Below are 124,593 nucleotides of genomic sequence, written 5' to 3'. Positions count from 1 at the left end.
AGTTGAAAGCCCAGTGGCGATCTGCTTATCTCTCATCGACATAATATGCTACAAAGGGGCGGACTGGCCATCTGTGTGTTGAACTTTCCTGTCGGCTCCCAGACCGTAGTTGAGGAGGGCAGAAGCAACAAGCTTCAGGTTCAATAACCCACTTTAGAGAGAGGCGAGCTCTTCTTGGGAAGCCGTTGCATTTATTTAGCTGTTCTTCTGTTTCACAAAATACATCACAGACCTCTGTTTTTCTGCTTCCTCGTTTCACTTCCACAAACATACACACGTTCTCTCCATAGGTTCTCTCACTGTCGCTCTACCATCCACAAACACACATGCACAAGCCACACCCCTCTCTCTCTCTCTTAAAGGGACAGCAATCTCATCTCACTCTGCAGGCATGACCCTAATATCATAGCATGTGTGCTCTGGAGAATCACAGAACGGACGATCGTCCTTATTATTATGTCGTTTAAACCAATTATTTAAAGGTGTTTGTTAAATTCGGCATCATTTGAGTTGCGCTGACAAGGTCCACACACTGCTTCCCCGCAGCGAGGCTCCCCCGCCCTCCTGCTGATAGTTGACGAGCGTCAAGCTCCTCGCCCCCCCCCCCCCCCCCCCCCCCGTCGATAATTCTCGATCGTTGGCACGCTGATAACAATTATTTTTTAAAATGGCACTTCATATCAAAAAGGTTGCCGACCCCTGCTTTAGACAATAAGAAACATAAAGTTGACTGTTGAGTTGCTAAACATTTTTTAGATTGTCAATACTATTACTGTATAACTAATATATCAGGTTAAGAGGCACATTCAAATAAAGATTGGTCTTTAAATACATGTTGTCTTTTGAATTGTTTGTCTAAAGTCAAGGATCTAGAACTGGTACTTAGTTTTAATGATACAGTCTGGTTATTATGCTGTTTGGAGGAGGCCTCACAGGTAAGAGCACTAACTAGCTACCATCACATGTACCTTAGCTTGACTTAAATGTATTAAACGTATAATTAAGTCATATCAAAAATATAAATAACTAATGTCATGCAAACATATTAATATTTGCTTGATTCCAGTGTTGAATTTAGCACAATTGCATACAAACGTTAAGGGATTTTAAGATTCTGAAGTACTATGTTAAAAAATCAATAACTTAGATTATTATTTATAGTTTTGCTGAATAGTTTCATGTCCGCTTACCTTAGAAATGTAAAATGCCACGGCAGATGGGGAGCATGTTAGCTTAGCTTGGTAGCTTCAGCTAGCTCTGGAACTTTCAGCTTGGTGGCAGGAGGTCCCGCCTCGGCTCCGCCTCTTTGCCCTTATTTGGAGCAGGCTGGAGTAGGCGGGATTTGAACTCTGACGTCACTGTCAAGCCGTTAGTGGCCGACTCCGCCTACTAAGGGTTTCTCAGAAACTCTCCAGAATCCTATGGGTGACATCACGGACCCTACGTCCATTTATATATACAGTCTATGGTTGAGGACATATAACTGATACCTCTGCTCTACAGCCACACTCCTCCAAAACACTTGTGGCCAGGGTTTTATACATGTTAAGCCCCTCCCCATAGGACAATCCACTATTTATACCCCTAACCAATGTCATTCTAATCTACAAACACATTCACAATGCAAGACAAATTACCCAAACACAACAAATCAAAACAGGTCAACATATTATATCTTTCTAACCACAGAAGCCCCAAACAATAACATGTTTACACTCGCAAGAAAAGTGCTGCCCATGCACTACATGGTATGCTCCAATTGCCCATACGTGTTCCCACTGATTGAGCCTCTACTTAAGGCTGCTTCTTTCTGTTGCTCTGTTTGGCCTTCACAACCTTGAAGTAGAGGGTAAGCAGGTTACTTGGAAAATATTTCCAATAAATCAGTTTTGAACAAACAATGACTTTGTTTTGTTTTTTATCAATGTCCAGGTAAGTTATTAATGTGTTTCCCTCGGTATGCCTTTTACCATGCCCCTATGCCAACTGTGATGAGCGCTTCTTCTTCACAGAATTCATCCACAAAAAACACCCTGGACGCTTCACTAGGTTAGAAACCAGAGGAGACTGTGAGGTCCACCGTAGACGGACCACTTTTGGACAGAATACACTCTCCATTAAAGGCAGCTCATTGTGGAATTGCCTCCCAACTGAGATACGGGATTGTCCCACTCTCAATAGCTTCAAAGGTCAACCCAAAGAATGTTTGAGAAATAAACAGCCGTGCAATCACCGCTAAATGCACTTTAATACAGGGGTAACTCCTCTTGCACTTTATGTTTCTCTTGTATCTTCTCTTGCACTTTGTCGTTGCTGCTATATTGTACTGCCATGTGGTAAATACTTGTCTATGCTGCTCTTGCTCTTTTGCACTTTTTGCATATCATGTATTTTGTTTTTGCTATGTTTGTAAAATGTAATTTTCTTAAATGTTTTATGTGAGGGACTGTGGATGGAAATCTGGCACTGTTACGCTTGACACATTTGTAATGTTTTAAGTGTTAATTACTGTGCATTGTCCCTGCCAAATAAACAATTAAATACAAATAAAAATAATTACTTTTTCAAATTGATATTCAAAATCCATCTTTTGTACCCGATCTTTATTCATTATTAACCTGTTAAGCCCGAGAGACCCCGGTACCGGGGCGCTCCAGCAACATCTTGCAGGAAAAAGTGTCTGAGGGCATCTTAACATTTAATAAACTATGAATGTTTTATATCCATGTAACGGGAAGTAACTGATCATTTTTATTTATTTTTATAAAAAAAAACAACGCTAACGATGAGCCTCTAAATTAGCAACGAGCAAAAAATGCTAACAATTACTGCACCGAAACTCACTCATAAAACCTTGTTATTTATCCTTTCTGCACATCCAACTCATTGATTCGCATTGTGAGATGACACAGAATCGATGGGTACTTACATTATCATTCTATGATAAGAATTTCGACTTTATAAACAGACATCAAAACATGTAGCTAAAAACGCTAACATGGCTTACCTGTGTCGTTGTCTGGTCAAAAGTGTTCTTCCATGTCATTAAAACGATAAAAACGCTGCTGAAGTTAATCCAATGTGTCTGTGTCCTTTTGAAATGATTTCTGATGATCCATGAGCAATAAACCTGCTTTTCAGTTTCCAGATGTCAGAGCGAGAGATCGGTTCACTCTGATGCAAACCTGCATGCGCAAAGCCCCCAACTTTTTCTTTTACCGTGTGTGTGGGGAAAATCCCCTTCGATTCTATTGGCTCTAACGGTCAAAGAGATGTCAATCACCAAAATCGACCAATGGGTTCCAGAGAAACGGTAAAACCCCCATTTCCACCCAAATCACCTCAGAGGTGGAGTTTTCTTTTGCTAAACCTCTCTAAAAAGGTCAAATGTCACTTGTTTTGCATCAATCTTGATACAGGGTACTTATTATGTTGTACTTTGGATTCCTAAAGCTTTTAGTCTACCTTACCATCATCCAAGGGTAGTTTACACTATAGGTAAAGAATTTTTGGACAGACACTATAATTAGTTTTTTACTATGTTCAATCTGAAATTTCTTTAAAATAAAAAAACATCTATATTGGTTCTGACTTTTCTACATTCAACTGACAGGTTTCTCATTACTTTGAGAAAAAAGATTATTAATTTAACCCTTTTTAGAAGGGAAGATATGGTCATTTGTTCTGGGAATGTCATTTTCGAGCCTGAGACCTGAAAAACAGGCTCGGGGCTTAACAGGTTAAAAAAGAAATTCAAGGAGTCAGGGCTTTTATTTGTAATTTGTACATACCTACATTGCAGTTATGAATGTGAGGTTTTTGGAGCAAAGAAGGACCAATTTAAAAGTAATCGCAGAGCTTCAGTTTGCAGACTACAAAACAACTAATAAAGCTAGAAATATAGGTGTAGTGATGGACTCAGACCTGAATTTTAACAGTCACATTTCAACAGTTATTACATCTGTATACTATCACCTGAAGAACATAATCTAGGATTTAAAAAAACTAATGTCACAACAGGACTTAGAAAAGCTTGTCCATGCTTTCATCTTCAGTAGACTCGACTGCTGCATTAGTGTATTCACAGGGCTGACAAAAAAATCCATCAGAAAGCTGCAGCTGATTCAGAACGCTGCTGCTCGAGTCCTCACTAACATTAAAAGAGTGGATCACATCAGTCCGGTTCTGAAATCTTTACATTGGCTTCCAGTCGGCCAAATAATTTATTTTAAAGTTCTATTGCTAGTTTTTAAATCACTAAATGGTTCAGGACCAAATTATATCAACGATCTCCTGCATAATTATGAACCATCAAGGTGTCTCAGGTCTTCTGGAACGGGTCTGCTCTCGGTTCCGAGAGTCAGAACAAAACATGGAAAAGCGGCGTTTAGCTATTATGCCCCCACAATCTGGAATAAAATGCCTGAATCATGCACGTCCGCAGAAACTCCTACTATTTTCAAATCGAGACTGAAAACATATATTTTTGCCGCTGCTTTTAATTGAACTGCTTTTAATTGAACTGCTCATATTCACACTGCAGTTTGGTTTGTATTCATGTATTGTATAACTGTTGTGTTTATCTTATCTTTGCCTTTTAAATTCCCGTTGTAAAATGCCATTATATAATGTGTTTTTACTGTATTTATTCTTAAATGTCTTATTTTATTTTGTAAAGCACTTTGAATTGTCGCGTACTGAAAGGTGCTATATAAATAAACTTGCCTTGCCAGACGGCAGCAGAGAGAACAGGTTGTTGCTGGGGTGATGGGTCTTTTATAATCCTGAGGGCTTTCTTCCTGAATTGCTGGGTGCAGAGGTCCTCCATGGATGGCATCCTGGTGATGTGCTGTGCAGTTTTCACAACCCTCTGTAGAGTTTTACGGTGATGTAGCCGGTCAGGATCCTCTCTATGGTGCACCTGTAGGTCAGGATGCTCTCTATGGTGCACCTGTAGAAGGTCAGGATGCTCTCTGGTGCACCTGTAGAAGGTCAGGATGCTCTCTATGGTGCACCTGTAGAAGGTCAGGATGCTCTCTATGGTGCACCTGTAGAAGGTCAGGATGCTCTCTCTGGAGCACCTGTAGAAGGTCAGGATGCTCTCTCTGGAGCACCTGTAGAAGGTCAGGATACTCTCTATGGAGCACCTGTAGAAGGTCAGGATGCTCTCTATGGAGCACCTGTAGAAGGTCAGGATACTCTCTATGGTGCACCTGTAGACGTTGCAGAGTATCCTGGAGTCCATGTCGAACCTCCGCAGCCTGCGTAGGAAGAAGAGCCGCTGTTGAGCTGTTTTGGTGATGGTATTTGTGTGATGAGTCCATGTCAGGTCCTCAGTGATGAGTCCATGTCAGGTCCTCAGTGATGTGGACCCCGAGGAACCTGAAGCTGCTGACTCTCGCCACCGTAGTCCCATTGATGGCGATGGTGGCGTGTCCCTCTCTCTGCTTCATGTAGTCCACAATCAGCTCCTTGGTTTTGCTGACGTTGAGATGGAGGTTGTTATCCTGTCAGCAAGATGTCAGTTTTCCGACCTCCTCTCTGTACACCATCTCGTCGCCGTCGGTGATCTGGCCGATGACGGTCGTGTCGTCAGCAAACTTCACGATGGTGTTGGAGCTATGTGTGGCCATGCAGTCATGTGTGAACAGGGAGTAGAGGAGAGGGCTGAGCACGCAGCCTTGAGGGGCTCCGGTGTTGAGGGTCAGGGTGGAGGATGTGATGTTTCCCACCCGCACTGCCTGGGGTCTGCCCGTCAGGAAGTTTAGGATCCAGTCACAGAGGGTGCTGTTGAGCCTGAGGTCCCTGAGCTTGATGACCAGCTTGGAGGGCACAATGGTGTTGAAAGCTGAACTATAATCAATGAACAGTATTCTCACATATGTGTTCCTCTGATCCAGGTGGGAGAGGGCAGTGTGGAGGGGGTGGGTGATGGACCTGTTTGCTATGTAGGCAAACTGCAGGGGGTCCAGAGAGTCAGGGAGGGAGGAGGTGATGAATGATTTGACAAACCGCTCAAAGCACTTCATGATGAAGGAGGTGAGTGCGTCTGGGCGGTAGTCGTTGAGGCTGGTGGGTTTATTCCTTTGTGAACAGGAACGATGGTGGAGTGTTTGAAACATGTGGGGACTACAGACTGCAGCAGGGACCTGTTGAAGATGTCCTTGAACACCTCTGCCAGCTGAACTGCACACACCCTGAGAACACGGCCTTGTGTGACTTAACCCTTTTAAAGGATTTGCACACATCTGCCCTGTTTGAAACAAAAGGGCAGGGCTCCGGGGCTTTCTGTGCCTCCACAGCTTGTTGGATCTCAAAATGACCATAGAATCTGTTTTAGCTCATCTTGGAGAGACGCACCAACCCAGTCTCACGGCATTTCGTGTTATAGTCACAACCAGTGGCGGCCAGCCCATAGGGGCGCTAGGCATGCCGCCCCACCTCTTCCCACATTACAAATTAAAATTAAAAAAATATATATATATTATATATATATTTTTTTTAAATATATATATTTTTAAATTTTTTAAATTTTAATTTTTAATAAACAAGGTAAATATTATATAATTGGTATCAGTAAAATGTATAATTTACAATAAGATCTCGTTTAAAATGGTGTTACTGATAAGTCACATGTTTCCTGCCTGGCCTTGCCCGTGTATCATTACCCTCTCTCGTCTGGGCGCTAAGAGAGGAGCCCTCAACCAGTGCAGCAGCAGCCACTAGCAGCTGACTGTTGCTATCTGTAAGCTATGGCGCCGAAACATAATTTCAGCCAATCAGCGTCGTCAAATCTGATGATCACCGGGCGCCAATGTCAGCGCCCGGTGCAGGGTTATGGCTAGAAAGGATCCGTCTTGTGTAAAACTCTCGCGAGAGTTTGCGAGTCACGTGGCTGAATGTTTACGTTTGACATCGGTGGGCCACAGCAAATGATGGTGAGAAGCTAAACTATCTATTAATTATGTCAATTACAGGGAGTGTGATTGTAACTGTGTATGTGACTAGCTGGATGCAAAGAGGTAAACACTGTCTTTTGTTTCCCATGCTTGCTCTTCAAACAGCCGGGGACAGATACTATGTGCCCGTGCTAAATACACACACACACACATATTATTGTAGTTGAGTTTTGACAGCATCCATCAAATTAGATGTTTTGACTTAATGGTCTGTTTTCTAATATTTCTGTGTTTCTGAACCACGTCTGTGTCTGCATATAATGTTCGTATTTAGTCTCCTTAGGGTTCCCGCGGGGTCTTAAAAAGTCTTACATTTGATAATCTGAATGTAAGGCCTTAAAAAGGTCTTAAATATGACCAAAAAAATAAGAAAGGTCTTAAATATGATCGGATTTGAAAGGTACTTCTGTGTTGCGATAGCGTCTAAATGTGTTTTGGGGGAAATGTCCAGGCTGCAAAGTAACCAGTACGGTAATAGCCTTTCAGTTCCCCCCCAACAATTTGTATTGAATTAAATCAACATGGAACCAGTAGTCTCTAACTTTGTTTCCCCCGGTCCCTTATTGGAGAACACCCAGCTAGTAACCTAGCAACCAAGCTTCAGCTTGCGGCAGTCAGACACTCATTTATCTTCGAATCTACTTAAAAAATAATATGGGGATGTGTCAGTTCAACCGTATTTGGTTGGAAAACATCTAATTTAGTGCTTGGTTGAAACCAGTGGAGGGGAACGTGTTTGAAGCCCGCCGCACCATTTGCAAAATAAATAAGCGTTTGTTTTGCTAGCTAGTGCAGCAGTTCCCGCAACAACACCGGGGGACCTCCGGGCAACGTTTGGGTCAACGTCAACCCTAAAAGCGGAGGTGCTTTAGACGCTAAATACCGTAGCTAAACACCAATCATACAACAGCAACGATGAAATAGTGTAGCCAATTTAATTTAAGGGGTAATTTCTCAAAATGTTCCCAGTGTTTTTTTTTCACCATTACAATAACCCCACCTAAAATAATTTCCACCAGCCGCCACTGGTCACAACATTTAATCAATTGATTCGTGTTCATCAACACGATTTTCCCCTTTTTTTAAAAGCAATGCATTTTTATTGGTAGTATGTTTCATGCCTGCAGCACGTGTTTTTGTCCATTCGGGTCTTGGAAGACCAGAAGCTGTGGGGTTCATGAAAACATGTTCTTACTCAATATCAATATTAAATCGTATAATGTCGGACTTTTATTGTCATCTGTGAGGAAAAGAAATGGGGCTCAGATCCTCAAAATACTGAAATCTGTATTTTTTTTAAATATTTTTTTCCTTCTAATTTTTAATTTTTTTCTAAATAACAAAGTTATTTTCTCACCAAGAACACCCAATTATCCTTGTTTTTATTGGTTTGATTCCATAATCTCTGGCTTTTTTGGCGTCCGTCAGGAACTGAATTTCAAAATAAAAAATAACCGGAAACAGACGTAGGCCTATAAGGGACATTTCAAGCATACACAGCCACTGAACTGATTACCCAAGATCCTCAGCTATGGTTTAAGCTCGCTGATTGGATGTTTTAGCCGCAATGCATGTAGGGATATGGTGTTAATGCGATATGAAATCGGAAAAACATTTTTTAAAAGAAAATAATATTTTATTCCGAGTGTTCTTGCTTTTCTCTTTGAAAGTCATCACATAACGGCATTGTAATACACGGTTCGGCTGCATTACATATTACAGATCTGCCGTAGTTCTTTATTTATAGAGCCCTGATGAGAAGACCTTTGGGAAAAACTGGAAGAAATGCCGCCGAAACTGAATATGTGACGTGGATGATAAATATATCAACAATTAAACAACATCTTAAATTTCTCTTCACACAATACGTCTCCTTGCAGTATCAACACTCATTTGGCTGACTTTTACATTTGATCTAATTCATAGATAGGTTATATTTACACCATAACGGTGCACAGCTTATATAAAAGGACTTGTAGTTTTTAAAGATATTACTGATTTTCTTTGAATATAAGAATGTAAATACTGAGTTTGAAATAATATAGCAATATGCTGTAAAATTGTGAAAACATGATTAAAACTACACGTCTTCAGATGTTGTACATACAGATGTAGCGATTCATTTCAGACAGTTTGAAACGCGAGGGCCGTGATTGGTACGTGATCTGCCCTCGCTCAAGGGAAAACCTCCAGCTTGACTTGAGACCGCCCCCGTGATAGATACATGTAATTATAATGAAGCCAGCTGCAATGGATCATTGATCCACCAGGGGGTGCAGTGGGGTTCCACACTGGAGCTCATGTGAAATAAAGTCAGATACAGTACGCTGGATGTACAGCGGAACTTTGTTAAGATCCATATGTCACGGATATCATACTCTGTGCTAAATAAGACATGTAATCATTTACAAAACATCACCATGTTGTTATTTAACAAAATAATGTTGTTTAGTCGAAAAAACGAACAGGAGGAAATGCAAGCCCGGCTCTCGATTTTTAATCCTAATTTAATCATCATCTTCACCACGATCATTTATGTTTATGTTCACCGAATTGACATGAAATCACTGACACATATGAATATACTGTATTCAACTTCATTAAAACGTTATTAACGTGCCAAAACTCAGTAATTCACTAAAAATATTTATATTTTAATGGAGCCTCGTCGGCAGATCAGAATCCCAAAGCGTGGTGGAGGGATCCTGATCTGCATGACGGGTGCTATTTTCCCCATAAGGAACAAGTCGCTGCAAATTATCCCGCTTATTACACGGCCACATTCTCAACAAAGTAACGACATGACTCCCAGTATTATTTAAATGCTTTTATGGATTTAGAAAATGTTTTTATTGATTTAAAAAATAGTTGTATGTATTGATTTAAATTGACATGCATCCGCTAAGAAAAATAGTCCGTTGTTACCGTTTTTTAAACAGTTTGAATGAAACGGCAGCTCTCAGCTGTGTATTTACACAACTAATGGCCCATCAACCACAGCTCTCTCCCCCCCTCCCCCCCTGATCTTTCTTCTCCAGCAGCTAAATTAACTGTAGGTTACTCTGAGTGACAAGCTTACAGTTAGACACAACACTGTCATTGCAAGTGACCCTCAGTTAGTTGACTTTTATGTTCAACTGCTTAATTCGTTACTGATAAAAAAGGGCTTCTACTGTACCTAATTACCTTAACACTAGAACCGCCAGAGGTTTTTGTATAGGCCTACCTAAACCTGTCAAATCCCGCTATTAGAATGCAATTTTTAACAACATAGGGTACTACATAACACACTTTCAGGAAAAGTCACGGACTGGGAGACTTTAATATTTTATTGAAAAAAAGTTACATTGCACACACACAACACACATCACACAAATTGACCCGATTGGCGGTTCTAGTGTTAAATAAACTCACTAATTAATTAAACCAGTTCAATGCGCATTATTCTTATTCTTATCATTCTTTGAGCGCTGAAGTAGTCTTAAAATCAGATTTAAAAAAAAAAAAAAAAATGAAATCTGACGGCAGGCAGTTAGCTCTGATCACCTATGATAAATGCGCCACACCTAATCTGGCCATTCAGCCACAGAGGTCCCTCTATACAAATCAAACTGTAGACGGTGTGAAAGCACCTATTGTTTTAAATAATGGTCGGAATGTGACCTGTCAGCCTTCTGAATTACCGTGGGACAGCACATTCTAAACTAAAATGTTCAATCAATAAAGTAACATCTTATCTTATCTTAATAATATCTTCATATTATTAATAATAATAAATCATACAGTATGTGTCCGAAAGGGAGCAGGAGGAAGCAAACACAAAAATATACAAAAAATATACTGCATATTAAAGCAAACGATTGTAAAGGTAAAAGTATGAGCATAACAAATAAAGAAGTGTAATGCAAACATTTACATTATGATTATTTAATATTTGAAGACTAGGGCTGTGCAATTTAATCGATCCTGCGATATATATCGATATTTTGTTTCCCGAGAAAGTATCGATATTTCAGCCGCGGTATCGATACATTAACTCCCATTCAAATCCCCCGTGTTCCGCCTGGCACTCTGCTCACTGCCCATTCCCCCCCCCCGTTCGCTTTGCATGAAGAGCGGTTACGTCAGCCAGCCGAGCCGCTAGTGTCGCTAGAGCATTTCTAATCTAGATACACAGACGCCGGTGTCTTCTTCTCGCAGTGAGTGCGAAGCGGTTCAGGAGAATGGCGGCAAACATTAACCACACTGGAGAGGGTCTTCTCTACCGCCGGAGATATCGGCCCAATCCCAAACCACTCCCTCGACGGAGTGAACTCCGTCTGTAGCCACACTCACAGCTCAACTAGGCTCCCTCCTATCAGATGGAGGGAGTAAATACAGCAGCAAGCTTTGGGACGGCCTCCCCTCTCTCCGGCAGAAACAGGAAATGCCGTAACTGTATGTAACAACGGTTTCAAATCAGCATCTCTTAGACAAAAAGTTTAAATTAATAACTCAAATAAAACTCCTAACATCTTTCATTGTGTTTCAAAGCTCTTTTAGTTTTAAACCTGATGTTTATAAGCTTCTTCGTTTTTGCAACAGTCTGTAAATATACACAACTTTATAATAAAATGCACACATTTACCTTTTTCTAGACTAAACACAGGTATGATCCTAAGTTAAAACATATGAGGTTGTTAACATCGCAGTTTATCAGTGGATGTTTGCTGGAACTACTTGTTAACAGCTTGACAGCAGCGGACACACACAGCGCGACTCCGGTCAGGAAGAGACCGGTCTCAAGTCAGCACCGCTGCAGACTTGCTGTTTGAGGGCTTGATAGCCCACTCCCCCTCCACACCGCTCCACACTCGTAGGCGGACCCTCCGCGTCTACGCGCAAACTGAGGGGTAGGGTGTAGGAGGCGGTTTGGGAAAGGGCCATCGTCACTGCTCAGAGAAGTGCACTTCTCCCAGACCACGTTGATCAGATTATATTCCTGAACAAAAATCTGAAGAGAATGTAGATGCAGTTATGTAGAGAGGAGACTTTCTGTTTAGTGTTTTTGGCTTAAATGTTACTGCGTTGGACTTGAATTATTGGCAGGTACATTTTACATTAAATGTTGTTCTTAGTGACTTGAATTATTGGCTACCTCATATTCTGTGTTAAGCTAAAAATGCTATAAAAGAATCTGTTCAGAAAAGGCCACCTGCTGCACCTTTTAATTCTCCATTGTCCATTGTGATACTGCACTTTATGTACTTACGTTTCAAAGGCTTGTAAGCTACAGTTGGCACTGTTTCAATAGATGAAACAAATTTTCTCACCACATCTTTTGAGTCATTTTGTCCAGCATTTGCAAGCTGTAGACTCTCCGTCTAGTCAGAGCCATATATTGTATAATTGATGCTTTCAGTTTTCAGTTGAATTAATTAAATCCAAGTCAATGGAACACTCACAAGATGTCACCAAAATCACACTGTCCCTTTAAAATCTTTCAGAAAATGATGTAAGTGTATCGAATTATATCGAATCGTATCGTTGGCTGAATATTGTGATATATATCTTATCGTGAGCTCAATATCGTGTATCGTATCGTATCGTGAGATTAGTGTATCGTTACAGCCCTAATGAAGACTATATATTATTGAATTACAAGATTAGATATACTTTAGTTAATCTAAAATATTGATGTGTTCAAATGCTCATCAAAACACAACTGAAAGTCCATGAAACTTGTCTTTCTGTATTTGTGAATGAAGCGCCATCTCCTGGTTAAAACCTGAAATTGAAAATCTGGCAACGCCCTCTTCGAAAATAGTGGGAGGGCTTAACATTCCTCTATACTGGTTTTAGGCAGGTCGTAGGCAGGAAGCTGTAAGCTGGAGTCTGAAATTCAGTGCTACATCTTGTAATTCAATAATATATAGTCTTTATATATTAAATAATCATAATTATAGTGTAAATGTTTACATTACACTTCTTTATTTGTTATGCTCATACTTTTACCTTTACAATCGTTTGCTTTAATATGCAGTATATTTTTGTGTTTGCTTCCTCCTGCTCCCTTTCGGACACATACTGTATGATTTATTATTATTATTAATATGAAGATATTATTAACATAAGATGTTACTTCATTGATTAAACATTTTAGTTTAGAATGTGCTGTCCCACGGTAATTCACAGGTCACATTCCGACCATTATTTAAAACAATAGGTGCTTTCACACCTTCTACAGTTTGATTTGTATAGAGGGAGCTCTGTCAGTTTTCGAATTACCCATTTGCTTTCGGGGAGCCCTATTTTTCAGAGCACATCCTGCTACTAAATATGTCACACGCACGCTCTGTTGACTGGCGCAGCAGCGCGGATGCGATCAATTGCTATAAAAACACTCTTCTACTAATACAGACGGTGTCACTATGCCGGCGGATGTGGCCGTTGTTGAAGCCTCTTCAGGCTCCGCATCGGCAGGCCTCTCCCTCGGTGTGGAGCTGTCAAACTCGACCCTAACGCCGCTTACAGCCGGCCAACTAAAAGTTGTTTTCCGTTCACGTTGTCATTTTTAGACTCCTTCGCTTCTTTGCTTGTGAATCCAAAAGCTGTGACGCTTGGCTGTTTTCGTTTTGCCATATTTTTTTATTACACAGCCAGAGTTAAAAAAATATCAATATGAACATTTCAAATACCGCGCCGGCATCACCGCCATAATCATAGCAACGTAAGTAAGAATGCAGCGCCGCCACATACAGATGGCAACACCCAGACATATTCACAAATATAAAACAAATATTCAGAAACTGTAATGAACAATAACTATTATTTATTTCAAGAACTGTTATTTACAGAAACTCAACATTTCTAATCTGTGTGACACAAATATGCACGATTGTTTTGGGCTCCCCCTATTTATCTCAAAGTCAGCCTTCAAGGGAGCTCCCTCCCTCTTCGGGGGAGCCAAGCTCCTCCTAGCTCCCCCCCATTTCGAACAGTGTCTGTGGCTGAATGGCCAGCGATTAGGTGCGGCGCATTTGTCCTAGGTGATCAGAGCTAACTGCCTGCCGTCAGATTTCATTTAAAAAACAGATCTGATTTTAAGACTATTTCTGCGCTCATAAAGAATGATAAGAATAAGAATAATGCGTATTGAACTGGTTTCATTAATTAGTGAGTTTATTTAATACTAGAACCGCCAATCGGGTCAATTTGTGTGATGTGTGTTGTGTGTGTGCAATGTAACTTTTTTTCAATAAAATATTAAAGTCTCCCAGTCCCTGACTTTTCCTGAAAGTGTGTTATGTAGCACCCTATGTTGTTAAAAATTGCATTCTAATAGCGGGATTTTACAGGTTTAGGTAGGCCTATACAAAAACCTCTGGCGGTTCTAGTTTTAAGGTAATTAGGTACAGTAGAAGCCCTTTTTTATCAGTAACGAATTTAGCAGTTGAACATAAAAGTCAACTAACTGAGGGTCAATTGCAATGACAGTGTTGTGTCTAACTGTAAGCTTGTCACTCAGAGTAACCTACCGTTAATTTAGCTGCTGGATAAGAAAGATCAAGGGGGGAGGGGGGGAGAGAGCTGTGGTTGATGGGCCATTAGTTGTGTAAATACACAGCTGAGAGCTGCCGTTTCATTCAGACTGTTTAAAAAAACTGTAACAACGGACTATTTTTCTTAGCGGATGCATGTCAATTTAAATCAATACATACAACTATTTTTTAAATCAATACATACAACTATTTTTTAAATCAATAAAAGACATTTTCTAAATCCGTAAAAGCATTTCGATTAATATTGGGAGTCATGTCGTTACTTTGTTGAGAATTTGGCCGTGTAATAAGCGGGATAATTTGCAGCGACTTGTTCCTGATGGGGAAAATAACACCCGTCATGTGTGTGTAGAGGTGTGTGTGGTTAAAACACTTTCATGAAGTGAAGGAATTTCCTTCTATAAAACAGCTGTGGGCAGCAGTGAGTGTCACGGACATGAATTCATAGATCAAGGCAGACTGGTGCACACACTCTCTTGTTCTGCCAGGCGACACGCCCGTTCTAAGCCGTGTCCCTCACTCCTCACATCCCAAGCATCCCCACAAGTGTATTATGTTGTTACATCGTTTCAGATGTTATGTTTCAGTTGTGCTCTGTCTATGTTCAGTGATGCAAACTTGTCACCTTTCGGCGAAATTCGCCGTTTTGAATCCAAGATAAGTCGTTTGTGTGATTCATGTAGATCTGCAATACAAATATTTTTGGGGTATGGGGGGGGCTGGGACCCTGAGTAATCTGCGGCCGTGAGCTGTTATGTGCCATCATGACACGCATGGTGTTCTTTTTTTATATATTATAATGAAGTACGAGCTGTGTGCTCGAGTCTTCCTGCCTTCCGGCTCTGCTCATGGATGTATAATAAGGCTCTGCTGCTTGGACATGATGGTCTAGCTTCAGCAGCTACATTACCTACGGGTGCGTTCATTAATATTAACTGTGCGTCCGGAGTCACTGTGGCACAGACTGGACCGCTGGTGAACAGCTGTTAGAACGGGCTGTTCAGGTGTTCAGAGCAGAGCTCCCTGTCGGAGCGGCAGAGCGTGACGTGAACTGAAAAGTTTTTCTGTGGCAATATTATTTAAGGAATCGTTGAGCTAGCTAGCTAGCTAGCATACATTGTCACTATCTGCTAACGTTAGCTTTAGCCTTCTATTTCTAATAGTTTTTTTCATAGGCTATAAACAGAGGTGGTATAAGTATATATATTGTAGTTGAGTAAAAGTAGAAGTACTCAGATCTTGTACTTGAGTAAAAGTAGAAGTACTCAGGTCTTGTACTTGAGTAAAAGTAGAAGTACTAAGATCTTGTACTTGAGTAAAAGTAGAAGCACACAGATCTTGTACTAGAGTAAAAGTAGAAGTACTCAAATCTTGTACTTGAGTAAAAGTAGAAGCACACAGATCTTGTACTAGAGTAAAAGTAGAAGTACTCAAATCTTGTACTTGAGTAAAAGTAGAAGCACTCAGGTCTTGTACTTGAGTAAAAGTAGAAGCACACAGATCTTGTACTAGAGTAAAAGTAGAAGTACTCAGGTCTTGTACTTGAGTAAAAGTAGTAGTACTCAGATCTTGTACTTGACGAAAAGTAATAGTCCCAGAGTGTAGGAATACTCTGTTACAGTAAAAGTCCTGCATTCAAAATGTTCCTCAAGTAAAAGTAGAAAAGTATTATCATCAAAATATAGTGAAAGTAGCGACAGTAAAAGTAGTCATTGTGCAGATTGGTCCATTTCAGAATAATAGATATGATATGTTTTATAATGATTGATCATGAAAGTGTTCTCAAAGCTGGTAAAGGTGAAGCTAGTTTGAATTGCTTTGTATACTGCAGGGTAGCTTGTGGATTTACTCCAGGTGGAACTAAAGTCTGATTTAACACTTGATTATATTTCACTTAATTAATCCAGATCTGTGAAGTAACTAAAGGTATTAAATGCATGTAGTGGAGTCAAAGTACACCATGTACCTCTGAACTGTAGTGGAGTAGAAGAACAAAGTAGCAAAACATTGAAATACTTAAATAGAGTACAAGTATCTCAAAATTGTGCCCAAGTATAGTGCTTGTTGAGTTTATGAACTTAGTTACTTTACACCATGTGGCTATAAAGATAAAAAGACTTAAGCCTTGCACAGAGGCCTGAAAATACATTTTCAAAATGCTCAACAGTGCTGCCAAATTATAAACTGACTGCTCCACAATTTGAAATAAATGCTTTTATATATTTCTATTATGTGACTCTTTGGCGTTTCTGTTATTATTAACACTGCTGCTTTAGTTGTTCTGACTGCTAAAATCCTCTGTCATTCCGTGGGGTGGGGGAGCCGGGGGCTCGGATCCTTGTCACCTTTTTCATACCTGATGAGTTTGCATCCCTGTATGTTAAAAAGCCTCAGTCACCTTAATTCATGTAATAAAAACATCTCAGGTCAGTAACACTCAAAGCTAAATGTGCAATACCATGTTCAGCTATGTTACTATTTATAATGTTGTTGTTGTTACATCAGAAGATGTACATATTGGAATGATTTCTTAACTTACAGTAGGCTATCTTTTACAATGTGTGTTGGAAGGATTTATTAAATTACAATGAATATTGTCATTATTGAAGGCTTTTAGAGAAGGGTGAACTATAAGCCTGAATTACATAAAATGTTATACCTAAAAACATAAAAGCCACAATAAATAAGTCACAATTATTGTAGTTATTTGTACCTCCCGTATTGCTTTCAACCCACCAGCTTTTATGGTGTTGTTACGTCACTAACTGTAAGCTTGTCACATACAGTCTATGGTCACTCAGAGTAACCTACTGTTAATTTAGCTGCTGGAGAAGAAAGATCAGGGGGGGAGGGAGCTGTGGTTGATGGGCCATTAGTTGTGTAAATACACAGCTGAGAGCTGCCGTTTCATTCAGACTGTTTAAAAAACTGTAACAACGGACTATTTTTCTTAGCGGATGCATGTGAATTTAAATCAATACATACAACTATTTTTTAAATCAATAAAAACATTTTCTAAACCCATAAAAGCATTTCAATTAATATTGGGAGTCATGTCGTTACTTTGTTGAGAATGTGGCCATGTAATAAGCGGGATAATTTGCAGCGACTTGTTCTTTATGGGGAAAATAACACCCTTCACCCAGATGAGGATCTCTCCGCTACACTTTGGGATCCTGATCGACCGACGAAACTCCATTTAAAATATACATATTTTTGGTGAATTACTGAGTTTAGGCACGTTAATAACGTTTTAATGAAGTTGAATACAGTATATTCATATGTGTCAGTGATTTCATATCAATTCGGTGAACATAAACATAAATGATCGTGGTGAAGATTATGATTAAATTAGGATTAAAAATCGAGAGCCGGGCTGCATTTCCTCCCGTTCGTTTTTTTCGAATAACAAAATTATTTTGTTAAATAACAACATGGTGATGTTTTGTAAATGATTACATGTCTCTTATTTAGCACAGTAGTATGATATCCGTGACATATGGATCTTAACAAAGTTCCGCTGTACATCCAGCATACTGTATCTCACTTTATTTCACATGAGCTCCAGTGTGGAACCCCACTGCACCCCCTGGTGGATCAATGATCCATTGCAGCTGGCTTCATTATAATTACATGTATCTATCACGGGGGCGGTCTCAAGTCAAGCTGGAGGTTTTCCCTTGAGCGAGGGCAGATCACGTACCAATCACGGCCCTCGCGTTTCAAACTGTCTGAAATGAATCGCTCCATCTGTATACACACATATTGATAGATGTCTTGTAATGCACTGTTGAGGAACCTCAGCTGCGACCCAAGTTTTTCATTCATTGCATAACTACACCGTAGTTGTGTATTTGATATGTCAATAAACCTTAGAAAATCTTGAAATCTTGAAAGGGATGTGCAAAATAGCCATTATACAGTCTTTAATTAACTATTAGTAGAGAATAACGAGTAATGAATACTTTATTACTCGTTTCCATTCATATCAATTGCAGATCAATTTTTTGTCTTCTCAAGCACCAACTATCAAATATCTCTCCTGATTGTTGGCACTTGACAATCACCTTCAGGGTTGTTTATATTTCACATCATTAATCAGAATCTGCAAAGTAACTCAAATAAATGTAGTGGAGTAAAAATATCAGGTTAACCTCTGAATTATATTGGAGCTGTCATGTGGGTATATATTAATGCTGCGCATTATGGACACAAGCGATTTTCTAAACTCAGAAATGTTTTTCGGATTTCATATGGCATTAACAGCATATCCCTACATGCGTTGCGGCTAAAACACCCTATCAGCGAGCTTAAACCATAGTTGAGGATCTTGGGTAATCAGTTCAGTAGCTGTGTATCGCAATGATGCTCCAAATCTCCCTTTCTTTCTGTTTCCGGTTATTTTTATTTTGAAATTCAGTTCCTGATGGACGCCAAAAAAGCCTGAGATTATGGAATTAAAAAAATAAATAAAAACAAGGATAAGTGTGTGTTATTGGTGAGTAAATAACTGTTATTTAGAAAAGAATGACAAATTGGAAGGAAAAAAAGATTTAAAAAAATACAGATTTCAGTATTCTGAGGCTCTGAGCCCATTTTTTTCCCTCACAGACAACAAAAAATGTCCGGCATTATACAATTTAAAATAAGAACAATAATCGTGGCTTGATATTGAGTAAGAATATGTTTTTATGAACCCCACAGCTTCCAGTCGTCCAACACCCGACCGTACAAAAATACGTTTCTACCAATAGAAATACATTGCTTTTAAAATCGTTCTGTGTGACACGAAAAAAAAAGGGGGAAATCGTGTTGGTGAACACGAATCAATAGATTAAATGTCGTGACTATAACACGAAAATGCCGTGAGACTGGGTTGGACGCACACACAGACAGACCCCTAATGCCACCCACTGCCCCTTTAAGCTGAAAAGAAGGAATTCATAGACAAATCTGACATGGAACTGAATATTCAGAAATGACAATTCAGTCATTCAAGAACAAAATGAAAATGTCTTAAACCAGCAGTTATTGTTCTTAGTCCCGCCCACATGTTCCGGGTGTTACAGCCTTTGAAGTGTCACCGGCCTGTCCCGTTTGAGTTTCTGCCTGTAAGCAGGCAGTAGCAGCAGTGAGATGTGATCTTTATTTATTTTTATTTTATTTTTTTTGTGTTTTCAACGCTTTGAATTATTTATTTTTTGTCTCTCTTTTGATGATTGTCTAGTAGAAAATCTTTGTGGGCTAGTGAATGTCTGGTGGCTACAACATCAAATTCTCCACCCTCCATGGGGCTAAGACTTGTGTGAGGAACGCCAGCTTGAGCGAGCCCGGAATCTGCATGGTTTCCAGGGCGAGGGAGGAGGGAGGTTTCCGAGGCTCGACCTCGCAGTGAGATGTGATCTCCACCGCGCGTCCGGCAGCTGATGTGTTTATAGTACTTCGGCAGGACCTTCTTCATGTTGGCAGTGTTAAATCCCTGGCCACAATGAAAGCCGCCTCTGGCCGTGAAGTCGACTCCTGTCAATTGACTCTTGTCAATCACACCAAACAGCTGATCCTATGCTGTGTTTTTGTCAGCGTGTGGCGGCACATACGTGCATACGTAAGCACAACCGATGTAAATCCCCTCGGCAAATGGAAAGGCCGGCATCCGATCATGATGTGCTCTAAATTACGAGAACAGTCCGAATAAATAATGCCCACATCTGTGCACCAGTTATTGTTCACCATAAAGCACACACCTCCTCCCTTACTTTTCCCTGAGTTAACAGTCCGGTCCTTGCGAAAAATAGTAAATCTGTCAGGGGCAATGGGGGAGACCGGGATAGCGGAGTTGAGCCAAGTCTCTGAGAAAACCATCACGTTACAGTTGTTAATGTCCTGTTGAAAAGCCATCCTGCTTCTGAGTTCATCCAGTTTATTGTCCAATGACTGGACATTTGCCAGTAGAATACTCAGTAGAGGAGGCCGGTTCTCACAAGTCCTCAGCCTCACTACCCGGGAGCCCCGCTTTGTCTTCCTCCTGCATCTCTCAGGTAATACAGCAACAGGTAGCCATGGCGGATCCCCATTGTCTGTTGGTCTTGACGATGGATTGCTGTCCACACAGTTTCTGATCTGCAGATGTTCCGCTCTGCTATATTGTATAGCAGAGTTGGTGCGGTCGGCTCGCATGTTGGAGACTAGGTTAAAAGCACACAACGAAAAGAAAAAAAAACACTGAAATAATACGAAAAAAAGTTGGAGAGGAGCCAAAGACACGGCAGCCATCATCACCAGCGCCATCTTTTTATTCAAATTCACATTTTCAAAGTTAGAGGGTTTTTGTGGAAGACGTTTCTCTGTGAATCCATCCATATTCCAATCTTCATACAGAAATGTAGTTCTAAGTGTAAAGTAACCTCAGTGAAAGTAGTAATAGATGAGAGGTCATTAATAATGGGACTGAAATGTCTAAAAAAGTTAGAGAATTGTCTCACTGCTAGCTTACATCACACTCTTGGTAGTTTGTTAGCAGATATCACTGAACAAAGGCACAGAATGCAACAGGGGAGCTTTGAATTGAATGTATAACATACAGAGCTAGTGAGGGTTAGCTGCTCTTAGCATGGAGAAATGTCCCGCCACAAAGCAGTGTTAGAATTAGGAAGAAAAAGAAGATGCACCTTTATTAATCCCCCTTCGGGGGAAATTCAGTTTTTCACGCTTGCATTTTATTTTTTAATACACACACACTGTATACAGGAGGGTGCATGCATGCACATGCTTCAGTTCTGATGTAGAGTCACACAATGTATGATGAAGTGGATTATCAGTCCATTATCAACAATCATTTTCATTTGCAAAATGTCATCAGCACACATCTGACACGAAAAGACACAAAAGGTCTTCGGATGTTATCTTTGTAAACAGTTACTCATAGTTACTGTGTCTGTCTGACCTGGAGCCTCTACTTGTGTGTGATCAGTGATCAGACGGGCTGGGTTTGATTGAGACGTTCAGCTAGCTGCTGCTCTGTGACTGATGGCACAGGAATGTAGGATCCCTTCAGGTGAATCAGAGCTGCTGTACTTCTGTGAACCAGCCTGTCTCTGCTTGCTGGGAGTGGGGAAGTTGTTCAACCAACACTATATGTGTGTGTTTTTGGGCTGTTTGCATGTTACCAATGTGCGTGGGTAAATGTAATGTGTGATTATGCTTTCATTATTTATTTTTCTACAGGTTTTGGCCCTAAATAGAGTGTGTGTGTGTGTGTGTGTGTGTGTGTGTGTGTGTGTGTGTGTGTGTGTGTGTGTGTGTGTGTGTGTGTGTGTGTGTGTGTGTGTGTGTGTGTGTGTGTGTGTGTGTGTGTGTGTGTGTGTGTGTGTGTGTGTGTGTGTGTGTGTGTGTGTGTGTGTGTGTGTGTGTGTGTGTGTGTGTGTGTGTGTGTGTGTGTGTGTGTAGACAGACAGACAAAGGCCATTACCCGGCCTGAATGATATTAGACATGGTCGACGTGCCCGGATTCTAAAGCCTAAAACTTATCTCATCTCTGCTTGACCTTTGCCACTATCACAACGCAGCAGAAGGTTAAGGTGGATTGCTAAGGTTGAGGTGTGAAGTGCTGTGAAGCCTTGTTTTCTTTCTTCCTGCTACCACCACTGTTGGATAGCGGAAAGGAAGGATGGTTGGCATCCCTTTCACTGGTGTGAAAAGCACAATGATGATCACAAGAGTCCTGCTCAGAGGAGACAAAGTATCATAGTTTTCCTTTGGGAACAGAGCCTCTCAGCTGCTTGAGAGGCTCTGCCGCTAACAGCCCGGCAGCGCATATGGCCCTGTGTGCTTCTGGCAGATAGCATACGGTTAATGTTCCTTACAGCAACTGGCAGGGTGATAAACATTCGTCTTGAGAGAATAAACAGAACATCTTCTGAGAAAAATATTTTTGACTCTTTTGAGTCGAAATTGAAGTAAACTTAAATAGTGAGGATAATCATTAAGATTAAAGTCAATGCAGGAGGAGTTCTCTGGAAAAATAGTAGGGGTCTGATATTGGTTGTTGAGTCGGCACATTTACAGCATTTATTAGTGTCTAGCTCACGGTGCTGATCTTCTTTGTGAAGAGTCCAAACATTTGTTTTCTTTCTGGAGTTAAAAATTAACTAACGGCTTCTTAAAAATTGTCAAATATTGAGACAAAGTTTCCAATTTGGAAACACTGCTTTCCTGTTCTTCTTTTAACAAAGATGGGCTCTTTTTGTGCCATGTTTTTTACGGAGGTGGACCAGGAGGTGTCTGAGGACCCCACAGAGAAACACATATCATTACCAAGGATTTGCAATCAGCACCGCAGCCACACACTGAGGTTTCCAGTTTCCCAATGCACTGGGTCTGTAAGAAAGTAGATGCAGAGGTCTGGGGGGGCTGCCCCGACAATTGGATAACTTTCCAAAACCAGGAATGTCCATAGACAATGGCACAGCCATTGGTCAGGTGTGTGTTCAAACACTTCAAATCTCAAGCTCTCTGTTTTCAATTTTTACACAACTCCTTCTGTCGTCTTTTTCTACAAACCAGTGATACACAGTGAATGGCTTGTGGAGTGACTGACTGACAGGCTCGGATTGGCCATCGGGAGAGTCTGGACTTTTCCCGCTGGGCCGCTGCCTTTGGTGGGCCCGCTGGCTGGCATTGGTGTGCTGCAAAGCTACACAGGACCTAATTAAATTTGCAACTTAAATGTTTGTCTGTTTTCAAAAAAATACTGTACCGTCTCGCTTTATGAACACAGGGAGGCTTTCTATATCTTCCATCCGTGAGTTTATTAACAATGATCACAGGTTACTGTCGGTCGTAACTACGCCAAAACAATGAAACAATCAATTTAACTCCTCACTCTCACACACACGCTCCGCCAGCTCTCCTGTAGTATTCCTCTAGGAACCTCCCTCTTCGACACCCAACCAATCAGACGACACTCTCTCACTCACCGCACAGCCATAAGTCACAAGAACTGTCTATCAAACAGTGACACGTTCGCTGACATTCTGTAAAATGTAAATAAACTCTGAACAGTAAAACACATGAAAACATCAACATTACAACCAATCTTTACAATACATTATTAAGTTAATATGGGGTTACCACACATACTAATTTTAACAATAAATATTATTTTGGCGGAAAAATTAGCTTCTACATCTTTTCTTTCGGACCTCTCACGTCATCATTAGTTTTCAGTAAGCAAACGCTGTTAACGCGCCATGTTGAGATAGCTAATTTTTTTCAGAGGACACACATGCATACAAAACAAGTCAGTTTTATCTTAGCTATAGCCATAATGGACTGCAAAAAACGTAAAGGAGGGGCGGAGAAGGCCAGTTTAAAACGAAAAAGAAACTTGACAAGCAGTGCACTACATTGTGCTAAACTTACAGATATGTTTTCACCAGCTATCAAGCTAACATTGGATAACGTTAACGTACGTGAGGAGAGAGGGAGGTTGTGACAGATAAGGACTGTGAAAGGGATGTAACAGACCAAGCAACCAAGGGTGAATATGGGACCGATATGCATGATGATGGCGTGACCACTGACAAAGGGACAGATATGGAAATGTTCAACTTGGATTTGAGAGGAGGCACTAACATTACGTCTCGGGATGGATTGCTTAGCCTGCAGCAGTCCGAACTGGAAAACGTTGATTCGCAACCAGGCCCATCAAACGGACAGTGCAGTCAAAGCTTAATGTTTCAAAAGCCTGGTAAAGGTAAGCTGGATTTTTTTCTTCAACCACCATCCATTACATATATCCACTGACATGGTCTTTAACAAGGCTTTTCAGAGGAAAAATGGGACTACTCGGCGTGGGCCAATGGAACTCATAATTTCTCGGTAAAACTAAGTGTCCCAATCCGACCCTGCTGACTGACACTGTTCATTGTTAATACGCCGGGTGGCCATTAGAAACCACCATACCTACCATTCCCTTTAGCTTCTGCCAGTTCGTCTTCCGCCTTTAGTCTGAGAGATAGATCCTGATATCTATACACATATGCCTATTTTTAGGTAGGAATACAGTAGATCTTCACCTCTTGTTAGGTAACTTAATAAAAGTATAAAGGTAGTATATAGTAGGTAGGATACTGTGTGCCACAAAGTGACTTATGGCGCTTTTCCGCTGTCGCACGGTTTAGCACTTTTTTTTCCGCTTTTCCACTGTAGCACGGTTTAGCACTTTTTTTTTTTGCTCTTCCACTAGGGGTAGTTTTTCACCTTTTTTCTGGCCCTCCAAAATTGAGGTTCTTACCGGGCCAACAACCGGGCTGAATATGCTAAACTAGTGACGTAAACACTCTCGACTGCTGAGTGGTCAGATAGAATCGCTGGCAAGGGGGCTAGAACTACAACAAAATGAACATATTTGACCGTGATTTAATTGTAATACACGTTTCAAAATGATGCCGAAGTAACAACATACTGATACTGGTCTGCAGACAGACGGCAGGCGAAAAACCTTTTAAAATGCGTGTTTTCTGAATGGAGATCGGCTAAGCTAACGTTTTATATGCTCCGTCCACACTCGCAACAACGGCCTACAGACATAAATAAACCAGTGACTGTATTCGCCATGAAACAGACAGTCTGTGGTTTGTACTTGTTTAACTTTCGTCTAGTTTCTGAACAGATATGAGGAGCTGTGAGCTCTGAGTGCTAACAGCTAACGGCTGATGTTATGGTTTTGTGGTTCGCATTGAAGATAACGTCACGGCAGTTTTATGCAGCGTCGCTCCGCCCGCCGAACTGCGTTACTATAGTTACTACCCCAGTTCCTAAACTGTAATGGAAACGCAGCATAAAGTGAGCCTGGCTTACCAAAGCCTTACCATACCGTACTAAGCCGTGCTAGGTCCTGCAGTGGAAAAGCGCCATTACACACATGCCAGTGTAAAAATAAAACTGCAAAGGGAACTTTTTATTTTTGGGGGAAATCAGCAGTTAATTAGTTCAATATTGGGCCAGATCTGTAAGAAGGACTAGGGGTATGTTCTCAGAAGGAGCATGTGTGTTATTTTGAGCTTGTATTTGTGTGTAATCCAGATGTAAGGTGTTGGAAAGAGACCACACAAAGGCTTCTCTTGACTTGTGCAGATTCAATGCCTCCATTTACTAAACTACTCCCCTCCTCATGCACACCGCACCATGAAGCCTTCAGGAATAGGTGTACACCACGCCATTCGGTTTCTCTGTTCACAGGAAAACGTGTGATTGACCTCTGTCTCCATTCCCTCTTGCCTCCACACATAAAGGGGAGCTGAAAGCAAATCTGTTTCTTGCAACTGTGTAACAGTTTCCATATGGGAGTCCTCGGATCCAAGTCTACCACTGAGAGAGTCTATAAACCTTTGAGGTATACATGCAGTGGTTTACAAAGTTCAAGTCAGGAATAAGTTGGGACTGTGGGACGATGATAGAGTATTTATAGGCTGGATCTATTCAGTTCCTAGGAAGAATATGACTTGGCAATCAGGGGAGAGGATATGGGTGGCTGTCATATATTCACACTTTCTCACACAGATAAAAAACATGTTTAAACTATACAACTGCACCAAACAGCTTTGACATTCCCACTTATCGCCTTACACACACATTACAGACAATGTGCTCTTGAAAAGATCATCTCAAACTCAGTGGTTAACACCTTCAAGAGGCTCTGTAACAAAATGGAGATGAAGAGCAACTACTGCTGAGTGGGAGCAGGCAGGCGGTGCACCTGCAGTAAGTTAATCAGTCAGTGTCTCGGGCAGCTTATACAGGCCAGCTGTGCAGCTCTGCACTCCGGAGGGTCCCCTGGAAAAGCAGCACATTTCCTCTCATGCTAGAATCGGGCACATGATAAATTGGTATCCAACAAAGGCAGCCATTCAGGCTCTCTAAAAAGCATACAACCAATTGCTTGTGTATGAGCGATGAGCACGGAATTATGCCTCACAATTGTATGTATTCTTCACTCTCCGCCTACAGCAGAATCACCCACACAGGCGCCAGTTTTGCTGCAGCACAGACCCGAATTGGATGGACCAGGTTTTTGCAGCATCTTTCCTAAAAGGGTGGATCTCTGTAAAAAGGGGTTCTCCTCGACTTGTGAGTTGTAGAAGGTTTTCTATTGTTCTAATTGATCTTTGTCAGGAGAGAAATAACCTTGGTGATGTCAGTGAGGTCATAAGGTGGATCTCAGCTTGCGTCTGGAGACTAACAATTTATAACGAAAAGCACATGTTCTAAGTTTTGGACACAGGGTTTGTGATGAGGTGGTATTTACAGCAGGGAGGACTTAAAGGTTCTAGATATGGATTCCAGAGCATATCCATGAATCAGGGATTTCATTCACAGCACCGTCACCATGGAGACAACTGAGCTGAATGCTAGCAGCTAACAAGTGCTAACCTGATGTATGGAGCGTTCAGTAATTGCTGTATGAGGGCAGAGCTGTGCATCACTAATGCATATTGTACCGGATATGCGATTAGAGAACCTTGCCTTGAACATGAATTGCCTAAATTATGTTTCATACCCCCTTCATATCAGTAGTGTACATTGCATAAGACGCGAGCTCTCATGCAATGTGTGCTGTGTTAAGCAGGTTATTTGTGGGCAAAACCAGTAGCTCCTTGCAGAAAAGGAAAACATCCACTAAAAAAAATTTCTGGTCATGTTATATCACTATTCAGATTATAAAAATGGAATGGCCAACGTTGAATGCACAACGTTAATAAACATAACGTTGTGGATTTACTTGATTTTAGGATTTTATGAAAAAAATTCAAAAACCTTACCTGGAAGACTTTACTTGCTACTATTTACACTCAGACGTCAGAAGTTAAAACACACACACACACACACACACACACACACACACACACACACACACACACACACACACACACACACACACACTACACCTGCCAGTATGCATTTTAGTCCAAAAACAGTAGCCATTGAAATCCTGACATCCATACAGCAGCAATGCGCCTCTGGAGCGATTCACAGCTCTGACGGACCCTCGGGATAACTGCACTGATGTTGACTTGAATTCTAAACAGAACACCACTGACACACTTGTTACCTTACATCCTTCAATTAAATACACAGGTACAGGTTAAAACACACATGCGATCCATTTCTCTGGTACACACACACTCTCAGGATTCTACAGGGACCACACATGGTACTGCTGGTGTTAAAGCTGTTAGCCACGGTCTGCGCTCAGCTCCATTCCAAAATGCCTCCCAGTAGTAACTTCAACTCTCCTAACACATGGAAGCACATCCACCTCCCCGTCCCTCTCTCTATCTGTATGCACCATCATACTCATATAGGTATACTAATAATAATAATAATAATAATAATTCAAGGAAGCATCCAATAATAAATGCCTGAATCAGAATTGAATTGGGTGCATATGTATAGTAGTAACTATAGAGTCAAATAAATCATGTTTTGATGATTTGATATGAGTTTGGATCATGTTGGTTGTTTTACTAATAAGCTGACTTACCCTGAATGTGTAATTCTGTAAATTTGTATTTATTATTTAATTTTAAATACTATGTGGGTTAGGGTTAGCATCTAATAGTGTGTTATTTGTATTTTTCATCTCTATCTATACTGCTGTAACAATGTAAATGTTCCCTCTGCGAGACGAATAAAGGAATTGTGATTCTGATAAAAACAATGCGGACATCGGCTACGTCTGGAGCTCGGGCTGTTCCAAGCTCTGGAGCAGGATGAGTCTAGATTCCAACAAAAATCCCTGTGTGACCATAACCCAATATAAACTCTGTGCTACGAATTCTGACACCAAAACCTAAAACTGAGCTAAATTAAGATATGGAATTGAGTACACATTTTATTCAAGTATGTATTTTGTAAGTAGTGTATCATGTTAATTAATTTAAAAACAGGAGACAGTCCTGTAAAATTAAGTCATTGCTATATTGTGATATACTGTAATCCATATTGTGTGTGTGTGTGTGTGTGTGTGTGTGTGTGTGTGTGTGTGTGTGTGTGTGTGTGTGTGTGTGTGTGTGTGTGTGTGTGTGTGTGTGTGTGTGTGTGTGTGTGTGTGTGTGTGTGTGTGTGTGTGTGTGTGTGACCGACCATTCATCAGGTAAGAATACGATAAGATTCAATATTGCACACAATGTGTGTCTGTTATTGTCCAGAGGAGGTGCATGTAGGCTCCTGCAGCACCATTTCATTCCTCAGCTGGATGATCTGTCTGTGACACCTCCATAGCTGCAGCTCCATATACATACATACACATGATACATACATTACATACATACACCTCCATAGCTGCAGCCCGCTCACTCAGGAGAGATACAGCAGAGAGGGCTTACACACTGACAACAGATGATCGCTGGGACGATAAATACAACATGTGTGGCTTATTTAAAGCATCTTAAAAATAATAATTATTATTATTACTATTATCATTATGAAAACATTAATAAAGTTAGTATTATTATTATATTATTATATAATAATGACAATTATTATTATGAATATATGAGTTGCTTTCTGAAATCAAAGCTCACTTCTAGAACGTATCCAAATACTGCATACAGTTTTAATTAAAAGACGATGTGAATTCAATGTCATTTATTGATATAATCACCTTTTTGATTGAACAATAATACAAAATATTCAGGTAAAATAATGTTTATATTATTATAACCTATTCCATATCTGTATTTTGTGATCTTTATTAGAATTGTATGTTTCCACAGGGAGTAATGAAAGTTGTCACTGTTCTGCATAAGGAGATGATTTTATAATAAAGGACATTGTTTTTCCATCACTTTTATCATATTAAATAAAGTAACAATTTAATTTCTGCTGTAAACACAGTGTACGTCAAGTGTCTCAGAACAAAACCTGTTTTTTCCGCCACACACACAGCAAGCAAAGCTGCCATTTTGTTTGCCAATTGTTGGTAAAAGCGGTTGCAAACAGATGATTTTATAAAATGCCAATGCTGTAACTTTTATTGCTCCTTTAACCTTTCATTCTGGACGCCCAGAAGAGCCTACAGACAGTTTTACAGCGCTGCTCGGAAACAAATAAAACGCTGTGTGTTTTGATATTCTGCGGGTCTCGTGGATTGATTGAAGTGGGAGTGTTTTTTGAATGATGGGATGTTCTGAATTTGGAGCCTGAAATAATTAAAGATTGTAAACATGTCACTGACACCAGAGATAGAACAATCTGTTTAAGCTCCATGACACTGACAATTACAGTTTCAATATGTTTCTGTTTTATGTCGCCCAGAAAGGCTTTCAATGATTCACCTCTGAAGAAGAGAATGAAGAGAAGTTTATTTTGTAACGTACGTCCATCAGCAGCATGATACATTTGGTTTGTACATGGATCAGAAACATGTGCGGCAGACGGGGGTTCTGGTGCCACTCACCTACCTGCTGGCTTAAATCAAAATGGCGTCGCCTCAGCGGGGCGGGGGGCCTGCTCAGAATTGCGGCCTGTGAGGAGCAGAGGAATCAAAGCATGTAAAGGAGGAGCTAATCCTGTTAGCATGGTGTGGACTGAGGGGTTGCTGACCCAAAACACAGAGTCCAGCTGGGGGGGGGGGGGGGGGGGGTGAGACTCACACAGGGAGCTGGTGTGTGTGTGTGTGTGTGTGTGTGTGTGTGTGTGTGTGTGTGTGTGTGTGTGTGTGTGTGTGTGTGTGTGTGTGTGTGTGTGTGTGTGTGTGTGTGTGTGTGTGTGTGTGGTTGAGGATCAAAGAGTAATGGGTGCAGGAGGTGAACAGTAAGGTTTTCGTTCACAAACAACCAACATCTGAGTCGGTCAGAGCCGCTTGGAGCAGATCCTCAGAGACTGTCCTCTGAGTGACACACACACTGTGCTGCAGAGATCAGTGTGTGTTGGGCTCCACAGTGTGTTCCTGTACCTACTCAGTGTACATCATCTGTCTGTGACTCTTCTGAGAATATTCCGCTTGGAACATTTTCAGTAAATGAATCAAAGGACCACATATTAGCCAGGCTGCTTTATGGTCAATCCCAAAACAAGTGCTATTAAAGTAGGATGACTTGTAGTCATTTTAGTAAAACTGTTATTTCTTTGGAAGGAAAAATAAAACCAGTTTTCTTTCAAAAAGCTTTAATTTGTATAACTAATATTTAATTGTATTGTATTATTAATTAATTAATTATAATAATGTATGAAATAATTGGATGTTTTAACATGTAATTATAAAATGAAACATATTACATCATAACTTGATAAGAACATTTTACCTGGTCCATATATGTATAGTATACCTATCTATATTTGTGTTGAATTGAATCATCTCCAAACAAGATTGACCATTTAGGATTATAAAGCCAGCTCACTCAAACATTGGCCTTTCTTTTTTATTTAATGAGGAAAGGTAAAGAACAGTTGTAGATTAATAAGAGAGTCAATAAGAAAGTGGCTGATATATCTTCTGCTCTGATCCTGGATCAGACTCCTGCTCAATCACAGCCTGTTGTTGTGATACTGTACATCCAGCAGGCCTTCTGTTTATCACATCATTAGCATGCAAATGAGAGCTGCTCTGTAGCCGCAGGGCCGGCCACTGTCACACACACACACACACCCCCACACACCCCCCCCCCCCCACACACACACACACACACACACACACACAAACACACACACACACACACACACACACACACACACACACACACACACACACACACACACACACACGCTCTCTCTCACACACACACGCTCTCTCACACACACACTGTCCTGTGTAATTGGTAGGGTAATGTTAATTTGTCTAATTGTTTTGAAATTGTCATCACACTCTGATTGCACACATGCACACACTTCGCTTTTATTGCGCAATTATGCATGCATGAAAAGCGGGTGTAGCATGTGAATAAATGGAATCTATGGGATGATTAAAGAGAGAGCAACTGGTCTGTGTTCCCCATAGATCAAAGGCCAGCAGAGTGGAAGCAAACAGGTAGAGACAGAGATCCAGTCAGCCTGTCACAACATTTACCTTTGGATTTGAAAAATTTATCTCAGCCCACTGTTACCCTCTGTTTTCTTCCTTTTCTTTCCTTTTTTTCTTAAAAGAGGGGTTATACTTTCGTTAGCCTGGCTCCACAGTGATTACAGTAGAGACAAACCATTCCTATAAGGGAAGTATGAAGCTGGGGATGACAGATGACCTGCAGGCTGCAGGAAATAGCCGGTTTCATCAGGAAGATGCGCACTCGATAAGTAATTTGGTCCAAAATAATTACACAGTGGACTGCTGTCAGAGGCCGTGAGCAGCTTCACGGAGAAACACATAGATTGTTTTATAGAAACTGTTTCAAAGACTTTCAAACTGTTTCTAATGCAGAAACATCTTATTAACACTGACCAAAGAAATACCAAAACATGTTTTTCCAACTTCATTACATAATCGTTGGAGGTTATAGACACATATTTAGAGAATGCAAACTCTTTCTGTTTGTCTTTAATCATATTCAAGGTGATGAGTCATTTACTTCTCTGATGAAGAGGCCATCTCTCTGTTACACATCTATTTCCATTATTATCTGTCTAAAATGCCGCCATACTGAAGCAACCTCCAGTCATTTAAAGCAATACTTTCATTCATTTATCTTTAAGATAAAATAAAAAGCTAGGGACTGCCAGAAACTCACATTAAATCATTTAAAAATAAAAATGTGTTTTTGTGTACAACAATGACAATTGTGTGGGACAACTCAAGCTTTAAACTCACTATTGAACATGTTTGAAATACTTTGCACATGTGTCTTGCTTGGTAATTAAATACAAAATTAATAATTGTATATGTTTGTGAATCGGCATGCAGGCGGTTTAAAGGCTTTGGATACTTCACTGTGATGCATATTTTAAAGTTTTTTTTGGAAGACTTTACATCACGAGGAGAGGGGCCCTGACCCGGAGCCACGGTGTCAACATCTCTCTCTCTCTCTCACACACACACACACACACACACACACACACACACACACACACACACACACACACACACACACACACACACACACACACACACACACACACACACACACACACACACACACACACACACACACACACACACACACACACACACACACACACACACACACACACACACGAAGCTGCGACACTTCAGAGTTGTTTCAGGCCTGCAGAGGGCTGCTGATCAAACGACTGAACACAGAGAGGCAATTTCATGCTCCGCAACTCCGAACAGCGGCCTAGACACAATATGAATATGGATCCAGGTGTCCCACTCACTTAAACCAACGAGCACACACACACACACACACACACACACACACACACACACACACACACACACACACACACACACACACACACACACACACACACACACACACACACACACACACACACACACACACACACACACACACACACACACACACACACACACACACACGCACACACACTAAACGCAATTGTATTGAAAAGTTGTAGGCCAACCATAACCACTGTTTTTTCTGAAACATTTTTTCCAATATAAAAGTTTATTTGGAAACATGTTTTAAATGTACGTATACAGCACCCAGCCCCCCCCCCCCCCCGCGCCCCCTCCCCCCAACAAGTCACACGTAGTCTGCCGTGCGCAGCTTTCTCATTCCACTGTGAAAATATGGGGGAAATATGGATTCCCTATACTGTGACATGGGCCACAAAGACAGAAGCATTAGGAGAAAAATAATAAAAGCGCCACGATAAAGAATCACTACGAACTCACGAGCTTTCACTCGCAGGAATTTTAAATAAATAGTGATGAATGTAAACTCTGCCGACTTCCTTTGTGTATTTATTCGTCTCACAGCATTATTATGGGCCGTATAAACTGAGGCTGCAGGACTGAGGAGATGCTATAGGTCAGGATTCCCACACTCCCAAAATGAATTACATTTCTCCTAAATAGGCCTACTTCGATTTCATACATTTTATTTGCACTGTTTACGCTTCAGGTATGGTTCGTCGAAATATCGTTGGTCTATTCAATATTTATCTTGCTCTAGAAATTGTGTCATTTGAATACTTTTCATCAACAAATAATATAAAAGTTAATTTTAATAAAGGGTCTCATTAAGATTGTCCAGATCTCAATTATCTTTAAAAACAAAACAGAATGACCCGGATGTGCACCGACACAATGCAGTGCGCTCAATACACAACGGACATAAAGCCAGGGGGGCAGCCCGGAGACATAAGCCCATCAGTGAAGGGGGGGCATGTTGCTTCTTTTGTATTGTTTGCGTGTGTCCACCAGGCTTCGTTGCGAATAAAATCTTTGGTTTTGCGGGGGCAGCTCCAGAGTCCGCGGTGTGTTCAGGTGCATGAGAGGAGCCCCCAATCATTAAATTAGGAATATCTATTTACAGAGTACAGGGGGGGGGGGGGGTCAGTCGCTGTCCTCCTTGTCCTCCTGGATGGTGGTGGTGGAATGGTTGTACAGTCCCTGAGCCATCAGCTGCAGCGCGAGCCCGTTCTTGAAGCCGCTGGCCTTCTTGATTTTGGCCCGTTTGTTCTGGAACCAGATCTTGATCTGGGACTCGTTGAGGCCGAGCTCCTTCGCGAGGGCCTGCCGCCGCTGCTCCGTGATGTACCGGTTCACCTGGAACTCCGTCTTCAGCCGCTGCAGCTGCTCCGCCGTGAAGGCCGTGCGCGGCCGTTTGTCCTCTTTGTCGCTTTTCGACTTTTTCAGTTTCCGTGTCCTTGGGCCTGCAGTAAGGGCGAAAGGAGAGAGAACGGAAACATAAATATTCAGCGCACATGGAGGACAAAGATCATGGGCAACAAATAGTTGGAAAAATGTGAGTCTGGACAGATTTTACATCAGCTGCACACTCGCTGTCTCTGTACCATCACGTATTGGAAAAGTCATCGTTATGGTTGTTTTTATTCAAGTGAATAGCTTATTGTATACATAATAATAATAATAATAATAATAATAATAATAATAATGATTATAATATTGTCCCATCACATGGTCATAATCTATAACGTCTCGGTAAATCGCAAAAGGCATACGGACAATGGATATTAAGAATAACAACAACAAGATAATAATAATAATATTAATAATAATAAATAACTGCCTTAGGTGGGATTTACTTCAACATAAAATAGGCTACAACATCTCGTAGCAAACACAACAGCTATAAGAAGTATAATAATAATAATAAAAATAATAATAATAATAATAATAATAATAACGAAATGTGTTATGGTTATTTCTTCAGATGCAGGCTGTGTAATACACGAAGCACACAAGAATAGCCGCCACACAATTATAAAATGATGTTCCTGCCGGCATATGAACACAAATAGACTGAATGGTTACATATTACTGCCTATTCGTACAGACTAATTTATTATTTAAAAACATGAATATGGTAACAAATATTGCAACGGATAGACACTGAGTATATTCATATTCTCCAGACTTAAAATTAATAAAGACGCTATATTACAGAGATTTAGTAAACTGCAGTTGTTTGGCGGCATAGCACTCACACACTGCTGGCATCAGGTCTGAATCAAATATGGAGCTGTTCTTCTTTTGTTTAACACATACATACATATATATGTAGACTTGATATGTTGTCTTCTTTTTGGACTAGTTAAAAACAAAAAAATAATATCATACCATCATATTATAACTTTATGTCCAGAGTGTAATACGGGCTTCATAAATAAAGGTTTTTTAGGAGAAAGCCTTATGAGCTCGTTGTGTTTCACACTCTGCATGCAGGCCTATGCGCATGCGCGTGCGTGTGCGTGTGTGTGTGTGTGTGTGTGTGTGTGTGTGTGTGTGTGTGTGTGTGTGTGTGTGTGTGTGTGTGTGTGAAATTTAAAGTGATGTCAGCTAAAGTCAGACCCAAATCCAACGGGCGGTTAATGGATTCAAAATGTCTCATGCAGATATTATTTACCTTTAATTCCATTGTGTTTGATCCCTGCATGCTTACCTCGCAGCAGCTCAGTGAGCGCACAATAACTATATCCTGTCTAATGATGACTGCGCGTGTCACAGCGCACGAGCTGCCACAGTCATAATGTTATCAGATCAAGCCCTGATAAATGTCCCTGCATGTACTTGTGTCTAAAAGAGGGAAGATATTTAATAAATCAGAACACCGAATAACATAGCCTACATATGCACATCTTTGTGCATATTACAAATCCCAGCTGCGTGTTTTTCTTTTGTTATTTGAGACTTACGAAACATAAACAATAGGCCTATCTACGAGAAGGTTAGTTATTATTAGCTTTTTTTTTTTACATAAATGTTATCGTTTAAAATACCAGAACAGAAAGGCACAGAGAAAGCGGGAAAAACAAAAACGTTTATGTTGATTTCATGTTGTGGCCTAAATGTAAAACACCCAGGCTATGTTACTGTTGTTGTTAATCATTAAATGCAATATAACAGTATGGATGTTTTATTGACTGCTTTTTCCAATGAGGGGACATTGAAATAAACATGTGAAATATAAACTATATATATTTTTTTGCAATGAACCCTGTTGGCGGGAATGATAGAGCTTCTAACACAGACGACAGACCCGGACTTTTAATAGTTAAAAGATTCAGAAATAAACTATTCTAAGAAATCAAAAGGAGGTCCTTCAACACCAGTGTTACAAAATACATTTTCGATTAAAAACACCTGCATATGTTTGACACAAAATGTATTTTAGGTTATAAAGATATAATAATAACAACATGTCAGCTAACTCACAAAATTGTGATCTCCATTTCTAAAAACATTATTTCCCGCTTACTTTCTCAAAAAATAACTAATCTTGTTTTGTTTAATGAAAACTGCTACATGTAGCCTAGGATAAATGTAAATGTTTCTGTCAGATAAAAATGAAAGGGATTTATGAATTCCTCCATTATTAAACGAAATGCACGCTCGGAGAATTTCCTTCATGAAACTATTGCCTTACCAGATGAGGGCCTGTCCGAGTACCGGGTGCAGTAGACCCAGGCCGGCCACAGCAGTGGCTGGGTCTCCGGTGTGGACCCCCCAGAACCACTCAGCACCACTACCGAAGAGGACGTGTCCCTCCCGGTCTCACCGCCAGTTCTCTCCTCGGCTTTCAGGCCGCTGCTCCCGGTGGAGGAGGTTGCGGTTCCTCCGCTGATGCCGCCGTTACTCTTTTTGGGGCTCGCCAAAGAGGTGGAGGAGGCGGATGACGAGGTGCTGTCACTGCTACAGTTGGAGTCCTGGCACGGCGTCCCGGGTAAGCTCGGCCTGCTGACCGCCAGGTGGACGCGCTCCCGGCCGGAGCTCTGCGCCCTCTCCCGCGGGCCCAGGCCGTGCTCCTTCCTGCAGCCGAAGTCCGGCCGCAAAATGTTGTCGATGAAAAAGTTGGTGGTTCTGTGGGCCTGCTGAGCCACCTGCAGAGGTAACATGGGCGGCGAAGGCAGGCTGGGATCCGGGGAGACGCTCTCTCCCTCACTGCTGTCCGAGCTGCTCGGGTCCCGCTGCTCCTCCATCGCTGCTTCTCTGAAGAACGTGGCTGTTCCCTCAATCCGCTCCCACAGCACGGGCCTTTGTTTTTATCCACAATATGACAACAGGAATCACTAAAACATAGTTGCGTTTGCTTTTAGAAATATTGGTTGATGTAATTAGGAGCAAACTGTGGACATCCTGTTTGCGTAAATGCGCTCCAGCGCGTCATTGTCGGTGGCTCACGGTGAGACTGCTATAGCTGCTCGTGCACACTGCTCCACGCACAGAGATATGCACCGCTGTATGACAGTCGGATCTTCACAAAGTCCACACATCACAGCACCATGATACACACACTCGTACAAACTCACACACACTAAGCGGAGGGACATGAATAACATCCACCTGCAACGGGCCAATCACCGGGACACTTTGGAAAGGCGGTGACGCGGGCCAATGGTGTCAGACGTCTCAGAGCCTCAGAAACCAAATAAGAGATTATCACTGCTCCACACACACACACACACACACACACACACACACACACACACACACACACACACACACACACACACACACACACACACACACACACACACACACTCTCTCTCTCTCTTTCTTTTTGAGGTTCTGAGGTGCTGCCAGGACGGGCTCTCATTGAGCGCGAGGGAGGATAATTGATAGCTTGCCATTTCTCCGGATGGCGGATGATCGGCCGGACCTCCCTCACCTGGCTGCGGGAGGAGGGCCTGTCACCACCAGCCACAGAACACTTCATCACAGCGCGCAAAGTGGCGATAGGATAATAACAATAAGAATAATAAATGCTACAAACAGAGAGGAGCTCCTGCTCCCTGACAATGAAGAACAACCTCACTGATGTAATTAATATGAATATTTAGTTTTAAATGTTGTTTTTTAAGTGAAGCCGGATGCCTTTTTGGACCATAACTCTGTCCTCTTTCGATAATTTTACCAACGTTTCAGCTAAAATCTATTCCTTTCTGGTGTCTACTGATAACATATATTTTTGTAAATTTAAGATCGAAGGATCTGAGATCCTGATTACTTTTAGTGTCACTATTATATTTATAGCCAGGTTATATACATTATAATTGAAATGACTGCAAAACGTGTCTGTTATAGTGACTTATTAATCCTGTAACATTTGAGTATTTAGTGTTATTTCATTGTGCAAGATAAATATAATTTGTTGACCGGCGACAAGGAAACTCACCTAATTTCAAAAATATTTATATATATAATATTTATTTAAATGTATGTTTGTCATCATTTATCAATATTTTTCACATTTTTAATATGCAGTCCAAAGTGTAAAAACAACAATTATTTCCTTACAATTAAAACAATACACTGATGCGCGAATCTGGAGCGTGAAGAAAATGAATGTTGGGCAATTACAATTGATACGTATTGATACGTATTGATTTCAATTGAGCACTGCATAAACCTGCAGCTTTTTTTTAAACTAATGACAGCTATGATAATAATGATAATAATGATAATAATAATAATAATAATTAATAATAAGAATAGCTGCTCTCTATAACAGTGACCCAACTAAATTAAAGATAGAGGGCATCTTTGGACCCAGGTTTTATTAATCTGAATTTGCTGCAGTCTGTTCTTTTTGTTTTACTTTGCTCAACCGCTGAAAAGGAAACAATTGAATCTCCAGGAATATGATAAGGTGGCTTTCAGTGGCATATGAGAACAACATAACATCAGAGCGACCTCTGGTGGTGAAGGATGGGAGGAGCGCATGTGAAAGAGAGCAGCTGTGAAATCCAGGTAAGACATCTGACTCCACTTCTCAGGTGTGCAAGAGATCACATGATCCAGTAGGTTTTACTGGCATTAGTTCCCTCCCAACATGATTTATAATGCTGACGAAACAGGTGTCCCTTCAGTGCAGACACCAGGTAGTGGCAGAGAAAGAATTAAATATTCTGTTCTTGGTCCCCTCCCCTTCTCTCTGTACACAAACTCGCTCGGATCTGTCATTAGCCCTCATGGTTTTTCATACCATTGCTACGCTGACGACACCCAATTTTTTCAGTCTTTTCCCCGTTCTGAAACCCCGGTCGTCGCACGCATCTCTGCTTGTCTACAGTGTAAAAAAAAGATCCTAATTTTACAGGAAATAACTGTAATCTTTTATAGTAATTATCATGTTTTTTTAAATAACTTGCAAAATCCTGTAAAATGACAGATATTAACTATAAATGAACAACCCAAAACATTATTTTAAGTATTTTGACAATAACAACAAATAACGTTTATTTCATCCTTTTGGCGTTGACTGTTCGCCGCTTCTCCGCCTCTGTTACCCTCTATCACCCTCAGCTACCATTCGTTCTCGCAACACTTTCAAATTGGACTACTGCCCTGCATTGCACATCTTTACTGCACTGCACATTGTTTTTATTTTAGACTTCTGCCTCCGTTGCTGGCTGCCGTTGCCAGCTGCCCTCACTCAGCCATCAAAGTGCCGGGTGGCTATTGCTATCTGCTACATTGCCTACTTGTCTGTCTCCGTCCCACGCAACAACTGTGGACCCTCTCTGCCTCCTGCCTTCATCTCTGGGGTACATCTGTCCCGTCCCGCTGTTCACATCCTCCTGCCATGTCGTGGATCTTCCTCGTCTCCACAACAATCCTCCACCTCTGTGCACCTAGCCCGCTAGCCGCTATCGCTGCTAACACACTGCTCCCAGCCTTTCCGCCTGTCATCATGCTGAAATACTCCATCTCACAGCTTCTTTCATTCACCAACTCCTCCACCCCGTATTCCATCTTAGCCATCAGACATCTTGGACTCCTTTGTCGACCCCGCTACATTCACCGAAGCACCCGCCGCAGTTTAGTTTACTTTCAGCACGGACAATCCATAGCATCCATCTGCTCTACACAACGCACTGTCGCACACGCTCACTGAAACCTGGCAACAACCCAATGACTTCTTCTCCCTCGATCAAACATCCCCCCCTGGTTTTAATTACATCACTAAACCCCCTCCATCACGCCGTGGTAGTGGGCTGGCTGTCATCTACAACCAGAACATCCGGACTACAGAACTCACCCTCCCCTCAGTACCATCCTTCGAATTCCTCGCCTTCAAAGCCCCTCCCTCACTGACAGTTATCCTCATTTACCGCCCCCCCAAACCAAACCCCTCCTTCCTCTCTGATCTTACTGAACTCCTCACCATTGCTTCATCCCCTCTCCCCACGTCTGTTACTCCTCGGCGACCTCAACATCCACATGGACTCCCCCACCTGCAAACTCGCTTCTGAATTCTCCTCCCTTCTGGACAATTTTTCATTTACCCAATATGTCACCTTCCCCACCAATGATAAAGGACACATCCTTGACCTTGTCTGCTCCAGCAACCTCCCAGTACTCGACCTCAACCCCTGCCCCTTTCCCCTTTCGGACCACAAACTCATACAGTTCACCATCGCCTCCCCCGTCCGCCACCCCCCCCCATCCAGGAACATCACCTTCCGTAATTTATGCTCTGTCGATCCCCAGCACCTCTCCGACCTGCTATCCTCTACTCTCCCCCTGGACTCGAACCTCAGCTCACCCGATGAACAACTCAAACACCTTAATTCCACCCTACTCGCCTCCCTCAACAGCCTAGCCCCCCTCAAAACGAAAAATGTCACTTTTAAAACCTCCTCACCCTGGTTCAGCCCTGCACTCCGTAAGTTGAAGCAAACCGGCCTCCAGCTTGAATGCCTAACCATGAAATCATCCCTCACAGTTCACCATGAATCCTACAAACTCCATCTCACTACCTACAGAGACGCCCTCACTGCTGCAACAACTGCTTACCTCTCCACCATCTTTACCGACCCCTCCCATAACCCCAGGACCTTCTTCTCCACCGTCAATAAGCTCCTCAAACCCTGTGCTCCACTTCCACTTTATGCAGTTTATTCCTCCAGTTTTTCTCTGAAAAATGACATTAATCTCTCCCTATCCACTGCATCAGACACACAAACATCTCCCCCAACATCCACCGTCACAATTTCTCCCCCCATCTCCCTGGACCTGGAGCCCTCCTTCCCACGGCCGCCTCTCCCAGTTCACTCTGGTTACCCCCCCTGAAATACTCAAACTGATCAGCTCCTCCAAACCCACAACCTGCTCGCTTGAACCTCTACTGAAGTCCTGCCTCCCCGTCCTCTGCCCCTACCTTGTCAACCTTTTCAACTCCTCCCTGTCCCAAGGAACCGTTCCCTCTGCCTTCAAAACTGCTGCTGTCACTCCCATCCTCAAGAAATCCGGTCTGGATCCCTCCTCCCTCAGTAATTACCGCCCCATCTCCAACCTCCCCTTTCTCTCAAAAACAATAGAACGCATCATCTCCAAACAACTCCACCACCATCTCCAAACCAACCAGCTTTTTGAACCCCTTCAGTCTGGTTTTCGTCCCCACCACAGCACAGAAACGGCACTCATCAAAGTCCTCAATGACCTCCTCACCTCTGCTGACACCGGTTCCCTCAACATCCTCATCCTCCTCGACCTGAGTGCAGCCTTCGATACCGTGAGCCACACCATCCTGCTTACCTGACTCCAGGATATCGGTATCGAAGGTACTGCACTCAGGTGGCTCCAGTCCTACCTCTCCGACAGATCCCACTTCATCTCCCTCAACAACCACTCCTCTGCAACAGCATCAGTCACCCAAGGTGTTCCCTAAGGTTCAGTACGGGGGGTGCTGATTACTAAATACATAGAATAGTTACAGCTACGTGTCTTAAAACATATTCAGATTACTTTTAGAATACTTTTGGAATACTTTATTTTTCCATAACAGATGGGTATGTTTTGGTGAACAGGAGACACTTATATTACTGCTTTAATGACTTATCAAGAACTCAAACACGACATCTTGGTGTCATTCTGGACAGCTCCACATAAAAAACATCACCCGGACTGCATTCTTTGTAGCCTACTGTCTTAAAACCTTTCCTTGGAATATGTTATGAATTGTAAGGTGTCCTTGGGGGCTTTGAAAGGCGGCCCTCAATAGAATGAATTATCATTATTATTTGTTATCTGAAACGATGTAATAACTTTTAAAACTTGTTCCAGTCACTTGCCCCATGCATTCAGCAGCAGCAGGCCATTCACTTGATTTGATCCCGTTATGTAATGTCATCATTTCGACAATAAATAAATGCTACATAAACGTTATCTTGCACATTTTATCTAACCATCTCCGTTTCTAACTTTCAATATATTTTAAAAGAGATCTCTCTCTCATCTGCGTGCGGGGACGGGGCCTCACAGAAATGCTGCATCTCTCTCTCGCTCACAGACATGCAGCAGCGCTGTGCAGTGTGCACACAGTTCTGCCGGTGTCGGTACATGATGTGTTCGGGGTCCGTCTCTTACCAGTGACGTCACGCATTGTACGCATTGTGATTGGCTGTACGGTAATTTACCTGGGGGTGCTCGGGGGCAAATCACATCTACAGATCATGACGAACCGAATTGAAGTATTCCTATACTCCTAGCGTGTGAAAATGTTTGTGAAAAACATGTTAAAAAAACATGAAAACGGAGCAATGGCTGTACGCCATTGGCTGTACGGCAACTCAAGAGGACCATCATACACGGTCAAATTCCGAACATTTAAACTTTGTCTACACTTCATTCTTTACTTTGTAGAAGATGAACTACCTCTCTGAAAGGTCTCAATGTGTTCATTTTGTTGGGCTGTCTTCATGGTTAAACATCACTAATGATTTTCTGACTTCTGACTGCTTTGGATTACCACAATAAGGTTTTACTATCACAGTGCACTGAGATTTGTGACAAACTGTAAAGCACTTACGCATCACTGTACACTGTAAACCAAGACGGTTTTGCCATCACTTACTGTACGGAGGCTCAGTCACTGACATTTTCATTTACAAAGCCATGTTGGATAAAGTACCATCTTATATCTGCTCCCCTGATCTGCAAATTGAAAGTACTTATTGCCTGAGATCTCATGCTGTGGTTTTATTAAATGTGCCAAGTGCTAGGACTGTTATGGAAGAAAGCTTTTAGATGTGCAGCTCCACTAAATTGGAACAGTCTGCAAAAAGAATGGAAAATTACCAAGCTGGTACCACTACATGTTTTTAAAGCTCGGTTGGATGCTCCACAATCAGATGCTGTTGGTACCTGTACATGTGGATAGATATGTAAATTGTAATCCCTGTAATTGTTGCTGTATGATGTCCTTTTGTTGTTCTGTTGTTTATGTGTTTATGTCTTCATGTGGAACCTACTGCTGCAGGTCTCCCTTGAAAAATAGATCATTGATCTCAATGGGATTTTACCTGGATAAATAAAGGTTTTGAATGTCGAGCATTAACTGCAAGTCACTCAAATTCATAAACTGGAGAATAATTATGTTACAAGTATTACAGAAAACATATCCAAGTGTAACAAACATCCAGTATTAACCTTACTGTTTTTACTAACAGTAACCAATTAATAATTTTCATAAAGTGCATATTTATTCCAAACTCACAATATATGTAATAAAACATAATGGTACACAGTATCCAACTCTTTAGGCACTGGTCAGAGGCATTCATGTAAAGCAGATCACCAGAATCCAATACTGGTAAAAACGTTGCAGAGATCAAATGTTTACTTGTCTGAAAGGAGAAACCTAATTTTAAAACAACATTTTCAGTGTGTGACTTGAAAGATAAGTTCTGATCAATAATAAAACCTAGATATGTGTATGTATTGACCCTTTCAATGTCAATGTCAGTCCCTTGAACAGTACAAATGTTGGGGAGAAAAGAAGTTAACTTTTTGCCATTTGAGAATATCATGAGTTTGGAGTTGTCTGCATTTAATACTAACTTGAGTTGAGATAAATGGGATGGAATAACATCAAAGGCAGACTGGATGAAATCAAGACTTTGCTCTATAGAAGAGGATGAACAATAAATAACAGTATCATCTGCATAAAAATGGAAAGCAGCATTTGAAAAACTATTAGAGATTATTTACATATATGGTGAAAGTATTGGTCCTAATATGGAACCTTGGCGCACACCCTTTCAAATCAAATCAATCAAATCAAGTTTTATTTATATAGCACATTTATAAACGATTTTTGGTTGAGCCAAAGTGCTGTACAAATAATAAAAATACCCTGAAGTAAAGACATTTTACAGCTAATACAACAGTAGTTTGTTCAGAATATCAGTATGAGAATAAACGACACCCTCTGTCCTTAGACCCTCACATCGTACAAGGAAAAACTTCCAGAGAAAACCCACAGTTTAAAGGGAAAAATGGGAAAAACCTCGGGGAGAGCAACAGAGGAGGAATCCCTCTCCCAGGACGGACAGACGTGCAATAGATGCCGTGTGAAAATCGAAGAGATAATACATTTTACAACATAGGTAGACCGAATGTTAGGAAATGCATGTGTCTGTAATAAGAGGATGAATCCACGAAGATGTCAACAATCCTGTGGGAGCCTTCAGGGAGGCAGCACGACGAGACCACGACCCAAAGTCCACGACTTAATCCAGAACTCAGGATAGAGGATCCAGGATGCGGGACCACAGCAAGAGGATCAGCCTCGACTCAAGATCCCGGCGTCGATATAGACACAAAAGAAGAACATTTTGGCTGGGTTAATCGGAATATGAGAATACACAGATACAGACAGACAGAAGGAAGAAGAAGCACTCCCTTTGGAGGGATTTTTTTTAAATATTGAAGTTAAATGCAACTGTAAACAGATTTACTTTGTCTTTATGGATTCGATTGTGGACTCGATTGTGATTGCTGCACATTATCCCTTACTTAATAAATAATTTTTTTGATAATCTATTATACAGATGTAGCGATTCATTTCAGACAGTTTGAAACGCGAGGGCCGTGATTGGTACGTGATCTGCCCTCGCTCAAGGGAAAACCTCCAGCTTGACGTGAGACCGCCCCCGTGATAGATAAATGTAATTATAATGAAGCCAGCTGCAATGGATCATTGATCCACCAGGGGGTGCAGTGGGGTTCCACACTGGAGCTCATGTGAAATAAAGTGAGATACAGTACGCTGGATGTACAGCGGAACTTTGTTAAGATCCATATGTCACAGATATCATACTCTGTGCTAAATAAGAGACATGTAATCATTTACAAAACATCACCATGTTGTTATTTAACAAAATAATGTTGTTTAGTCGGAAAAAACGAACGGGAGGAAATGCAGCCCGGCTCTCCATTTTTAATCCTAATTTAATCATCATCTTCACCACGATCATTTATGTTTATGTTCGCCGAATTGACATGAAATCACTGACACATGTGAATATAATGTATTCAACTTCACTAAAACGTTATTAACGTGCCTAAACTCAGTAATTCACTAAAAATATTTATATTTTAATGGAGCCTCGTCGGCAGATCAGGATCCCAACGCGCAGCGGAGGGATCTTGGTCTGCATGACGGGTGTTTTTCCCCATAAGGAACAAGTCGCTGCAAATTATCCCGCTTATTACATGGCCACATTCTCAACAAAGTAACGACATGACTCCCAATATTAATTTAAATGCTTTTATGGATTTAGAAAATGTTTTTATTGATTTAAAAAATAGTTGTATGTATTGATTTAAATTTACATGCATCCGCAAAGAAAAATAGTCCGTTGTTACCGTTTTTTAAACAGTGTGAATGAAACGGCAGCTCTCTCCCCCTCCCCCCCTGATCTTTCTTCTCCAGCAGCTAAATGAACTGTAGGTTACTCTGAGTGACCATAGACTCTATGTGACAAGCTTACAGTTAGTGACGTAACAACACCATAAAAGCCGGTGGGTTGAAAGCAATACGGGAGGTAAAAATAACTACAATAATTGTGATTTATTTATTGTGGCTTTTATGTTTTTAGGTATAAAATGTTATGTAATTCAGGCTTATAGTTCATCCTTCTCTAAAAGCCTTCAACAATGACAATATTCATAGTAATTTCATAAATCCTTCCAACACACATTGTAAAAAATAGCCTACTGTAAGTTAAGAAATCATTCCAATATGTACATCTTCTGATGTAACAACAATAACATTATAAATAGTAACATAGCTGAACATGGTATTGCACATTTAGCTTTGAGTGTGACTGAACTGAGATGTTTTTATTACATGAATTAAGGTGACTGAGGCTTTGGGATGCAAACTCATCTGTATGAAAAAGGTGACAAGGATCCGAGCCCCCGGCTCCCCCACCCCACGGAATATCGGCTTTAAAATTAGGAATAACAGAGGATTTCAGCAGTCAGAACAACTAAAGCAGCAGTGTTAATAATAACAGAAACGCCAAAGAGTCACATCTAATAGAAATATATAAAAGCATTTATTTTAATTGTGTAGCAGTCAGTTTATAATTTTGGCAGCACTGTTGAGCATTTTGAAAATCTATTTTCATGCCTCTGTGCAAGGCTTAAGTCTTTTTATCTTTATAGCCACATGGTGTAAAGTAACTAAGTTCATAAACTCAACAAGTACTATACTTGGGCACAATTTTGAGATACTTGTACTTTATTTAAGTATTTCAATGTTTTGCTACTTTGTTTTTCTACTCCACTACAATTCAGAGGTACATGGTATACTTCTACTCCACTCCATGTATTTAATACCTTTAGTTATTTTACAGATTTGGATGAATGATGTGAAATATAATCAAGTGTTAAATTAGACTTTAGTTCCACCTGGAGTAAATCCACAAGCTACCCTGCAGTATACAAAGTCATTCAAACTAGCTGCACCTTTACCAGCTTTGAGAACACTTTCATGATCAATCATTATAAAACATATCATATATATTATTCTGAATGGACCAATCTGCACAATGACTACTTTTACTGTCGCTACTTTCACTATATTTTGATGAGAATACTTTTCTACTTTCACTTGAGGAACATTTTGAATGCAGGACTTTTACTGTAACAGAGTATTCCTACACTCTGGGACTATTACTTTTACTCAAGTACAAGATCTGAGTACTTCTACTTTTACTCAAGTACAAGACCTGAGTACTTCTACTTTTAATCAAGAACAAGATCTGAGTACTTCTACTTTTACTCTACAAGATCTGTGTGCTTCTACTTTTACTCAAGTACAAGACCTGAGTGCTTCTACTTTTACTCAAGTACAAGATCTGAGTACTTCTACTTTTATTCTAGTACAAGATCTGAGTGCTTCTACTTTTACTCAAGTAGGCTACATACGTATATATATATATATATATATATATATATATATATATATATATATATACTTATACCACCTCTGTTTATAGCCTATGAAAAAAACTATTAGAAATAGAAGGCTAAAGCTAACGTTAGCAGATAGTGACAATATATGCTAGCTAGCTAGCTCAACGATTCCTTAAATAATATTGCCACAGAAAAACTTTTCAGTTCACATCACGCTCTGCCGCTCCGACAGGGAGCTCTGCTCTGTACACCTGAACGGCCCATTCTAACAGCTGTTCACCAGCGGTCCAGTCTGTGCCACAGTGACTCCGGACGCGCAGTTAATATTAACGAACGCACCCGTAGGTAATGTAGCTGCTGAAGCTAGACCACCATCTCGGAGCAGCAGAGCCTTATTATACATCCATGAGCAGAGCCGACAGGCAGGAAGACTCGAGCACACAGCTCGCACTTCATTATAATATATAAAAAAAGAACACCATGCGTGTCATGATGGCACATAACAGCTCACGGCCGCAGATTACTCCGGGTCCCAGGCCCCCCCATACCCCAAAAATATTTTTATTGCAGATCTACATGAAATGACATGAAATCCCTGACAAATATGAATATACTGTATTCAACTTCATTAAAACGTTATTAACGTGCCTAAACTCAGTAATTCACTAAAAATATTTATATTTTAATGGAGCCTCGTCGGCAGATCAGGATCCCAAAGCATGGCGGAGGGATCTTGATCTTGAAAAATAGTCCGTTGTTACAGTTTTTTAAACAGTCTGAATGAAACGGCAGCTCTCAGCTGTGTATTTACACAACTAATGGCCCATCAACCACAGCTCTCTCCCCCCCTCCCCCCTTGATCTTTCTTCTCCAGCAGCTAAATTAACGGTAGGTTACTCTGAGTGACAAGCTTACAGTTAGACACAACACTGTCATTGCAAGTGACCCTCAGTTAGTTGACTTTTATGTTCAACTGCTAAATTCGTTACTAATAAAAAAGGGCTTCTACTGTACCTAATTACCTTAACAATAGAACCGCCAGAGGATTTTGTATAGGCCTACCTAAACCTGTAAAATCCCGCTATTAGAATGCAATTTTTAACAACATGGGTGCTACATAACACACTTTCAGGAAAAGTCAGGGACTGGGAGACTTTAATATTTTATTGAAAAAAAGTTACATTGCACACATACAACACACATCACACAAATTGACCCGATTGGCGGTTCTAGTATCAAATAAACTCAATAATTAATGAAACCAATTCAATACGCATTATTCTTATTCTTATCATTCTTTATGAGCGCAGAAATAGTCTTAAAATCAGATCTGTTTTTTAAATGAAATCTGACGGCAGGAAGTTAGCTCTGATCACCTATGACAAGTGCGCCGCACCTAATCGCTGGCCATTCAGCCACAGACACTGTTCGAAATGGGGGGGAGCTAGGAGGAGCTTGGCTCCCCCGAAGAGGGAGGGAGCTCCCCTGAAGGCTGACTTTGAGATAAATAGGGGGAGCCCAAAACAATCGTGCATATTTGTGTCACACAGATTAGAAATGTTGAGTTTCTGTAAATAACAGTTCTTGAAATAAATAATAGTTATTGTTCATTACAGTTTCTGAATATTTGTTTTATATTTGTGAATATGTCTGGGTGTTGCCATCTGTATGTGGCGGCGCTGCATTCTTACTTACGTTGCTATGATTATGGCGGTGATACCGGCGCGTTATTTGAAATGTTCATATTGATATTTTTTTAACTCTGGCTGTGTAATAAAAAAATATGGCAAAACGAAAACAGCCAAGCGTCACAGCTTTTGGATTCACAAGCAAAGAAGCGAAGGAGTCTAAAAATGACAACTTGAACGGAAAACAACTTTTAGTTGGCCGGCTGTAAGCGGCGTTAGGGTCGAGTTTGACAGCTCCACACCGAGGGAGAGGCCTGCCGATGCGGAGCCTGAAGAGGCTTCAACAACGGCCACATCCGCCGGCATAGTGACACCGTCTGTATTAGTAGAAGAGTGTTTTTATAGCAATTGATCGCATCCGCGCTGCTGCGCCAGTCAACAGAGCGTGCGTGTGACATATTTAGTAGCAGGATGTGCTCTGAAAAATAGGGCTCCCGAAAGCAAATGGGTAATTCGAAAACTGACAGAGCTCCTTCTATACAAATCAAACTGTAGAAGGTGTGAAAGCACCTATTGTTTTAAATAATGGTCGGAATGTGACCTGTGAGCCTTCTGAATTACCGTGGGTCAGCACATTCTAAACTAAAATGTTCAATCAATAAAGTAACATCTTATCTTATCTTAATAATATCTTCATATTAATAATAATAATAAATCATACAGTATGTGTCCGAAAGGGAGCAGGAGGAAGCAAACACAAAAATATACTGCATATTAAAGCAAACGATTGTAAAGGTTAAAGTATGAGCATAACAAATAAAGAAGTGTAATGTAAACATTTACATTATAATTATGATTATTTAATATATAAAGACTATATATTATTGAATTACAAGATTAAATATACTTTAGTTGATCTAAAATATTGATGTGTTCAAATGCTCTTCAAAACACAACTGAAAGTCCATGAAACTTGTCTTTCTGTATTTGTGAATGAAGCGCCATCTCCTGGTTAAAATTCAGTGCTCCATCTGTACATAGGCTAAAACAAAACATCTAAAGATATAACCTTGCACTTTGATAAGTCTCGTGAACATTTTCACTATTTTGACATTTTTATAGATCAAAATTGAACTAAAGAAATAAATGGTAGATTAATATTGAAAATAGGTGTCAGCTGCTACACTAATTATAATAGTTATATTTCTTAATTAATTAAGATAAGATATTACTGTATTGATCCCAATTTGGGAAATGTTTGTGTTGCAGCAGCATAACAAGAAAAACAAAATATAAGTTATTATATATACAAAAGTATGTGAGGGATGGGATATTAAATTGAATATAAATGTAAAATGTACATGAGATTTTATGTCCAAGAGAAGCTATGGAGCAGAGAGTTCTCTGCCAGCCAGAGGTGATTTGTTATTAGTTCAATATGTCAACTGATTTCCCTGACTACAATCTTTAGTTACATGGTGAAACATTATGCTGCTTGTAATAATTAGACTTATCATATAAGCCACACAGGTTTTAATAGGATTTATTCATTATCTTTACTTATGTTGCGGTCTTTTCAGCATCGCCATCTCTAAAGCGGCGATACAGTCACTACAATTTCTGTAGTCCTATTCAGCCACTCGGTAACAACCATCGTTTTTCAGACACGTAAACTCTTCAAAAATCACCAGTGGGGTCACTGCTGATGTATTTAATGTCGTAGAACAAAACGTGATTTATCTCTTAAATTTGTGTCAACCACAGACCTTATTTCGAGCTATTTTCCAAAACCCTATGGAAAAAATGCATTGCTTTTTGACGAAGGAACCGGAAGTGCTAAAAATGCTAACTTACTTCCGTGTTTTTGGACGCGTCACTGCGGTTCTCTATGATCAGACATGTGCTATCGCTGCAGCTTTCTAATTTGCGTTCCTTCACTTTTTGTTTGAGATTCTGACACAAACGTCCCAGGTGGGCGGGACTTTCAGGGTTGCGTCCCCATTGGCTACTCAGTTTTTGAGTGACAGCCCAGTCCTCCAGCGATTGTACAGTGCAGCTGCGTTGAGGTAGCTGAGCATGGATAGAACACCCCCAGAAGAACCAGCATTTCAATTAATATAATACTACAAGTGAACATATATGTAAGTATTGATCATTTGTGTTGTTTGTGCTGTACTATACGGTCTGTTTCTTTATTGTGTTAAGTGAGAAGTAAAGAAAAGCTGTGCTATGAAAGTTAGCTTTTGCTAACTTTAGATCATAGACTGTATATATAATTAGCTTTAGATCCATAACAATGCAAGCTAGTAGCTAATAGCAGGGACAGTTAGCTACAAAGCGAGCAGTGAGTGAGCGTTCAGACACCGGCGCACACACTCAAACGGACTCGTGTGCCTGACTCTACCAACAGGCTTTCATGATTCTGTTTAGATATGCAAGTATAAGCCATGATAGCTTATTTTATTAACATGCTAATTTGTATATGAAAATCAATGGAGGCTGAGTTAACTTTGTCGGAAAACCTACTGTCCATGACTGACCCTGAGCTGTGTTTTATTTGTTAACTTCATATTTTTCATTTCCTAAAACATTTATGTTCCTCTCATATGAACAGTGTGGATCATTGAGACAGCGTGGTGTCCAGAGGTCTTATCACGTTTTCCAGGGAGCGTAAACTAGAAGAGCTGCAGCGAGAGCAAATGTCTGATTTTTGAGAAAGAAGAAACAAGAACTGCAAACAAAAACCTATGTTAAAACAAAGAAAAAATACTTATAGTTTACATGATTACACAAATGATTTGTTTGCAACTTATAGTTTTATTTTTGAAATTTATTTTATTTTGCTTGACTCAGTTTTTTTCTTCTTTTAAACTCAAAGTTTTGCTTGATTCTGAGAAAGTGTTGCTTTATCTTTATGATACAAAACTAATCCCATATACTGCTGTGGTGCGGAGCAGCGCACAAAGCAGACTCTTCACAACGAAGGATCACTTCTTCTTCAAGGCAGGGAAGGTTTCGCAGTACGCAGTCTACTGTCCCGCAGCTGCTGCCTCTCTGTTGGACTCCGGTACTGCACCTTACTCACGAGATGTTGTAAAAAAAAAAATGGGTGGGGGGCGAATGCAATAACCACTCCGCCAACGCCACAGTCACCGCTGTCGTGCGGGCCGGATGAGAATGTCTCGCGGGCCGGATGTGGCCCGCGGGCCGCCAGTTGGTGGTCACTGATCTACATCCTCCCCCTTGGTCAGATTCTCCGCCAATACAACCTGGACTTTCATTGTTACGCTGACGACACACAGATTTACCTCAGCACCAAATCCCCCCACAACCCCCCCCCCACATCGAATCCTGTCTGACTGCAATAAAATCCTGGATCCAACACAACTTTCTCAAACTCAACAGCAATAAAACTGAGCTCCTCCTCATCGGCTCCAAATCCACCCTCAGCAAAACCCCCAACCTGACAGTCACCATTGATGGCACCCCTGTTTCCCCCTCCACCCAGGCACGCAACCTTGGCGTTATATTTGACCCCACCCTCTCCCTTGAGCCCCACATCCGTCAAGTTGTAAAAACCTCATTTTTCCACTTCCGCAATATTGCCAAACTCCGTCCCTCTCTCACCCGCCCTGCAGCTGAGCGACTCATTCACGCCTTCATCTCCTCCCGCCTTGACTATTGCAACTCACTCCTCTACGGCATCAGCACTACATCCCTCAATAGACTCCAGCGTGTCCAGAACGCAGCCGCCAGACTCCTCACCCACACCAAATCATGGCATCACATCACCCCGGTCCTCAAAGATCTCCACTGGCTCCCCGTTTCACACCGCATCCATTACAAACTCCTGGTCATCACTTTCAAAGCCCTCCACCATCTGGGTACCCCCCCCCCCCCCCCCCCCCGCCCCCCCCCCCCCCCCCTACCTCACTGACCTCCTCATCCTCTACAAACCACCCCGGTCCCTCAGATTCACCTCAGCCGGTTTGCTTTCCATCCCCAAGGCCAAACTCCGGAGCTTCGGGGATAGAGCCTTCTCTGTGGCAGCCCCAAAGCTCTGGAACTCCCTCCCCCATGACCTCCGTGCGTCTGAGTCCCTCACCCTGTTCCAGTCCTTTCTCAAAACCCACCTCTTCAACTCTGTATCCATAAGCCCCCCCCCCCTCTCAACCAACTTCCTCCTGTCTGCTTTTCTGTTTTGTTTTGTTTCTTTTTGTTTTTGTTTTTGTTTTGTTTGTCTACCCTCCCTCCCAAATGTAAAGCGTCCTTGGGTTCAAGAAAAGCGCTATAAAAATCAAATGTATTGTTTTTATTATTTCATTTGTTTTTACAGTATTTTTGCACTTTCAGAAAATACATGCAGATCTACGTAAAATAAAAAGTATCATCTGTAATTAAATATGTAACTCGTCATATAAAAGTGTATTACCATTATAAGACTTTAAGATATGTGTGCAACTTGATTTTGACAGGATAACAACTGGTGAATTCTAGAATTGTGTGAGTAAAATTCAGTTTTTAGACTTCTCTGTTTCAGTGTGTGTACTCGGTATAAAATGCTCTGTAGTTGATCTGATTGAAATTGTGATTGTAAATCTCAAAACCGCTACAGTATCTGTCAGGCAGAAACTTGGGACAACTCATTTGACAGAAACCTTAAAACTGAACTCATTGACTGCTAAGGTTAACTTTGATTTAAACATTTGTAGAATACTAAGAGCTTTATTGACTAGGTGTAACTGTATTAAGGGTTAAACTCATAACTTTATAACTCAGGGTTTAATGTAATTGGAAAACCATTGTGACACTGAAAAGACAATAACAACTCAGGAGGGAGGCAGTCTAGATTTCCTTTTGAGGGCCACAAGCTGCAGAGAATTAACTAATTAAAGGGGCGTGGCCCAACAGCTGTGAGAAATCAGCAATCAGGTGTCCATTTTAGCAGAGGGTTATGAAGAAAGAGGGGAAGGTCTAGTGTGTAAGCTAGAAAAATCTCTTTATGGTCTAAAACAATCCGGTAGAAATTGGAACAGGATTTTGCAAAATTGTTTAACTGAAGACGATTTTGCACAGAACCCAGCAGACCATTGTGTCTATGCCAAAGAGACCGAAGGTGGAAAGGTGATAATAATCATCTGGGTCGATGATCTGATCATTGCAGCTAGCAATGACAAAATACTGAAGGAAGTGAAAGAGATGCTCTCTGCCAAATTTAAGATGAAAGATTTAGGCAGGCTAAAACATTTTCTGGGTATCGATTTCAAACAGTCGGATGGATGTGTAAAGATGTCACAGGAAAAATATGTTAACAAGATACTGGAGAGGTTTAACATGCAAAACTGAAAACCCAGAGAAACACCTTGTGATCAAAAACTTGACTATACAGAAAATGCAGTGAAAATGGATGATGTCAGGATGTACAGAGAGTCGGTAGGCAGCCTTATATACCTGACCACATGTACAAGGCCAGATTTAAGTTTTGTTGTGAGCAAACTATCACAATATTTTGTTGAGCCTACAGAGGAGCAGTGGGTAACTGTGAAACACGTGTTAAGATACCTTAGAGCAGCGGTTTTCAAAGTGTGAGGCGCCCCTCCCCTGGGGGCGCAGCGCAGCGTGAGACACAAAAGAACGAGAAAAAGACGAGTAAAGTGACACCTGCCCACTTGTGGCTGTCTGTGGAGACCGAGTTCCCCCACCTCGCCAAAAAGGCTGTAAAAGTGCTCATTCCCTTCACCTCCACCTACCTGTGTGAGTGCAGGTTTTCCGCATTGACTTTGATCAAAAGCAAGTACCGGTAAAGGCTGCAGCCAGAGTATGATCTGTGTTTATTCCTGTGTGCATCAAAGACACAGACTCATTGTTCGCACTAAAGTAGTGGTGAGTGTAATAAGGAGGCAAAGTTGACGTTCAGTGTGTTTCCGGGAGCATATAAAGATTTATCCACCATGTTGAAAATGTAAAAAAAAATATGTCTTGATAACACGGCGTGCGGAAATATACGGGTCGTGCTGCAGCTAGATGTGCCTGTTCTCTGTAAGAAGGTGTCGGCGACTGACATGCAAGGAAGAACGGCTGTCCACAGGCTGTTCCAACTTTAACAACTGTATTAACTTCCAGGGTAGTGAATTGAACATGCAATTGTAATTGGGTGTGTGGTATATTTTCATGCATACTGATGCAATATGGTTGAGACCATTCGGGCTTATTCTAGAGGGGTGCAAGGAATAGTCCAAGTAGTGGGGGAGTTTTATACAATATGTTTAAAACATAAACATAAAAAGGTTTAAAAAAGTTATTGTTTAATGTTTTAAGGAGGTGACGCTACTCAGCCAATCAAATCGGTGCAGTCAGCACGATAGATTCAAACACACACACACAGAGACGAGACAAGAGGAGAGAAACAGTCGGAGTAATTTCAAATGGCGGAAGGTAGACAGCGAAAAATGAGCATTTAATTACATTTTCTCTTACTGGACCTCTTTGAAATGCAATTGAATACCCCTGCATTATAGCAACAACAACAATAATAATAATAATAACAGCAATAATAATTGGGACGGGGGGCGCGGCTGTTCTTATGTTCTCTGAGGGGAGGCTCACCTACCCACACTTTGAAAACCCTTGCCTTAGAGGCACTATAGAGAAAGAGTTGTGTTTCAGAAGAAACGATAGTGAGAAGCTAGGCTTACTAGCCAACAGTTATGCCGACTGGGCAGCTGACGTCACCGACAGGCGCAGTACCACAGGATACTGTGTAAGTCTCAGTAAGAACAGCTCTTTAGTCTCATGGAAGAGTAAGAATTAGCCTACAGTGGCACTTTCCACCTGTGAGGCGGAATACATGGCTATGGCCTCAACTATACAAGAGTGTATATATCTAGACCAGTTACTGGAGGGTATCGATGATTACAAATATACACAAACAGTAGTGTACTGTATGAGGACAACCAAGGAACAATTGCCCAAGCCAAAAACCCTGTAAGCAGACAGAGGTGTAAGCACGTGGACATAAAGTACCACTTCATAAGATCAACTGTAAAGGATGGGAAACTAACTCTGGTGTACTGCCCTACTGAAGAGATGGTGGCAGACATAATGACAAAACCTGTAACTAAGCTGAAACTGAAGAAGTTTGCAGGAATCGTTTATGGAATTTAAAATGTGTGAGGAGGTCCACTTTTTCATTTTGTTTACATTTTTGGAGTACAGCAACCTGAGAACAAGTGGGGGTGTTAAGGGAAATGTTTACATATGTCCTCAGTTATTGTGTGTATAGAGAGATTGTGTCTATTCTGTACTATAGGGATGTAATACTGTTATTGTACCACTGTGAGGCACTGTAGTGTTACGTGCTACGTAAGGACCAGGCTTGCGTCATGTAAATGAGGGTGTGTTCACCTGATGCACGTGTACACTGTACACTGTCAATGGTTGCTCTTCTAAGTTAGCTCGGCTGAGCGAAGGAATCACCTGTGAAGCAGAGGAATAAATCATGCTCAAGGGCTAAACAGTTAATCGTCTCCGTCTCCAATATTTCTCTCCGAGTGCAGCGTATGAAGAAGCTGCCATCCTAAACCTCAACAGCTACCCCCTTCCCCATCCATTTATAGTGTTGGTCCACAGCGCAAAAGTATTAGTTTAACAAAATCTGCATCTAAAATTGTGGCATAGATATGTTATGTTCCCCTGTGCAATTCTCATGGCTAGCGTCACGTGATGTTTAATTTTCTCTGCATGTAAATAATAAAGATGGCGGACACTCGTTTACAGTTCGTGTTCTTATCATACATCCATGTTCGTAATGCGCAGGTATTTTTTGTGTACTTAATGGCAACACTACAGGCCTGGCATTTCCTGTGAACCCGGAAGTCATAATAGTGTAATGTTCCACAATAGGAGTTGAAAACAGGCCTCAAGTTCTTAGGTTTAATAGCTCCTTTGATAGCATACAGGTTCATAGGTCACAGGCAGGGCCGCCTTAATGCACGGGCTGACCTGGGCTGAAGCCCAGGGGCCTACGGAGATCGGGGGCCTATCATGAGCCAATTAAAAAAAAAAAAAATTCTTTTTTTTTTATTTCGGGTGTTTTTTGTTTTTTTTAAATAAACAAATTCTTGGCTTTCAGAATAGGAAACTTTCATTTCCAAAATCACACGATAAATACATTTTTTAATCTTGTAAAGGGAAGACGACAGGTCTCCCTCGCCACTCTGCTGTTCCACAGCGCCGCCCCCCTCCCTCCACTGAAATTATTATTGTAAGACGTAGAGTAATGATAGATAACACAGCAAGGTCTGTTACAGTTTGTTTTCATCTGATTTTAAAAAAACAAAGTCTTGGCTTTCAGAATATTAAACTTGTTTCGGCAAATTCAGATGATAAATACAACTTTGAAGCTTGTAACGGCATAATTACAAGCGGAGAACGGAGTAACTTGACGTCACAGCAGGCATAACAACAGCCGATGTTTCTCGTGAGGGTTTTCCCCGGGAAACAAACACAATACACACAAACGCAAATATACACAAACACACACACACACGTCAGAATGAGAGTATGTTTCACATGTGACTTATTCAAATTGTGAGTGATTGAGTGAAGAAAAAGTTTGAGTGGCGCTCGGAAAAGGAAATTGTTGAGGGAAAAGGAGTTTCGAGACAAGCAGCTATTACAAAAAATGCCGACGCTTACAGGTTATTTTAAACCTGTAGGCCAGGATGAGGAGGAAGGACAGATGAGATCTGTACCGAGCGGTAGCGGTGCCGGCCGCGGGGCCTCGGAGACAAGTAGGCCGTCTGGTTCTGATAGCGATGGAGTAGCGGGAAAGGAAAAACAGACAGGAGGGACATTATCTGTTGGAGGAGATGGAGAGGACGACGAGGACTTGCTACGTGGAGGGGAGCCAACGGCAACCGGACAAATACATGAGGGAGGCCCGATACGTCACTCATATGGAGGAGAGGACCAGGCGCGTGTAGAGCAGAGTGGAGAAGTGCGATCACAGAGCCTGCCGAGGCTACAAATGACTTTGATTTGTTGTTTAAATAGGGGGCCTACAAAAACTATCAGCCCCAGGGCCTGATGGCAGGTTAAGGCGGGCTTGGTCACAGGTTACAGGTCGCAGGTTTAACGTCACACAACAGGGTCAACGTCAAACACTCTCCAGCCCTAATATTAACTTTATTTAATACAACATTTACGGTACAATATTTAATCATACAGCCCATGTAGTATAATAATGAATTACAGCAAACATGTGCAATATATCCATTATTACAGCTCTGTGGGATGGCAGTAAGACGATATGGGTCCGTTCTTATTGTGCATCCATGGGTAAAGATAAACGCAACTCACATTGGTTTCTCATACAGCATCTCTGTAAACTACGTGCATTGTATTCACTGCATTTCACTTTCTGCCTTTAACGGCTCGTTGTAGCTCCAGCCCCCACCCTCCCTGTGAGCACAGTGTGCTCTGATTGGTCGGGACCATGCTGAACACTTAACATGAACGTGCCGGGCAGCGCGGTCCCGTGGGTTAGATGCGCGTTCATAATTCAGAGGGAAATAACTCTCAGAATAACGTTATTAGCACATTTTTACAACTTGAGGAACGAATGTTTTTAATAAGGGCTATACAAGTGTTCATACTGGGTAGTTTATTTAGTTTAAAAACAATTGTCCAACGATTTACAGATCACTCTTTCTCCATGTAAGTCAATGGGAAAAAGTGTTTCCGGGCCTGGCAACCAAACGGAAGTGTAGTACCGCCGTTTGGCCACCACGAATATTTTCATCTGAGTCCGGCGCACTTCCTGGGGGCTTGATTTAACGTCTATGCATTTAACATGCATTTAAACAGTCCTTCGGCGCCACTCGATGACGTAGTATACTTGAAATAGTTGCTCTGCAGCAGTTTTACTCGCGATTGAGAAACGGCCACGGTGTAGGGTGCTGTGTGTGTCACTCAAGCATCCCCCGTCTCTTTGCCAATGACAGAGCTGCACAGTAATGCTGGCCGGTGTGCGGGCCTGTGGTTGGGGGAGGGCTGGAGAGTGAATGACGTTGACCCTGCTGGTGTGTGAGTGAGGGAGTGGAGTACTGGGTGATGTAGAACCTGTAACCTGTGACCTATGAACCTATATCTGTATGCTATCAAAGGAGTTATTCTATATACTCACTCCTCTTCAGCATCAGCACAACATCCCTCAACAGACTCCAGCGTGTCCAGAACGCAGCCGCCAGACTCCTCACCCACACCAAATCATGGCATCACATCACCCCGGTCCTCAAAGAACTCCACTGGCTTCCCGTCTCACACCGCATTCACTACAAACTCCTGGTCCTCACCTATAAAGCCCTCCACCATCTGCCCCCCCCCCCCCCCCCCCCCCTACCTCACTGACCTCCTCATCCTCTACCAACCACCCCGGTCCCTCAGATCCACCTCAGCCGGTTTGCTCTCAATCCCCAAGGCCAAACTCCGGAGCTTCTGGAACAGAGCCTTCTCTGTGGCAGCCCCGAAGCTCTGGAACTCCCTCCCCCAAGACCTCCGTGAGTCTGATTCCCTCACCCTGTTCCAGTCCTGTCTCAAAACCCACCTCTTCAACTCTGCTTATCCTTAAACCCACCCCTCCCCCCTCTGAACCAACATCCTCCTGACTGCTTTTCTGTTTTTGTTTTGTTTTTGTTTTTGTTTGTGTTTTTGTTCTTGTTTTGTTTGTCGACCTGACTCATAATGTAAAGCGTCTTTGGGTCTAGAAAAGCGCTATATAAATCCCATTTATTATTATTATTATTATTATTATTATTATTATTAAAACTAATAACTTGAGCCCTGTTTCCGACTCCTATTGTGGAACGTTACAGTATGATGCAATGATAGTGAAATTTTCATAATGAGATTATCATAATGTGTAGGTGGTGATTGACGTTTTAAGTAAATATGTTTTGTGTCCTGATAATGATTTAAAGGAGTATCAAAGTAAACCAACAGCAGGAGGGTCACAAACAAGGACAATGGTTTGGCTTGAAGAGGACCATGACTGTCAACCAACGCCAAAAAGGATGCGAACTGGAGAGAAACAGAAGCGGAGTTCGGCCACTGGTTTTTGTTTTTGTTTTGTGTTTTGTTTACATCAATTAATTGTAGATCAATACATTCACATATTCTTCAAGGAAGTTATTAAATGCATCTTCACAATTTTGCAGGTATGTACTCCGTCTACTAGTGGTCAAGAGAGCGAGACTGGGACCATCCAAAGCTTAGGTATGTTTTTCCTACACTTAATGATGATTGTTTCCCCACTTATCATGTAGAGGTTAGCTAGATTGACCCTTGCTTTATGTACTTTGTCTACTTCATTTTTAAGACTCTCTCATACAAGAGGTACAAGAACTTCTAGGACTTCCTAGTGAAGAACCTCTGTCCTCACAGTGGAAGGAACGACAAGCATCCACCTTGGAAAAGTGGACGTTGTTAAGGCCTTTTATGGTTAATCAGATGTTATCTTCTGAGGAACCTAAAGAGGGGGTTTGCCAACACTGTCGACAAAAGGTTGCAGTCGTCACATGTCAAGATTGTTTGCCAAGACCTCTTTCCTGCACTGCCTGTGATGTTGCCATACACCAATCAAGTGTACTCCACAAAAGATCTTCTATGGTAGAAGGGTTTTTAAGGCCACTGTCACCATCCACTCACATCACGGAAGATGAGGGAGGAAAGTTCTCATACCATGAAAGAGGTACTTTTTAAACTACAAATCACACATGACTTTTATATTATATACTACAATTAGTAAATTAGGTTCAAAAAACTTCCTGGGGGAAGATGTATTTGATCAAAAGACGCTAATAATAAATGACCTATAAATCAAATTGACTATTTCAATTGTTTTTTTCTAGAATGCTTCATACCGATAATGCATCCATGCTGCGATTGTGCTACTGGGCAAACAAGTGTTTCCGCAGGAAAGGAAGTCATTTTGATTGGAATTAATGGTAAGAACATTTCAAGACCTTTCTCTTTATTTATTTTGCTGTTATGTATTCCGCTTTTGAGCCAGGGATTCAAATGCATTTTAGCTCTTTGTCACACTTAATTTAAACTATCACCAATTAAATCAAAGAAATGTATGAAACTACCATTCAATAGAAACAAAACATGTTTGTAGTTGATACTGTATCATAGTAATGATTTGTCAATTTACATTTCAGGGCGATACAATCTGTTCCTTCCACAAATAAACTGCACCTGTGGAAAGATTTGGTCGATAGGCATGGGTGATCTGGTTGAAAGTGGCTATTGGCCAGCCACTGTCAATTTTGAGACCTTGTACGCAGTGGATTTGTTCACTACGAAGATCTCAAGATCACTGCCCCTGGAATGTCACGGCAAGCTTTTGTCAGCATGCTCGAACATCGGACAAAGCTCTTCGGTCGGATGAGTACAAGATGGAAGTAACTGTACAATTTAAATTGTAGTTTGAGTTCAAAATATATTTGTATGATTTTAATAAAAAAAAAATCCTTTCTATTTGCTTTTAGAGTGGTAAGATATGTGGCGACACACTGCAGAAGTCCTTTCTGGAATGGACCTATGCCAAATTTGAGGTCGAAAGGCTGTCTCAGGTGCAGCATTTTCAGTGCCTTTCATGCACACCCTCTATGTTGGCTGTCGCAGTCGATGGGAACCGTAAACTCTACCGCTTTAAGAGCCAACCAGGGTGTGTAGAATCTTCTCAATTTGAAATTTTAGAGTGCATTTTATGGTACTTTTGTACAATAATAATTGTTTTCTTCTTTAAGACCTTGTGGATTTTTCGACGGAGTGTTTTTAGCCAAGGATGCTGAAGTGTCATCCTTTGTCAATTACATCCATGGGACAACAAGACACGTAAAGTTATTTTACATTCTCCATATTTTCAGACATGCATTTGTAAGTGTAATGAACACTTGTAGCATGCTTCTCGCCTTTGTTGTGTATTAATATGATGTCCCCATTGTGTAGGCAATGTCTTCAGCATACTTCCGGTCTCCTGTCTATATGTCTCTATATTTCTTTCATCGGTTTTAGAATCCTGCAAAAGGAAGATGTGGTTCCGGTCAGTGGTCGGCTGCCCGAGAGACTGCCAACAAGTCTGCCAGCAAACTAGATGAGGAAGGCGTGGAGGTTGCTTTCTGCCGTCATGGGTTCTTGCTTAAGGGATTGAATGTGTTCCGTGGAGACATTTTTGCATATCCTTTATATCTGCAGAAACAGCTTTCTTCACGGAATGTACAGTTTTTTGCTCTGATGTGGTCTGCAAATACTGGCCATATCTGCAGAGGGTTGCGAGCCACTGTCCAGAGATGCAAAACCTTTTGAACATGCGTCCATTTCTGTCCATCATGCATGCCAAAGCACATTCATGGTTGTGTGAGGTAAATACAATAATTGGCACAAGACAACATTAGTCATTTTCTTAATTTTTCTGTTATCCAAATTGTAACAGTTGTCTAAATGTGTTTACAGTTGCGATGGGGAGGACGGAATCAAAAAGGAGCAGGGAATACAATAGGGGAGGAGGTTGAACAGGTGAACAGCGTCCTCTCTCGAGCAGCCATATGTTCGAAGTACATGTCAAAAGCTGGTAAGTATTTTTCATGCAAACTCAATTATTGTATTTTTGGTTTCCTGGCCTAATATAAATTCTGTCTTCAGTTTGCACGGATATGCTTACAATCCAAGCAAGTGGCTGGAACAAGCGAAAGGCAGCAAACCTTGAGCAAACATTGGCTAAAAGATACATGAAGGTACTGACTACACAAATATGTTAATTTAAAACTATTTTTTTTAAATGTTGGTCAACATTTTGTTACTTTGATATTTGTTTTGACAGATGGTTCAAAGGATTACAGAAGCAACAGAGGATCTGGAGAAACTCACCGCTGAATTGTCACTACAGGACGACCAAGTACAGCAGTGGGTATCTGATGTTCAGCAGTGGACTACAGGTACTGTAAAAAAATAATTTCTTGCACAATTAAAAAAAAGCATATTTTTCGCTATTCTGTTGCAGTGAAGTGTAGTGTAGTGTAGTATTGCCGTGAAAGGGTTTGATTAGAGTTTTATGTGAAATAATTGTTATACTTCTCTTCACAAGGAACACCCATTCAAAATGACCTGCAGAAGAACATTGAAGGACTGTATCTGAGCATCAAGCAGCGAAAATGTCAGCTGTATCACCAGTCTGGTGAGAATTGATTGACTTATGCCTCCAAAGGCAAACCAGCCCCTCCTCTTCTATAAGGGGTACCTCTATGCTAGTAAAATCCATCATTGGAAGGAGGTCTACAGAGAATAGGATAGATGACTGATCTACAGCAATGGGAATATTGTTTATTTTATTGTCATATAAAAAAGAAATGTCCAGTGACTATAGTGAATTTGTATAGTCCCATTGATGTTATAAACAATGCAGTTGCTGCTTAAAAACAACTAAGGTATAGATTAATCGGGGTCATCCGTTACCACTTCTATGCAAATGCGTTGAGGAGCGAATCTCCGGTCATTTCTCAGCCAGCTGGACCATTTGCTGGCAACCCTTGCCCTATTTTTCCCTCCCAAATATCCTTTCTCTTACTGTCAGATAAAGGCGTAAAATGCCATCAAAATGAATAAATAAATGATAAATTCTGTCCCTGCCTGTTCTAAGTATACACATGCCTAGATATGGAAACAAATGTATTCACTTATATTTCATAGATGGTAAACAATATCTGATCTATTGAAACATGTTGGTTTTTAATCAGTGTTGGGTGTAACGCGTTACAAAAGTAACGGAGTTACAGTAATATATTACTTTTTGCTGTAAGGAAGTAATGTAACACATTACTAATGAAATGTGGGTAATATATTACCCGTTACAATGCTCAGTAACGCAGTTACAACACATTTTAACCCGAAATTAAATGTTTTTTTGTTTTTTAAGAATTTACTAACATAGCGAGACATTCTGAAACCGGACAAATTGTGCGGGTAGATTAGTAAACCTGGTGTTTACCCTTCAGGCTTCGCGTCGAGATCTTCGGAGAAGTTGAACGTTATGCAACCATTCAAAAAAGAGAACGTAGCGAAAAATACAAACAACAAATTGTGTCAGGTGCGCATGACCTGCTCCGCTGCACGTGTATCATTTCCAAAGTGCTTCCACAGCAGTGACACACATCTTATCTGTGGATAATCATTTATACGAAAATGATTAAAGCAACCATCACTAAACGCCAGCAACACTGCATCTACTGCAGACAGTAGCAACAGGTCAGATGCGGACATCACGTTACCCTTCGTTGTGGACACTAGCTTACTCCCGCCTGACTCGCCGGCCCCGGAGCAGCAGTCTTCGTCGCCCGAAACTACGCCGCCCATCTGCGGCCCGCAGGTGCCAGGTATATCTAAACAACTACCCGCCTGTACAGTGGGGTAAGGCGGTCATTTTGCACCTTGTGGTATAAAAATAGACAATGGCTAGAATATTGATGTGAAAATAGTACCATATTCTGACATGCCTGTAGAAATGTTGGGTCAAAAATAATGCATACAATAGCACAGATGCCTTCACCACGAATGGCTACAAAAATATCTCATATCCCAAGCTTATTATCAACGAGCTGATGTTGCAGCTGAAATGTTCTCCAAGTCACAAAGTCAACACTGTGGCCTACACAGTTGTTATAATATACCACATTGCCCTTCACTGGATGCATAATGAGCTGCACTAAACTACATTTTAGCATTTAAAATACCTAGCTATTCTTTTGAGGTTATTTTGGTGAAAGTAACTAAAAAGTAAATAAAGTAGTGTAACTCATTACATTTCAGAGACAGTAATATTGTAATGTAACTTGTTACTTTCAAAAGAGAGTAATAAGTAATATGTAATATATTACATTTTGGAAGTAACTTGCCCAACACTGTGTGTAATTAAGATTATATAAATTCTGGCAGGTGGCAATAAGCGGAGACACAAACTCCGAAAAAAGATTGTCGAAGAGAAGAAAGCCTTAGAAGATGCCATCACTGAACACAATGCTGTTGCCGGGGAAGCGGACAAACTCCCTCCTCCTAACGAGCTCTTGGCTGAGGACAACTACTCCTGGAAATGGGAATGTAAGCAAAACCATGTGTATAAACGTATTTGGTGTATTTTGTGCATTTGAAAACTCTGCAAGATAATTTAAGTAGTTTCATTTTTCAATGTTTTTATTTATTGGGAAGTAGTTCTTCAAACTTGCCTTAAAAAGCAACTTGCAGGTTTTTTTTCCTCCTATATTTATGCTTTACCTTGCCTGAAAATTACAATAAAAAAAGTTAATGCAGGATTTGACATGTTTTACGAGACACGAGAAAGGAATTCAGAGGGAAAAGGAGCCTTTTTGAGCTCTGCCACTAAAAACTGCTTTTTTTAAAGGTTATACGTCAAAGGCGTCATATTACGTCACATGGGGGAGTCCTTCTCTCTGACCAATTTGCGGTAGTAGTTGGTAGTTGGTTGGAGCGGTTGTGTTTTATTGAGCTGGTATCTTTCGGGAGTTTTAAATTGTATTTCACCATTTGTAATCATGGTGAAGTATTGTGTTTGTGCAGGTTGTACACATTCCAGCCCGTCAGGACATCGAGTCCACAGTTTCCCTAACAGGAAAAGGACGGGAGCTAGCTTTCGGTCCTGGGTGCGTTTTGTGCAGGTGAAGAGTGACTTCAATGCCGGGTCTGTGACGAAAAACGCTGATCTGATGGAGTTCAGGATGGGATATCGAAGCCAGGACCGTGTGAGGCTGATGGCTAGTGCGGTTCCGTCAATACACCTAGCTTCTTTATCAGCTCCGGTAGCAGCAGCTGCCGCCGGTGGCGGCGGCGGCGGGAGTGATGGTCGAGGATCTGTCAGAGATTCAGCTCCACGAAAACGTGAACTGTGCAACGTAAGTATTGTTTTCTAACATTTACTAACTTCCAAATTAGTCAGTATAATGATTTCAATAATGACAAGCAACGTGTGGTTAGTATTTATTGTTGTAAGGTAATGTAGCTAGCTTGTTAAACCCACTAGCTAATTCATAATGGATAATGTTAGCTGGAATTGGCATCCTATTTTGTAAAACCTACCATTAGGCATAATTGGTCACTTCAGTTTGTTAATGTTATATCCCCGAAGTGTGGTTACGTAACTAGCGTGGGGACTTTATTTGCATAGCTAATGGCGCAGTTGCTATTTATTTTCATGTGTAATGTTGGTGTTTTTCAAGACTTTGGGAGACAACGGTACTGCATGTCACGAAGGGACAGATTCACCTACAGCCACTGATGCTGGGCTTATAGACCCAGAGCAAGAGGTCGCCTCTCCACTGGCTCCTCAACCAACATCTGTGCTTCACTGCGGCTCACAGTGTAACCTCAGACCTTTCCACCGTTCATCAGTTAGTGTAAATGTAACACAGAAGTAGCGCCCCCTTTTGACAGCAAAACGCGGCATACCTTTGTACATGTTAAAAACATATTAGAAAAATATCTCAGTATGATGCAAGCTGTTACAACTCCAACACTTGCTATGACCTCCATAATTAACATATTACATTAAAACATCTCAGCCCGAATGTCAACAAAACCTGAACATAAGCTTTGTAAAGGTAGATTTTATGGCAGGGCTGTTTATATTACATTACATTGTACAAGTGTACAGTATCTAATAAAGTGGCCACTGAATGTATGATGTTTCACAATTATATAAGGCCAACCTCTTTTTATCCTAGCTGTCCAGGTACAGCCCAGGATGGTCAGTGTGGGGTGTCAGACAGAATCTCCACTGCCCAGTCCTGCACACAGTGATGATGAGTCATCCTCTGTTTCCATGGAATACCCTGGGGATATATCATGGAGCCCAGAGGAGGAAATGATGAGCGAGTCGTCTGACGAGGAACCATCAAAAGAGCCACTGCAGCAAACTAATTTTGATCTCAATTAAGGCTTCTTTTCATTTGAGATTATGTGTATTACCAAATTGTGTCAGTCAGAAATAACAAGTGTTTTTTTTCTTTTTTCAGTCCTGCTGACAAGTTCATTGTGTGCCAAAGCCAGCTGATATCCTTGTTTAACATTTGTCCTGCCTGTTGTGGGGAAACCCAGGGTAATGTGGAGCAGCAAGATATGTATGTCAAGATAAAACAAATAAGAGGATATGTGTGAATTCCACTGATGTAAAAATATATCTTGCACAGCATTCCCGGTTTAACACAGGAAATTAGTGTGAAACCAGCAGATTCTGTGGTTCACAGTTTTCAGGTTAAGATTATTCTAAATTGACATTTGTTTATTTGTCAGATAAAACCTAGTAAGAGATTTTGATGAAATCTGGTAAATAATTGGGCCAAGGAGGCAAGGATCAAGTTATTTAATTTTTAAAAAACATTGCAAGATAGCCTCTCTTTCTCTTTCTCTTCCTCCCTCTCACTCTTTCTCTCTCTCCTCCAGGTTTCCATGATGGAGAGGAGGTTCTGTGGCCCAGGCTCTATCTGTTTGGCTACACCCTGAAGCTGCTTGACATCCTCTCGGATCCATTTTCGTCATGTTTACATTTATATGTATAATTTTGTTATGGTACTCTGTACCCGCAACAACTATTGCATCTCCAGGGTCTGTCCAGTGACAGGGATCCCTCGGTTGCTCTTCCTGAGGTTTCTTCAATTTCCCCCCCCCTGTTAAAAGGGGTTTTTTGGGGAGTTTTTCCTTCTCTGTATCTTCTACAGATTGTAAAGCCCCCTAGATAAATTGTGATTTGTGATATCGGGCTATATAAAGAAAATTGACTGATGAAAAAAAAGTTTGTGTTTATACAGTTATGTTCACTAGTGTTAGGCTGCTGCTGCATGCAGGCCTAACCATAAATGCAGTATCTGCTCGATTATATATAGCTGATATAAACTTCTTAAGATGTTTTTTATACAATAAGATTGTTTGTTTATTGTTTTTTATAGAATAAGATTGTGATACATTTTATTGATCGTCACCAACATGAGGCCACTCAAAACCTTTGTAAGTTCCTTCTCCTTCCTTCTGTCTTCTGATGCCTAGAATTCCATAGGCCCAGTGGATGACCTGCCTGTAAGCTGTGTAGCAGTATTGCCTGGGGATAGGAACCATGTCCTGGATGTAGGAAGGGCCAGATCCATTCGCAGCATGGTACGCAAGTACCAGTGTCTTGAAGTGGATTCTAGCAGTTACCAGAAGCCAGTGAAGGGAGCGGAGGAGCGGCGTGGTGTGGGAGAATTTTGGAAGGTTGAAGACCAGACGAGCCGCTGCATTCTGGATGAGCTGCAGAGGTCGGATGGCACATGCAGGTAGACCAGCCAGGAGGGAGTTGCACTAGTCTAGGCGTGAGATGACGAGAGCCTGGACCAGAACCTGCGCTGAATTTTGGGTCAGCTGGGGACGTATCTTCCTGATGTTGTAAAGCGTGTATCTGCAGCAGCGGGTTGTAGCAGCAATGTTTGCAGTGAAGGACAGTTTGTTATCTAGGATCACACCCAGATTCTTTGCAGTCTGAGTCGGGGAAACAACAGAGGTGGCGATGTTGATTGTTAGGTCAAGAGTGGGACAATCTTTTCCCGGAAGGAAAAGCAGCTCATTCTTGTCAAGGTTGAGCTTGAGGTGATGAGCAGACATCCACCGAGAGATGTCTGCTAGGAAAGCAGAGATGCGTGCGACGACTTGGGTCTCTGAGCGGGGAAAGGACAGAATTAGTTGGGTGTCGTCAGCGCAGCAGTGGTATGAAAAACCATGCGGGCTAATGACAGATCCGAGCGAGTTTGTGTATAAGGAGAAGAGGAGGGGACCAAGAACAGAGCCCTGAGGGACCCCTGTAGTTAATTGACAAGGGTCGGACTCTGACCCTCTCCAAGTTACCCTGTAGGTGCGGTCTTTGAGGTATGAGGTGAGGAGGGAAAGTGCAGTGCCTGAAACTCCAAGTTCTTGGAGAGTGCGAAGGAGGATCTGATGGTTCACCGTGTCGAATGCAGCAGACAGGTCCAGAAGGATGATGACAGAGGAGAGGGATGCTGCTTTAGCAGTGTGCAGTTCCTCAGAGACAGCAAGGAGAGCAGTTTCTGTTGAGTGACCTGCCTTGAAACCAGACTGGTGCGGATCCAGAATGTTGTTCTGATGGAGATAACAGGAGAGTTGTTTAAAGACAGCGCGTTCAAGTGTTTTAGACAGGAACGGGAGGAGAGAGACAGGCCTGTAATTTATAATATCAGACAGGTTGAGAGTGGGTTTCTTTAGGAGAGGGTTTACTCTTGCCTCCTTGAGACTGTTTGGAAAGTGACCAGAAGTTAGAGAAGTGTTGATGAAATGGGTGAGAAACGGTAGAATATCAGGAGCAATAGTCTGAAGGAGGTTTGAGGGGATAGGGTCCAGAGGACAAGTGGTAGGACGGGCAGAGGTAACGAGGGTAAGAACCTCACTTGGAGAGCGAGGGGAAAAGGAGGTTAGTGTGTGGGTGAAAGGAGGGTCTGGTGACCCAGCGGTGAGTAAAGGTGAGTCAGAAAAAGAAGAGCGAATATCATCAACTTTTTTTCAAAGTGGTTAACAAAGTCGCTTGACAGTAGGGAGGAGGGGGAAGGGGCTTTGGGGGGGTCCAAGAGGGTGGAGAAGATGGAAAATAGTTTTTTGGGATTGGAATAGGAAGATTGGATCTTATCTTGAAAGAAAGTGCTTTTTGCCTGAGAGATCTAAGTAGAGAAAGAGGAGAGGAGAGCCTGATAGGTTAGGAGGTCGTCATGGTGTTTGGATTTCCATCTTTTCCGCTCTGCTGCCCCGAAGGATGGTTCTATTAGCACGCAGTGCGTCATTTAGCCAGGGAGCAGGACGGGACTGACAAGCCTGCCGAGATGTGAGAGGGCAGAGAGAGTCCAGAGAGGAGAGTTTCTGCAGCAGAGTTTGGAGCCAGGAGTTGGAACGAATCAGAGGAAGGGAGGGCTGAGAGAAACCGATGAGGCAAAGGTAGAGGGGGAGAGGGAACAAAGGTTACGGCGGACAGGTGCAGAGTTAGAAGAGATTAGTTTGTTATGTTTGGAAAGGGGTAGAGAGAATGAAATGAAGAAGTGATCGGATGTGTGGAGCGGGTTTACAGAGAGGTTAGAAGTAGTGCAGTTCCTTTAGAATAGGAGATCAAGGACATTGCCAGCGTTATGAGTTGGTGGGGATGGAGACAGTGAGAAAGCAAAGGTGGTTAACAGAGATGTTAGTTTGTCTATCTTCCCTGTCTGGAGGTTGAAGTCTCCGAGAAGTACAGCGGGAGGGCCAGTTTCAGGGATGTGTGAGAGGAGATTATCTAATTCCTCCAAGAAGTCCCCCAAGGCGCCTTGAGGACGGTAGAGAACAACAATGGTTAATTGTATAGGACGGGTTACTATGACTGGATGGAATTCAAAGGTGGAAGGAGTGAAGTTAGGTAGCTTGAAGAGGGAAAAGCTCCAGTTGGGAGAGAGCAGTGCCACCTCCTCTGCCAGAGGGTCTGGGTGTATGGGAGAAGGAATATGCTGTGGAGAGAGCTGCTGGGGTGGATGTGTTGGATGGAGTGATCCAGGTCTCCGTGAGAGCAAAGAAATCCAGAGACTGCAGGGAAGCGTAGCCAGAAATGAAGTCAGCCTTAGGAACAGCTGACTGGCAGTTCCACAGCCCCCCTGAAACGAGATGTTGGATCTCAGTGGAGCATGTGGGATACACAAGAGCAGGCTGGTTATATCGATTAGGAGATACACTGGGCCAGTGATAATTGCGAGAGGACACATGAACAGGAATGGAGAAAATACACATGATTATAGCATGAGGGGCTAAAAAACCAAAGAGAATTGAATAAAACAAAAGAAAACACCAGCGATACTTAGCTCAATCAAAGTAGGATTTGCCTCCTCTTTGCCTCCGTTGTGACTCCAACAGGACTCCAATGTCTTTGTCAGTCTTGTTCCAACAGGACTCCAATGTCTTTGTCAGTCTTGCTCCAACAGGACTCCATTGTCTTTGTCAGTCTTGCTCCAACAGGACTCCAATGTCTTTGTCAGTCTTCGTCTGGCTGACGCTGAAGCTGACGCTCCAGGAAAGAGCCACCTAAGATGGACACCTGATTGCTAAGTTGTCACAGCTGTGGGGGCACGCCCCTCTAATTAGTTAACTCTCTTCAGCTGATGGGCGACAGCAGAGTGTTCCTGCCTATGGTAATGCAGGTTTGAGGCACGTGACCCACTGAGACCTGTGTTACAGGTTGAGTTGAGCAGATCTGAGATTTAAAATCTCGCAGAAATCGCCGTTTTAGCTACAATCACTACAGAACAATTATACAGAGTAGAATAAATGAAACAGAGAAGTCTATTTAAACAAGAATATAACTTACAGTGATTGCTGAGTCAATAGATAGTGTCCTCACCTGGTCAAGATGCACACTGAGTTATTCAGATCTCAATTGTAATCTGAACATACTCATATCTGATGGCCTGGAGCGGGCCATGCTCCTGCCTGAAGTTCATGTAGGCTATCTGTAGCACAAAGGGATTCAGACAGCATGCTTCAAAGCCTGGGTGCAGTGTCATGCATGTTATGTCTGTTCTGGGGGTGAGGTTCTCCACCAGGGCCCAGAAGGCATACACCTGCAGCACATACTCTCCACAGCTGAGGTCATGGGCTAGCATTTCCCACACAAGCACCTATCAAACAAAACGTTTATCAGGAAACCGTATTACAACTCTCTCCCCTCCTTCGCTGCTCTCTCTCCCTCCCCTCTCGTACACGGCACCGTAAGATGTAGTGTGGAGTTGCATTAGGTAACGCTTTGGTGGCTGTACTCCTCCAGCCGTCTCCTTTGTGTTTGTTTGTTTCCCACTGTCTGTGTTGTTTTTGTGGGCGTGGTGGCTGTCACTCCTGGCTCCCGGCTCAACCTCCACTCACCTGCTGCAATCAGCTGTGCACCCTCCCCTACTACACACCTGCTTTCCATCAAGCCATTTACAATGGCATATCAACGGAGGCTCCACAACCTTTCTCCGCCAGATCATCAAGTATCAGCCGTATCTCGCATCTCCCCTCCGGTACACAGCACCGTAGTATGGAGTTGCATTTGGTAACGCGAGATAGACTTGCGCATTAGTTTCTGTTATGGATCAGTATCAACAGTCCTGCCAGTAACGTTACTATATTATCAATACTACTTTAGTTATAGCCTGATATATGATTTCTAACTTTACAATGTTGTGATGTGACTGACTTTAGCTAACATTAACTGTAGCTAACGCCGGTCACCCACCAAGACAGCTGCTCTGTTCTCCACTGGTTCTCCACACACCAAAGCTCCATTTCTCTCCGATGGCCGTTATTTGTTCTAATCCTTGGCTGCTCCTGGTCTCTTTGACGCATAGCAGGCTCATAATTATAATCATATGCATTCGAATATATATTTTCAACCTCTTCTGTGTCAAAACTAGCATTGTGATCCATGTTTATTCATACATTAGACCGGCCGCTCTCCCCCATGTTACGTCACACGCGGGAAGTCACGTGCGGAGGCTTTTTTATGCGGAAGTGAAAATGGCTTACTAAAACGACGCCAGATGTCACTGTAGAGTATATTTCTGTATATATCTTTTGAAAATCTAGTGTATTCATCATTTTCCTACACATTTATTCACTGGTGTCTCTAACCTGCAAGTTACTCTTTAAGCTGCAGGAAACATAATGATGATGATGATGATAAATTAAAAATGTATGTTGTTGATTGAACCAGAATCAATCAATTAGTCAAATTATAATATTGGACACTTGTGTGTAGGACGACAACAAAATAAAACAAAATTGCAAACAGTGGTTATGGTATAATTCATATTATCATTTTAACAACTAAATATTAGAAAATCATGATTAAATGTGCAGACTTTATATCTTTTAAAATACTTTTGTCTGTGCATATATCTATATCTATATATATATATCTATATTTATATATTTATATATATATATGTAATGCCATAAACCTGCCAGGCTAAATCTGGCACATATGCATGATGTATTCCTGTGCTTATGTTAAATAATAATAATAATACATTTATTTTCTATAGCGCTTTTCTTGAACCCAAAGACACTTTATATTTGGGAGGGAGGGTAGACAAACAAAGAGGTGTGTTTTGAGGCGGGACTGGAACAGGGTGAGGGAGGTCTTGGGGGAGGGAGTTCCAGAGCTTCGGGGCTGCCACAGAGAAGGCTCTGTCCCCAAAGCTCCGGAGTTTGGCCTTGGGGATGGAAAGCAAACCGGCTGAGGTGGATCTGAGGGACCGGGGGGGTAGGTAGAGGATGAGGAGGTCATTGAGGTAGGGGGGGGGGGGGCAGATGGTGGAGGTCTTTGAAAGTGAGGACCTGGAGTTGTAATGTTGTAATTGTAATATTTCCAATGTAAGATAATTGATAACGCTTTGATGTACTTTGCAGGTCATGGTGATATGGTACAGAAAAAAAAGGTTTACGACAAGGTAATGCTGCTGAACAGACTGAAAGAAGAAGCTGTTATTCTGGTTCATGAAGTCAAACAGCACTGGGAGTACATGAGGAGCGTGGCAGGAAAGATTGCTCACCTGTCCTCCCAGCTTTCTGAAGGCATCACTGGACAAAGTTAGTACAATACATGATTATGGTTTTTGGTAGTGTTTTGGTCTGGCAATAACATTTAGCTTATTTGATAATTTATTTATTTGATGTCATACATTCTCAGGCAGTACCGAGGCGTTGACGGAGAGAGGACGTGAGGGGCTACTTTGTGTTCTAAAGAAACAACTCCACAAAGTGAAAGCGCAGCAGGCCATGGCACGTATTGCAAACCAATGCATTTTGGGACAGCAAACGGTGTCTTTGGATGATTCCTCCGAAGAGCAACCCTCTGACAGTAGCTCCTCTACTGATGAAGAACTTTGACAGCAGTGAATAACTTCAAGCTATAAGGCTGCTTTAACACCTTGGAACAAAGGAAGAGAAATGCATTTTTTAAAGTTCTGGTCCTGTTCACACTGACCTTTCACAAACTAACCAAGATAAATTACACCTCAACAGACTGACTACAGATGGAGCACTGAATTTCAGACTCCAGCTTACAGCTTCCTGCCTACGACCTGCCAAAGACCAGTATAGAGGAATGTTAAGCCCTCCCACTATTTTCTATGAGGGCGTTGCCAGATTTTCAATTTCAGGTTTTAACCAGGAGATGGCGCTTCATTCACAAATACAGAAAGAAAAGTTTCATGGACTTTCAGTTGTGTTTTGAAGAGCATATGAACACATCAATATTTTAGATCAACTAAAGTATATATAATCTTGTAATTCAATAATATATAGTCTTTATATATTAAATAATCATAATTATAATGTAAATGTTTACATTACACTTCTTTATTTGTTATGCTCATACTTTTACCTTTACAATCGTTTGCTTTAATATGCAGTATATTTTTTGTATATATTTGTGTTTGCTTCCTCCTGCTCCCTTTCGGACACATACTGTATGATTTATTATTATTACTAATATGAAGATATTATTAAGATAAGATAAGATGTTACTTTATTGATTGAACATTTTAGTTTAGAATGTGCTGTCCCACGGTAATTCAGAAGGCTCACAGGTCACATTTTGACCATTATTTAAAACAATAGGTGCTTTCACACCGTCTACAGTTTGATTTGTATAGAGGGGGCTCTGTCAGTTTTCGAATTACCCATTTGCTTTCGGGGAGCCCTATTTTTCAGAGCACATCCTACTACTAAATATGTCAAACGCACGCTCTGTTGACTGGCGCAGCAGCGCGGATGCGATCAATTGCTATAAAAACACTGTTCTACTAATACAGACGGTGTCACTATGCCGGCGGATGTGGCCGTTGTTGAAGCCTCTTCAGGCTCCGCATCGGCAGGCCTCTCCCTCGGTGTGGAGCTGTCAAGCTCGACCCTAACGCTGCTTACAGCCGGCCAACTAAAAGTTGTTTTCCGTTCAAGTTGTCATTTTTAGACTCCTTCGCTTCTTTGCTTGTGAATCCAAAAGCTGTGACGCTTGGCTGTTTTCGTTTTGCCATATTTTTTATTACAAAGCCAGAGTTAAAAAAATATCAATATGAACATTTCAAATACCGCGCTGGCATCACCGCCATAACCATAGCGACGTAAGTAAGAATGCAGCGCCGCCACGTACAGATGGCAACACCCAGACATATTCACAAATATAAAACAAATTTTCAGAAACTGTAATGAACAATAACTATCATTTATTTCAAGAACTGTTATTTACAGAAACTCAACATTTCTAATCTGTGTGACACAAATATGCACGATTGTTTTGGGCTCCCCCTATTTATCTCAAAGTCAGATATGCAGGGGAGCTCCCTCCCTCTTCGGGGGAGCCAAGCTCCTCCTAGCTCCCCACCATTTCGAACAGTGTCTGTGGCTGAATGGCCAGCGATCAGGTGCGGCGCATTTATCATAGGTGATCAGAGCTAACTGCCTGCCGTCAGATTTCATTTAAAAAACAGATCTGATTTTAACACTATTTCTGCGCTCATAAAGAATGATAAGAATATAATAATGCGTATTGAACTGGTTTCATTAATTAGTGAGTTTATTTAACACTAGAACCGCCAATCGGGTCAATTTGTGTGATGTGTGTTGTGTGTGTGCAATGTAACTTTTTTTCAATAAAATATTAAAGTCTCCCAGTCCGTGACTTTTCCTGAAAGTGTGTTATGTAGCACCCTATGTTGTTAAAAATTGCATTCTAATAGCGGGATTTGACGGGTTTAGGTAGGCCTATACAAAAACCTCTGGCGGTTCTAGTGTTAAGGTAATTAGGTACAGTAGAAGCCCTTTTTTATCAGTAACGAATTTAGCAGTTGAACATAAAAGTCAACTAACTGAGGGTCACTTGCAATGAAAGTGTTGTGTCTAATTGTAAGCTTGTCACTCAGAGTAACCTACAATTAATTTAGCTGCTGGAGAAGAAAGATCAATGGGGGAGGGGGGAGAGAGCTGTGGTTGATGGGCCATTAGTTGTGTAAATACACAGAACTGCCGTTTCATTCAGACTGTTTAAAAAACGGTAACAACGGACTATTTTTCTTAGCGGATGCATGTCAATTTAAATCAATACATACAACTATTTTTTAAATCAATACATACAACTATTTTTTAAATCAATAAAAACATTTTCTATTCGCATAGTTTTCTTTTTTTATATATTATAATGAAGTACGAGCTGTGTTCTTGAGTCTTCCTGCCTGTCGGCTCTGCTCATGGATGTATAATAAGGCTCTGCTGCTCCGAGATGATGGTCTAGCTTCAGCAGCTACATTACCTACGGGTGCGTTCGTTAATAATAACTGTGCGTCCGGAGTCACTGTAGCACAGACTGGCCCGCTGGTGAACAGCTGTTAGAACGGGCCGTTCAGGTGTTCAGAGCAGAGCTCCCTGTCGGAGCGGCAGAGCGTGATGTGAACTGAAAAGTTTTTCTGTGGCAATATTATTTAAGGAATCGTTGAGCTAGCTAGCTAGAATACATTGTCACTATCTGCTAACGTTAGCTTTAGCCTTCTATTTCTAATAGTTTTTTTCATAGGCTATAAACAGAGGTGGTATAAGTATATATATATTGTACTTGAGTAAAAGTAGAAGTACTCAGATATTGTACTTGAGTAAAAGTAGAAGTACTCAGATATTGTACTTGAGTAAAAGTAGAAGCACACAGATCTTGTACTAGATTAAAAGTAGAAGTAGCTTACTCAAATCTTGTACTTGAGTAAAAGTAGAAGCACTCAGGTCTTGTACTTGAGTAAAAGTAGAAGCACACAGATCTTGTACTAGAGTAAAAGTAGAAGTACTCAGGTCTTGTACTTGAGTAAAAGTAGAAGTACTCAGATCTTGTACTTGAGTAAAAGTAATAGTCCCAGAGTGTAGGAATACTCTGTTACAGTAAAAGTCCTGCATTCAAAATGTTCCTCAAGTAAAAGTATTAAAATATTATCATCAAAATATAGTGAAAGTAGCGACAGTAAAAGTAGTCATTGTGCAGATTGGTCCATTTCAGAATAATAGATATGATATGTTTTATAATGATTGATCATGAAAGTGTTCTCAAAGCTGGTAAAGGTGCAGCTAGTTTGAATGACTTTGTATACTGCAGGGTAGCTTGTGGATTTACTCCAGGTGGAACTAAAGTCGGATTTAACACTTGATTATATTTCACATCATTCATCCACATCTGTAAAGTAACTAAAGGTATTACATACATGGAGTGGAGGAAAAGTAAAGCATGTGTAGTGGAGTAGAAGAACAAAGTAGCAAATCATTGAAATACTTAAATAAAGTATAAGTATCTCAAAATTGTGCCCAAGTATAGTACTTGTTGAGTTTATGAACTTAGTTACTTTACACCATGTGGCTATAAAGATAGAAAGACTAAGCCTTGCACAGAGGCATGAAAATACATTTTCAAAATGCTCAACAGTGCTGCCAAAATTATAAACTGACTGCTACACAATTTAAAAATAAATGCTTTTATATATTTCTATTAGATGTGAATCTTTGGCGTTTCTGTTATTATTAACACTGCTGCTTTAGTTGTTCTGACTGCTAAAATCCTCTGTTATTCCGTGGGGTGGGGGAGCCGGGGGCTCGTATCCTTGTCACCTTTTTCATACCTGATGAGTTTGCATCCCTGTGTTAAAAAACCTCAGTCACCTTAATTCATGTAATAAAAACATCTCAGGTCAGTAACACTCGAAGCTAAATGTGCAATACCATGTTCAGCTATGTTACTATTTATAATGTTATTGTTGTTACATCAGAAGATGTACATATTGGAATGATTTCTTAACTTACAGTAGGCTACTTTTTACAATGTGTGTTGGAATGATTTATTAAATTACTATGAATATTGTCATTGTTGAAGGCTTTTAGAGAAGGGTGAACTATAAGCCTGAATTACATAACATTTTATACCTAAAAACATAAAAGCCACAATAAATGAATCACAATTATTCTTGTTATTTTTACCTCCCGTATTGCTTTCAACCCACCAGCTTTTATGGTGTTGTTACGTCACTAACTGTAAGCTTGTCACATACAGTCTATGGTCACTCAGAGTAACATCCAGTTAATTTAGCTGCTGGAGAAGAAAGATCAGGGGGGGAGGGTGGGGGGGGAGAGCTGTGGTTGATGGGCCATTAGTTGTGTAAATAAACAGCTGAGAGCTGCCGTTTCATTCAGAATGTTTAAAAAACGGTAACAACGGACTATTTTTCTTAGCATGTCAATTTAAATCAATACATACAACTATTTTTTAAATCAATACAAACATTTTCTAAATCCATAAAAGCATTTCAATTAATACTGGGAGTCATGTCGTTACTTTGTTGAGAATGTGGCCGTGTAATAAGCGGGATAATTTTCAGCGACTTGTTCCTTATGGGGAAAATAGTACCCGTCATGCAGATCAGGATCCCTCCGCCACGCTATGGGATCCTGATCTGCCGACGAGGCTCCATTAAAATATAAATATTTTTAGTGAATTACTGAGTTTAGGCACGTTAATAACGTTTTAATGAAGTTGAATACAGTATATTCATATGTGTCAGTGATTTCATGTCAATTCGGCGAACATAAACATAAATGATCGTGGTGAAGATGATGATTAAATTAGGATTAAAAATCGAGAGCCGGGCTGCATTTCGTTTTTTTCGACTAAACAACATTATTTTGTTAAATAACAACATGGTGATGTTTTGTAAATGATTACATGTCTCTTATTTAGCACAGAGTATGATATCCGTGACATATGGATCTTAACAAAGTTCCGCTGTACATCCAGCGTACTGTATCTGACTTTATTTCACATGAGCTCCAGTGTGGAACCCCACTGCACCCCCTGGTGGATCAATGAAATCCATTGCAGCTGGCTTCATTATAATTACATTTATCTATCAAGGGGGCAGTCTCAAGTCAAACTGGAGGTTTTCCCTTGAGCGAGGGCAGATCACGTACCAATCACGGCCCTCGCGTTTCAAACTGTCTGAAATGAATCGCTACATCTGTAAATAAACTAATGATTGTCATCCTGCATCATCAGAAGCTCAAATGGGTAAATCTAATTCCAGTGACTGACAATTATCAGTTGATGTCCATATGTATTGTCATGGTTACCAAATGATATATGCATTGCCTTAGACCAATCAGGGTATGTGTTTCTGTACTGATTTCACATCAGAAGTTAAGCTTTTGCCATCATTGTAAAATTACATATCTGCTATCATAAAAATCCATAAGAACCTGTCTCACAATGCCTTGGTGAAACTTGAATACAGTTGTCATTGCTGCAAGAATGTGCATACCTGTCATTGATTGTTTTTCTACAGATTTTTATTTTAATAAAAACGGAATAAGAATTGACTTTCTCTTTATACAAAAACGTAATGAAATGACTGATAACTGTTCCTTAAGTGCAATAACACAGATGCAGGCACCCACAGGGAGAGACAATGACAGAGACACATAACATACATACCAGTACATTCATGTCAGTGTAAATATATTGTGTAGTCCATCAGTTAATTGCACAGTATTTGGGAAGAGTTAGCTATAATCAGTGCATATCAGAGTTCAGAGTGGTGGTTATCTACAAAAACGCCTCTGAAATTGTATTGAAATATGAGTTGTTATTTCAGATTATTTGTGCAGTGGATGTACAGTACATGATCTTTAGTTTGCTAGTTATTATGAAGTTTACTTCAGGAAATTGTGTCTATACAACGTTTTCATTGTTACCACGGTGGTTGCTAGGGACGCTGCTATCAATATTATTTCTGTTATGTTGTGTAACTGTTTAATGGTGTTATCTTTATTGCTACCCCCTTCCCCGTCAATGTATAGTGTTGGTCCACAGCGCAAACGTAGCCTATTAGTTTAACAAAATCCGCATCTAAAATTGTGGCATAGATACGTTATTTTCTCCTGTGCAATTCTCCATTTACTCAACAATAACAGATAATTATCCTTGTGTTTATTTATTTGTTTGATTAATAAACACAAGTTGGAGTCCGTCAGGACCGACGGTCGGAGCAGCTCATTTGGTTTAGAGAATATTAAAGATCTAAAACATTTTCTTTATAAAAAAAATAACCATTGCTCTCAAATAGTGTTCACAAATCTGAAACAAATCTGTGATAGTGAGCACTTCTCCTTTGCCGAGATAATCCATCCCACCTCAAAGGTGTGGCATATCAAGATGCTGATAAAACAGCATGATTATTGCACAGGTGTGCCTGAGGCTGGCCACAATAAAAGGCCACTCTGAAACGTGCAGTTTTGCTTTATTGGGGGGGTCTGGGGGGGTCCGAAACAGTGGTGCGGTTAGCCAAAGTGACAGACCTAATGTTAGCCCTATTTACAGGCAATGGACGTCCACTCTCGGGAGACGACCGACAGTGGTGCGGTTAGCCAAAGTGACAGACCTAATGTTAGCCCTACTTACAGGCAATGGACGTCCACTCTCGGGAGACGAACGACAGTGGTGCGGTTAGCCAAAGTGACAGACCTAATTTTACCCAGGGAAAAGTGGTGAAAATGAGAAAATTTATCCGAAAATAGTGCCTCATAATGCGGGCATGTGGACAGTAGCCAGAGACTCACAGGCACACACACATGCAGAGATCCAGGGGGCGGAGCACATGGCTTTTTTTACCCAGAAATAAGTCTCTGAGAGGCGGGGAGACTCAGAGGACAGGCTGCGTCACCTCACTTTGTAACCCAGGAAAGGAGCAGGAATCCTGGCTGCGTGAGTGGTAAAAGCGCATTAAGCTGTTGTAATCCGACAGCCGCTGATGCGCACGGAAGTCTGTCCGTTTCGTTGACATTCGGATAGCCAATTGGACGGAAATCCGTCCGTTTCTTTAACATTTGAATGGCCAAATGGACAAGCCTGATTAAAGCATATGCAGGACCCCAGTGAGCTCCACACTATGTGCATTGTGTTAAGGAACCATATTAATGATAGCATCAATCATTTAAATGCAAAAATAACGATAACAAATCATTTTTAGGGGTAAAACGGTGGAACTGTCCATTTCGTTAACAATCTGATAGCCAAATGGACGGAAATCCGTCCGTTTCCTTAACATTCTGATAGCCAAATGGACAAGCAGGTAGAAACAGCCGAGTCGCTGCGGTCAGGGCCTCAGACTCACAGGCACACACACGTGCAGAGAACCAGGACGGTGAACATGGCTTTTTTACCCAGCAATAAGTCTCTGAGAGGTGGGGGAAAGTTGTGTGGATAGAGGCAGAGTGCAGCAGCAGGCAGAGCGCAGCAGCAGCAGCAGCAGCAGCAGGCAGAGAGGAGCAGGCTGCGATACCCCCCCCACAGAGCCCACCCAGAGGACAGGCTGCGTCACCTCACTTTGTAACCCAGGAAAGGAGCAGGAATCCTGGCTGCGTGAGTGATAAAAGCGCATTAAGCTGTTTTAATCCGACAGCCGCAGATGCGCACGGAAGTCTGTCCGTTTCGTTAACATTCGGATAGCCAAATGGACGGAAATCCGTCCGTTTCGTTAACATTTGAATAGCCAAATTGACAATCAGGTAAAAACGGCAGAGTCACTGCTCTCAGGGCCCCAGGCTCACAGGCACACACACATGCAGAGGTCCAGGAGCAGGAATCCTGGGTACGTGAGTGTTAAAAGTGCATTAAACTGTTTTAATCCGACAGCCGCAGGTGCTGACGTAAAGAAGGCGGAACAAATGGATTGTTTTACCCAGGAATAAATGTTTGCAAGGCGGGGAAAGTGTTACTGCAGCCCCTCCATAACGGTAATAATGATTAGAAATGATTTCCAGGGCAGAAAGCGTTTTTTAAATGTGGAAAAAACTATTTTAAACTGTTTAAAAAGCACAAAGTGATTTGAGTGCAGTTCTCATGTGTCCCCACAGGAAGGCGCGTCGTCCCAGGGAGCACAGTGCGTTAATAGTCAAAAATACAACAAAAACAGGGCAAATCAATGGATTTAAAGTGCAGGGAAGCTCCGGACCACACACAGGTACATTCCTAAATCCCCACCATGGTGACCACGGTGATTTAAACTAGTTTCTGCGGGGGAAAGAGTGCTGAAAATCGGATTAAACCCTGCTCACAGTGTGGTAAAAGTCTGATTGCGTCAGAGACCCATAGTAATGCAGGGTCGGGCCGTGTCAGTGCTTGGATGAGAGACCGCCTGGGAATACCCGGTGCTGTAAGCTTTTTTTAAATGCAGCTACATGCATGGTGACAAGGTACGATTTATACCCTAAAATAGCATGCTAAGCGTGGGTGGATTAGTTTCAAAGCATGCACACTCTGCCCATGTCAGTCTTCCATTAAAATAGACCGGGAAAAACACCTCTTTTTAGCCCCTCACAGAGCCCCAAAGGACGGACTAAGCAGCTCCAGCACGGCTCCCTCACATGCACACTCTGCTCATGTCAGACTTACATTAAAATAGACCGGGAAAAACACCTCTTTTTAGCCCCTCACAGAGCCCCAAAGGACGGACTAAGCAGCTCCAGCACGGCTCCCTCACATGGAGCGCAGGTTATTTCATACCTCCAGGAGAGGGACCGGGAAAACCACCTCTCTGTAGCCCCTGAAAGAGCCCCAAAGGACGGACTGAGGACCTCCGGCAACAGTGGTACTTCCACACCCTCGTGCACCGTGAGACCCCGGGCCCCCGGACTTAAGCACTCCCCCACGGACTAAACCCAGATGTTCACACCCTACAGAACTTCATGCCCCTGGTTACCCTAAAGGGGGTGGATTTTGCGGTGCTTTACCGTCCGCACATCGGCATACATATTCGGCCTTATTCACGACACTACCACCCCTTCTTTGGAGGATATTCTCATGCTCCTGGTAACCCTTTAAATAGTCTGATAGTGTCAGGGCTCATCGCCGCACTTTACAAGCCAGAAATCATGTTTAAATGGTCGGGAAAAGTGTTTTTAAACACATGGAAGAGAGTTGTAGCCTGTCATTTTGCAGGATATCATTTAACATTGAACATCTCCTGGAAATGCACAGAATATGTCCATTTCCAGGAGAGATTCCATGTTAAATGATATCCTGCAAAATGACAGGCTATAACCCAGGAGGATACGTGTTTGAAAGGCGGGGAAAAGTTTTTTTAAATAGTCTGATACGTCCAGGGCGCATCACCGCATTTTACAAGCCAGGGAAGGTGTCTGAATCCTGGGTAAACATTGTTTAAATAGTCTGACACCTGGCACTGTATTTGCCCCTGGGAACCTTCAAGGTTATATTCATGTTTTACTATTTATTTAATAATCACATGATTTTTACAAAAACAGTATACACAGTATACATATATACAATAATAATAATATAACAATATACATAATAAAAACATGAAAAGTGGTGAACATGAGAAAATGTATCCGAAAATAGTGCCTCATAATGCGGGCATGTGGACAGTAGCCAGAGACTCACAGGCACACACACACATGCAGAGATCCAGGGGGCGGAGCACATGGCTTTTTTTACCCAGAAATAAGTCTCTGAGAGGCGGGGAGACTCAGAGGACAGGCTGCGTCACCTCACTTTGTAACCCAGGAAAAGAGCAGGAATTCTGGCTGCGTGAGTGTTAAAAGTGCATTCATCTGTGTTAATCCGACAGCCGCAGAGGTGCTGACGGAAAGCAGGCGGAACAAATGGATTATTTTAACCAGGAATAAATGTTTGCAAGGCGGGGAAAGTGTTCCTGCAGCCCCTCCATAACGGTAATAATGATTAGAAATGATTTCCAGGGCAGAAAGCGGTTTTTAAATGTGGAAAAAAATATGTTAAACTGTTTAAAAAGCACAAAGTGATTTGAGTGCAGTTCTCATGTGTCCCCACAGGAAGGCGCGTCGTCCCAGGGAGCACAGTGCGTTAATAGTAAAAAATACAACAAAAACAGGGCAAATCAATGGATTTAAAGTGCAGGGAAGCTCCGCACCACACACAGGTACATTCCTAAATCCCCACCATGGTGACCACGGTGATTTAAACTAGTTTCTGCGGGGGAAAGAGTGCTGAAAATCGGATCAAACCCTGCTCACAGTGTGGTAAAAGTCTGATTGCGTCAGAGACCCATAGTAATGCAGGGTCGGGCCGTGTCAGTGCTTGGATGAGAGAGCGCCTGGGAATACCCGGTGCTGTAAGCTTTTTTTAAATGCAGCTACATGCATGGTGACAAGGTACGATGTATACCCTAAAATAGCATACTAAGCGTGGGTGGATTAGTTTCAAAGCATGCACACTCTGCCCATGTCAGTCTTCCATTAAAATAGACCGGGAAAAACACCTCTTTTTAGCCCCTCACAGAGCCCCAAAGGACGGACTAAGCAGCTCCAGCACGGCTCCCTCACATGCACACTCTGCTCATGTCAGACTTACATTAAAATAGACCGGGAAAAACACCTCTTTTTAGCCCCTCACAGAGCCCCAAAGGACGGACTAAGCAGCTCCAGCACGGCTCCCTCACATGGAGCTCAGGTTATTTCATACCTCCAGGAGAGGGACCGGGAAAACCACCTCTCTGTAGCCCCTGAAAGAGCCCCAAAGGACGGACTGAGGACCTCCGGCAACAGTGGTACTTCCATACCCTCGTGCACCGTGAGACCCCGGGCCCCCGGACTTAAGCACTCCCCCACGGACTAAACCCAGATGTTCACACCCTACAGAACTTCATGCCCCTGGTTACCCTAAAGGGGGTGGATTTTGCGGTGCTTTACCGTCCGCACATCGGCATACATATTCGGCCTTATTCACGACACTACCACCCCTTCTTTGGAGGATATTCTCATGCTCCTGGTAACCCTTTAAATAGTCTGATACTGTCAGGGCTCATCACCGCACTTTACAAGCCAGAAATAATGTTTAAATGGTCGGGAAAAGTGTTTTTAAACACATGGAAGAGAGTTGTAGCCTGTCATTTTGCAGGATATCATTTAACATTGAACATCTCCTGGAAATGCACAGAATATGTCCATTTCCAGGAGAGATTCCATGTTAAACGATATCCTGCAAAATGACAGGCTATAACCCAGGAACAAGTGTTTGAAAGCATTTACTACAAGATCTGAGTACTTCTACTTTTACTACAAGATCTGAGTCCTTCTACTTTTACTCAAGTATAAGATCTGAGTACTTCTACATTTACTCAAGTACAAGATCTGAGTACTTCTACTTTTACTACAGGATCTGAGTACTTCTACATTTACTCAAGTAGAGGATCTGAGTACTTCTACTTTTACTACAATATCTGAGTACATCTACTTTTACTCAAGTACAAGATCTGAGTACTTCTTCATTTACTCAAGTACAATATCTGAATACTTCTACATTTACTACAAGATCTGAGTACTTCTACTTTTACTACAAGATCTGAGTACTTCTACTTTTACTCAAGTACAAGATCTGAGTACTTCTACTTTTACTCAAGTACAATATCTGAGTACTTCTACTTTTACTACAATATCTGAGTACTTCTACATTTACTCAAGTACAAGATCTGAGTACTTCTTAATTTATTCAAGTACAAGATCTGAGTACTTCTACATTTACTACAAGATCTGAGTACTTCTATTTTTTCTACAAGATCTGAGTACTTCTACTTTTACTCAAGTACAAGATCTGAGTACTTCTACTTTTACTACAAGATCTGAGTACTTTTACTTTTCCTACAAGATCTGAGTACTTCTACTTTCACTACAAGATCTGAGTACTTCTACTTTTACTCAAGTACAATATCTGAGTACTTCTACTTTTACTACAATATCTGAGTACATCTACTTTTACTCAAGTATAAGGTCTGAGTACGTCTACTTTTACTACAAGATCTGAGTACTTTTACTTTTACTCAAGGTCAATATCTGAGTACTTCTACTTTTACGACAAGATCTGATTACTTCTACATTTACTCAAGTGTAAGATCTGAGTACTTCTTCATTTACTCAAGTACAAGTTCTGAGTACTTCTACTTTTACTACAATATCTGAGTACATCTACTTTTACTCAAGTACAAGATCTGAGTACTTCTTCATTTACTCAAGTACAAGATCTGAGAACTTCTAAATTTACTACAAGATCTGAGTACTTCTAATTTTTCTACAAGATCTGAGTACTTCTACTTTTTCTACAAGATCTGAATACTTCTACATTTACTCAAGTACAAGATCTGAGTACTTCTACTTTTACTAAAAGATCTGAGTACTTCTAAATTTACTCAAGTACAAGATCTGAGTACTTCTTCATTTACTCAAGTACAAGATCTGAGTACTTCTACTTTTACTACAATATCTGAGTACATTACTCAAGTACAAGATCTGAGTACTTCTTCATTTACTCAAGTACAAGATCTGAGTACTTCTAAATTTACTACAAGATCTGAGTTATTCTACTTTTTCTACAAGATCTGAGTACTTCTACATTTACTCAAGTACAAGATCTGAGTACTTCTACTTTTAATAAAAGATCTGAGTACTTCTATTTTAATCAAGAACAAGATCTGAGTACTTCTACATTTACTACAAGATCTGAGTACTTCTACTTTTACTACAAGATCTGAGTCCTTCTACTTTTACTCAAGTATAAGATCTGAGTACTTCTACATTTACTCAAGTACAAGATCTGAGTACTTCTACTTTTACTACAGGATCTGAGTACTTCTACATTTACTCAAGTACAAGATCTGAGTACTTCTAAATTTACTCAAGTACAAGATCTGAGTACTTCTACATTTACTACAAGATCTGAGTACTTCTACTTTTACTACACGATCTGAGTACTTCTACATTTACTCAAGTACAAAATCTGAGTACTTCTACATTTACTAAAAGATCTGAGTACTTCTACTTTTACTCTAGTACAATATCTGAGTACGTCTACTTTTACTACAAGATCTGAGTACTTTTACTTTTACTCAAGTACAAGATCTGAGTACTTCTACTTTTACTACAAGATCTGATTACTTCTACATTTACTCAAGTACAAGATCTGAGTACTTCTTCATTTACTCAAGTACAAGATCTGAGTACTTCTACTTTTACTACAATATCTGAGTACATTACTCAAGTACAAGATCTGAGTACTTCTTCATTTACTCAAGTACAAGATCTGAGTACTTCTAAATTTACTCAAGTACAATATCTGAATACTTCTACATTTACTACAAGATCTGAGTACTTCTACTTTTACTACAATATCTGAGTACATCTACTTTTACTCAAGTACAAGATCTGAGTACTTCTTCATTTACTCAAGTACAATATCTGAATACTTCTACATTTACTACAAGATCTGAGTACTTCTACTTTTACTACAAGATCTGAGTACTTCTACTTTTACTCAAGTACAAGATCTGAGTACTTCTACTTTTACTCAAGTACAATATCTGAGTACTTCTACTTTTACTACAATATCTGAGTACTTCTACATTTACTCAAGTACAAGATCTGAGTACTTCTTAATTTACTCAAGTACAAGATCTGAGTACTTCTACATTTACTACAAGATCTGAGTACTTCTATTTTTTCTACAAGATCTGAGTACTTCTACTTTTACTCAAGTACAAGATCTGAGTACTTCTACTTTTACTACAAGATCTGAGTACTTTTACTTTTCCTACAAGGTCTGAGTACTTCTACTTTCACTACAAGATCTGAGTACTTCTACTTTTACTCAAGTACAATATCTGAGTACTTCTACTTTTACTACAATATCTGAGTACATCTACTTTTACTCAAGTATAAGGTCTGAGTACGTCTACTTTTACTACAAGATCTGAGTACTTTTACTTTTACTCAAGGTCAATATCTGAGTACTTCTACTTTTACTACAATATCTGAGTACATCTACTTTTACTCAAGTACAAGATCTGAGTACTTCTTCATTTACTCAAGTACAAGATCTGAGAACTTCTAAATTTACTACAAGATCTGAGTACTTCTACTTTTTCTACAAGATCTGAATACTTCTACATTTACTCAAGTACAAGATCTGAGTACTTCTACTTTTACTAAAAGATCTGAGTACTTCTAAATTTACTCAAGTACAAGATCTGAGTACTTCTACATTTATTACAAGATCTGAGTACTTCTACATTTACTACACGATCTGAGTACTTCTACATTTACTCAAGTACAAAATCTGAGTACTTCTACATTTACTACAAGATCTGAGTACTTCTACTTTTACTCAAGTACAATATCTGAGTACGTCTACTTTTACTACAAGATCTGAGTACTTTTACTTTTACTCAAGTACAAGATCTGAGTACTTCTACTTTTACTACAAGATCTGATTACTTCTACATTTACTCAAGTACAAGATCTGAGTACTTCTTCATTTACTCAAGTACAAGATCTGAGTACTTCTACTTTTACTACAATATCTGAGTACATTACTCAAGTACAAGATCTGAGTACTTCTTCATTTACTCAAGTACAAGATCTGAGTACTTCTACTTTTACTAAAAGATCTGAGTACTTCTATTTTAATCAAGAACAAGATCTGAGTACTTCTACATTTACTACAAGATCTGAGTACTTCTACTTTTACTACAAGATCTGAGTCCTTCTACTTTTACTCAAGTATAAGATCTGAGTACTTCTACATTTACTCAAGTACAAGATCTGAGTACTTCTACTTTTACTACAGGATCTGAGTACTTCTACATTTACTCAAGTACAAGATCTGAGTACTTCTAAATTTACTCAAGTACAAGATCTGAGTACTTCTACATTTACTACAAGATCTGAGTACTTCTACTTTTACTTCACGATATGAGTACTTCTACATTTACTCAAGTACAAAATCTGAGTACTTCTACATTTACTAAAAGATCTGAGTACTTCTACTTTTACTCAAGTACAATATCTGAGTACGTCTACTTTTACTACAAGATCTGAGTACTTTTACTTTTACTCAAGTACAAGATCTGAGTACTTCTACTTTTACTACAAGATCTGATTACTTCTACATTTACTCAAGTACAAGATCTGAGTACTTCTTCATTTACTCAAGTACAAGATCTGAGTACTTCTACTTTTACTACAATATCTGAGTACATTACTCAAGTACAAGATCTGAGTACTTCTTCATTTACTCAAGTACAAGATCTGAGTACTTCTAAATGTACTACAAGATCTGAGTTCTTCTACTTTTTCTACAAAATCTGAGTACTTCTACATTTACTCAAGTACAAGATCTGAGTACTTCTACTTTTACTAAAAGATCTGAGTACTTCTATTTTAATCAAGAACAAGATCTGAGTACTTCTACATTTACTACAAGATCTGAGTACTTCTACTTTTACTCAAGTATAAGATCTGAGTACTTCTACATTTACTCAAGTACAAGATCTGAGTACTTCTACTTTTACTACAGGATCTGAGTACTTCTACATTTACTCAAGTAGAAGATCTGAGTACTTCTACTTTTACTACAATATCTGAGTACATCTACTTTTACTCAAGTACAAGATCTGAGTACTTCTTCATTTACTCAAGTACAATATCTGAATACTTCTACATTTACTACAAGATCTGAGTACTTCTACTTTTACTACAAGATCTGAGTACTTCTACTTTTACTCAAGTACAAGATCTGAGTACTTCTAATTTTACTACAAGATCTGAGTACTTTTACTTTTCCTACAAGATCTGAGTACTTCTACTTTCACTACAAGATCTGAGTACTTCTACTTTTACTCAACTACAATATCTGAGTACTTCTACTTTTACTACAATATCTGAGTACATCTACTTTTACTCAAGTATAAGGTCTGAGTACGTCTACTTTTACTACAAGATCTGAGTACTTTTACTTTTACTCAAGGTCAATATCTGAGTACTTCTACTTTTACTACAAGATCTGATTACTTCTACATTTACTCAAGTGTAAGATCTGAGTACTTCTTCATTTACTCAAGTACAAGTTCTGAGTACTTCTACTTTTACTACAATATCTGAGTACATCTACTTTTACTCAAGTACAAGATCTGAGTACTTCTTCATTTACTCAAGTACAAGATCTGAGAACTTCTAAATTTACTACAAGATCTGAGTACTTCTACTTTTTCTACAAGATCTGAGTACTTCTACTTTTTCTACAAGATCTGAATACTTCTACATTTACTCAAGTACAAGATCTGAGTACTTCTACATTTACTACAAGATCTGAGTACTTCTACTTTTACTACACGATCTGAGTACTTCTACATTTACTCAAGTACAAAATCTGAGTACTTCTACATTTACTACAAGATCTGAGTACTTCTACTTTTACTCAAGTACAATATCTGAGTACGTCTACTTTTACTACAAGATCTGAGTACTTTTACTTTTACTCAAGTACAAGATCTGAGTACTTCTACTTTTACTACAAGATCTGATTACTTCTACATTTACTCAAGTACAAGATCTGAGTACTTCTTCATTTACTCAAGTACAAGATCTGAGTACTTCTACTTTTACTACAATATCTGAGTACATTACTCAAGTACAAGATCTGAGTACTTCTTCATTTACTCAAGTACAAGATCTGAGTACTTCTAAATGTACTACAAGATCTGAGTTCTTCTACTTTTTCTACAAGATCTGAGTACTTCTACATTTACTCAAGTACAAGATCTGAGTACTTCTACTTTTACTAAAAGATCTGAGTACTTCTATTTTAATCAAGAACAAGATCTGAGTACTTCTACATTTACTACAAGATCTGAGTACTTCTACTTTTACTACAAGATCTGAGTCCTTCTACTTTTACTCAAGTATAAGATCTGAGTACTTCTACATTTACTCAAGTACAAGATCTGAGTACTTCTACTTTTACTACAGGATCTGAGTACTTCTACATTTACTCAAGTACAAGATCTGAGTACTTCTAAATTTACTCAAGTACAAGATCTGAGTACTTCTACATTTACTACAAGATCTGAGTACTTCTACTTTTACTACACGATCTGAGTACTTCTACATTTACTCAAGTACAAAATCTGAGTACTTCTACATTTACTAAAAGATCTGAGTACTTCTACTTTTACTCAAGTACAATATCTGAGTACGTCTACTTTTACTACAAGATCTGAGTACTTTTACTTTTACTCAAGTACAAGATCTGAGTACTTCTACTTTTACTACAAGATCTGATTACTTCTACATTTACTCAAGTACAAGATCTGAGTACTTCTTCATTTACTCAAGTACAAGATCTGAGTACTTCTACTTTTACTACAATATCTGAGTACATTACTCAAGTACAAGATCTGAGTACTTCTTCATTTACTCAAGTACAAGATCTGAGTACTTCTAAATCTACTACAAGATCTGAGTTCTTCTACTTTTTCTACAAGATCTGAGTACTTCTACATTTACTCAAGTACAAGATCTGAGTACTTCTACTTTTACTAAAAGATCTGAGTACTTCTATTTTAATCAAGAACAAGATCTGAGTACTTCTACATTTACTACAAGATCTGAGTACTTCTACTTTTACTACAAGATCTGAGTCCTTCTACTTTTACTCAAGTATAAGATCTGAGTACTTCTACATTTACTCAAGTACAAGATCTGAGTACTTCTACTTTTACTACAGGATCTGAGTACTTCTACATTTACTCAAGTAGAAGATCTGAGTACTTCTACTTTTACTACAATATCTGAGTACATCTACTTTTACTCAAGTACAAGATCTGAGTACTTCTTCATTTACTCAAGTACAATATCTGAATACTTCTACATTTACTACAAGATCTGAGTACTTCTACTTTTACTACAAGATCTGAGTACTTCTACTTTTACTCAAGTACAAGATCTGAGTACTTCTACTTTTACTCAAGTACAATATCTGAGTACTTCTACTTTTACTACAATATCTGAGTACTTCTACATTTACACAAGTACAAGATCTGAGTACTTCTTCATTTACTCAAGTACAAGATCTGAGTACTTCTACTTTTACTACAATATCTGAGTACATTACTCAAGTACAAGATCTGAGTACTTCTTAATTTACTCAAGTACAAGATCTGAGTACTTCTACATTTACTACAAGATCTGAGTACTTCTATTTTTTCTACAAGATCTGAGTACTTCTACTTTTACTCAAGTACAATATCTGAGTACTTCTACTTTTACTACAAGATCTGAGTACTTCTACTTTTACTCAAGTACAATATCTGAGTACGTCTACTTTTACTACAATATCTGAGTACATTACTCAAGTACAAGATCTGAGTACTTCTTCATTTACTCAAGTACAAGATCTGAGTACTTCTACTTTTACTACAAGATCTGATTACTTCTACATTTACTCAAGTACAAGATCTGAGTACTTCTTCATTTACTCAAGTACAAGATCTGAGTACTTCTACTTTTACTACAATATCTGAGTACATTACTCAAGTACAAGATCTGAGTACTTCTTCATTTACTCAAGTACAAGATCTGAGTACTTCTAAATTTACTACAAGATCTGAGTTCTTCTACTTTTTCTACAAGATCTGAGTACTTCTACATTTACTCAAGTACAAGATCTGAGTACTTCTACTTTTACTAAAAGATCTGAGTACTTCTATTTTAATCAAGAACAAGATCTGAGTACTTCTACATTTACTACAAGATCTGAGTACTTCTACTTTTACTTCAAGATCTGAGTCCTTCTACTTTTACTCAAGTATAAGATCTGAGTACTTCTACATTTACTCAAGTACAAGATCTGAGTACTTCTACTTTTACTACAGGATCTGAGTACTTCTACATTTACTCAAGTACAAGATCTGAGTACTTCTAAATTTACTCAAGTACAAGATCTGAGTACTTCTACATTTACTACAAGATCTGAGTACTTCTACTTTTACTACACGATCTGAGTACTTCTACATTTACTCAAGTACAAAATCTAAGTACTTCTACATTTACTAAAAGATCTGAGTACTTCTACTTTTACTCAAGTACAATATCTGAGTACGTCTACTTTTACTACAAGATCTGAGTACTTTTACTTTTACTCAAGTACAAGATCTGAGTACTTCTACTTTTACTACAAGATCTGATTACTTCTACATTTACTCAAGTACAAGATCTGAGTACTTCTTCATTTACTCAAGTACAAGATCTGAGTACTTCTACTTTTACTACAATATCTGAGTACATTACTCAAGTACAAGATCTGAGTACTTCTTCATTTACTCAAGTACAAGATCTGAGTACTTCTAAATTTACTACAAGATCTGAGTTCTTCTACTTTTTCTACAAGATCTGAGTACTTCTACATTTACTCAAGTACAAGATCTGAGTACTTCTACTTTTACTAAAAGATCTGAGTACTTCTATTTTAATCAAGAACAAGATCTGAGTACTTCTACATTTACTACAAGATCTGAGTACTTCTACTTTTACTACAAGATCTGAGTCCTTCTACTTTTACTCAAGTATAAGATCTGAGTACTTCTACATTTACTCAAGTACAAGATCTGAGTACTTCTACTTTTACTACAGGATCTGAGTACTTCTACATTTACTCAAGTAGAAGATCTGAGTACTTCTACTTTTACTACAATATCTGAGTACATCTACTTTTACTCAAGTACAAGATCTGAGTACTTCTTCATTTACTCAAGTACAATAACTGAATACTTCTACATTTACTACAAGATCTGAGTACTTCTACTTTTACTACAAGATCTGAGTACTTCTACTTTTACTCAAGTACAAGATCTGAGTACTTCTACTTTTACTCAAGTACAATATCTGAGTACTTCTACTTTTACTACAATATCTGAGTACTTCTACATTTACACAAGTACAAGATCTGAGTACTTCTTCAGTTACTCAAGTACAAGATCTGAGTACTTCTACTTTTACTACAATATCTGAGTACATTACTCAAGTACAAGATCTGAGTACTTCTTAATTTACTCAAGTACAAGATCTGAGTACTTCTACATTTACTACAAGATCTGAGTACTTCTATTTTTTCTACAAGATCTGAGTACTTCTACTTTTACTCAAGTACAATATCTGAGTACTTCTACTTTTACTACAAGATCTGAGTACTTTTACTTTTCCTACAAGATCTGAGTACTTCTACTTTCACTACAAGATCTGAGTACTTCTACTTTTACTCAAGTACAATATCTGAGTATTTCTACTTTTACTACAATATCTGAGTACATCTACTTTTACTCAAGTATAAGATCTGAGTACGTCTATTTTTACTACAAGATCTGAGTACTTTTACTTTTACTCAAGTACAATATCTGAGTACTTCTACTTTTACTACAAGATCTGATTACTTCTACATTTACTCAAGTGTAAGATCTGAGTACTTCTTCATTTACTCAAGTACAAGTTCTGAGTACTTCTACTTTTACTACAATATCTGAGTACATCTACTTTTACTCAAGTACAAGATCTGAGTACTTCTTCATTTACTCAAGTACAATATCTGAGTACTTCTACTTTTTCTACAAGATCTGAGTACTTCTACATTCACTCAAGTACAAGATCTGAGTACTTCTACTTTTACTAAAAGATCTGAGTACTTCTAAATTTACTCAAGTACAAGATCTGAGTACTTCTACATTTACTACAAGATCTGAGTACTTTTACTTTTACTACAAGATCTGAGTACTTCTACATTTACTCAAGTACAATATCTGAGTACTTCTACATTTACTACAAGATCTGAGTACTTCTACATTTACTAAAGTACAAGATCTGAGTACTTCTACTTTTACTCAAGTACAAGATCTGAGTACTTCTACTTTTACTACAGGATCTGAGTACCTCTACATTTACTCAATTAGAATATCTGAGTACTTCTACTTTTACTACAATATCTGAGTACATCTACTTTTACTCAAGTACAAGATCTGAGTACTTCTTCATTTACTCAAGTATAATATCTGAGTACTTCTACATTTACTACAAGATCTGAGTACTTCTACTTTTACTACAAGATCTGAGTACTTCTACTTTTACTCAAGTACAAGATCTGAGTACTTCTACTTTTACTACAAAATCTGAGTACTTCTAATTTTACTCAAGTACAATATCTGAGTACTTCTACATTTACTACAAGATCTGAGTACTTCTACATTTACTCAAGTACAAGATCTGAGTACTTCTTCATGTACTCAAGTACAAGATCTGAGTACTTCTACATTTACTACAAGATCTGAGTACTTCTACTTTTACTACAAGATCTGAGTATTTCTAATTTTACTCAAGTACAAGATCTGAGTACTTCTACATTTAATACAAGATCTGAGTACTTATACATTTACTCAAGTACAAGATCTGAGTACTTCTTCATGTACTCAAGTACAAGATCTGAGTACTTCTACATTTACTACAAGATCTGAGTACTTCTACTTTTACTAGAAGATCTGAGTACTTCTACTTTTACTCAAGTACAAGATCTGAGTACTTCTACATTTACTACAAGATCTGAGTACTTCTACTTTTACTCAAGTACAAGATCTGAGTACTTCTACATTTAATACAATATCTGAGTACTTCTACATTTACTACAAGATCTGAGTACTTCTACTTTTACTACAAGATCTGAGTACTTCTACTTTTACTCAATGACAAGATCTGAATACTTATACATTTACTACAAGATCTGAGTACTTCTACTTTTACTACAAGATCTGAGTACTTCTACTTTTACTCAAGTACAAGATCTGAGTACTTCTACATTTACTACAAGATCTTAGCACTTCTACTTTTACTACAAGATCTGAGTACTTCTACTTTTACTCAAGTACAATATCTGAGTACTTCTACATTTACTCAAGTACAGGATCTGAGTACTTTTACATTTACTCAAGTACAAGATCTGAGTACTTCTACTTTTACTACAGGATCTGAGTACTTCTACATTTACTCAAGTACAATATCTGAGTACGTCTACTTTTACTACAAGATCTGAGTACTTTTACTTTTACTCAAGTACAAGATCTGAGTACTTCTACTTTTACTACAAGATCTGATTACTTCTACATTTACTCAAGTACAAGATCTGAGTACTTCTTCATTTACTCAAGTACAAGATCTGAGTACTTCTACTTTTACTACAATATCTGAGTACATTACTCAAGTACAAGATCTGAGTACTTCTTCATTTACTCAAGTACAAGATCTGAGTACTTCTAAATTTACTACAAGATCTGAGTTCTTCTACTTTTTCTACAAGATCTGAGTACTTCTACATTTACTCAAGTACAAGATCTGAGTACTTCTACTTTTACTAAAAGATCTGAGTACTTCTATTTTAATCAAGAACAAGATCTGAGTACTTCTACATTTACTACAAGATCTGAGTACTTCTACTTTTACTACAAGATCTGTGTCCTTCTACTTTTACTCAAGTATAAGATCTGAGTACTTCTACATTTACTCAAGTACAATATCTGAGTACTTCTACTTTTACTACAGGATCTGAGTACTTCTACATTTACTCAAGTAGAAGATCTGAGTACTTCTACTTTTACTACAATATCTGAGTACATCTACTTTTACTCAAGTACAAGATCTGAGTACTTCTTCATTTACTCAAGTACAATATCTGAATACTTCTACATTTACTACAAGATCTGAGTACTTCTACTTTTACTACAAGATATGAGTACTTCTACTTTTACTCAAGTACAAGATCTGAGTACTTCTACTTTTACTCAAGTACAATATCTGAGTACTTCTACTTTTACTACAATATATGAGTACTTCTACATTTACACAAGTACAAGATCTGAGTACTTCTTCATTTACTCAAGTACAAGATCTGAGTACTTCTACTTTTACTACAATATCTGAGTACATTACTCAAGTACAAGATCTGAGTACTTCTTAATTTACTCAAGTACAATATCTGAGTACTTCTACATTTACTACAAGATCTGAGTACTTCTATTTTTTCTACAAGATCTGAGTACTTCTACTTTTACTCAAGTACAATATCTGAGTACTTCTACTTTTACTACAAGATCTGAGTACTTTTACTTTTCCTACAAGATCTGAGTACTTTTACTTTCACTACAAGATCTGAGTACTTCTACTTTTACTCAAGTACAATATCTGAGTACTTCTACTTTTACTACAATATCTGAGTACATCTACTTTTACTCAAGTATAAGATCTGAGTACGTCTATTTTTACTACAAGATCTGAGTACTTTTACTTTTACTCAAGTACAATATCTGAGTACTTCTACTTTTACTACAAGATCTGATTACTTCTACATTTACTCAAGTGTAAGATCTGAGTACTTCTTCATTTACTCAAGTACAAGTTCTGAGTACTTCTACTTTTACTACAATATCTGAGTACATCTACTTTTACTCAAGTACAAGATCTGAGTACTTCTTCATTTACTCAAGTACAAGATCTGAGTACTTCTACATTTACTACAAGATCTGAGTACTTCTACTTTTTCTACAATATCTGAGTACTTCTACTTTTTCTACAAGATCTGAGTACTTCTACATTCACTCAAGTACAAGATCTGAGTACTTCTACTTTTACTAAAAGATCTGAGTACTTCTAAATTTACTCAAGTACAAGATCTGAGTACTTCTACATTTACTACAAGATCTGAGTACTTCTACTTTTACTACAAGATCTGAGTACTTCTACATTTACTCAAGTACAATATCTGAGTACTTCTACATTTACTACAAGATCTGAGTACTTCTACATTTACTAAAGTACAAGATCTGAGTACTTCTACTTTTACTCAAGTACAAGATCTGAGTACTTCTACTTTTACTACAGGATCTGAGTACCTCTACATTTACTCAATTAGAATATCTGAGTACTTCTACTTTTACTACAATATCTGAGTACATCTACTTTTACTCAAGTACAAGATCTGAGTACTTCTTCATTTACTCAAGTATAATATCTGAGTACTTCTACATTTACTACAAGATCTGAGTACTTCTACTTTTACTACAAGATCTGAGTACTTCTACTTTTACTCAAGTACAAGATCTGAGTACTTCTACTTTTACTACAAGATCTGAGTACTTCTAATTTTACTCAAGTACAATATCTGAGTACTTCTACATTTACTACAAGATCTGAGTACTTCTACATTTACTCAAGTACAAGATCTGAGTACTTCTTCATTTACTCAAGTACAAGATCTGAGTACTTCTACATTTACTACAAGATCTGAGTACTTCTACTTTTACTACAAGATCTGAGTATTTCTAATTTTACTCAAGTACAAGATCTGAGTACTTCTACATTTAATACAAGATCTGAGTACTTATACATTTACTCAAGTACAAGATCTGAGTACTTCTTCATTTACTCAAGTACAAGATCTGAGTACTTCTACATTTACTACAAGATCTGAGTACTTCTACTTTTACTAGAAGATCTGAGTACTTCTACTTTTACTCAAGTACAAGATCTGAGTACTTCTACATTTACTACAAGATCTGAGTACTTCTACTTTTACTCAAGTACAAGATCTGAGTACTTCTACATTTAATACAAGATCTGAGTACTTCTACATTTACTACAAGATCTGAGTACTTCTACTTTTACTACAAGATCTGAGTACTTCTACTTTTACTCAATGACAAGATCTGAATACTTATACATTTACTACAAGATCTGAGTACTTCTACTTTTACTACAAGATCTGAGTACTTCTACTTTTACTCAAGTACAAGATCTGAGTACTTCTACATTTACTACAAGATCTTAGCACTTCTACTTTTACTACAAGATCTGAGTACTTCTACTTTTACTCAAGTACAATATCTGAGTACTTCTACATTTACTCAAGTACAGGATCTGAGTACTTTTACATTTACTACAAGATCTGAGTACTTCTACATTTTCTCAATTTCAAGATCTGAGTACTTCTTCATTTATTCATCTACAAAATGTGAGTACTTCTACATTTACTACAAGATCTGAGTACTTCTACTTTTACTCAAGTACAATATCTGAGTACTTCTACTTTTACTACAATATCTGAGTACTTCTACTTTTACTCAAGTACAATATCTGAGTACTTCTACTTTTACTCAAGTACAATATCTGAGTACTTCTACTTTTACTACAAGATCTGAGTACTTCTACATTTACTCAAGTACAAGATCTGAGTACTTCTTCATTTACTCAAGTACAAGATCTGAGTACTTCTACATTTACTACAAGATCTGAGTACTTTTACTTTTACTCAAGTACAAGATCTGAGTACTTCTACATTTACTACAAGATCTGAGTACTTCTACATTTACTACAAGATCTGAGTACTTCTACTTTTACTACAAGATCTGAGTACTTCTACTTTTACTCAATGACAATATCTGAATACTTATACATTTACTACAAGATCTGAATACTTCTACTTTTACTACAAGATCTGAGTACTTCTTCATTTACTCAAGTACAAGATCTGAGTACTTCTACATTTAATACAAGATCTGAGTACTTCTAAATTTACAACAAGATCTGAGTTCTTCTACTTTTTCTACAAGATCTGAGTACTTCTACATTTACTCAAGTACAAGATCTGAGTACTTCTACTTTTACTAAAAGATCTGAGTACTTCTATTTTAATCAAGAACAAGATCTGAGTACTTCTACATTTACTACAAGATCTGAGTACTTCTACTTTTACTACAAGATCTGAGTACTTCTACATTTACTCAAGTACAATATCTGAATACTTCTACATTTACTACAAGATCTGAGTACTTCTACTTTTACTACAAGATCTGAGTACTTCTACTTTTACTCAAGTACAATATCTGAGTACTTCTACTTTTACTCAAGTACAATATCTGAGCACTTCTACTTTTACTACAATATCTGAGTACTTCTACATTTACTCAAGTACAAGATCTGAGTACTTCTTAATTTACTCAAGTACAAGATCTGAGTACTTCTACTTTTACTACAATATCTGAGTACATTGCTCAAGTACAAGATCTGAGTACTTCTTAATTTACTCAAGTACAAGATCTGAGTACTTCTACATTTACTACAAGATCTGAGTACTTCTATTTTTTCTACAAGATCTGAGTACTTCTACTTTTACTCAAGTACAATATCTGAGTACTTCTACTTTTACTACAAGATCTGAGTACTTTTACTTTCACTACAAGATCTGAGTACTTCTACTTTTACTCAAGTACAATATCTGAGTACTTCTACTTTTACTACAATATCTGAGTACATCTACTTTTACTCAAGTACAAGTTCTGAGTACTTCTACTTTTACTACAATATCTGAGTACATCTACTTTTACTCAAGTACAAGATCTGAGTACTTCTTCATTTACTCAAGTACAAGATCTGAGTACTTCTAAATTTACTACAAGATCTGAGTACTTCTACTTTTTCTACAAGATCTGAGTACTTCTACTTTTTCTACAAGATCTGAGTACTTCTACATTCACTCAAGTACAAGATCTGAGTACTTCTACTTTTACTAAAAGATCTGAGTACTTCTAAATTTACTCAAGTACAAGATCTGAGTACTTCTACATTTACTACAAGATCTGAGTACTTCTACTTTTACTACAAGATCTGAGTACTTCTACATTTACTCAAGTACAATATCTGAGTACTTCTACATTTACTACAAGATCTGAGTACTTCTACATTTACTAAAGTACAAGATCTGAGTACTTCTACTTTTACTCAAGTACAAGATCTGAGTACTTCTACTTTTACTACAGGATCTGAGTACCTCTACATTTACTCAATTAGAATATCTGAGTACTTCTACTTTTACTACAATATCTGAGTACATCTACTTTTACTCAAGTACAAGATCTGAGTACTTCTTCATTTACTCAAGTATAATATCTGAGTACTTCTACATTTACTACAAGATCTGAGTACTTCTACTTTTACTACAAGATCTGAGTACTTCTACTTTTACTCAAGTACAAGATCTGAGTACTTCTACTTTTACTACAAGATCTGAGTACTTCTACTTTTACTCAAGTACAATATCTGAGTACTTCTACATTTACTACAAGATCTGAGTACTTCTACATTTACTCAAGTACAAGATCTGAGTACTTCTTCGTTTACTCAAGTACAAGATCTGAGTACTTCTACATTTACTACAAGATCTGAGTACTTCTACTTTTACTACAAGATCTGAGTATTTCTAATTTTACTCAAGTACACGATCTGAGTACTTCTACATTTAATACAATATCTGTGTACTTCTACTTTTACTCAAGTACAAGATCTGAGCACTTCTACTTTTACTACAAGATCTGAGTACTTATACATTTACTCAAGTACAAGATCTGAGTACTTCTTCATTTACTCAAGTACAAGATCTGAGTACTTCTTCATTTACTACAAGATCTGAGTACTTCTACTTTTACTACAAGATCTGAGTACTTCTACTTTTACTCAAGTACAAGATCTGAGTACTTCTACATTTACTACAAGATCTGAGTACTTCTACTTTTACTCAAGTACAAGATCTGAGTACTTCTACATTTAATACAAGATCTGAGTACTTCTACATTTACTACAAGATCTGAGTACTTCTACTTTTACTCAAGTACAAGATCTGAGTACTTCTACATTTACTACAAGATCTGACTACTTCTACTTTTACTCAAGTACAATATCTGAGTACTTCTACTTTTACTCAAGTACAATATCTGAGTACTTCTACTTTTACTACAAGATCTGAGTACTTCTACATTTACTCAAGTACAAGATCTGAGTTCTTCTACTTTTTCTACAAGATCTGAGTACTTCTACATTTACTACAAGATCTGAGTACTTTTACTTTCACTACAAGATCTGAGTACTTCTACTTTTACTCAAGTACAATATCTGAGTACTTCTACTTTTACTACAATATCTGAGTACATCTACTTTTACTCAAGTACAAGTTCTGAGTACTTCTACTTTTACTACAATATCTGAGTACATCTACTTTTACTCAAGTACAAGATCTGAGTACTTCTTCATTTACTCAAGTACAAGATCTGAGTACTTCTAAATTTACTACAAGATCTGAGTACTTCTACTTTTTCTACAAGATCTGAGTACTTCTACTTTTTCTACAAGATCTGAGTACTTCTACATTCACTCAAGTACAAGATCTGAGTACTTCTACTTTTACTAAAAGATCTGAGTACTTCTAAATTTACTCAAGTACAAGATCTGAGTACTTCTACATTTAATACAAGATCTGAGTACTTCTACATTTACTACAAGATCTGAGTACTTCTACTTTTACTCAAGTACAAGATCTGAGTACTTCTACATTTACTACAAGATCTGACTACTTCTACTTTTACTCAAGTACAATATCTGAGTACTTCTACTTTTACTCAAGTACAATATCTGAGTACTTCTACTTTTACTACAAGATCTGAGTACTTCTACATTTACTCAAGTACAAGATCTGAGTTCTTCTACTTTTTCTACAAGATCTGAGTACTTCTACATTTACTACAAGATCTGAGTACTTTTACTTTCACTACAAGATCTGAGTACTTCTACTTTTACTCAAGTACAATATCTGAGTACTTCTACTTTTACTACAATATCTGAGTACATCTACTTTTACTCAAGTACAAGTTCTGAGTACTTCTACTTTTACTACAATATCTGAGTACATCTACTTTTACTCAAGTACAAGATCTGAGTACTTCTTCATTTACTCAAGTACAAGATCTGAGTACTTCTAAATTTACTACAAGATCTGAGTACTTCTACTTTTTCTACAAGATCTGAGTACTTCTACTTTTTCTACAAGATCTGAGTACTTCTACATTCACTCAAGTACAAGATCTGAGTACTTCTACTTTTACTAAAAGATCTGAGTACTTCTAAATTTACTCAAGTACAAGATCTGAGTACTTCTACATTTACTACAAGATCTGAGTACTTCTACTTTTACTACAAGATCTGAGTACTTCTACATTTACTCAAGTACAATATCTGAGTACTTCTACATTTACTACAAGATCTGAGTACTTCTACATTTACTAAAGTACAAGATCTGAGTACTTCTACTTTTACTCAAGTACAAGATCTGAGTACTTCTACTTTTACTACAGGATCTGAGTACCTCTACATTTACTCAATTAGAATATCTGAGTACTTCTACTTTTACTACAATATCTGAGTACATCTACTTTTACTCAAGTACAAGATCTGAGTACTTCTTCATTTACTCAAGTATAATATCTGAGTACTTCTACATTTACTACAAGATCTGAGTAATTCTACTTTTACTACAAGATCTGAGTACTTCTACTTTTACTCAAGTACAAGATCTGAGTACTTCTACTTTTACTACAAGATCTGAGTACTTCTACTTTTACTCAAGTACAATATCTGAGTACTTCTACATTTACTACAAGATCTGAGTACTTCTACATTTACTCAAGTACAAGATCTGAGTACTTCTTCGTTTACTCAAGTACAAGATCTGAGTACTTCTACATTTACTACAAGATCTGAGTACTTCTACTTTTACTACAAGATCTGAGTATTTCTAATTTTACTCAAGTACACGATCTGAGTACTTCTACATTTAATACAATATCTGTGTACTTCTACTTTTACTCAAGTACAAGATCTGAGCACTTCTACTTTTACTACAAGATCTGAGTACTTATACATTTACTCAAGTACAAGATCTGAGTACTTCTTCATTTACTCAAGTACAAGATCTGAGTACTTCTTCATTTACTACAAGATCTGAGTACTTCTACTTTTACTACAAGATCTGAGTACTTCTACTTTTACTCAAGTACAAGATCTGAGTACTTCTACATTTACTAGAAGATCTGAGTACTTCTACTTTTACTCAAGTACAAGATCTGAGTACTTCTACATTTAATACAAGATCTGAGTACTTCTACATTTACTACAAGATCTGAGTACTTCTACTTTTACTCAAGTACAAGATCTGAGTACTTCTACATTTACTACAAGATCTGACTACTTCTACTTTTACTCAAGTACAATATCTGAGTACTTCTACTTTTACTCAAGTACAATATCTGAGTTCTTCTACTTTTACTCAAGTACAAGATCTGAGTACTTCTACTTTTACTACAAGATCTGAGTACTTCTACATTTACTCAAGTACAAGATCTGAGTTCTTCTACTTTTTCTACAAGATCTGAGTACTTCTACATTTACTAAAAGATCTGAGTACTTCTATTTTAATCAAGAACAAGATCTGAGTAGTTCTACATTTACTACAAGATCTGAGTACTTCTACTTTTACTACAAGATCTGAGTACTTCTACATTTACTCAAGTACAATATCTGAATACTTCTACATTTACTACAAGATCTGAGTACTTCTACTTTTACTACAAGATCTGAGTACTTCTACTTTTACTCAAGTACAATATCTGAGTATTCTACTTTTACTCAAGTACAATATCTGAGTACTTCTACTTTTACTACAATATCTGAGTACTTCTACATTTACTCAAGTACAAGATCTGAGTACTTCTTAATTTACTCAAGTACAAGATCTGAGTACTTCTACTTTTACTACAATATCTGAGTACATTGCTCAAGTACAAGATCTGAGTACGTCTTAATTTACTCAAGTACAAGATCTGAGTACTTCTACATTTACTACAAGATCTGAGTACTTCTATTTTTTCTACAAGATCTGAGTACTTCTACTTTTACTCAAGTACAATATCTGAGTACTTCTACTTTTACTACAAGATCTGAGTACTTTTACTTTTCCTACAAGATCTGAGTACTTCTACTTTCACTACAAGATCTGAGTACTTCTACTTTTACTCAAGTACAATATCTGAGTACTTCTACTTTTACTACAATATCTGAGTACATCTACTTTTACTCAAGTACAAGTTCTGAGTACTTCTACTTTTACTACAATATCTGAGTACATCTACTTTTACTCAAGTACAAGATCTGAGTACTTCTTCATTTACTCAAGTACAAGATCTGAGTACTTCTAAATTTACTACAAGATCTGAGTACTTCTACTTTTTCTACAAGATCTGAGTACTTCTACTTTTTCTACAAGATCTGAGTACTTCTACATTCACTCAAGTACAAGATCTGAGTACTTCTACTTTTACTAAAAGATCTGAGTACTTCTACATTTACTAAAGTACAAGATCTGAGTACTTCTAAATTTACTCAAGTACAAGATCTGAGTACTTCTACATTTACTACAAGATCTGAGTACTTCTACTTTTACTACAAGATCTGAGTACTTCTACATTTACTCAAGTACAAGATCTGAGTACTTCTACATTTACTACAAGATCTGAGTACTTCTACATTTACTAAAGTACAAGATCTGAGTACTTCTACTTTTACTCAAGTACAAGATCTGAGTACTTCTACTTTTACTACAGGATCTGAGTACCTCTACATTTACTCAATTAGAATATCTGAGTACTTCTACTTTTACTACAATATCTGAGTACATCTAGTTTTACTCAAGTACAAGATCTGAGTACTTCTTCATTTACTCAAGTATAATATCTGAGTACTTCTACATTTACTACAAGATCTGAGTACTTCTACTTTTACTACAAGATCTGAGTACTTCTACTTTTACTCAAGTACAAGATCTGAGTACTTTTACTTTTACTACAAGATCTGAGTACTTCTACTTTTACTCAAGTACAATATCTGAGTACTTCTACATTTACTAAAAGATCTGAGTACTTCTACATTTACTCAAGTACAAGATCTGAGTACTTCTTCGTTTACTCAAGTACAAGATCTGAGTACTTCTACATTTACTACAAGATCTGAGTACTTCTACTTTTACTACAAGATCTGAGTATTTCTAATTTTACTCAAGTACACGATCTGAGTACTTCTACATTTAATACAATATCTGTGTACTTCTACTTTTACTCAAGTACAAGATCTGAGCACTTCTACTTTTACTACAAGATCTGAGTACTTATACATTTACTCAAGTACAAGATCTGAGTACTTCTTCATTTACTCAAGTACAAGATCTGAGTACTTCTACATTTACTACAAGATCTGAGTACTTCTACTTTTACTACAAGATCTGAGTACTTCTACTTTTACTCAAGTACAAGATCTGAGTACTTCTACATTTACTACAAGATCTGAGTACTTCTACTTTTACTCAAGTACAAGATCTGAGTACTTCTACATTTAATACAAGATCTGAGTACTTCTACATTTACTACAAGATCTGAGTACTTCTACTTTTACTCAAGTACAAGATCTGAGTACTTCTACATTTACTACAAGATCTGACTACTTCTACTTTTACTCAAGTACAATATCTGAGTACTTCTACTTTTACTCAAGTACAATATCTGAGTACTTCTACTTTTACTACAAGATCTGAGTACTTCTACATTTACTCAAGTACAAGATCTGAGTACTTCTTAATTTACTCTAGTACAAGATCTGAGTACTTCTACTTGTACTACAATATCTGAGTAAATTACTCAAGTACAAGATCTGAGTACTTCTTCATTTACTCAAGTACAATATCTGAGTACTTCTACTTTTACTACAAGATCTGAGTACTTCTACTTTTTCTACAAGATCTGAGTACTTCTACTTTTACTCAAGTACAATATCTGAGTACTTCTACTTTTACTACAAGATCTGAGTACTTCTACTTTTTCTACAAGATCTGAGTACTTCTACTTTTACTCAAGTACAAGATCTGAGTACTTCTACTTTTACTACAAGATCTGAGTACTTTTACTTTTCCTACAAGATCTGAGTACTTCTACTTTTACTTCAAGATCTGAGTACTTCTACTTTTACTACAAGATCTGAGTACTTCTTCATTTACTCAAGTACAAGATCTGAGTACTTCTACATTTAATACAAGATCTGAGTACTTCTACTTTTTCTACAAAATCTGAGTACTTCTACTTTTACTCAAGTACACGATCTGAGTACTTCTACTTTTACTACAAGATCTGAGTACTTTTACTTTTCCTACAAGATCTGAGTACTTCTACTTTTACTTCAAGATCTGAGTACTTCTACTTTTACTACAAGATCTGAGTACTTCTTCATTTACTCAAGTACAAGATCTGAGTACTTCTACATTTAATACAAGATCTGAGTACTTCTACTTTTACTACAAGATCTGAGTACTTCTACTTTTACTCAAGTACAAGATCTGAGTACTTCTACTTTTACTACAATATCTGAGTACATCTACTTTTACTCAAGTATAAGATCTGAGTACTTCTACATTTACTCAAGTACAAAATCTGAGTACTTCTACATTTACTCCAAGATCTGAGTACTTCTACTTTTACTCAAGTACAATATCTGATTACTTCTACTTTTACTACAAGATCTGCATACTTTACTTTTACTCAAGTACAAGATCTGAGTACTTCTACTTTTACTACAAGATATGATTACTTCTACATTTACTCAAGTACAATATCTGAGTAATTCTTCATTTACTCAAGTACAAGATCTGAGTACTTCTACATTTACTACAAGATCTGAGTACTTCTACTTTTAGTACAAGATCTGAGTACTTCTACTTTTACTCAAGTACAAGATCTGAGTACTTCTACTTTTACTACAATATCTGAGTACTTCTACTTTTACTCAAGTACAAGATCTGAGTACTTCTACTTTTAATACAATATCTGAGTACTTCTACATTTACTCAAGTACAAGATCTGAGTACTTCTTCATTTACTCAAGTACAAGATCTGAGTAATTCTATATTTACTACAATATCTGAGTACTTCTACTTTTACTACAAGATCTGAATACTTCTACATGTACTACAAGATCTGAGTACTTCTACTTTTACTACAATATCTGAGTACTTCTATGTTTACTCAAGTACAATATCTGAGTACTTTTACATTTACTACAAGATCTGAGTACTTCTACTTTTACTACACGATCTTAGTACTTCTACTTTTAATCAAGTACAAGATCTGAGTACTTCTACATTTACTCAAGTACAGGATCTGAGTACTTCTACATTTACTACAAGATCTGAGTACTTCTACATTTACTCAAGTTCAAGATCTGAGTACTTCTTCATTTACTCAAGTACAAAATGTGAGTACTTCTACATTTACTACAAGATCTGAGTACTTCTACTTTTACTACAAGATCTGAGTACTTCTACTTTTACTCAAGTACAATATCTGAGTACTTCTACTTTTACTACAATATCTGAGTACTTCTACTTTTACTCAAGTACAAGATCTGAGTACTTCTACTTTTACTCAACTACAATATCTGAGTACTTCTACTTTTACTACAAGATCTGAGTACTTCTACATTTACTCAAGTACAAGATCTGAGTACTTCTTCATTTATTCAAGTACAATATCTGAGTACTTCTACTTTTACTACAATATCTGAGTACATTACTCAAGTACAAGATCTGAGTACTTCTTAATTTACTCAAGTACAAGATCTGAGTACTTCTACATTTACTACAAGATCTGAGTACTTCTATTTTTTCTACAAGATCTGAGTACTTCTACTTTTACTCAAGTACAAGATCTGAGTACTTCTACTTTTACTACAAGATCTGAGTACTTTTACTTTTCCTACAAGATCTGAGTACTTCTACTTTTACTACAAGATCTGAGTACTTCTACTTTTACTCAAGTACAATATCTGAGTACTTCTACTTTTACTACAATATCTGAGTACATCTACTTTTACTCAAGTATAAGATCTGAGTACTTCTACATTTACTCAAGTACAAAATCTGAGTACTTCTACATTTACTACAATATCTGAGTACTTCTACTTTTACTCAAGTACAATATCTGAGTACGTCTACTTTTACTACAAGATCTGAGTACTTTTACTTTTACTCAAGTACAAGATCTGAGTACTTCTACTTTTACTACAAGATCTGATTACTTCTACATTTACTCAAGTACAAGATCTGAGTACTTCTTCATTTACTCAAGTATAAGATCTGAGTACTTCTACTTTTACTACAATATCTGAGTACATTACTCAAGTACAAGATCTGAGTATTTCTTCATTTACTCAAGTACAAGATCTGAGTACTTCTAAATTTACAACAAGATCTGAGTTCTTCTACTTTTTCTACAAGATCTGAGTACTTCTACATTTACTCAAGTACAAGATCTGAGTACTTCTACTTTTACTAAAAGATCTGAGTACTTCTATTTTAATCAAGAACAAGATCTGAGTACTTCTACATTTACTACAAAATCTAGGTACTTCTACTTTTACTACAAGATCTGAGTACTTCTACATTTACTCAAGTACAATATCTGAATACTTCTACATTTACTACAAGATCTGAGTACTTCTACTTTTACTACAAGATCTGAGTACTTCTACTTTTACTCAAGTACAAGATCTGAGTACTTCTACTTTTACTCAAGTACAATATCTGAGTACTTCTACTTTTACTACAATATCTGAGTACTTCTACATTTACTCAAGTACAAGATCTGAGTACTTCTTCATTTACTCAAGTACAAGATCTGAGTACTTCTACTTTTACTACAATATCTGAGTACATTGCTCAAGTACAAGATCTGAGTACTTCTTAATTTACTCAAGTACAAGATCTGAGTACTTCTACATACTACAAGATCTGAGTACTTCTATTTTTTCTACAAGATCTGAGTACTTCTACTTTTACTCAAGTACAATATCTGAGTACTTCTACTTTTACTACAAGATCTGAGTACTTTTACTTTTCCTACAAGATCTGAGTACTTCTACTTTCACTACAAGATCTGAGTACTTCTACTTTTACTCAAGTACAATATCTGAGTACTTCTACTTTTACTACAATATCTGAGTACATCTACTTTTACTCAAGTATAAGATCTGAGTACTTCTACATTTACTCAAGTACAAAATCTGAGTACTTCTACATTTACTACAATATCTGAGTACTTCTACTTTTACTCAAGTACAATATCTGAGTACTTCTACTTTTACTACAAGATCTGAGTACTTCTACTTTTTCTACAAGATCTGAGTACTTCTACTTTTACTCAAGTACAAGATCTGAGTACTTCTACTTTTACTACAAGATCTGAGTACTTTTACTTTTCCTACAAGATCTGAGTACTTCTACTTTTACTTCAAGATCTGAGTACTTCTACTTTTACTACAAGATCTGAGTACTTCTTAATTTACTCAAGTACAAGATCTGAGTACTTCTACATTTAATACAAGATCTGAGTACTTCTACTTTTTCTACAAAATCTGAGTACTTCTACTTTTACTCAAGTACACGATCTGAGTACTTCTACTTTTACTACAAAATCTGAGTACTTTTACTTTTCCTACAAGATCTGAGTACTTCTACTTTTACTTCAAGATCTGAGTACTTCTACTTTTACTACAAGATCTGAGTACTTCTTCATTTACTCAAGTACAAGATCTGAGTACTTCTACATTTAATACAAGATCTGAGTACTTCTACTTTTACTACAAGATCTGAGTACTTCTACTTTTACTCAAGTACAAGATCTGAGTACTTCTACTTTTACTACAATATCTGAGTACATCTACTTTTACTCAAGTATAAGATCTGATTACTTCTTCATTTACTCAAGTACAAGATCTGAGTACTTCTACATTTACTCCAAGATCTGAGTACTTCTACTTTTACTCAAGTACAATATCTGATTACTTCTACTTTTACTACAAGATCTGCATACTTTACTTTTACTCAAGTACAAGATCTGAGTACTTCTACTTTTACTACAAGATATGATTACTTCTACATTTACTCAAGTACAATATCTGAGTAATTCTTCATTTACTCAAGTACAAGATCTGAGTACTTCTACATTTACTACAAGATCTGAGTACTTCTACTTTTAGTACAAGATCTGAGTACTTCTACTTTTACTCAAGTACAAGATCTGAGTACTTCTACTTTTACTACAATATCTGAGTACTTCTACTTTTACTCAAGTACAAGATCTGAGTACTTCTACTTTTAATACAATATCTGAGTACTTCTACATTTACTCAAGTACAAGATCTGAGTACTTCTTCATTTACTCAAGTACAAGATCTGAGTACTTCTATATTTACTACAATATCTGAGTACTTCTACTTTTACTACAAGATCTGAATACTTCTACATGTACTACAAGATCTGAGTACTTCTACTTTTACTACAATATCTGAGTACTTCTATGTTTACTCAAGTACAATATCTGAGTACTTTTACATTTACTACAAGATCTGAGTACTTCTACTTTTACTACACGATCTTAGTACTTCTACTTTTAATCAAGTACAAGATCTGAGTACTTCTACATTTACTCAAGTACAGGATCTGAGTACTTCTACATTTACTACAAGATCTGAGTACTTCTACATTTACTCAAGTTCAAGATCTGAGTACTTCTTCATTTACTCAAGTACAAAATGTGAGTACTTCTACATTTACTACAAGATCTGAGTACTTCTACTTTTACTACAAGATCTGAGTACTTCTACTTTTACTCAAGTACAATATCTGAGTACTTCTACTTTTACTACAATATCTGAGTACTTCTACTTTTACTCAAGTACAAGATCTGAGTACTTCTACTTTTACTCAACTACAATATCTGAGTACTTCTACTTTTACTACAAGATCTGAGTACTTCTACATTTACTCAAGTACAAGATCTGAGTACTTCTTCATTTATTCAAGTACAATATCTGAGTACTTCTACTTTTACTACAATATCTGAGTACATTACTCAAGTACAAGATCTGAGTACTTCTTAATTTACTCAAGTACAAGATCTGAGTACTTCTACATTTACTACAAGATCTGAGTACTTCTATTTTTTCTACAAGATCTGAGTACTTCTACTTTTACTCAAGTACAAGATCTGAGTACTTCTACTTTTACTACAAGATCTGAGTACTTTTACTTTTCCTACAAGATCTGAGTACTTCTACTTTTACTACAAGATCTGAGTACTTCTACTTTTACTCAAGTACAATATCTGAGTACTTCTACTTTTACTACAATATCTGAGTACATCTACTTTTACTCAAGTATAAGATCTGAGTACTTCTACATTTACTCAAGTACAAAATCTGAGTACTTCTACATTTACTACAATATCTGAGTACTTCTACTTTTACTCAAGTACAATATCTGAGTACGTCTACTTTTACTACAAGATCTGAGTACTTTTACTTTTACTCAAGTACAAGATCTGAGTACTTCTACTTTTACTACAAGATCTGATTACTTCTACATTTACTCAAGTACAAGATCTGAGTACTTCTTCATTTACTCAAGTATAAGATCTGAGTACTTCTACTTTTACTACAATATCTGAGTACATTACTCAAGTACAAGATCTGAGTATTTCTTCATTTACTCAAGTACAAGATCTGAGTACTTCTAAATTTACAACAAGATCTGAGTTCTTCTACTTTTTCTACAAGATCTGAGTACTTCTACATTTACTCAAGTACAAGATCTGAGTACTTCTACTTTTACTAAAAGATCTGAGTACTTCTATTTTAATCAAGAACAAGATCTGAGTACTTCTACATTTACTACAAGATCTGAGTACTTCTACTTTTACTACAAGATCTGAGTACTTCTACATTTACTCAAGTACAATATCTGAATACTTCTACATTTACTACAAGATCTGAGTACTTCTACTTTTACTACAAGATCTGAGTACTTCTACTTTTACTCAAGTACAAGATCTGAGTACTTCTACTTTTACTCAAGTACAATATCTGAGTACTTCTACTTTTACTACAATATCTGAGTACTTCTACATTTACTCAAGTACAAGATCTGAGTACTTCTTCATTTACTCAAGTACAAGATCTGAGTACTTCTACTTTTACTACAATATCTGAGTACATTGCTCAAGTACAAGATCTGAGTACTTCTTAATTTACTCAAGTACAAGATCTGAGTACTTCTACATTTACTACAAGATCTGAGTACTTCTATTTTTTCTACAAGATCTGAGTACTTCTACTTTTACTCAAGTACAATATCTGAGTACTTCTACTTTTACTACAAGATCTGAGTACTTTTACTTTTTCTACAAGATCTGAGTACTTCTACTTTTACTCAAGTACAAGATCTGAGTACTTCTACTTTTACTACAAGATCTGAGTACTTTTACTTTTCCTACAAGATCTGAGTACTTCTACTTTTACTACAAGATCTGAGTACTTCTACTTTTACTCAAGTACAATATCTGAGTACTTCTACTTTTACTACAATATCTGAGTACATCTACTTTTACTCAAGTATAATATCTGAGTACTTCTACATTTACTCAAGTACAAAATCTGAGTACTTCTACATTTACTACAATATCTGAGTACTTCTACTTTTACTCAAGTACAATATCTGAGTACGTCTACTTTTACTACAAGATCTGAGTACTTTTACTTTTACTCAAGTACAAGATCTGAGTACTTCTACTTTTACTACAAGATCTGATTACTTCTACATTTACTCAAGTACAAGATCTGAGTACTTCTTCATTTACTCAAGTATAAGATCTGAGTACTTCTACTTTTACTACAATATCTGAGTACATTACTCAAGTACAAGATCTGAGTATTTCTTCATTTACTCAAGTACAAGATCTGAGTACTTCTAAATTTACAACAAGATCTGAGTTCTTCTACTTTTTCTACAAGATCTGAGTACTTCTACATTTACTCAAGTACAAGATCTGAGTACTTCTACTTTTACTAAAAGATCTGAGTACTTCTATTTTAATCAAGAACAAGATCTGAGTACTTCTACATTTACTACAAGATCTGAGTACTTCTACTTTTACTACAAGATCTGAGTACTTCTACATTTACTCAAGTACAATATCTGAATACTTCTACATTTACTACAAGATCTGAGTACTTCTACTTTTACTACAAGATCTGAGTACTTCTACTTTTACTCAAGTACAAGATCTGAGTACTTCTACTTTTACTCAAGTACAATATCTGAGTACTTCTACTTTTACTACAATATCTGAGTACTTCTACATTTACTCAAGTACAAGATCTGAGTACTTCTTCATTTACTCAAGTACAAGATCTGAGTACTTCTACTTTTACTACAATATCTGAGTACATTGCTCAAGTACAAGATCTGAGTACTTCTTAATTTACTCAAGTACAAGATCTGAGTACTTCTACATTTACTACAAGATCTGAGTACTTCTATTTTTTCTACAAGATCTGAGTACTTCTACTTTTACTCAAGTACAATATCTGAGTACTTCTACTTTTACTACAAGATCTGAGTACTTTTACTTTTCCTACAAGATCTGAGTACTTCTACTTTCACTACAAGATCTGAGTACTTCTACTTCTACTTTTACTACAATATCTGAGTACTTCTACTTTTACTACAATATCTGAGTACATCTACTTTTACTCAAGTATAAGATCTGAGTACTTCTACATTTACTCAAGTACAAAATCTGAGTACTTCTACATTTACTACAATATCTGAGTACTTCTACTTTTACTCAAGTACAATATCTGAGTACTTCTACTTTTACTACAAGATCTGAGTACTTCTACTTTTTCTACAAGATCTGAGTACTTCTACTTTTACTCAAGTACAAGATCTGAGTACTTCTACTTTTACTACAAGATCTGAGTACTTTTACTTTTCCTACAAGATCTGAGTACTTCTACTTTTACTTCAAGATCTGAGTACTTCTACTTTTACTACAAGATCTGAGTACTTCTTAATTTACTCAAGTACAAGATCTGAGTACTTCTACATTTAATACAAGATCTGAGTACTTCTACTTTTTCTACAAAATCTGAGTACTTCTACTTTTACTCAAGTACACGATCTGAGTACTTCTACTTTTACTACAAAATCTGAGTACTTTTACTTTTCCTACAAGATCTGAGTACTTCTACTTTTACTTCAAGATCTGAGTACTTCTACTTTTACTACAAGATCTGAGTACTTCTTCATTTACTCAAGTACAAGATCTGAGTACTTCTACATTTAATACAAGATCTGAGTACTTCTACTTTTACTACAAGATCTGAGTACTTCTACTTTTACTCAAGTACAAGATCTGAGTACTTCTACTTTTACTACAATATCTGAGTACATCTACTTTTACTCAAGTATAAGATCTGATTACTTCTTCATTTACTCAAGTACAAGATCTGAGTACTTCTACATTTACTACAAGATCTGAGTACTTCTACTTTTAGTACAAGATCTGAGTACTTCTACTTTTACTCAAGTACAAGATCTGAGTACTTCTACTTTTACTACAAGATCTGAGTACTTCTACTTTTACTCAAGTACAAGATCTGAGTACTTCTACTTTTAATACAATATCTGAGTACTTCTACATTTACTCAAGTACAAGATCTGAGTACTTCTTCATTTACTCAAGTACAAGATCTGAGTACTTCTATATTTACTACAAGATCTGAGTACTTCTACTTTTACTACAAGATCTGAATACTTCTACATGTACTACAAGATCTGAGTACTTCTACTTTTACTACAATATCTGAGTACTTCTATTTTTACTCAAGTACAATATCTGAGTACTTTTACATTTACTACAAGATCTGAGTACTTCTACTTTTACTACACAATCTTAGTACTTCTACTTTTAATCAAGTACAAGATCTGAGTACTTCTACATTTACTCAAGTACAGGATCTGAGTACTTCTACATTTACTACAAGATCTGAGTACTTCTACATTTACTCAAGTTCAAGATCTGAGTACTTCTTCATTTACTCAAGTACAAAATGTGAGTACTTCTACATTTACTACAATATCTGAGTACTTCTACTTTTACTACAAGATCTGAGTACTTCTACTTTTACTCAAGTACAATATCTGAGTACTTCTACTTTTACTACAATATCTGAGTACTTCTACTTTTACTCAAGTACAAGATCTGAGTACTTCTACTTTTACTCAACTACAATATCTGAGTACTTCTACTTTTACTACAAGATCTGAGTACTTCTACATTTACTCAAGTACAAGATCTGAGTACTTCTTCATTTATTCAAGTACAATATCTGAGTACTTCTACTTTTACTACAATATCTGAGTACATTACTCAAGTACAAGATCTGAGTACTTCTTCATTTACTCAAGTACAAGATCTGAGTACTTCTACATTTACTACAAGATCTGAGTAATTCTATTTTTTCTACAAGATCTGAGTACTTCTTCGTTTACTCAAGTACAATATCTGAGTACTTCTACATTTACTACAAGATCTGAGTACTTCTACTTTTACTACAAGATCTGAGTATTTCTAATTTTACTCAAGTACACGATCTGAGTACTTCTACATTTAATACAATATCTGTGTACTTCTACTTTTACTCAAGTACAAGATCTGAGCACTTCTACTTTTACTACAAGATCTGAGTACTTATACATTTACTCAAGTACAAGATCTGAGTACTTCTACTTTTACTACAATATCTGAGTACATCTACTTTTACTCAAGTATAAGATCTGAGTACTTCTACATTTACTCAAGTACAAAATCTGAGTACTTCTACATTTACTACAATATCTGAGTACTTCTACTTTTACTCAAGTACAATATCTGAGTACTTCTACTTTTACTACAAGATCTGAGTACTTCTACTTTTTCTACAAGATCTGAGTACTTCTACTTTTACTCAAGTACAAGATCTGAGTACTTCTACTTTTACTACAAGATCTGAGTACTTTTACTTTTCCTACAAGATCTGAGTACTTCTACTTTTACTTCAAGATCTGAGTACTTCTACTTTTACTACAAGATCTGAGTACTTCTTAATTTACTCAAGTACAAGATCTGAGTACTTCTACATTTAATACAAGATCTGAGTACTTCTACTTTTTCTACAAAATCTGAGTACTTCTACTTTTACTCAAGTACACGATCTGAGTACTTCTACTTTTACTACAAAATCTGAGTACTTTTACTTTTCCTACAAGATCTGAGTACTTCTACTTTTACTTCAAGATCTGAGTACTTCTACTTTTACTACAAGATCTGAGTACTTCTTCATTTACTCAAGTACAAGATCTGAGTACTTCTACATTTAATACAAGATCTGAGTACTTCTACTTTTACTACAAGATCTGAGTACTTCTACTTTTACTCAAGTACAAGATCTGAGTACTTCTACTTTTACTACAATATCTGAGTACATCTACTTTTACTCAAGTATAAGATCTGATTACTTCTTCATTTACTCAAGTACAAGATCTGAGTACTTCTACATTTACTACAAGATCTGAGTACTTCTACTTTTAGTACAAGATCTGAGTACTTCTACTTTTACTCAAGTACAAGATCTGAGTACTTCTACTTTTACTACAAGATCTGAGTACTTCTACTTTTACTCAAGTACAAGATCTGAGTACTTCTACTTTTAATACAATATCTGAGTACTTCTACATTTACTCAAGTACAAGATCTGAGTACTTCTTCATTTACTCAAGTACAAGATCTGAGTACTTCTATATTTACTACAAGATCTGAGTACTTCTACTTTTACTACAAGATCTGAATACTTCTACATGTACTACAAGATCTGAGTACTTCTACTTTTACTACAATATCTGAGTACTTCTATTTTTACTCAAGTACAATATCTGAGTACTTTTACATTTACTACAAGATCTGAGTACTTCTACTTTTACTACACGATCTTAGTACTTCTACTTTTAATCAAGTACAAGATCTGAGTACTTCTACATTTACTCAAGTACAGGATCTGAGTACTTCTACATTTACTACAAGATCTGAGTACTTCTACATTTACTCAAGTTCAAGATCTGAGTACTTCTTCATTTACTCAAGTACAAAATGTGAGTACTTCTACATTTACTACAATATCTGAGTACTTCTACTTTTACTACAAGATCTGAGTACTTCTACTTTTACTCAAGTACAATATCTGAGTACTTCTACTTTTACTACAATATCTGAGTACTTCTACTTTTACTCAAGTACAAGATCTGAGTACTTCTACTTTTACTCAACTACAATATCTGAGTACTTCTACTTTTACTACAAGATCTGAGTACTTCTACATTTACTCAAGTACAAGATCTGAGTACTTCTTCATTTATTCAAATACAATATCTGAGTACTTCTACTTTTACTACAATATCTGAGTACATTACTCAAGTACAAGATCTGAGTACTTCTTCATTTACTCAAGTACAAGATCTGAGTACTTCTACATTTACTACAAGATCTGAGTAATTCTATTTTTTCTACAAGATCTGAGTACTTCTTCGTTTACTCAAGTACAATATCTGAGTACTTCTACATTTACTACAAGATCTGAGTACTTCTACTTTTACTACAAGATCTGAGTATTTCTAATTTTACTCAAGTACACGATCTGAGTACTTCTACATTTAATACAATATCTGTGTACTTCTACTTTTACTCAAGTACAAGATCTGAGCACTTCTACTTTTACTACAAGATCTGAGTACTTATACATTTACTCAAGTACAAGATCTGAGTACTTCTACTTTTACTACAATATCTGAGTACATCTACTTTTACTCAAGTATAAGATCTGAGTACTTCTACATTTACTCAAGTACAAAATCTGAGTACTTCTACATTTACTACAATATCTGAGTACTTCTACTTTTACTCAAGTACAATATCTGAGTACTTCTACTTTTACTACAAGATCTGAGTACTTCTACTTTTTCTACAAGATCTGAGTACTTCTACTTTTACTCAAGTACAAGATCTGAGTACTTCTACTTTTACTACAAGATCTGAGTACTTTTACTTTTCCTACAAGATCTGAGTACTTCTACTTTTACTACAAGATCTGAGTACTTCTTCATTTACTCAAGTACAAGATCTGAGTACTTCTACATTTAATACAAGATCTGAGTACTTCTACTTTTACTACAAGATCTGAGTACTTCTACTTTTACTCAAGTACAAGATCTGAGTACTTCTACTTTTACTACAATATCTGAGTACATCTACTTTTACTCAAGTATAAGATCTGATTACTTCTTCATTTACTCAAGTACAAGATCTGAGTACTTCTACATTTACTACAAGATCTGAGTACTTCTACTTTTAGTACAAGATCTGAGTACTTCTACTTTTACTCAAGTACAAGATCTGAGTACTTCTACTTTTACTACAAGATCTGAGTACTTCTACTTTTACTCAAGTACAAGATCTGAGTACTTCTACTTTTAATACAATATCTGAGTACTTCTACATTTACTCAAGTACAAGATCTGAGTACTTCTTCATTTACTCAAGTACAAGATCTGAGTACTTCTATATTTACTACAAGATCTGAGTACTTCTACTTTTACTACAAGATCTGAATACTTCTACATGTACTACAAGATCTGAGTACTTCTACTTTTACTACAATATCTGAGTACTTCTATTTTTACTCAAGTACAATATCTGAGTACTTTTACATTTACTACAAGATCTGAGTACTTCTACTTTTACTACACGATCTTAGTACTTCTACTTTTAATCAAGTACAAGATCTGAGTACTTCTACATTTACTCAAGTACAGGATCTGAGTACTTCTACATTTACTACAAGATCTGAGTACTTCTACATTTACTCAAGTTCAAGATCTGAGTACTTCTTCATTTACTCAAGTACAAAATGTGAGTACTTCTACATTTACTACAATATCTGAGTACTTCTACTTTTACTACAAGATCTGAGTACTTCTACTTTTACTCAAGTACAATATCTGAGTACTTCTACTTTTACTACAATATCTGAGTACTTCTACTTTTACTCAAGTACAAGATCTGAGTACTTCTACTTTTACTACAATATCTGTGTACTTCTACTTTTACTCAAGTACAAGATCTGAGCACTTCTACTTTTACTACAAGATCTGAGTACTTATACATTTACTCAAGTACAAGATCTGAGTACTTCTACTTTTACTACAATATCTGAGTACATCTACTTTTACTCAAGTATAAGATCTGAGTACTTCTACATTTACTCAAGTACAAAATCTGAGTACTTCTACATTTACTACAATATCTGAGTACTTCTACTTTTACTCAAGTACAATATCTGAGTACTTCTACTTTTACTACAAGATCTGAGTACTTCTACATTTACTCAAGTACAAGATCTGAGTACTTCTTCATTTATTCAAGTACAATATCTGAGTACTTCTACTTTTACTACAATATCTGAGTACATTACTCAAGTACAAGATCTGAGTACTTCTTCATTTACTCAAGTACAAGATCTGAGTACTTCTACATTTACTACAAGATCTGAGTAATTCTATTTTTTCTACAAGATCTGAGTACTTCTTCGTTTACTCAAGTACAATATCTGAGTACTTCTACATTTACTACAAGATCTGAGTACTTCTACTTTTACTACAAGATCTGAGTATTTCTAATTTTACTCAAGTACACGATCTGAGTACTTCTACATTTTATACAATATCTGTGTACTTCTACTTTTACTCAAGTACAAGATCTGAGCACTTCTACTTTTACTACAAGATCTGAGTACTTATACATTTACTCAAGTACAAGATCTGAGTACTTCTTCATTTACTCAAGTACAAGATCTGAGTACTTCTTCATTTACTACAAGATCTGAGTACTTCTACTTTTACTACAAGATCTGAGTACTTCTACTTTTACTCAAGTACAAGATCTGAGTACTTCTACATTTACTACAAGATCTGAGTACTTCTACTTTTACTCAAGTACAAGATCTGAGTACTTCTACATTTAATACAAGATCTGAGTACTTCTACATTTACTACAAGATCTGAGTACTTCTACTTTTACTCAAGTACAAGATCTGAGTACTTCTACATTTACTACAAGATCTGACTACTTCTACTTTTACTCAAGTACAATATCTGAGTACTTCTACTTTTACTCAAGTACAATATCTGAGTACTTCTACTTTTACTACAAGAACTGAGTACTTCTACATTTACTCAAGTACAAGATCTGAGTTCTTCTACTTTTTCTACAAGATCTGAGTACTTCTACTTTTAATACAATATCTGAGTACTTCTACATTTACTCAAGTACAAGATCTGAGTACTTCTTCATTTACTCAAGTACAAGATCTGAGTACTTCTATATTTACTACAAGATCTGAGTACTTCTACTTTTACTACAAGATCTGAATACTTCTACATGTACTACAAGATCTGAGTACTTCTACTTTTACTACAATATCTGAGTACTTCTATTTTTACTCAAGTACAATATCTGAGTACTTTTACATTTACTACAAGATCTGAGTACTTCTACTTTTACTACACAATCTTAGTACTTCTACTTTTAATCAAGTACAAGATCTGAGTACTTCTACATTTACTCAAGTACAGGATCTGAGTACTTCTACATTTACTACAAGATCTGAGTACTTCTACATTTACTCAAGTTCAAGATCTGAGTACTTCTTCATTTACTCAAGTACAAAATGTGAGTACTTCTACATTTACTACAATATCTGAGTACTTCTACTTTTACTACAAGATCTGAGTACTTCTACTTTTACTCAAGTACAATATCTGAGTACTTCTACTTTTACTACAATATCTGAGTACTTCTACTTTTACTCAAGTACAAGATCTGAGTACTTCTACTTTTACTCAACTACAATATCTGAGTACTTCTACTTTTACTACAAGATCTGAGTACTTCTACATTTACTCAAGTACAAGATCTGAGTACTTCTTCATTTATTCAAGTACAATATCTGAGTACTTCTACTTTTACTACAATATCTGAGTACATTACTCAAGTACAAGATCTGAGTACTTCTTCATTTACTCAAGTACAAGATCTGAGTACTTCTACATTTACTACAAGATCTGAGTAATTCTATTTTTTCTACAAGATCTGAGTACTTCTTCGTTTACTCAAGTACAATATCTGAGTACTTCTACATTTACTACAAGATCTGAGTACTTCTACTTTTACTACAAGATCTGAGTATTTCTAATTTTACTCAAGTACACGATCTGAGTACTTCTACATTTAATACAATATCTGTGTACTTCTACTTTTACTCAAGTACAAGATCTGAGCACTTCTACTTTTACTACAAGATCTGAGTACTTATACATTTACTCAAGTACAAGATCTGAGTACTTCTACTTTTACTACAATATCTGAGTACATCTACTTTTACTCAAGTATAAGATCTGAGTACTTCTACATTTACTCAAGTACAAAATCTGAGTACTTCTACATTTACTACAATATCTGAGTACTTCTACTTTTACTCAAGTACAATATCTGAGTACTTCTACTTTTACTACAAGATCTGAGTACTTCTACTTTTTCTACAAGATCTGAGTACTTCTACTTTTACTCAAGTACAAGATCTGAGTACTTCTACTTTTACTACAAGATCTGAGTACTTTTACTTTTCCTACAAGATCTGAGTACTTCTACTTTTACTTCAAGATCTGAGTACTTCTACTTTTACTACAAGATCTGAGTACTTCTTAATTTACTCAAGTACAAGATCTGAGTACTTCTACATTTAATACAAGATCTGAGTACTTCTACTTTTTCTACAAAATCTGAGTACTTCTACTTTTACTCAAGTACACGATCTGAGTACTTCTACTTTTACTACAAAATCTGAGTACTTTTACTTTTCCTACAAGATCTGAGTACTTCTACTTTTACTTCAAGATCTGAGTACTTCTACTTTTACTACAAGATCTGAGTACTTCTTCATTTACTCAAGTACAAGATCTGAGTACTTCTACATTTAATACAAGATCTGAGTACTTCTACTTTTACTACAAGATCTGAGTACTTCTACTTTTACTCAATTACAAGATCTGAGTACTTCTACTTTTACTACAATATCTGAGTACATCTACTTTTACTCAAGTATAAGATCTGATTACTTCTTCATTTACTCAAGTACAAGATCTGAGTACTTCTACATTTACTACAAGATCTGAGTACTTCTACTTTTAGTACAAGATCTGAGTACTTCTACTTTTACTCAAGTACAAGATCTGAGTACTTCTACTTTTACTACAAGATCTGAGTACTTCTACTTTTACTCAAGTACAAGATCTGAGTACTTCTACTTTTAATACAATATCTGAGTACTTCTACATTTACTCAAGTACAAGATCTGAGTACTTCTTCATTTACTCAAGTACAAGATCTGAGTACTTCTATATTTACTACAAGATCTGAGTACTTCTACTTTTACTACAAGATCTGAATACTTCTACATGTACTACAAGATCTGAGTACTTCTACTTTTACTACAATATCTGAGTACTTCTATTTTTACTCAAGTACAATATCTGAGTACTTTTACATTTACTACAAGATCTGAGTACTTCTACTTTTACTACACGATCTTAGTACTTCTACTTTTAATCAAGTACAAGATCTGAGTACTTCTACATTTACTCAAGTACAGGATCTGAGTACTTCTACATTTACTACAAGATCTGAGTACTTCTACATTTACTCAAGTTCAAGATCTGAGTACTTCTTCATTTACTCAAGTACAAAATGTGAGTACTTCTACATTTACTACAATATCTGAGTACTTCTACTTTTACTACAAGATCTGAGTACTTCTACTTTTACTCAAGTACAATATCTGAGTACTTCTACTTTTACTACAATATCTGAGTACTTCTACTTTTACTCAAGTACAAGATCTGAGTACTTCTACTTTTACTCAACTACAATATCTGAGTACTTCTACTTTTACTACAAGATCTGAGTACTTCTACATTTACTCAAGTACAAGATCTGAGTACTTCTTCATTTATTCAAGTACAATATCTGAGTACTTCTACTTTTACTACAATATCTGAGTACATTACTCAAGTACAAGATCTGAGTACTTCTTCATTTACTCAAGTACAAGATCTGAGTACTTCTACATTTACTACAAGATCTGAGTAATTCTATTTTTTCTACAAGATCTGAGTACTTCTTCGTTTACTCAAGTACAATATCTGAGTACTTCTACATTTACTACAAGATCTGAGTACTTCTACTTTTACTACAAGATCTGAGTATTTCTAATTTTACTCAAGTACACGATCTGAGTACTTCTACATTTAATACAATATCTGTGTACTTCTACTTTTACTCAAGTACAAGATCTGAGCACTTCTACTTTTACTACAAGATCTGAGTACTTATACATTTACTCAAGTACAAGATCTGAGTACTTCTACTTTTACTACAATATCTGAGTACATCTACTTTTACTCAAGTATAAGATCTGAGTACTTCTACATTTACTCAAGTACAAAATCTGAGTACTTCTACATTTACTACAATATCTGAGTACTTCTACTTTTACTCAAGTACAATATCTGAGTACTTCTACTTTTACTACAAGATCTGAGTACTTCTACATTTACTACAAGATCTGAGTACTTCTACTTTTACTCAAGTACAAGATCTGAGTACTTCTACTTTTACTACAAGATCTGAGTACTTTTACTTTTCCTACAAGATCTG

At 38.3% G+C, this 124,593-nt stretch overlaps 2 protein-coding genes across 2 annotated transcripts; one reads left to right on the top strand and one right to left on the bottom strand.

Moving 5' to 3' along the window:
- Nucleotides 1-31,303: 31,303 nt before the first annotated feature.
- On the bottom strand, nucleotides 31,304-37,499 carry LOC307030764 (homeobox protein engrailed-1a-like). Its single transcript, XM_079667407.1, has 2 exons — nucleotides 36,532-37,499; nucleotides 31,304-34,297 (listed from the first exon to the last, which is right to left on the bottom strand). Exons 1-2 carry the CDS (start codon nucleotides 37,082-37,084, stop codon nucleotides 33,978-33,980), a joined length of 873 nt encoding a protein of 290 aa, XP_079523533.1. The 5' UTR covers nucleotides 37,085-37,499; the 3' UTR covers nucleotides 31,304-33,977.
- A 23,727-nt stretch (nucleotides 37,500-61,226) lies between these two features.
- On the top strand, nucleotides 61,227-74,284 carry LOC307029636 (uncharacterized protein; the record flags this gene model as incomplete). The annotated part of the gene is made up of 14 exons (XM_079665717.1): nucleotides 61,227-61,385; nucleotides 61,495-61,578; nucleotides 62,024-62,119; nucleotides 62,462-62,579; nucleotides 62,651-62,742; nucleotides 62,829-62,943; nucleotides 63,093-63,182; nucleotides 64,237-64,377; nucleotides 64,937-65,098; nucleotides 65,576-65,907; nucleotides 66,232-66,373; nucleotides 66,736-68,319; nucleotides 73,451-73,630; nucleotides 73,731-74,284. 12 exons carry the CDS (start codon nucleotides 61,227-61,229, stop codon nucleotides 66,945-66,947), a joined length of 1,743 nt encoding a protein of 580 aa, XP_079521843.1. The 3' UTR covers nucleotides 66,948-68,319; nucleotides 73,451-73,630; nucleotides 73,731-74,284.
- Nucleotides 74,285-124,593: the final 50,309 nt, after the last annotated feature.

Source organism: Notothenia rossii (assembly GCF_949606895.1).
Source record: "Notothenia rossii genome assembly, chromosome: 2".
In the NCBI taxonomy this organism is placed as follows: Eukaryota; Metazoa; Chordata; class Actinopteri; order Perciformes; family Nototheniidae; genus Notothenia; species Notothenia rossii.
The sequence above is the reverse complement of the archived record's forward strand: the minus strand, read 5'-3'. Positions and strand labels throughout refer to the sequence as shown.

Bases quoted from the DNA above. Each gene is read 5' to 3' on its own strand.
- LOC307030764 (XM_079667407.1), bottom strand. From the start codon at position 37,084: ATGGAGGAGCAGCGGGACCCGAGCAGCTCGGACAGCAGTGAGGGAGAG. The intron at 34,298-36,531 runs GTAAGGCAATAG...CCCTTACTGCAG, and splicing joins CTCGGACAGGCCCTCATCTG to GCCCAAGGACACGGAAACTG.